Here is a 144,179-nt window from a genome sequence, read left to right as displayed (position 1 = left end):
AAACAATTACTATTGTATTTCATTTTACAGAGTATGTCTAAAAAAAACTTTGCAAAATGACATTTGTATTAGGAGAACGGCAGAATTCTACATGGAAAGTCACTACTGTCATCAAAATGAAGAAGTGAACACATACATAGCTACAGAAAGAAACTCAGTCATTACTGATGACATTACTGATGTGCGTAACATGCATATGTGGGTAAAACCCAGTGGGTTTTCCCTGAATCATCTTGGTGCTGGATGGCTCAAAATTTTTACCTTTTGATTTCTTGTTGCTAGCCCTCACTCTCCATTGTTGTATTTAGTCTTTCATTATATGTGACTGTCTCTGGGAAAACCGGTCTTATCGCCCATTTAAAAGTATCGAGAAACGTCGGTTTTAAATATTCTGTGTGTTGTAGCTGGCCAATGGTGGTAGCTACGCATACCAAATTTTCACACATTTCACAACAATTTCTTACCTTCCTGATCATCCACTGAAGAAGTAGTCAACAGCTAAGTTTCCCGCCATTTTAGATAGTTTTTAAACCGAGGTTGTCTGTATCAGGCGAGCTCCAGAAGGGGTGGGAGGCGGGGGCCCTGGAAGGCGAGCTCCAGAAGGGGTGGGAGGCGGGGCCCTGGAAGGCGAGCTCCAGAAGGGGTGGGAGGCGGGGGCCCTGGAAGGCGGGCAAGATGGTGTTCAAAAATTGAAAAGAGACGTGCTAGGATGAATTAGGCCAAGTTATAGGCCATTCAGGGCTCAGAACTGGCTAAAATGAAAGGAAATTTACAGCACAGGTCATTGTCCAACACCACAGAGCTGTACAGCCACACACAGCCATCTCCTGGTCGGCCAGGGCTCCATCAAGACCCCAGACCACTCGTACGGCTCGCCACTGTGCTCTAGAAAAGCAGCCAGCAAAAGCAGACCACTTTACTCTGGTCGACTGTGGCAGTGAAACTTGATAGTGCATTCATTAAGCTTTGTGTTTGTGTAAAAAAATCAAACTTCCTGTCTTGGGCGATAAGAACGGTTTTCGTAGATCCAGTCACATATTCTATTCACTTATGAATGTAAGTTTTCAGGTAGTCGTGCTCCTGGACTTACATATGGTTATTGTCTTGTATCTATGGTTACTAAGTATGTTGTTGGTTGTTTGGTAACAATGATAGATAGCCTATTACAGTTGCTAGTGGTGCAAAACCCAGATGTTATGGATTACAATGGGAAAACAGGGTGTGGGTTATTTGGAGTATGGTGGAGGGGGTTAGACTGTGACTTCAGAATCACCTGTTTAATTGTAGTACTAGGCTTATAAAACAAAACACTAGGGGTATCACGTATCACTTACTAAGTCAATCTCAATCTGTGATTGTGGTCAAACTCACAGTCAACAGTCAAGACTACAAAATATCACTACAGTGGAAGATGGGAAGAAGTGTTAAAACTCAGAGTTACCTATAAATAAATATTAAAACTTACGAGATAGAAAAACTTAAAATGTTTCAAAGCTCTGTAACAATTTCACTGTGATTTCAATGATGTATCTTTCACAGTTGTAGATCAGAGGGGTAAGACAAGATCACGTGCACTACAAAGTACTAACAAAAATGTTTTATTAAACCGTAGTCATACTACCTGTTGAAAGTAATAGATCATGCAACAACGATTGTATTGTAATTATTGATGCCTACTGTTACTGTTGACATGAAAGTCATGAGACAAAGTGGCAGTAAAGAGGGATTTCTAGGGATCTGGGCATACTCCCCAAGAATTTTGAAACATAAGTGTGCCAAGATTGAACCTGGAAATGATTTTAGAGAATGAGTGAGATCTGGAAATAATTAGCAAGCTGAAGGGACAAAATAACTATGTATATAATTATGTGCATGAAAGCATTGATATGATGAATGTGTTGATTTTCAGTTTATGGTGAACTGTAAGAAAGAAATTAAAACTAGTAAGGTAATTTTTAATCAGAGTAGTAGACCATGAAATAGAAAATTTTTGAAAATGGCTATCTCAAGATGTATCTTTAGACTTTTAGTCAAATCCCTGTGGTAAATTGTAAAAGAGTTAAGAGGTACAATACGTAAGTATACTTTCCTGTAGTAAACCTGGCTATTTTGTCTAAATTTTAGAACTAGCCCAATCACCATTTGCAACTAGCCAAAAGTCATTTACAACTAGCTTTTTGGACACAACTAGCCCCCCTTTTTAGCCCTTGCCATAACAGCAGCATCTTTCCAATCATGAATCACACCATTGCAAGCAACAAACTAAATAGAGCAAAATAATTATGTATCAAGCCCCTTCCTCTACTTTTTGTACAGGGTCTATTCAGTTCACATGAAATACTTTAAGTACTTGTGCAACATTACACGTGGTCTTGTCCTACTCCCCTGGTTATATAGATAGGATGTATTAAGAAATTTTAAAGCACAGGACTGGTGTGTTTGGTAAATGGATATAATAAACCTAAATAGTTTCAACACTTAAAGTAACAATGAAGGTGTACGGATTTATATCTAGCTGGCTCACATTGCCCAGACAGCAGCTTTCTTGGTTTACTATAGCTAGTTATACTAACTTTTAAAAATGCTAAATGGCCACATTGGATGTGGCCAGGGATGAAAACCTAACAATTAAGCCTAAAACAGCAGACAAAATTCAGGAAGATACATTCAAGTCAGGTCAAAAGCTGTAAGCCAAAGGCTAAGGTAAATTTTGTCTTTGACGCAGATCATCCAATAGTGAGTGCTTGTGTGACACGGTACTGACACCCCAGTGAAACAAACGTACACTAGGTCCCTATTAAAAGATGGTCACCAGTAGGTTGAAATATCCCTGAAGTTAATTATCACCATGCTTGTGCTAAGAATTCTGTTCATAGCATTTTTAAAATAGTACACTCAAGGATAATGGAAGATAACAGAGGTGATGTGATACATAATGCATACATACCTCTGTTATCCTGGCAGACCAATTAGTCGCACATCATCTTCAGTCATCACAAGACTGGCTGCTGTCACCTATTGAGTTTGATGTGTCTCAGTGCTTTATCAATGTGCCTACAATGTAGTGTTGTTACATAATGGTATGTAGAGGTGCATCAAACAATGTGAAAGTAATAAAAACTGTTTCAGAAATTGTAAGATTATGTGAGTTTCAGACCCTTGGGAAAGAGGCTATAGTATTATCCATTAGCTACAGTTATGCTATTCCTCTAGTAAAGAATACTTCAACTACGAACACTGCTGCAAAACCATCAACACCGTGCAACTGCATGGGACAATCTGAGCCTCTGCCCTTACTATAATTGACCAAGGCAGGTTGAAATATATCTGGAGTGAAGGAAATTGTTACCATGTCTGTGTTAAGAGTTCTGTTCATAGCATTAATAGCGGTATTGCAGCATAAAACATTACAACCAGGCATATTAAAGTGATCTTGGTGGTGATGTGATACATACTGCTGCATACATTACTTGCCTCTGTTATTCTGGCAGACCCCTTAGTCACAGAACACTGGCTGGCTGCTGTTACCTCTCCCCATTAGATTCTATGTATCTGGTTTGATAAAGCGTGTCCTCAGTCAGTACTTAATAATTATTTTATTAAAGCGCCTCTAACGCAATGTTGTTACGTAATTTTACGTGGGGCATCAAACGATGTGAAAGTAACGAAACCCTTATATTTATAGAAATACGGTACTTGAATTGGAGCTATGACATCATGGGAAGTGTGGCTTCATGTACCAAGTAACTAAACTAAACTTTGTAACAGTATACTACACCCCCTTCTTAAATAAGACGCTCAGAACATTGTTTGTCATGCATTAATCAATTATAAATTATTATACTTCTTTCATTCGTGTTTCCCATTTATGGTATGTACTGTCCAACTTGATGACAGCAGCTCATGGTTATAGGCTAGCTTCAATCACATGGCAAAGGTGTTAGCCCAGTTGCATACCTTTACCACGTCCAGTATGTGCATAGACAGGTGACATATATATTACGATGATAATTTCACTGTGACAGTTCATTAAGCCTGCAAACAGAAACAAACAACTCAATACATTTTTAAATGTAGCAGTTTCAATAGCCGTATGTGTCCAACTCAGCAAAATCCTCGTATGTGTCCAACTTAGCAAAATCCTCGGCATATCACAAAGCACCACTGTTAGATCTGCGAACACCGTAATAACACTGATATTGATAAACAGCTACGTACCCACTGATTTTTCCTGACTAAAGATGGGACATCTTGACAGGACTTTCCAACAAAAGATGGGACATCTTGATGGCTGAAAATCATGAGTACAGAGCTAAAGCTTGTACCGCTTTGAAACTGTAAACATTGTAATGCATTGACATTGATAAACAGCTACGTGCTCACTGATTTTTCCTGCCTAAAGATGGGACATCTTGACAGGACTTGCCAACAAAAGATGGGACATCTTGATGGCTGAAAATCATGAGTACAGAGCTAAAGCTTGTATGGCTTTGAAACTGCGAACACCGTAATAACACTGATATTGATAGACAGCTACGTACCCAGTGATTTTTCCTGACTAAAGATGGGACATCTTGACAGGACTTTCCAACAAAAGATGGGACATCTTGATGGCTGAAAATCATGAGTACAGAACTATGGCTTGTACCGCTTTGCAACTGCGAACATCGTAATAACATTGATATTGATAAACAGCTACGTACCCACTGATTTTTCCTGCCTAAAGATGGGACATCTTGACAGGACTTGCCAGCAAAAGATGGGACATCTTGATGGCTGAAAATCATGAGTACAGAGCTAAAGCTTGTACGGCTTTGAAACTGCGAACACCGTAATAACACTGATATTGATAAACAGCTACGTACCCAGTGATTTTTCCTGACTAAAGATGGGACATCTTGATAGGACTTGCCAACAAAAGATGGGACATCTTGATGGCTGAAAATCATGAGTACAGAGCTAAAGCTTGTACGGCTTTGAAACTGAAAACACCGTAATAAAACTGATATTGAAAAACAGCTACGTGCTCACTGATTTTTCCTGCCTAAAGATGGGACATCTTGATAGGACTTGCCAACAAAAGATGGGACATCTTGATGGCTGAAAATCATGAGTACAGAGCTAAAGCTTGTACGGCTTTGAAACTGAAAACACCGTAATAAAACTGATATTGAAAAACAGCTACGTGCTCACTGATTTTTCCTGCCTAAAGATGGGACATCTTGATAGGACTTGCCAACAAAAGATGGGACATCTTGATGGCTGAAAATCATGAGTACAGAGCTAAAGCTTGCAATTTATAAAACTATGAACATTGTAATAACATAAAATGAGATATCTTGAAAGCTAAAAATCATGAGTACAAAGTTAATTTGTATATTGACAGCGATTATCAAACATAGAACGTCTTTGAAGTGACCTATATTCTTCATTGCTTTACAGGTACATATATGGAATTAAAACGGTTAGGTTACACCTCTTGAAACTAAGGTTAGGTTTACACCTCTTGAGTTCACCAAAGACTTAAATACAGGTCGGCTCACCATTATTTTTGTTCTAGTGAGGGTACGGAGAGTATACTATCTAACAGGATATCTCGTCGAATGTGTCGGATCAAGTGCCTGTCAGTACCTAAAAGTGCTTTAAGCTAAAAGCGCTATAAGACTACCCCATTAATTTAAATTTTCGCGCTTTTATATTTGTGCGTTTTGTACTCATGAATACAGCACTTTTGAGTTTTCTTAAAACTTATTTAAAACGCGGTCAACTTTAAACCGCTTTAACATGATAAAACGCTTTAAGCTTACAGCGCTATAACGTTACCCCCATTAATTCAAAATTTTGCGTTTTTATATTTCTGCATTTTGTACTCATGAATACAACACTTTTGAGTTTTCTTAAAATTTATTTAAAGCGTGGTCAACCTTAAACTGCTTTAACTATGTAAGAAGGGAGCGCTTTAAGAGTATAAAATGCTTTAAGATGTTACAATGCTTTAAGATGATAAAACGCTTTAAGATGATAAAGCGCTTTAATAGTTTAAAGCGCTTTAGAGAGCATAAATCGATAGTAAGAGTATAAAACGCTTTAAGAGCATAGCTAAAGCACTTTGAAAGACCATGATACTATAGCTGGCTGTATAGCTAGCTAGTTTGACAATGAAAATAAAGGTACAAACTATAGTGGGATTATGCCGGAGAACAAATTATAGCTAGCTAGGTGCCAGCATTCACTGAACTCAGAAGACATATCAGGGGTGGATAACCATGGATTTACTGGAACTACGGGGGTATGGGGCATGCCTCCTAGGAAATTTTTGAAAATAGTTACTATAAAAATACTGCATGCAAATGGAAAGTGGAAATGGTCATCATATACAATCACCTCTCTAAATAACTAGGTTCTAAAGATAGCTAGCTATAAGGCATTATTTGATTATGACCACCTTTTTAAAGAAACCACCTCTTTGAAACCACCTTTTTACATGGTAATAAATAGCTATTTGAATGTATTTCATGACTGACTCATAGAAAGGGGTTGATGTGTTATCTCCCATATTTCATGCTTTATGGTACCTGGCCATGTGCAGTATCTGTGTCAGTTTGTACCAGACTGTGTGTCATACAACTATAATCTGTATATCAAAGAAAGATATCATAAAGCAGTGGTAGAGAAGCAGTGTAATTGCATTTTACAACACTCATGCTGCATTGTCCATACTGACACTTTCTTCAACATACTTGCCTGCTTGTTGAGTATGTAGGACTATATATTATTTTATTTATATATCATGTTTTAATTTTATGCACATGATTGGTCATGCCCAAGTCTGAACTTTCCAACATTCCACACACTCAGCATATGAAACATGCTCTATCTAGGGAGATCTGGGGGGCATGCCCCCCCCCAGAAAAGGTTTGAAAAAATGCAGAGATTGAATTTTAGGGGTATTTCAGGGACTTAATTGATCTATATTCAACACTCTTAAAAATAAAGTGTGTTTTTGCACACTATTGTGTGCCTATTTTGACTATTATTATATAAATAATAATAATAATAATAAATTCAATAGGGATTTAAGGGGGTACTTGGGTGCTGAAGCCCCCTCTGAATTTTAACAATGTTCTATAGCTAAAAACTACATAGGTCAATGGCTTCTACTAGTTTCTTAGCTATATAGCACATAGTCAGGGCCGCCAAGAGAATCAGAAAATTTAGGGGGCCCGGGCAAATCAAGAATGTGGGGCCCTATACTGTAACTACAGTTGTTATGTGGATAATGTAGCTTTGGAACCTGGGGCCCAGGACAAATTGTCCCAGTTGCCTCCCCTCTGTCGGCGGGGAGGCAACTGTATATCAACCCTAACCCTAGTACCCCCTGTATATCTAACCCTAACCCTAGTTGAAATTCAAATTTGTAATTGAAATCAGGAGTGGACCTAAGATTTTTAGAAGAGGGTTTCCAGTGGTAGTAGGACTCAGATGTGGGGTTCTGGGGACACAGCCCCCAGACACTGACAAGGTTTTAATTTTACAATGCTTGAAGTTTAATGAAAGCTATTGTTTAAAACCTATACTATATATTATACAGAGTTTCTGATCTACTGATGCTCACTAACATATAATATGTCATGTTTTCACCAAGAGTTATGTACTTAGCTATGATAAATGGTTTACTGGATCTTTATGATTAGCTTCAACTATTTAGTTAGCTTTATAGCTAGTCATGATTCTGTCTATCAACTCTTTGCTTTTTCATAGCTACTTGGCATTTCTCCTTCATTAGTCATCATTACTGAAACTATATTACCATCACCTTCTATATCCTCTTCTGTTTGCTCTGTATAATCTACTCAACTGCTATGTCAATAATAAGAATTACCAGGGGTGGAGAACAGTACTCTAACAGAATAGTGCTGTAAGTTGGGGGACAATGGGGAAGCTGGGGGGATCATATGAGGTGGTTAACATTCGGGAAGAATCTTACTAATAATACTAGAGTTACCCATGGCTGGACAGCTGTTCTGAAGTAAGCCCAGCCCCAAAGCGGTTTCTGAAAACCCCAGAAACCCTCCTAAAACCGCCCTTGTGAAATCGTACAAGAAGAAGGTTATCAGAGCTGACAAAAGTTATATTTTAGGAGAAATGCTAAGAAGCTAAAATCTAAATACTGCAATAGAACAGCCAGCTACTCAAATAGCACACCAATGTGACACCTTGTACCAAACATCCTTCCATACCAATCACTTTTCGTTGAATGTATGTCTTTTAGACCATTATTATTATAATATACACTTCACAAGTAAGGTCAAATTAATTTTTAGCTAAAACTTGCATGTATTTAATAATTCTTTTGCAATCAAAACATTAATTTTTGTGGTGAAATTATGACAGACTTATTTAAAGTTAACAAGGCAATATAACTTTGGATGTATCCATTAAATGGACTGGACTACTACTTTTTGCTTTCTTGCATTAATTGTAGAGATTTATCTGGTACTATAACAGTGTTAGGTACCCAAATATGCATGGTCTCAAGCTGCTGCATGCATAACAAATTTTTATTGGCAGGGATGGTATATAGAATAAGTTATACCACTCCAAGAACAGCCAACTATAATTATCCCTCACACAACTATGCCTTTTGTACAAAATTATCAAAAGTACTGAAACCACTACGCTAGGTACATTTTGCATCAAAGCATCTTATTGCAGACCACTTCATACTGTTAACATGACCAGTTTCTAAATTGAATGTGTATAATTGATATATAATAGTGAGCCCATGTCTGATATCCAAATGCAAGCGGTAACATTCAGTGAAAAAAATTTGAAATGTTATATATATATATATATCTAATCCAAAACAGCCAAGCTGTAAAAAAAGTGTGCGGCCCTCAAAAAGGCTATGGTGAAAAAAGATGTGAAATCCAAGGTGGCGGCCAAGAAATGGCTGTGATGGTAGGTAAATGGTAAAAATTTTAATAACAACAATTCAGGTGAATTTTGATGCCGCTTGGTCAATTGGCACAAAATTCACCTGAATTGTCATTATTAAATTTTCACCATTAACCTACCATCACAGCCATTTCTTGGCCGCCACCTTGGATTTCACATCTTTTTTCACCATAGCCTTTTTGAGGGCCGCACACTTATTTTACAGCTTGGCTGTTTTGGATTAGATTTCACTTCTTTTTGTATTTGTATACCCCAAAGCCGGCCTATGGCCTGCTTTGGGACTTTTTAAACCTATCTTTTTTTCTTTACCACAGGAAGAAGAAAAGATGAAGCAGATGTACCTTAAATATTTCTGATATTATCAGTAAATGTACAAATTATATATATAATACATATATTTATTACAGAACTGTCCATGGTGGTTTCTTTGTAACTGAACACTCTTCAAGGTAACTTCTTCTAGCTGTTCTCTCTACAGGGTGATTTATTTGTAGCTGGATTCTGTACAGGTGATTTTTTTGTTGCTGAGCTCTTTACAGAATGGTTTCTTTGTAGCTGAACTCTCTACAAGGTAACTTCTTCTAACTGATCTCTCTACAGGGAGATTTGTTTGTAGCTGAACTCTCTACAGGTGATTTGTTTGCAGCTGAACTATCTAGATGATGGTTTCTTTGTAGCTGAACTCTCTACAAGGTAATTTCTTCTAGCTGAACTCTCTGCATGGTGGTTTCTTAGTAGCTGAACTCTCTACAAGATAACTTCTTCTAACTGATCTTTCTACAGGGCAATTTGTTTGTGGCAGAATTTTCTACAGGGTGATTTCTTTGCAGCTGAACTCTCTACATGGTGGTTTCTTCTAGCTGATCTCTCTACAGGGTGATTTGTTTGTAGCTGAATTCTATACAGGTGATTTGTTTGCAACTGAGCTCTTTACAGAATGGTTTCTTTGTAGCTGAACTCTCTACAAGGTAACTTCTTCTAACTGAACTCTCTACAGGGAGATTTGTTTGCAGCTGAACTCTCTTCATGATGGTTTCTTTGTAGCTGAACTCTCTACAAGGTAACTTCTTTATTAATTTTATTTATTAATGCTTTACAGCACAAGTGCTGAAGGTCTGTAGGACACCTGGTCCTACCTCCTGCTCAATGACTTTAGCTACTTAAGGTGTGTTTGAAAAGTTGGAGAAAGGAGAAAATATCCATGACTGGACCTAGGTAGCCTCGAACCTGCAGCCATCCGATTTACGCTCGAACACTTACAGGAGTCTACCAGGTGGTCAGGATGTTTTCTCCTTGTTATTTTCATGTAACTATATCCATAGGAATTAGGAATTCTAGAGAGTAACTCATTATCTCAAAGTATCCCAAGTAGAACCAAATGGACACTAGTTTATTTATTAATGCTTTACAGAACAAGTGCTGAAGGTCTGTAGGACACCTGGTCCTACAGCCTGCTCAAAGACTTTAGCTACTTAAGGTGTGTTTAAAAAGTTCTAGCTGAACTCCCTACATGGTGGTTTCTTTGTAGCTGAACTCTCTACAAGGTGACTTCTTCTAGCTGATCTTTCTACAGGGTGATTTGTTTGCAGCTGAACTCTCTATATGGTGGTTTCTTTGTAGCTGAACTCTCTACAAGGTAACTTCTTCTAGCTGATCTCTCTACAGGGTGATTTGTTTGTAGCTGAACTCTCTTCATGATGGTTTCTTTGTAGCTGAACTCTCTAAAAGGTAACTTCTTCTAACTGAACTCTCTACAGGGAGATTTGTTTGCAGCTGAACTCTCTTCATGATGGTTTCTTTGTAGCTGAACTCTCTACAAGGTAACTTCTTCTAGCTGAACTCCGTACATGGTGGTTTCTTTGTAGCAGAACTCTCTACAAAGTTACTTCTTCTAGCTGATCTTTCTACAGGGTGGTTTGTTTGTAGCTGAATTCTGTACAAGTGATTTGTTTACAGCTGAGCTCTTTACAGAATGGTTTCTTTGTAGCTGAACTCTCTAAAAGGTAACTTCTTCTAACTGAACTCTCTACAGGGAGCTTTGTTTGCAGCTGAACTCTCTACAAGGTAACTTCTGCTAGCTGAACTCCCTACATGGTGGTTTCTTTGTAGCTGAACTCTCTACAGGTGATTTGTTTGCAGCTGAATACTCCACATGATGGTTTCTTTAAATCTGTAGCTGAACTCACTACAAGGTAACTTCTTCTAGCTGATCTCTCTACAGAGTGATTTGTTTGTAGCTGAACTATCTACAAGATAATTTCTTCTAGCTGATCTCTCTACAGGTTGATTTGTTTGTAGCTGAATTCTGTACAGGTGATTTGTTTGCAGCAGAGCTCTTTACAGAATGTTTTCTTTGTAGCTGAACTCTCTACAATGTAACTTCTTCTAACTAAACTCTCTACAGGGAGATTTGTTTGCAGCTGAACTCTCTTCATGATGGTTTCTTTGTAGCTGAACTCTCTACAAGGTAACTTCTTCTAGCTGAACTCCCTACATGGTGGTTTCTTTGTAGCTGAACTCTCTACAAGGTGACTTCTTCTAACTGATCTTTCTACAGGGTGATTTGTTTGTAGCTGAATTCTGTACAGGTGATTTGTTTGCAGCTGAGCTCTTTACAGAATGGTTTCTTTGTAGCTGAGCTCTCTACAAGGTAGTTTCTTCTAGCTGATGTCTCCACAAGGTCACTAGTTTGTAGCTGAACTTTCTACATGGTGGTTTCTTTGTAACTGAACTCTCTACAAGGTAACTTCTTCTAGCTGATCTCTCTACAGGTGATTTGTTTGCAGCTGAGCTCTTTACAGAATGGTTTCTATGTAGCTGAACTCTTTACAAGGTACCTTCTTCTAGCTGATGTCTCTACAGGGTCACTAGTTTGTAAACGAATTCTCTACATGGTGGTTTCTTTGTAGCTGAACTCTCTACAAGGTAACTTCTTCTAGCTGATCTCTCTATAGGGTGATTTGTTTGTAGTTGAACTATCAACAAGGTAATTTCTTCTAGCTGATCTCTCTACAGGGAGATTTGTTTGTAGCTGAATTCTCTACAGGTGATTTGTTTGCAGCTGAATTCTCCACATGATGGTTTCTTTGTAGCTGAACTCTCTACAAGGTAACTTTGTCTAGCTGATCTCTCTACAGGGTGATTTGTTTGTAGCTGAACTATCAACAAGGTAACTTCTTCTAGCTGATGTCTCTACAGGGTCACTAGTTTGTAAATGAATTTTCTACATGGTGGTTTCTTTGTAACTGAACTCTCTACGAGGTAACTTCTTCTAGCTGATCTTTCTATGACTTGTTTGTAGTGGAATTCTGTACAGGTGATTTTTTTTGCAGCTGAGCTCTTTACAGAATGGTTTCTTTGTAGCTGAACTCTTTACAAGGTAACTTCTTCTAGCTGATGTCTCTACAGGGTCACTAGTTTGTAAACGAATTCTCTCATGGTGGTTTCTTTGTAACTGAACTCTCTACAAGGAAACTTCTCCTAGCTGATCTCTCTACAGGGAGATTTCTTTGTAGCTGAACTCTCTACAGGTGATTCGTTTGCAGCTGAACTCTCTACATGATGGTTTCTTTGTAGCTGAACTCTCTACAAGTTAACTTCTTCTAGCTGATCTCTCTATAGGGTGATTTGTTTGTAGCTGAACTCTCTACTTTGTGGTTTCTTTGTAGCTGAACTTTACAAGGTGATTTCTTCTAGCTGAATTTTCTCTTTCTATAGTTGCATGAATTCCCTACAAGGTTTTTTTTTTTTTTTTTTTTTTTTTTTCATCCCTACAAGGTAACTTCTTCTAGCTGATCTCTCTACAGAGTGAATTGTTTGTGGCTGATCTCTCTACAGGGTGACTTGTTTGTAGCTGATCTCTATACAGGTTATTTGTTTCTAGCTGATCTCTTGAATTCTCTTCGGGTGACTGCTCTATTAGGTTGACTGCTCTATTAGAGTATCTCGATCTCGCACTTGCTACACCAAGTTGGATTTCGTGTTATAACTCTGTGGCTCTAAGTCTGATTCTTCTACACCATTGAAGAGCCTTTCTAAGATGATAACTCCATCTGTACAGCGATTTTCAAAGCATTACCCCAAGCTGTTTATCTGGTAGGCGTGGCAAGCAGTCGTTTTTTATTAGCTAATCTCGATTGCGTAATTGTTACACACTGTTGGTTTTTTCGTTGTATCTTCCTGGTTTTTAGCTCGATTTCTTTCAAACCACAAAAGGTTTGAGTTTCAATAGTTAACCTATTCACCCAACGATTTTCAGCTTCTTCCCATACGCGGTTTACCCTGTAGGCGTGACAACATATTGGTGTTATTTTTCGTGAATAATCGCTCATAACTTTTTGCCTGTTTATCGTATTCCAACCAAAGTTGGTACAGAGATGCGCCTTTATACCCACCTTCTGTGTGCCAAATTTCAAGGCGATCGGATATGGAGTTCGTGTTTTATAGCAGTTTTTGTAAGTGTGCGAAAAGAGGAAGAAAAATAAGAAGAAAAACAACCCAAGAAACTGAGCCAATTTTTGAAGTCGCATATCTCGGTAACGCTTGAAGCGATTTCGCTCAAATTTGGAATGTGGAGTGCTGAAGGTGGAGGGAGTGTCCACAGCAAAAATCGTCTTGTTTCATCAAGGCTGCACAGAGCTACGGAGGTTCGAAAATTGCGTTTTCTTTCTTCCTGTCAACACTGCTTAAAGTATCTTAGTTTACTACAGTGGTATATCCCCAGTATATGGAACAGTTAATTGTTTGTTATTTTAGTAGTTTTTCAGTAAACCCGCATTCACTGATGTTTTACTGAGAGTTTAACACTTAGTAAAATAATTATGTTCCATATACTTAAGTTTACTGACACTTTACTATCAGTATAACTACAGTAAGGCATCTTAACAAATTAGTAAACTAAGAACCTTCAAGCAGTGCAATATACTCACGGGTGTTACGCGCCGGCTTCTTGGGCCGCACGACACACTACCATGTGTCTTGATATACATATATGATTTCACCCATACACGGTAGCTGCTACACAGTGAGTTGTAATACCACATTATGTTGTACCACTGCACTGTGCATGGTTATATATACGTTGGCTTATAGTATAATCATGAAACTGCAAAATAGAATGTCATTGAATTGGTAGAGAAGGAAGTATAGGCACTTTTAAAATAAAATTACAGATGTGAAAACCAATGTGTCACCAATAACATTCATGGCTAATGCAACAGGTTTATGGCATGTCATGATCACAGGGCCGCCAAGAGGGGGAGCGACATTTTGCCCCGGGCCCCAGCTTGAAAGGGGCCCCAGCTTGAAAGGGGCCCCAGGGGGCCCAATCAAGGGCCCCTTAAAAACTTAATTTTAATTTAATGTTTTATTAGTTTAACCACATAGGTAAGGTGAGTACAAAAGGCAACAAGTCTATGGGGTACCACCTAGAAAAAGTAAAACAAACAATAATAAGGTACACAGCAAAAACAGGCAAACAAAACACAATACAGTTAATACAAAACAATGAAGTAAGTTAATTATAGTCTTACAAAGAAAGGTATACAAAAGACAATTAAAAGTGACATGGCGAGGTACAGACAATATATTAACTGGAATTGAGTTCCAAAAGAAATACTATTAACAAAAAAGCAAACCTATATGAATATATTGAGGACTGTGTACACAATAGGGAGAGTAAGTGAGATCTAGTTTACTTGTTAAAAAAGATCGATATGCTCTAATAGAGCAGTCACATATACTCTTATAGAACATGCATGTAAATATCCATAATATTATGCTAAGGAACTTCATTAGTGGAGTTTGTCAGACATTCATATGCATGACCTTAATACTGCTACAGCTTTGGTGTGCAGTGTTTAAAGATATAGAACTCCAGTATCACTTGGCATGCAAAATGAAATTTAACCCATGCTATGCATATTTATAATGTTTTGATTGTAAGTCATTCTATTTGTATCAGTGCATGAATTCATATAGCTATTAGTGGGATTTACAGATGTCTATAAGTGTCTCTCTATATGTGACCCGGTCTGCGAAAAGGGCTCTTATAGCCTTTCCAATTATCCATGTTTGGCTAATCATAACTCCTAATCTACTAAAGCTATCACCATGTAATTACACCCACAGCTACTGCCAGGTTAGGGTTGTTGAGTGACCAAATTGTAGGCTTGTACCATATTCACCAGTAAAGTTATGGGTTACCATATATATGCAATTGGAAAGGCTATAAGAGCCCTTTTCGCAGACCGGGTCACATATGCCTTATGCTGTCCCACTAGGAAGCTTTATCTAGTACTAGCTTCATTCCAGGAGTACTTATAATTATGCAACAATATAAGTAATGTACTAATTTTGTATAAAATATAGCACTTTGCTGAGTTTTGATTGATATGAAAGTCTCTCAGCGGCTGGGGGTTGCACCCCCATGCAGACCCCTGCTTCTGGTAACTCTCAATACTGCTTTCGGAAACTCCCTTCATAAATTTCTGGTTACGCTCCTGTATATAATGTACTAGGGCACACAATGGTGTGCAAAAACACACTTTATTTTTAAGAGTGTTGAATATAGATCAATTAAATCCCTGAAATACCCCTAAAATTCAATCTCTGCATTTTTTCAAACCTTTTCTGGGGGGGGGGGGGCATGCCCCCCAGATCCCCCTAGATAGAGCATGTTTCACATGCTGAGTGTGTGGAATGTTGGAAAGTTCAGACTTGGGCATGACCAATCATGTGCATAAAATTAAAACATGATATATAAATAAAATAATATATAGCCCTACATACTCAACAAGCAGGCAAGTATGTTGAAGAAAGTGTCAGTATGGACAATGCAGCATGAGTGTTGTAAAATGCAATTACACTGCTTCTCTACCACTGCTTTATGGTATCTTTCTTTGATATACAGATTATAGTTGTATGACACACAGTCTGGTACAAACTGACACAGATACTGCACATGGCCAGGTAACATAAAGCATGAAATATGGGATCAACCCCTTTCTATGAGTCAGTCATGAAATACATTCAAATAGCTATTTATTACCATGTAAAAAGGTGGTTTCAAAGAGGTGGTTTCTTTAAAAAGGTGGTCATAATCAAATAATGCCTTATAGCTAGTTATCTTTAGAACCTAGCTATTTAGAGAGGTGATTGTATATGATGACCATTTCCACTTTCCATTTGCATGCAGTATTTTTATAGTAACTATTTTCAAAAATTTCCTAGGAGGCATGCCCCATACCCCCGTAGTTCCAGTAAATCCATGGTTATCCACCCCTGATATGTCTTCTGAGTTCAGTGAATGCTGGCACCTAGCTAGCTATAATTTGTTCTCCGGCATAATCCCACTATAGTTTGTACCTTTATTTTCATTGTCAAACTAGCTAGCTATACAGCCAGCTATAGTATCATGGTCTTTCAAAGTGCTTTAGCTATGCTCTTAAAGCGTTTTATACTCTTACTATCGGTTATGCTCTCTAAAGAGCTTTAAACTATTAAAGCGCTTTATCATCTTAAAGCGTTTTATCATCTTAAAGCATTTTAGCATCTTAAAGCGTTTTATACTCTTAAAGTGTTTTATACTCTTAAAGCGCTCCCTTCTTACATAGTTAAAGCAGTTTAAGGTTGACTGCGCTTCACAATAAATTTTAAGAAAACTCAAAAGTGTTGTATTCATGAGTACAAAACGCAGAAATATAAAATTGCGAAATTTTGAATTAATGGGGTAGTCTATCATGTTAAAGCGGTTTAAAGTTGACCGCGTTTTAAATAAATTTCAAAAGTGCTGTATTCATGAGTACAAAACGCAAAAATATTAAAGCGCGAAAATTTAAATTTATGGGGTAGTCTTATAGCGCTTTAAGTTTAAAGCGCTTTGAGGTACTGACGGGCACTTGATCCGGATGTGTCAGTCACTCTGAGGATAGCTACATGTTAGCCGCTAGCTCAGTACGTCAGTAACGAAGAGACGGTTGTTTCTTCCGTTTATCGTCCACTGAATACTTGAACACAATGCAGTAGCAGAATGATAGGTACCACACGAGGTCTAAAGATTGTTCTGGAATTATTTTAACAGATGCGCACCTTTTAACTGGTGGAGGCGTGCGCACAACAAACCATCCTTGATCATCAAAATCACGTGCGGTTTCTTTTTGACGGAAGTGATTGGATACTGACGCTAAACAGTCTAACGCAGCCGGATTGTTGAAGAAAACTAGGGTTAAACATGGCCCAACATTGGCGCTACTCAATACCAATGATTGCGACGATACTTTCATGGAATTTGGGGGGTTTTCAGGTGCTTGGCAGCTGAGACGTAATGGCGCTTGACTGAGCAGATCTAGATGTGAAGGATACCATCGTGTCAAACACCTCAGATTGTTTTCGCCAATCGATACGGTGAAATACGTATTGTTTTTAATAACTATTTTATGTATTATAACAGACATTCCGGGTTGAGAGAACTACCGTCCTAGTCTGCTTTCTTCTGTTAGAACACTAAGCTGTGTGATGATGGTATGTACTCTTTGGTAAGTATAGTTGTGTTTTGGTTGGTAAGCCATGGCTGTTTTGTAGTGTAGTCACAGTTTATTGGACCAAAGTTCACGTGTGCCCTTAGTGGATGATTTCAACCCAATATCTGCTATGTTGCTGGGATGCAATCGTACCACGGGCTGTTTGGCTGTCGTAAGGATTTTAGTTACCTACTATTCAAATTCATGGTAAGACTTGTTTTAGTGTAGTTTGATATAATTTAATGTGTTTCTCTGTGTACCAGTTGTCTAGCCAGCTTTCCAACAGTAGTTCAGTGCTATCAAATTATTTTGCCTTTATCTTTTAGGATTTCCTACAAGATATTTTACAACATTAGCATCTCAATGGAATTTCCTTGCCACTACTTGCAACGTAAGCTGTCAAGTACTCAATAACTGAAACACCAGAGACTGTTAACAGAATCCTATGGCATTAAGCCAGTCTTTGGAAGCCAGATTGTTGCAAGCTGATCATAGCAGTATGATGACCCCTCTGGCACGTGATGGCAGACATCAACCACAAAACAAACTCTTTACCTTACCCAGAAACTTCTAATGGATATTCCACTTTCTGCTAACGTCAAAGTCAACTTGTAAACAGTGGTAGCTGATGGACACATGACTATGGTACGTGCTGATAGTGTGTAACTATTTTCTTTCCATTATGTATAGGCTTTTTCCAGGTGTTGTCGTGTTTGCAACAAAGAACTATTCACACAAGTAGTGTTCACATCTGGTACTTTGGCATGTGCTAGGTTAGTGTATAGTAATGTGCAGTTTGTGATACACTGTAATGTATGTTTTTCTTCAGGTTGAACTTGCTTTGCTTCGAACAGTTATTCAAGGTACATGTGTAGTGTGTAGCTGCATCATCTTACTTTTGTTATTGACAGTACTGGAACATTGGAATGCATGGAGCTAAGAATGTTGTGTAAAGAATGAACAAGACATTTTTATTGTGGAATTTTATGCATTTTAAATTATGCTCTCACGTGACAAAAACTGAACTCATCGGACACAGCGGCCCGCGCGTAGGATCCTGCGTGATCCTTTGGGCTCATTGGCAGAAACCGGATAGGTGCTTACAGAGAACTAGGCGGTTTATTGATGGCACCGTACGGATTTCATCGCGGGTGAGCCGCTTACAAGTGGTCCCAAACGGGGTACTAACAGTAGTCCGCGTATGCCTATGCGGATAACCGCATCCCAACCGCCTGCTCCCACTACGCGGTGTCTAATTCCCTGGGTACGTTTTCCGCAATCAAGGTGCGTTATTCCTGTGTGCCTGCCTGTCTGTCTGCCTGCCTAACTGGCTACTTGCCTGCTTGCCTGTCTGACCACAGTCACAAAGGCTGGGAGCCAAATGAAGCAACTTGCGGCTCCCATTTTATGCCACAATATCTAACTCACCAGTCAGCATATTTAGACACTGGAAATGTATTTAAGCACTTACATCGGTAGATACCTGTAACTTTATGATAGCTAGGTTCAATACTACATCTATTAACATGTTGATTTAGTAGTGATCACGTACCAAGACTACACCTCTTAACAATCTATTTACTCTCTCTGCTCTCAATCTACTTGTTTGAAAGCTGCTATTAATCAGTTGAACTCTATTTTTCTATCATTGTCCTCCAATGTAAGCAAGTTTATTGGGGCAGGTGACTTAAATATTAACCTTTTCATTCACTCAAAGATTCAAGCTAATTATATTGACCTTTGGCATGTAAATCAACCTTCTCGTGTGTATAATAAGTATCTACCCTTATTTATCACAATAAATAGTAGTCAGAGTCTATATACATGTCAGTCATTCACCTCAAACTATAATTGGTGTTAGTGACCATAATATTCAGATATATAGTGGATTGTGATGTTACTGATGTGGACCCTTAATCATTCTATATAATTGCAATTGGTCAGCCCTAATATGCCAAGGGGCAGACATTAGGAAACTCTTCACGCTATCCCAATCACATTTCTTTAATGAACGCAATGTGCCTTGTCAATACAGAAAACTACTCGCTTCACCATATATACTACATTTTCAGAAAATATGAAGACGTTTACAAAATATTCTGGTCAACTGACAGAGAAATGTATGAAATCCCACTTATGGCTTTAAATACTGCTGTATGATAACTATCTGACTCAAAATGTATGTTACACTATTTGTAGGAAATCTTCAGAAATCTGTGCAGTTATAGACTTATAGTACACACCGTCAAGTTATGGTAAGGCACTGCCTTGATTTCATAACCATAGCAATAGTGATAGCAACTTTCCTCATTCCTGACAGAGGACCATTATTATTGGCACCTCTCTACTAATGACATTGTTTAAACACGGCACCTCGCACAACACAAAAGGCCATTCACTATCATAACAATTATTGTGACATTACATCTCATAGTTGTAATTACATAAACAACTATTGTGTGTTCATTTACATAACGCTAATATAGATTGTCATACCAATGTACTCCACAGTTATGTATCTAAGTTGATGTTGTTCATTATCACTTCACCAAATCTCTTCCGAAACTTCATCGGTAATCTCAGGATTCTTTTTTAATATATATAGCCCATATATAGGTGGTTGGAAGACTAAACATGCTAGGTGGTCAATGTTTGGAAAAAAAACATATGCTTGATGAGCCTGTGAATTATTTCCATGAAGGTACAATAGTGATATGTTAGAAAGTTGAGAAATAAGTATACTACATGCAGTGACCACAAGTATTGTGGTAATTGGCTTTGTGTCCCGCGTGATATTCTTCAACTTATTTTTCATGGTGGCAATCTTTGCAGACTGGCTGTCAGTTCCTGCTGGTTTCACTTCTGTTTCAATTTTTCTATAAACCAAAGAAGCTTTTACAACTAACTGAATATTGAAAATTATGGTAAGGATTCCTGCTGCAACCACTGGAATTAAAGAAATGTAGGCAACTGCAATGTAGGCATTTCCTTCAAAAATGCAGACACCATATTCTGGAATGTTAGTGACATTGTCTACATCAATTATTGTTATATAGGAAGTAAGTATAATAGCTATTAACCATGTGCCTTGGATAACAGCAGCTGCAACACAAGATGTCACAATTCTTTTGTGTAAGGAAGGAAATGTTACAACTATTACCTTATCGGCTGCTATTATAATTAATGAAACATTGTTCACTAAGAGTGGACCACATATGACAACCTTGTATGGAATGCAATAATTAATGAAAGGCTTCACTCCCAAGTGAAAACTGATTATCATAGAGCAATGAACTGTGAGAATTATTAGTGTAGCTATCATACCAGATATCAGTAGATTAGCAACAAATATATTATGAAGCTTGTGTAAACTTCTTGTGGTTTTGATAGTGTAGACCACCCAGCCAGACAATAGTAAGATATCTGTTGTAGCAATCACCTTGAACACCAAGGATAGGTAGGGTGTATATCCTGGAAGAACAGAGCCTTGATCATCTCTCTCCTGGTTGGTTCCTGACCCAGAGAAATCCATACCACTACTATAATATCTTTCATCTGTCAAATGTATTTTTTTACAGAACACTATAGCTAAAGATGAAACCCTTTAAACTGTTTACATCATCAGGAACTCACTCTAGAGTCTAGACTAAGATATCACTCACCCGTTCAGTTGTTTTAATGTATAGGAAGCCATGACAAAGATACAACTTGTAACAAAGAGTGACATTCTTTAGTGATCAGAGACACTACATTTCTGACTGGGCCTGCAAAAATAAGGCACATGGGTACAATCTACACCTCAATACATAACAGGTTACAACTCTGTACTAGAATAGAATATATTCCATTCTCTGATTTGTATTATGATGACAAATGAAGGTTTAATATTTGTGTGGCTAGTATAATGGCATAAAAAATTATGATCACTGAAAGTACAAAACATAGGCAAATGTTTATTTATTTTGTTACTGTGCAGTGATCAAAGAGGTTATTATTGCACAGGTGTGATCATAGAGGTTCCTGGATTGCTACAAAAATCAACAGAGGGGGTAGAGGTTACTTAAATTACTACAAAAATCAGTAGTGGTAGGTGCATTTACAGGGAGTTGCTTCCATAATTTTATAGTAAAAGGAAAATTTATATCCATCAATCAGTGTCATTGGTTGGTAATAATAATCACTTCTCGGGATTTGAAGTTTGAAGATAAGGTCTTCTGTGGGTACGACTAGATGACCATTAAAATGTTGTTAGTTTGGTTTTGGTTCTTCTAGTCTATAATAGAGTTTTTTTTATACTACACCCTTATGCTCTATTTTTGTAGGCATTTTGATCAGGATCCTTATAGGTGGTAAAAGCCTGCCAACACTGTAGTCAGTCGAGAACATCAGGTAGGGCAACTGCAAAGCACTACTGTTTTTTGAACCCTTCGTAGGTGTTTTAACTGACTTATACACTGTAAATTTGAAAGTATGAATTTCATACTGAAGGGATGCGACTGAGTATGGCTCTTATACTCAAGTTGCCACAGGAGTCATCCCTTTGGTACTGCAGCTAGCTATGTCATTCATATTTTCGAATTTGATACCCTGTAGCTAGTAGGTGAACAAGACACATGTCTAGAAGTGTGCGTGGTTACAAGGTATGGATAACATGGAATGCAGTAAACATAGGTGTGAATACTGCATGGATATACTATGTAAACAATATTCTTTACATTCTCCATATTAAAAGGTGCAGATACACCTGTACCACCAAACATGTTAACGTTTCATCATACCACACACACACACAACTTAAGAGCTGATATATTAAGTTAAGCAAATGATATTATAAGCAATGATTGCTTATCACTATTAAACATCAACTTGCCAGGTCTTTTGATAACACTTTAGGATGTTATGGTAAAAGATGGAGTGATACTGACATCTACAGTGACCATCAAGCACTATCATACTCTACTTGTGCTTTGATTGAACTATTGAAAATCATTGCTCTTAAATTATCATACATTGTTGAAGTTGACTATTCACCGGCCATGAATGGATAGCCACACTGATACATTACAATACACATTGAACAGCAGCCATGCCATTGATTTGCTAAGCTTGATTTCACAAGTTGATTACGTACCAGTATAACTGGGAATGCTCTAAAACCTTATTGAAATTCCACTGACCAGCTGGAACATGAGGTTACAGGCATGGACATCCTAAGACAGTTACCAAGATGTTTTCTGGTGTATTTGTTTCACTTTGAGTGGCACAGGTGGTCTTGAGCGGTCCTATACAGTAAGTTTAGGTGGAGACTACATATGACTTGCTCTTAGACTACCATTATTTTTTGTGAATGCAGTCACGCATTAATCATAAGACCTCTACTCGCAATGAACACAATGTCAATGACAGTGTTGAGAAACAAGTTATCATGTTATATTAGTCAGTTTTCATGCTCTAGTCACTGAATTGTGTCAGTGAAGCCTATACACATGATGGGGTCATATTACATGTTTACTCATGCTATATGTAATAGTAGCATGTACTGTACAGTGCAACATGAGTAGAATAAAATTACAAAAAGATTAATACAGCTGTAGCTTATGCATATATAATTCTTTCCTCATACCATAAATGTGTGATGAGAATAATTGGTTAGCTACAGACTTACAGTATCTTATTATAACAACAAAAAAATTCATCTGAATCAACTGAGGACTATTATCGATTTCAATAAACAGCAAATCATTTAAGATACTGTATGTAGCACAATCCCATACACATGCTACCTGATTTTGGAAAACCTTGGCACATTGCAGGGGCGGATCTAGGATTTCAGGAGGAGTGTTAACATAATGGTTGGTTGACTAAGAAAAGCAACAACTGGTTAATACAACTAGCTAGCTATAGTGTGCGAAGCACACTCATGCATGCTCTATCTAGGAGGGTCTGGGGGCATGCCCCCACAGAAAAAATTTGCAAATTTAGCCTATTCAGTATTAAAATTTGGCAATATTTTTGACTGAAAAATGATGCCAAGTGATTCACAATGCTTTCACAATACCCTAAGTGTAATAATGAATAATGATGAAAATAATGACACCATTATTCCAGAACAGTTGTAATGCTAGCTGTCATATATAAGGGCACAGCCAGTAACTAAAAATATATTCATTACATAAAGAAAAGGGAGGAGAAGGATGCAGCTATACATGATCAATACTTTCCAATAATTACCTTAATTTAGCGGTACATTAAATTTAACGATTTTAGAGTTTGGTTTTTTGCTAACTGATTATATAAATTCACGAATTAATAAAATTTATGTGGTATATAAATTCATCAATATACAAGATCACTAAATTTAGTGTATTGCTTGGCTTAGGGTATAGCTAGTGTGCTTTACAATCTCATGGCTCAAACTATAACGTCCAAACAGTAACAATGAAGAGAGGGATTGAGAGGGAAAGTACACACTCACCGTGCAGTGTATAGAGTACGCATGTGTAGAATTTTCCAGCTAGGGGGTCTGGGGTGATACTTCCTCAGGAATTTTTTGGAATATAGCTATCACAAGATTGAATCTGGAAGCCATTTTTAACCAAATATTCTATTGTACTGAAAGATTGTGGGGGTAAAAGATGGATGAGTTCATTGTAAGCAATTTTAGAAAAACAGAACTACACTTATAAATGCTATTGGATTATAATACATAATAGTGGATTGTCAAAGACATATACAGGATTGGATCTTAAGGTCGACATTGTAGAGATTTAAAATGCACACAAAAATAACTTCAACTTTGTAGCATATAAATTATATCCACAGACTGTTCTTCAATCTGACTTTTTATAACTATATGGCCCCATCACCATATTAATTTTTTACAACCAGAGTCTAAAGTCACTTATGTATATGCACAACTAGTTATTGGCCACAACTAACTGCCTTATAACGTGACAGTGTAAATGCTGTGGTAACATAACTTATAAAGTTGAGCTCAAAGGGTTTAGGAGTGCAAACCCTGTATGACATTAAATTTTATTAGGTGCTAGATTCAGATAAATGCAGCATGGAACTTTGGTACTGATAAAGCAAAGACAGACAGTTCTCAGATACTACAGCCTTGTTAACTGTATACATGCTAAGAAATTAACTGTTTTACTTAAGCATGTCAACCCAAGTATCAATGTAGCAACAACTGAAAATACTCACTATAATATTAAACTATTTGACAGAAGTTGTTCTCAGAAAGTGATTAGTATAAGGCAGGATGTTTGGAGCAATGGTAAGATAGCAGTGCACAGGTCAAGAAACCACACTGGCAACTTCTTGAATAAAACATTATGATGGATGTTCTATTAGAGTAGTTGACTGTTCTATAAGAGTATTTCGATTTTTAGTGGCTTTTAGGGTAAGTCTCAGACCAAAAGTTTAAGTTGAACCTCTCTTAGTAATTCTAAGTAAAGATTAGTTAATCTCCCTTCTCTTTCCATTTTTTTATTGTCCATGCATACGTATAAGATGCAATTGCATCTATACTGCAACTACTAGAAGATTCCTAGCTAGCACATGATAAAATTTTGGAGGGGGGTGCTGAACACCCCCCAATAAATCCGCCCTTGCATTGATCAATTACAGTTAAAATGAGACACTAGGTGTTTATCTGTCTTGTCAATGTGTTAAAAATTTGGCTTGATACTTGGAAGTATTCCAAAGATATTTCCAATTACTGTCTAATAAGCTAACTTTTTAAATAGTAATGCAATGTGTTCGATTAAGTTTGACAAATGGTGATAAATCACTTTGTTGACAAATAATTCCATTCTAAATTAAAATAAACAAATGAATCAATAAATTAATACATATTAATAGAAGAGATTTTTGATAGCTAAATCAAGCATTCTTAGCTTTAATTAACTAGCATGTATAAATAGTTTTAGCCATTCCATCACCTGAAAAAATCACCCCAAGGTAATTGGTGTCCCACTTATGTATGTGATACATGCGGTCTGATAAAATCATCTATATCTCCAGCAGAAGGAAGCTTTGGGTGTGAAATTTCACAGCACAGTTATTTAAAATAGTGGCAACTTTTGCATGTGCCTAAAAGGATGGTTTTCCAAAATTATTAATAAGTCACAATAATAAAAAAGCAACATAATAATGAGAATCACAGTATTGCCTAATGCGTACTTATAACTGAAATCATTTTTGAGATTACTAACATTTTTGTCGTGGCAAAAGATGAAGTGATGCTGATCATGAGTCTTGCTGACACCTACTGTAATCATCAAGCACTATCATACACTGTTACACTGTGACGCGTGTACTTTGATCAAAGGTTTGAAAATTGTTGACACCATTGAAGTTGACTATTCACCACAAGTGAATAGCCACACCAATACACTACAAGTAATAGTTGTAAAATGAGCACGAGGGATTTGCCTGATATGTATGCCCATGCAAAGCCCGAGGGCTGCAGGCATACACATCATATCCACGTCAAGGCTATGCTTGCTTTGATGAAAGTGGCTTGCTCTTTTGAAGTGCAACCACTTTCCTGGGATACATTTCAGTGTACACCGGTGCACATTTAGTTGTCTCCCTGTGTTGAGGTATACATGGCAAATGTATCCTCTGGAGTTCCTTTGATCTGAGGTGTGCATGTTACATCACACATTAAACAATATTCATGCCACTGTTTTGCTGAGGTTGTCTTTACAAATGGATTTTAGAGATGTGTACCAGTAGAATACTCTTGTACCCGACCACTTCATTTCTAGTTAATCATTAAGACCTCAACTGACAATGGTCATAGTGCCAATGAAAGTGTTAAAATGAGTTATCACACTCATGCTCTAGTAATTGTGTCAGTGAAGCCTATACACAAGATGGGGTCATATTACATGTTCACTCATGCTATATGTAATAGTAGCACGTAAAATGCTACATGAGTAGAATACAATTACAAAAAGGGAGAATATAGTATAGCTACTGTAGTTTACTTAAGTTGCTTTGAAGACCTTAATATGGCTACTAGCTGCAGTACCTTGTGATATTATTTCCTCATACCATGCCATGAATGTGTGATAGTAACTTGGTTAGCTACAGACTTGCCATATCTTATGATAGCAGTAAACAATTTATCTGAATCAACTGAAGACTATATTGATTCCAATAGAGTAGTAATAAGTAAAGCATTTAAGATATTTAGTATGATTCCATACATAAATACACACATGCTACCCAATTTTGGAACACCATCCTTTTTGGCACATTGATCAACATTCTCTTTTGGCACTGGTTGTGTGAAATTCTGGCTTGATATTTTGAAAATATGGCCAATTTTCTTTTTAATACACTACAAACTAGTAATTCATTGAGTTCTGTCAGTGATTAAGTTTGAAAACGGTGACAAATCATTATGTTGACAAACAATTTAAATCCATTCCAATGCCATCTAAAATAATTTATATTAGGTCAATTATATAACACGTATTATTATTTTTAATGATAGCCATTTCATCACCCGTCCATTATTTGATGTCCCAACCCATGTGAAATTACTACATGGTCTGATGAGACCATATCTCTTAGCAGAAGGAAGCTTTGGGTGTGAAACTTTACAGCAAGAAGGTTGAACGATTGCTTTATCCAATTGTGTGAAAAAATAATGTTAACATATTGCTGGAATTTTCAATTGAGTTTTCCTACATCTTTTGCAGTGCCCAAAAGGATATGTATAATAAAAAAAGCAACTTATAAAATAATGAGAATCACAGTAATGTGTACGTATACAGAACTTAAATGATGACAACCATTTTTGTTGTGGCAAAAGATGAAAGTGATGTAGAACACAATGGCCACAATCTGACAGAAGTACACATTGGAAGGGACAAGAATAACATTGATCGCATTGGGAATCTAGGTATAACACAGCAACTATTCATGTGTTTCTATAATTATTGTAAATTTTTACATAGCTGAAAGCAAAGTTGGTAGCAGACACCTTTGGGAATTTTGCAAAATGCTATGCGTGTTTCACTTCCTCAAGTGAGTTTAGTGGACCAGTCAGCTACAGGAGAACCTACTCCATGTTGAAATGCTTTTGACATAATGATGGCAGCTCAAAGAAAAAGGATGTCACATGTACTACCAGATAAAGTTGCTGTCAGAAATAAGAAGGACCAGTTGTATTAACAATGATTGAGAAGGATGGGCTGTGGTGGTTACCATCAGAAGTTGACAGTGGAACTGCTGTTAATGCACTAAGGTCGCTTTGTGATGCTGTATGGTATATAGATGGACATCACCACACTTTTGCTGAAAGAAACCTCCATATTCCTGCAATCCTGTCAAATTTTGTTGGCTACAACCAGTAAGAAAAGTCAAAGCACAAGAAAAGATCAACTACTTCCATGTGTACAAGCACACTAAAATCCCATTCTCAGCAGCTGTTTGGTAATCTGCAACTTTCCTTTTGGGACAGAGTAGACTGGAAAAGACTGAAAACGGAAATCAAATGTTTTGCTGCATGCCTAGGGGATTATGCTGACAGTCTTTATGTTAAGAAACATAGAATCAATTTTCTTCATGGATCATCATCTCCTGCCAGAACCGTTGGAAATAATTTATTGGTAGAGTACCTCACTCCCAGGCATTCTCTTTTACCTGATATTGCTGCTTTCCAGGAAAAGTTAGAGGGTTCTGGTGCTAATGTTACTATTGAAATTGATGAACTTTTACCAACCGACCATCGGAAGCGATATGATGTTATACAACAACTGAAGGATGGATTATTATCACCAGCAATTTTAGCGACATATTCACCTGGCAGTAATGTTGGAAACATCCATTGGCTATGGATCGCAGATGCTACAGATATCTCTTCAGCTATCCAATCCTGTCATGAAGTTATTGAATCTATAAAATGTGACATTCCAACATACCATACTAGAGCAATGAGAAAGGCTATGTTTGATAAATTTGGGCGAATAGCTAAGATATCTCTTCAGCTATCCAATCCTGTCATGAAGTTATTGAATCTATAAAATGTGACATTCCAACATACCATACTAGAGCAATGAGAAAGGCTATGTTTGATAAATTTGGGCGAATAGCTAAGAATATGACTAAGGCAGTATTGAGGCATTTCTATCATGATTTGACAGGGGATAAGTCTGTAAACACAACAGTTTCTGAGAAGGAAGTAGATGAAAGGGTTAACCTGTTGTTTGAGCTGGAGGAACCAGACTTCATCTATGATTTAAGAGCCCTAAATTCAAGCAAGAATCATTTTGATGTATTTCAGAGTAGGGCAAAGGAATTTCTTGAAGAGAACATAGGGACTACTGTTGATGACCGTAGACAGTCAGGTGTTGTGCATGTAGCAAAGGCTACTTCTGTGAGAGATTTTCGTCAGCAAGTACAACAGAGGTGCCCTCCTGATACACCCATTCCTTCTGATGAATGGATTAGGCCATATGGCACAATTGAGCGTACTTATTATTTTTATTTTTGCGATTCACACATGTACGCGCTTATATCAGGAGCAAGCCTTTAACGCTTTGGCATGCAGTGTCCTTTAATCTTATGTCACTTTACCGGTTCTAGCAGCATTAAGCAACATGAAATCTATCTTGCATTAAAAGGTGAAAGCTAGACACGGCGGTTTTCATAGTACAAAACACGCGATAAGAATTAATACACATAACCAATGGAGACAACACAATGTGCTCACACTGACAATCCAGACGTCACTTTTTCTCAGTTTACCGGTTGTCATATGGTAGAACAGTTCTTTGTTTCAACGCCTCACCACTAGTTAACTTCATAACCAACGGTTTTCATAGTACAAATAATTTTTAAAAAAATGTTGTCATGTGTCTCCTTCATAAACTACGATAGATTACGAACAGAAGCGAAGTATATACAGAAGCGCCTATGTCATAATTGTTACGGCACAGCAAGCCTAGGCGCACCCTAGGGCTCACCATCACAGTCAATAGCCTCCTATCTTCACGAGTCGTTTACACCTCTGCAGGTTAGTTTTTTTTGTACTAGTATGATTTTTTGGTCTTGCTATATCTATTTATAAACTATGGTTGTATCGGACCCCAGTCTGGCCAGCCTCTGAGCATATCGCACCCTGTTAAATATCCCAGGTGCCTGGGGTTTATAAATCTATGCTCTCAGTATTCTGTGTGGCCAACCCTCAGTATAAAACGCTTTGTTTTGAGACAAATGTGCACTTTGATGTCTGACTTTTATATATCAGTACAGTGCTACTAAAGTACGAAAACGAAAAATCCGTAAATTCTTTTATAATACAGTTACAATACAAATTACTCTACAACTAAACTACAAACACAATTAATTACAACCGGGGTTTGGGGAAAGGAAAATCAGAGTCCTCACACTGCAAAGCCCAGTACCGTAAAATCATACAGGCATTGTTCGTCCATAAAGAAACTGAAAGTTGTAACAAATGTTTACGAGCCTGTTTGGTAATGCACCTATCAATGTTATCCCATACCTACCCCCTCCCGGGCGTAGTGGGGGAAATGGTGGGGATTTGACTTTTTGAAAAATCAAATTCTCCACCCATGGGGGAACGACTAGTGGTCAAATCTCCATGTAGTATGGCTGTTAGGTACTTTAGGAAACAGGTCAATTCCTTTAGCTTGCAAGTTAAAATAAATGCCTAAAATTTCGAGCGGTCAAATGCCCCACTAGTGGGGCAGAGTTTCAGATCAAATCAGGTCAAAATCCCCCACTAATCCCCTAGTAAGCCCGGGAGGGGGGTAGTGGGGCTTACCATTGATAGGTGCATAATGTTTACGAACCTGTGCTACTAAAGTTAATCCTGCTTTTTTTCTGGCTATACAGTGAGTTTGCCGCCCCGGGAGTAGCTATGACACCTCTCCAACTCACGTATGGTCTTCAACTATCAAATCACAAAACAACAAATCTCGAGCGGTTTCGCCCACGCAAATAATTAAAATTGTTTGAAAACTACTCTCTAAAACACATTTCTAAGCTCACATTGATACAATACTAGTTTTAATCACGAACTACTGTCCTTCAGAACACAGTAATAACATCACAAATCACACTACGGCAATCACGCGTGAAGCTTCAAATCACGTACAGATTTGCGAAGGTGTCACACCCCTCTTTGCCACCATCAACTAGCTAGATATGAGTCAAGTACTGGACTGGACTACTGGTTGTAGGCTGTTTGTTCACACAGACAGTCAGACACACTGCTTATTAACTTGGTAGACTTGTCTGGCAATTCAGCGAAGATAATACCTGCTGTAATGCACTAGAGATTTTACGTGATCTAAAAGCTTTATTTTGTCCGTTGCATTTTATTATCATTCACATTTGTATGCCTAACAATTCAACTAAAGGTGGTAATAATTATGAATTAAAACAAATAAAACACTAATAGGATGTAATGAACTGCAGCAATAGAGAATCATTTCTTAGCATCTGGGAAGTTTGCTTTTGCATCTCATTAGAAAAGGTATACCGTATACGTACAAATTTTCGAGGGACGTAATTTTCGCGGTTTTCGCGGACGACCTGCTATCCGCGAAAATTTCATCCTCGAATTTTATTGACTGACCGCATACTAACGTCGCGACTAAACACGTGCAGATATGGCAGCCCACATGGCAGTGAGTGAAACGCTCTCGACTTTTGATGCGACTAGTGCTATTCATGGATATCACTATTATAAAGATGTGTGGACTGCTGTCATTGGTGAACAGCGCAATTGTGAACGCGAGTTTGGCAACCATCATGATTCATTTGCAGTTGCTATAATGAAGGACGGCCAGGTCGTTGGACATGTCCCGCGCACGATTTCGTGCATGTGTACTGTGACACTTTTTATTAGACATGGTGGTAGTATTTTAGCTACCGTAATTGGGGCACGAAGGCGTTGCACGTGTCGAGGTGTGGATAACGGTGGAGTCGAGTTGCCATGTGTCTACAGATTTGCTGGACCAAGCAGCTTTACAAGAAAGACACAGAGAGCTTTAGCGGATGAAGATGACATTTCGCACATAAGTGATGTCACTGAAATGCAAGGTAAGCTTTTAGCAGCGTCATGGGCATGTATTATTACTAGCTGTAGCTACAGAAAGTTGTGATGAAAGCAGAGATATTGATGCTCCCAGTTCTTCAATGATGTCAAGAAATGATGTGCCAGTGGTCAAAGTGGAACCTACCATTGATGGCGATGGAGAAAGTGGTAAACATGATAGTGGTGGTGCTTGTCGCTCAGATATATGGGTTAAAGTTCATGATATTTCATTAACATTTGAGGATAACACATTTTGGAGCAAGGAGAAAAACTTACCGATAAGCATATTAATTGTGCTCAGCGAATTCTGAAATTGAAATTTCCCAGTATTAATGGCCTTCGATTAACACTGCTTCAAGGCCAAGCCCATAAGCAGAGCACAACCAATGCAGTTCAAATATTTCATGTAAATGATGATCATTGGGTGTGTGGCACTACAGTTGGCACTACACGTAAAGAGGTACTGATATATGACTCATGGTACACAAAGTGGGATCAAGCTACTCTGGGAATCATTAGAAAGCAGTTTCGATGTAATACTCAAAGTATCAAAGTGGTTAAAAAGATACAGAAGCAAGAAACTGGTGTAGAGTGTGGGCTATTTGCGGTTGCTAATGCTACCACTATTGCATTTGGCAAGGATCCTACAAAGTTCATTTACGATGAAAAACGTATGCGTGAACATTTGGTATACTGCTTTCCCCAAAAAGACCTTGAGCTATTTCCACTTATCCATGAAATGTAATGGTGACTTACAAGTGTATTATTAATGATTGATTTTAATAATTCTAGTATCATTGTATTATTTAATAATTCAGCATTGATTATACACCTATATTATAACAAATCTTAAATCAATGATAACTGTTTAAATGTCTTATCAAGTTACGATTGAGTGTTAGTAGCTGAACTGAGGGCATCGACAACTTCAGTTATGCCAGCTTCAGCAAAACCATTACGAATGAAATCGTTTCTTTCAACATAATGGCACGCTTCTTCCAGCCACTTTAAACCAAGAGGTTTCAGTATACTTAATTTGAGATCAATGACCTTGGCTGCAGTAGAGTTGCCCTTGAGCTGTTTTTTGACTTCTTCAGCATACCAAAGCTGAAACAAGCGTTTCATGTAGCTCTTGATCGGTTTATTCACACTTAAATCTAGTGGCTGCAAGTGATCTGTACAGTTTGCAGGCACTTCAGCAACTAAAATGTTGTTGTCTTCCAAAGTCTTTAGACACCGTTGAGTCGTCTGAGCTTTAAACTGGTCAAATATTACTAGACAAGGATGTGTGCTTGGCAAGTTTAGATCTCGACGAGTTGAAACTACATATGGCAACAAGATTTTACTCAAATAAGCCATCATCGTCTCCTCATTTGACCAGTGATTTTCTGTGTAACACAAGTACCATCCATCTGGACTGGCTCTCTTTGGCAAGCATGCAGGTGTCTTTCCTCCATAAATTACTTGAGTTGGCAGTAATTTTCCAGTCAACGTACAAGATAGCAATACAGTGATCTGCCTTTTATCATCAAGACCAACAATCTCCACTCTTTTGGCACCTTTCTGTTCAAATGTCCAATCAGGAACAGGCACGTACTTTAATCCAGCTTGATCCCAATTGATTATAAGCTCGCCAGGAATGTCCTCCATCATAACCATTGTTCGGATATCAGACAAAAACTGCACTTTCAATTGTTCAAAATCAGAAGGCATCACCTTTGCTTTCGTTGTCCCTTGCCGTTTTACCATGTTCATCCGATGGAGTATTCGTTTAGCCCAGTCCTTTGTTATGTCAATATGGCCACCATTTTCAGCAAGTAAATTAGCATCATGGCTAATCACAACTCCTCTTGCAGTGCCCATAACAACTTCTGTACTTACAGCAGTACCCAATTCCCTGCTGGCTTTAATAAAGCACTTCACTTCTCTTTCCATTTCTTCACCAAGTAGGAGTGGTCTTCCACGGCGCTTTTCTGGCAGTTCCTCTACTTTAACTGGGCTCCCCGGTCGCTTTCTAGATTCTTCTTTCAGGTCTTTGTAAGTTTTAATATAGGCATCTCGCCAGCCTCGAACAGTGGATTCTTTGAGTTTCGTGAATTCGCCAGTCTCCTTGAAATGTCGCATTGCGGCAGCGACCCCATGATTATAGGCGTACTCTCCAACGATTGCCTTTTCTTTTCCTGAGATCTTAATGTAGAAACCTCTTTTGCTACCGTTTGAAGCTTCGCCATCCTCGCTGCCATCACCTCGAGGGTTTACGATTTCATTTACTTCCTTTCGAACGGCCTTGATGGTAGCTTGTGATATACTAGGCGGTAATTTTGACAAATCGAAATCGCATTTTGACTGACGTTTAAAGTAATACGTAATATCCTTTGCCATGCTGCCAACTCAGGCGCCAACGTCACGAGAGGTGATCCTCGAAAATAAAACCGCGAATATTTCTGAGGGTTAAACAATCATCGAAAATAAAATCGCGAAAATCCTGAAATTTGCTGGACCGCGAAAATTACGTCCCTCGAAAATTTGTACGTATACGGTATATATATATAGGGCATGGGAGGTATCCTTTTACATGATAGCCAGGTGTAATGTATTTTGCCAACTGGACTTGTGGACTGGACTCATGGATTGGGCTGAAAACAGCTCTTTAACAATAATCCATCTCTCTTGTGGGGTTAAAGACACCACTACCGATCTACACTGTGATCTGCTGGCACTGCTCTTCCTTACAAGTCACTAATGAAGGTCGTGCATGCACTATTTTTTTTAGAAACTTTGCAATGCATGACAGTATTCAATTTATAGCTTTGTAGGGTGGCATGGCTATTCCTATACAGGCTAACAATAAGCTATAGTGAATGTATATTAGTACAAACTTACTAGTCAATCAGTAAGAGAGTACTGAGGTGGGTGGGCATGAGACTACTTGACTATGTAACTAAGAATACGTACTGGCTCATTACTGAAACCTAAATACCTGTGCTAAGTACTTGAGGAGCAAAGGAATGAATCTATGCTAGAGTAGTAGCACCTATCGCTGCAAGTACACACAAGTACATGTGTTTTGTAAATATTCTAATAAATTGGTGTGGGCATGAACTGTGTGATTTGTTTAGAAGAGCAGTACCAGCAGTTGTAGATTGGTAATTTTGTCTTCAGCATTAAAAGGGATAAATAATGCCTGGATTATTAGTAAAAAGCTGTTTCCAGTTCAGTCCATGAGTCCATGAAATACATTACGCCATACATGGAGTACACTTATAACATTTTTCTAGTTGGGTGTCTGCTATATGAGAATCACAAAAAATAAATTCATAATCAGTGACAATTGCCATAAGATGATTACCATTGTTAGGCTCAATACATGTAGAATGCATCGTCTAAGGTAAAGTACTGTTTTGTATACCCATTTGCACACTTACACTTCTCATGGATCAGTAACTCTATACTGAGAGTACTGTTGCTACTTTACCACATCAGTGTGCTTTGTTACCATGGATACCAACATATTAAACCAGTCACCCAAGTATTGTTACTCCTTTCAGCAGCTGCAATTTATGTATTTTTATAATTTGAACATATAGCACTGTGTAAGAGCTATAGCATTCTGGAACACTTCTGCAAGAAGTTTCAGCGAGTATATTTATACATTCATCCAGCCCTCAGCTTAATTCCCATAGCTTGTTTATTTAATTGTTGATGTATTAAAACATTGCAGTGGAGGTACAATAGTGCATTCACAATTATGTATGTATGTATGAATGCATGTGTAAGTTACTGACAAATTTACAATAGATCATAGATTTTGATATTGTCTACTCTCAGGGGATGCCGTTTTCTTATGCCAGCTGCATAAAGTAATATTGACATGTAATATCTTCATACTATTACATACGTGTAGCCTCTTTTTCTTCGGGCAAAAGCCTTTAATTTCTTTACCCTCTGCTCATGGTCCACGATGTCTTTGGGGGCATCCCACTTGTTCGAAGATTTAAAATATATAGATTTACAAATGTCATTTTTCTTCTCCACAGCTATGAATTTAAGTTTACATATTCCGTTATGATCATTAAGTATTCCTTACCTTGGCACGAAAACTGCTTTATGTTGCCATACATGCGAATCAGGTGTGGTACATGGTAGGTCAAAATGTGCATGTACGGAGTCACATATTGTGGGCGGTAGCTGCAATGCACATCTCGTAAATCTGTATAATCATCGACCCAGTCCTTTGCCTGCAAATTTGTTTTGTTCTTTAAATTCATTGTACATAATATGAATTGTTTCATATGCATACTAAAGTATAATATACTAATTAAAGACAAAGGAAGCAAAGCCCCTCCCCTTTTTAATTGGACACCGTTATGTACCAAAACATAAAGATATTCTAATAGCATAGTCAATCACTCTAATAGAACAGTCATGTTTAAAACCCCGAGTATTTATTTTTAGCGATATAATATAAAACTTCTAATGCCACCACAAACTTCTAAAATTATTATATTGAGACATGTACTGTATCCAGACACCAAAACAATTTACATTCATAACTGTTAAACCTCACTGTGTAAGCTTCATAGTAACTTTATTGCCAAAATCATCCACCACTTCCCCCTCTTACCATTTTTTTGCATATCAGAGTCTAATTAAACTGGAGGAGAGGGGCTTTGCTTCCTAGCACTGTACAGCACAATGCTGGGGTGGTAGAACAAGTCTGGTGACACTCTAATAGAGCAGTCAATATCACATTTTTAAAAACTGAGTATTTATTTTTAACACCACGATAGCCCTATATAGTACTTTACAACTGCATCCATAGTATGCATACATCGTTATGCATGTGAACTTTTGTAGCTACAAACTTACAAGCAGTCTGTTACCTTTTGGTGTAGTAGGTCGTACTGAGTGAGCAGATTCCTTTGCGATATCAAATCGTAAAGGTCTTTGAAATCCTTCAACAATAATGCAAACATTGCATCCCTTAACACATAGTTTAATAGTTTTACTACTTACAATCCACAACTGAGCTACTCTTTTTACTTCTGTGGAAGGATGACATAATGGGATCTTTGATGGAAAAAATTTGAGCAGGTTTTTTTTCCTGTAGCCTACTAATGATGTATATGAATAATTACTTTTGTCGGAGCTCTCATCATCATTTTTTTTCATCCAGATGTCAAATGGGATTCCACAGCGTCTAATATTTAAAATAACTGATCTCACCATTGGCCCTTGTTTCAGTTTCCATCTAGTTTTCATTAATCTTTTATCGTGGGCAACAGCTGTAGCAATAAAGTTCTTCAATAATATGTCAGTAATTCTTAGTAGCAGGTGTAGTTCGTCAGGGATTATGTGGTCAGTCTCAATGTGTACAAGTGGTAAGTGTTTGCAGCTGTATTGTTTTTCTCTGTAGTCCTCATATAGAGATTCTAACGTTCTTCTATTTGTGACTAAATATTCGGTGTCTTCTATGCCTGTATCCCATCTGCAGAATTATCTTTCAAGTTTTATACAGTGTTTTTGTATATACCTGTCTTTTTGGTCAACCTTGCACCAAACACAAGCATACTGTGATGATGCTTTTTTCAGTCCCATCAACAGTAAAATCATCTGAAATTTGAACACTTGTAATTTACTAATACCAAAGTTTACTAATAAGTGTATACCTTATAGTCACTACAGAGAAACAATTCAACGTCATAAATTTCATCATTTATTGTAATGTGTGGATCTTTCAGTAGCGAATTGATTTTGTCTAGTGATCCTTTCATCCCTTCTGCAATAGTTTCGTACTCTTCGGATGCCTTGATCACTGACAATACATGTACATCTATACACATTAAATACATCCATTGTAATGTCAGTAATTATTCTAATCAAATTGTATAGCAGATTATTTTCAATGTACAGTATGCATAGATACTTTCAAAAGTACTTTTTGGTAGGATTTCAATATATTTAACACACAAATTCTGGAGATGTGTGCATGACTTGTGCCTATAACTAATGTGCCTAATCAATCTCATTTAAGTCATATTGACAATCAAGGATCTTGGAGGTTAGAAAGGTTGTTCCCAGTGATTGTACTTGCATAATTCTCAAGTTTACTTATGATATGTGTGCTACTAGGAGCAAACAAGATTTTTCAGCTGGCTTACAAATGGATTATAAGACTGGGCTTTTATACCAGGAAATGGAAATACAGCATGCGTATTGATATTATGTACATACGTACATGCATGTGTGTGTGTATGTGTGTGTGTGTGTGTGTGTGTGTGTGTGTGTGTGTGTGTGTGTGTGTGTGTGTGTGTGTGTGTGTGTGTGTCAGTGTGTGTGTGTGTGTGTGTGTATGAGGAAGCATAGCCAAGTGGCTAGAGCATCAGTCTGGCAATATAATGAAGTTCTATTTGTAGTTTTGCCGTTGCTGTTGTTTTCTTGAGCAAGAAGAATTGCTCCAGAAACCAGCTGACAAAGCTATAATATCACTGGGTGCCTGGTATATATGTTTGCTATTTATCAAAAGAAGCAAATGGCCACTGTCATTTAGCAGTATTGAGGTCATTGAGAAACTTTGGGTTTTGCGACCTCTCTTTGTATGTCCTAAGTAGGTAATACTACCCCAAGAGTATTACCCTGCACAAGACTTGAATACCTGAGTGGTGTACATGCATCCCGGTGCTGGTTCACTGGGTGGCAATGGCTATGTTTTGCATGCGGCTGCTGGAGGCTTTGCTTTGTATATATGTATGTGTTAAAAGCACATATGCATGCTTGTATCTTTACGAGTTTGTTAGTTTAATACTATATATATACATTAATTTTTATCTGTACTTTATACACAGGCATACTTGATTGGATGAACTCTTCCCCACAAAGTATCGTAAATGTGAGAATGCAAAAATTTGATGTCCTGCTATATTTCGCTCCATCCAATGATACCTTTACTCTTATTTTGTTACTGTCGAACTTTGTAGGATCTCTGTTGATCTGTTTGATGTAAGAACAGCAAGCAGTAAACTCTGATCCAGATCAACCACCTGAAATTCTTGTAAACACTCATACATGGGGTTGTAATTGTGTAAGCAACACAAACTATATAATAGCTATTGTTCTGCTACATGTACAAGTTAATAATTTTAAGGCATGATAAGGTCAGTAATATATTTACAATACGTAGTCTTTTGCATGGTTGCAATAGCATAATTTTTGTAAATGATATCACTTCTTGATAGCATGATAATATTTTCTGTATTTTCTATATTTTCTGGATTCTGTACTATGTATAGTCAGTAGATGACCTGCACAAATTTCACTTGTGATATTACATTGTCATTTATGTAGATTCCTAGCCTGCATAATATGTTGTATTTGCAAGGCAATGGAGTAACACAGTTGGCACTCAGAGTATTTGTGTATGAGACTAGAAGGTTGAGAATGTTTATCATCACACAGTTACAATGATGTGTAGGGAGTTTACAGTTAGGACATGCAGGCTGCTCACACTGCGTATATGCTATTATATGCACTTGGTATATATCATACTATGTCACGTATGTTAAACTATCGGCATTATGTAGACTAACCAAGTCTGTAGCAGCTTCAGTTAGAAGCTCAATGAAGTCGCATTCAGCCCCTTCTATCTCATTGTTTTTTGTGCTGGTTATTGGTGTTGTTTTTATTTCCTTTTTAAGTTTCTTTATCTATATACAGATGACACGTAACCATTACATTTGTATGGGTGCATAAAATAATTACTTTACCTCATATGCTCTTGGCAGGGATGGAAACAGTGAGGCTATCTCATGATAAACTTTGAATGATACATTATTTACCATGAGGGTGTGCAATAGAGCTTTCTGTGTGTCTTTGGTAGCAGTTCTTTGCTTGACGATTCTAGATCTGCGGCCTGATTTCCCCAACTTAATGTTTATGTCTTCTCCTCCAGTCTCCACAGTCAGCATTGTTGCTTTTAGCCCTATTGCCCCTAACCCTTTTAAGTATTCGGTTGTCTTAGCTTTTATCAAGGCCAGTTTTCGTTGTTGGGTACTTGGCCGTACTTCAGTATATGGCATTCCTGCAAGTAAAATCAAGGTATATAAGGCCACATAAACTTAATTATTAGTTTCTCATCCTCCTGCACTAAAAATAGCATTGCTGGAGGGCGGATTATGTTTTTTTATATATTTTTTTACTAACTGGATAGCTGAGATAAACCATCATTATTGAATGAATTAGCTAGTTAAAATGGCTCAGAATGCACTTTTTCTTAGACTGCTCTAGCAAGGCACCAACTTTAAAAGGTGCTGGATGGCTGCACTAAGCCACCAGTGGTGCAAAAAATCCTTGATGCGGTAAGAAAAACGGTGATGTGGGCGGGGATGAGAACTAATAATTAAGTTTATGTGGCCTAATATATATAGCTAGTACACAGCTACAATGAATCATCAGTAGATTATAAGCTAAGTTATCAGTGCCAACCTACCTGGAATTTCTATGTGTTGACTGTGAAAGCACACCTCTTTTTCAAATAGTAAAAATTTACGAGAACCAGATTCCTTGAAGACAGTTTTTTTTGTCCCCATTAACTCGGTATATCTTGATCTGATTTTACAGAATTCCCTCTTCAGCCTGCACTCTATATTGCTGTTCACCGATGAGAAAATGCCTGTCCTGGCAAGACTAAAATTTAGGAGATCAGCGTAAGTTGAAACACGGCAGTGTAATTTTCTCTGTAATTTAATTTTAGCCTCCCAGTCGTAGTACAAAGAATTAGGTATCACTATCTTTGCAATTGGGTTATTTTGCAAGCAAGCCTTGTACTGACGGTGGTCTCTCGGGTCAGTGGGAATAATTTTTCCCTTGATCTTGTTGTCAATACATTCCATGCCTTTCTTAAGTTCTTGCTGAGGCGACTCGGAGCTCGGGCTTCCTAACGGAGAAGTCATATTATAACTACAAATTAACCTGCTGAGCACTATAACAAGCATTCACAAAATATAACCTAAATAGCCTATATTCCGGTCTTTTATAGTGTTTTAAATCCCGCCAGTCAGCTAATCCCGCCAAATTTAGCTTTATTCTCTGTAGCTCAATTCTCTGTAAATGTTGTACCCTCTATCGTTTGCCCCTTATTTGGTGCATACCCATGCATTGCAGCTATACATGCCTAGTACCAGGTATACGCAGCATGTGCTTACCATCGAATACAGTCCTGGCCAACTTAAGGCGCTGGTGCAACATACATAGACTAGCTATCTATAAGCTACTATCTAAGTCAAATTGAAAATCAAATCAAGCAGCATTATCCAAACGGTAATCAAGACCCGGGCGTCCTTTGTTTCATTTTTATAATATATCAAGCAACCATTAGTAAGATCGCGGTGATCAATAGCTTTACAAAAGGTGCACGCCCTGCAATACTTTAAAAGTTGAAGGCTATGCATCTGCACAAGGTAGAGAATTGTCTATATCGACCCGGTCTATATACTTGAAGGCGATATAATTATACGTACTAACTGACTATAATGGAAACAAGGAGAAAGAGAGTGGACGCAGTAGCTTTGCTGCAAGGAAAGGTGGATGTAAGGTCAAAGGTAAGCTCTACTATCTTGTCCATTCACGTCATGTCATGCAGGTGTACAGTAGCTATACAAGTAGCTATACTATGTAAGTCTTATAGTGATATTATGTGGTGTATTATAATTTTATAGCGTGGTCATTTTGATGACCACCTGCAGTCCAAATCTGATTGCTTCGAAATGGTAAGTGTTTCCCATACCTATAGCACGATTATATAGCAAGCTAGATGTATATAATCACATTCAAGGCAACAACAAGACCACTTATTTCTGCTTTTGCATGGATGTCCAATGCCAACAAATAAGAAAACTACATCTATTGCCACCAAATCTAACATAAGATAGACTCTAGATAGAACAGCCAACACTTGCATTACATGCTCACAACGAATTTTCTTGGCTAGGAACTGCAGTGAGTTGTCTCCTTAAATTTGTAACTACTAATCACTTCTTTTTTGTTTTCTGTATGTATGTATGTTTGTCAGTTTAGTTCTTGTATTTACCTTGCCGTGCCCACACAGATCTTTTACTACGATCTGATTGTGGTCGCACGAGACCGAGGTCGCACATACTATAAGCTAACTCTACTTATTGTGTTTTCTCATTTATAATAATGATGGTTCTCTCTCTGGCTATATAGATTAGCTATACTCAGGACTATGCATGGTCATTGGTCAAATAGCTATAGCTAATTCAATGTTGTATTTTAAATCATGCATGTATGTAATTGTTGTACAGAATGATGTAGCTGAGTCAAGAGATACCACCACCATCGCCACTGCTGCTATTGCTACAGATACCACTACCACAGCTGTTGCTACAGATACCACTACCTCCACCACTGCTGCCGTTGCTACAGAAACCGATACCACCACTGTTGGTACACGCACCACTGCTACTGTTGCTGTAACTAATTTTTCAGATACCCACTCGGTCTACTATGAAGTAGAAAGGGTTTTAGCCACTAACAAGAAGGTATGCATATGTTTATGCTATATACCCTTATATTTGTGATTTATTCATCAGAAGAACCAACCGAGACAATTCCTGGTCAAGTGGAGGAATTATCCCACTGACCAGGCTGGGTGGGTATCTGAAAAGGATTGTACACAGGAAGTGTTAAGGTATAGCATGTTATTTCATCCCCAGTTTTGTTAATGGTATTATCTTACAGACAATTTTACATAGAGGACATTCCTGAGGCAGTAGTGATGGACCATGTAAATAGGTTAATTATAGAAGTAAATAAGAAGCTAAATAGTACAAAGGAGAGCTGTGACAAATACATTAGGATACCATTCATGCATTCAGTTTATTATAAATTATTCGGGAATAGGACACATCTTAGGGCTAGGGATTTTAATTGTACATACTTTGAAAGAGGGTGGGACCAATCTTTTGATAGGGCAGTAGGTAGAAATAGAACAATTTATAGTGGTAGTAAGGTTATATATCCTATTGTAATGTACCTTTATCATACTAGTAGTAAGGATGGTCGTTTTTGTAGGGATGTACATACTTGTACATATAGTAAAAAATCTGTAGCCTATAATGATATGTTACGTATATTTGTAAATAAGAAAGATTGTAAATAAACAATGCCATTTATTAAATGCTATCCCACTAGGGACTTGTGAAAGGCTAAAGCCTGTGAATACATATTAAATTTAATTACATAAGTGACAGTTTGACAGCTTGTGACCACTCTGTGGTCTGACATGTGACAATTCTGTGGTCTGACATACAGATGTGTACCTGTAGTATATTGCTTTATCCTGTAATAATTGACCATAATTTAATTGCGGTGACCAACATTGTGCTGCTCCAGTACTGCCTACACTTTAGTCACTTGCCACTTTTAATAAATATTAAAGTTAGCATATATATCTACCATTGTCCTGATCATGACCTCTTATTCCGGCAACTACATATCCTGTCAATATTTTTGTTGTTTTTGCTATAGCCATGCTTGGCATTTATTGACTGTATCGAACAGGAGTGCATGAGGTAACAATCTGTGTATGCCCTAGCACTCTTTATAATATACCTCATACCTAGTTCACATGAAGCTAAGATTGAGACTGAGCCAAGCTTCATGAGATGAAATCAACATTAATATGAACCTGCATCATCTGGATAGCCCTAAATACCTTTGACATATATAAAATTCTTGGTCCAAAGGTGTTTACTGAATTAACATAATGGGAGCTGATGATGGAATTCTACACTTAAAACATCAGCATAGCAAGTACTTGTACAAGTAATCCTGTAGAGATTTCAGTTTCATCACAAGTCTTCCTGTAAAGTAACAAGTCAATAATGGTCTTCATCCTTCACCAGCATGTGACAGTTGGCAGGCATTCTTGTGGTTCAAGCCATATTTTGTATGAAGTGATTGCATGTGAAGTACTTTATTTAATTATTTACCATGGACACAACTATTATAATGAACCACTACCAAAAAAAAATTAGTAGTTATCACATTGGTGGACAATGATGACATTATTCCTGTCAGTGTGTTGTTGGCCTTGGTGATGGCCTTGGTGATATGATTAGTTCTCACGTGTATGTGTATGTACTTATAGGCTTTCACAGATTCATAAAACTGCACTTCTCTTAATGTGCAGTACCTAAAATAAGAACCTGCAACATCTGGAAGGTCTCAAGTATGCCTTAGCACTTAGGAAAATAACAATGGAACAAAGGTCTAGCCAATACTGTGTGATCATATTCCACATCCTGCACACTCTAATATCATAAAGATCATGAATTCACTTGTGATGCTAAGAGTTTTATTGTATTCCTTCACTTTAATTAAGTTACTATGGACCCGTCATATTAACCACTAATTATTAGTCATGTGTAAATGGCCTTGGGATGTATCAAACAGAGATGAGGATGATCATCAGAGCAATCTGTTTACTTCATCGACACACTGATACTCAAAAGTTGTGCTTGCATGCATGTGGATTTAAGGATATCCAGTTTTAATAAAAATAGGTACAATTGAGACTGGACAGTTCCAAGTCTCCTTTATTTATGAAGTTACACAAACATCTGTAACATATGCAATTATACCAAGTGAGATCCTGATGCACTATACTTTATTGTAAATTCCACAGGACTTGCATCAATAATATTAATTATATTCATTGAGCATGTGCAAATAATTGCATTAAAACTATAGCCAGTTAACCCATCATCAACAGATTTACAAATACTACACCCTGCCAAACCCTTATGTGATCATGTGAAAGCCACCACAAAAATGCTATTTCACCCTGAACAGTATTCATGCATGTAGTAGCTTGGCTTGTGATACTCAAGTAACAGATTAATATGAAAGCAAATAACATGCATGCTGTAGTATATTAATGGCATCACGGCTATTATACTTCCATATAACAATGAACCATGTATTATTTATTTCACACTGCGGCTCAGTCTAATATATACCCAAAAATGGATTTTCAGCTTCTCTTTGCAGTTGATTCTGAAAAAAAAAACACAATGATGCATTTCCAATATATAGCTAGCTAGCTACATATACATAGAGTAGTTTGAACTATGTAGGTTTCACAACTAAAATATAAAGCCATAAAGAGGTGCTAGTATGCTAAGTTTGATAGCATGTCAAACATGAGTTACACCGGCTATTATATGTTACATGTAACTACTGTGTTATAGTCACTGTACTGTGTATATGTGACTATATATCTCCATCTCCATCATTTGTAGACAATTAACTATTTTGGAATTGCAATAGTTATTAGATTTTCTAATAATCTTATATTGTTAATTGTCAGTCTAAAATAGTGGTAACAATAAGTAACCTCTTACCACAATACTCGCGGCGCGTAGTGTGCATTAGGTTTGGCGATGGGTGGACCTATTTTTAAGTCCGCTGGTGGGCATTAGTTTAGAGTTAAAACTTTATTATAGTGAGGCGTTTAATACCATTAGGCAGTGAACAAAGTTCTTCTATATCTATTGGCAATCAATGGCATGAGTCTATCTGCAATCGGTGTCAGTACTAAGCTTTTATTTGTTAAATCATTCTCTGTGATTGTGTATTAGTGGAACTGCTCGTATTGCTGGCTATGACCTAGCTACTGAGGTGAGTCAAGTGCTAAGGGTACTTCCCCTACAGGTATAATCACTGGAGTACTATGGTGGATAGATTGCCTTTTTCAAAAATGCTATTATTTGGCCTATGGCCATTTGGTCAAATACTAAGGTAGATAACTGACACCTCTTGTCTGATTATGACAATATTTATTCTGTTACTCTGATGTCGTAACAACCATCTGTGTTACCTCCTTAGTGGACTGATCTGTTTGGATCACTGTGGTAAAGAGGTGGTCTTATTTGTAAGGGGGGACTATGTCATGTAACAAGCTCCTTCTTAGTCACCTAACAACCAGTTGCCATGCATGCTCAATAGCATGTAGTCCTTGACGAGAAGGTATATACTAAGGTCATTAGTCAGAGGTATGGTTGATTTTCTCCCTTAGGCTGATCGTAGACAACAACTACCAACAACTCCTGGTACCTGAGTGAGTATAATTGTTTTATGTGTCATCCAAAGTGTGTAAACTGTTATTATTGGAGGATGTTTTGTGAGTAGAAAATGTTTTTCATAGTATGTACAGTTCTCATGGTCATACAGTCCTCATGTAAGGACTATCACTTCATACACTATAACCTGGCCATGGGCTACGGTACAGCTTGGAAACCAGTCAAGCCTGGCTTAACCCAACAGTGTTATGGTGCTAGAATATGATGTATGCACTGTGAAGGTACAGTGAAACTTCTCTTAACAAACTCCCCAAATTAAGAACACAATAGGAAACACCTCATAATAAGGACAACAATTTTGGTCCCAACAGGTCTGGTTAATACATTTTTGACCACTGAAAGAGGAATACCTCTATATTACAGCAAAAATTAGCCAAAACTTCTGGGTCCCAAAATGTCTGTATGAGAAAGGTTCCACTGCATTGCGAAGCTGGTTGGTTTCTGATCAATATTTTTGTGAGAATGTGCAAACCTCTATTGCATGAATAGTAATGTCATGGCAATGAATATAATTAAGAGGCTTATTAATTATGAGTAATTAAATACCACAATCACATATCACAAGGTTTGCTCTAAAAGTAATGGTAAGGTCCCTGTTTCAGGCAACACTGATCACTTAGTTCAGGCAAATGTTTGGCAGCAACAATATCACTTACTGCTTGCTGACCAAGTCTAGTTTTAATTTTTTTTTTTTTTTATAGCCGCCATAAAATGGTGGCATAAAGATAGCAGAGAGGGGGTTGGCACACTTGCATACACACACACACACACACACACACACACACACACACACACACACACACACACACACACACACGTATGTACATACTACACCACACACATGCAGTATGCCAGGGACAAATTCAGATTACTTAGATGTTCATAGTCTGCTGGCACTTATGGGCTCCTGGTCCATTACATACTTAAATAAAGTATGGACAATCCCAATTTGTGCATATATGAGGCCATAAGGTATACAAATGGATGCACTGTGTGGCTTACAATTAAATGTCATTTTAAGTATTTGATCACTGTGGCATGGTAATGAATATAGCTTGTTAATTATCAGTAATCAAATACCACAATCACATTAACATTTTTCTTACAGAGTGAAGAAGTTGGTGCAAGTGGACACCATAAAGTGAGTAGGTTGTGTGTAGGATAGACGGTGAGTGTTTGGCCCAGCACAACCTGTCAGACACAGTAATTCGAAGGTGCTGTGTAAATATGACAGTGACTTTTTAGCAAACATGTTTTTGATTGATATTTCAATGCATACCATAGTGTACCCATAATTGGCATTACCAAACTTTGAGGTCACTTGTGTTTAAAAAATGTGGCTTAGTTATAGTGAATATGTGGATGCTCTTGTGACTTTATTCATTGTTTCATAATTGTGTTGTAGCTAACTATATTTTTATTCATTTTGTTTTGTTTTGTTTACGTGTAGTAAAATGTTCCTCTGGGCAAGGCAGAATGACTATATTCTAACACATTCGTACAGGCATACTGGATACTGGTCAATTGGAGTGATCATGTATGAAATATTTATAGGTGAGTGGGTGGGAGTAATGATGTAATCTTTGGTAAATATCTCATTCTTCAGACAGGTTTTCTGCCAGAGGTACATAAACCTTTCCATACAGTGGACAACAATATGTACTATAGGTATGGACATACCCCTCAATCCCATACATATATGACTGTCACTTGTCATGGTTATTCCATTAGAACGCCTTCAATGTCAACGATGTTAATTAGGTCTTAGAAAATAAATTGACTGGGACCACATACAGTGTAAGGTGAGATATGACTAATTTGTGTTTGTACAGTATGTGTAGTTCGTGTGTGTGTTGTGTGTGTTGTCGTACATCACAGAACGGTATAAAAGTCTAACTTAATTGGCAATATGTAAGTACACATTCAGAGTAGCCCTTTTTTAGATTCAGGATCATCATAGAGGTCAAAGTAGATTGTTAATACTAAGTGTGACCAGATCTGTGAAAAGGGTCTTATAGCCTTTCCAAATTTCCAAGTTTGACAAGTCATAACCCATCGTGTGTTTAACCTATTGTCTTAAAATTACATCCAGCAATAGTGCTATGTTAGGAGTTGCTATGTTAGGAGTGTAAGGTGACCAAATTTCAGGCTGATACCTTACACACACAAGTTAAGTTATGGACTGCCAAGTACATACCATTGGAAAAGCTATTAGACCTCTTTCACAGATGTGGTCACATATGTGACCGTCTCAGCGAAAACCCATCTAATTCACACAAGCATGCGTATTGAGAAAATCAAAATGTAAAAATAATTCATAAAATTGTTCATGCTACAAGAAAAAATAAGCAAGTTTTTATCAGGCAAGTACTTGAAGAAGGAAGACTCAGATCGATTAAAACTATAAACCATCTTATTCGCCTACTCATGGAGAGTTCGAAAATCTTTGTTTCATTTCTGCAGATCTAATGGTTTGCGTGACAGGTGCATTTGTTTAAATTTGTTGCCGTTTCTTCAACAAAACTGCCTTCATATGCCTATGCGCAAGTGACTGCAGGGCTAAAGCTATACTTTGGTTGATCTGCTAATCCATGGTGAACATTGTAAGCCAAATTCCAACTTTGTAGACTAATCCAAACGGAAGTTATTGCTGCGAATGCAAGTGCCCGTAGTTTATTTTTAGTATAGTCACTGTATAAATCAATTTCCTTGCTCTCCCTACTTTCTATTTCTGTAATTCCAAAGCTACTCACCACAGAAGGCTGAAACTTTGGTGAACCAATGCTGAGAAATAAAAATATAAAAAATTCTGGGCTGTGTGAACTATACGGGTTTTCGCTGAGATGGTCACATATGTTTGTATCCTACATACCACTGCACTCCCCCAATTAACTCTTGATTTAGGGCTAGCTGTAAAAGTTAGCTACATTTATTTCACATAGTTGTAGTATTGGAATCTTGAGAGGTGATGGTAGCTGTGGGTAGCTGTTAGTGAATAGTAAATTTAATTGCTGTGTACTGTTGTTTGTACGCACATGCACACACATCCATGCACACGTACACACACATACAATACATATACACATACATATCCTTTTTTCTTTAGATGGGAGTCTTCACTCGCTTCTACAACACATCTAATTGGGTAATCGACTTGATTTATGTCACCATAATATTGGGTATGAGTGCATACATATTGTGTTTCATTTCATGCTCTTTTAATTAATAGAATTCCATTGGATTCCATGGGTGGATTATCATGCAGCTGTTGGAGATCTAATCGTCACGGGAACTGTGACAATATTCTGGATGTTTATATGTAGTATATACAAATGATTTAATTGATTTTAATTTTATCAAATAATAATATAAAAAAACGTCATAGCGATGTAGTTGGGTGGTTTAGTTGCATGGCTTCATATAAGGCAGTAGACATAATTATGTACAGCTTTAATAATAAATGGTGTGAATGATTCATTAAATTATGCACATCTAACATTTGTTTGTGGTGTTTACCCATCACTTTTATAAAGTAAGAGAACAGCCTGTTGGCTCATGTGGCTTCCCAAAGTATCTGGACAGTTTGTGGCTAAGTGACACTCTAATAGAGCATCACTGCTTGGAAACACGCACAATTGGCATGGTTGAATAATATGACTGCATGCCCACACATGGTAAACTATTTGGTAAGTGTGCGGCATACATTATTTCAAGTGTTATATAGGAGAGTACTACCATTGAAAATTAAAGCCACTAGGTAGAGTAGAAATATGTGACGACTTTATGTAATTATTGACATCCCATAAAGGAATTATTTGTTGACCACAATTCTTATTTGCGTGCATGGGTAGCTACACAGTACCATTACTAGAGTTTCACCCTTCAAATTGACTCATCCAGAGAATACTGATTTGTAATTTGCTCCCTATTCCAAGTTTATAATATAACCACAGGACACACCCAAATATACTTGTTATGGATTAAAAAGTCTGTTTATGGGCTCAATGACACTTAAAACATCTTCAGGTGCCTATAGTTTGCAAATTTACAGTCTCGTTTTTAGTTTTAAGCTTAATAATCATAACTATAATAATATTTTAAGGAAACTCCCACTAGGGTTAAACTTTTTATAAAAAGTGTTAATTAAGAATTGCAATATTTTTTTGGAGAAAGGACCCTTGTACATCACAATCTGCTTGATATAGGGAGCTATTAGTGATAAAACCCTAATAGTACACTCAAAAAGTACACTCTTGCTACACTCTTGAAAGTCAAGGTATACCTACAGTACTTATACCTTGATTTTCAAGAGTGTACTTTTTGAGTGTACTATTAGGGTTTTATCACTAATAGCTCCCTATATCAAGCAGATTGTGATGTACAAGGGTCCTTTCTCCAAAAAAATATTGCAATTCTTAATTAACACCTTTTATAAAAATTTTAACCCTAGTGGGAGTTTCCTTAAAATATTATTATAGTTATGATTATTAAGCTTAAAACTAAAAACGAGACTGTAAATTTGCAAACTATAGGCACCTGAAGATGTTTTAAGTGTCATTGAGCCCATAAACAGACTTTTTAATCCATAACAAGTATATTTGGGCGCATCCTGTGGTTATATTATAAACTTGGAATAGGGAGCAAATTACAAATCATTATTCTCTGGATGAGTCAATTTGAAGGGTGAAACTCTAGTAATGGTACTGTGTAGCTATCCATGCACGCAAATAAGAATTGTGGTCAACAAATAATTCCTTTATGGGATGTCAATAATTACATAGTCGTCACATATTTCTACTCTATTAGTGGCTTTAATTTTCAACGGTAGTAATCTCCTATATAACACTTGAAATAATGTATGCCACACACTTACCAAATATATGTTTACCATGTGTGGGCATGCAGTCATATTATTCAACCATGCCAATTGTGCGTGTTTCCAAGCAGTGATGCTCTATTAAAGTGTCACTTAGCCACGAACTGTCCAGATACTTCGGGAGGCCACATGAGCCAACAGGCTATTCTCTTACTTTATAAAAGTGATGGGTAAACACCACAAACAAATGTTAGATGTGCATAATTTAATGAATCATTCACACCATTTACTATTAAAGCTTACGTCTACTGCCTTATATGAAGCCATGCAACTAAACCACCCAACTACATCGCTGTGTTGTTTTTTTCTATATTATTAATTTATTATTTGATAAAATCAATTAAATCATTTGTATATACTACATAATTATAAACATCCAGAATATTGTCACAGTTCCCGTGACGATTAGAACTCCAACAGCTGCATGATAATCCATCCATGGAATCCAATGGAATTCTATTAATTAAAACAGCATGAAATGAAACACAATATGTATGCATTCATACCCAATATTATGGTGGACATAAATCAGGTGGATTACCCATATAGATGCGTTGTAGAAACTCCAATCTGAAGAAAACAGAATAGATATAAATTGTATGTGTCTCTGTATTGTATACATGTGTGTGTGTACACACCAACTTCCCTCACCTTTCAAGACTCCAAGATCAGATCTTCCTCACCAATCTTACTCAACTCTTGCACACCTGATCTAGCCAGAAAGATACAACACTAGTTATCAACAAACACTACAGTGTTTACAATTTTTAACGTGTCAATGGTACACAACATACGTACCTCCCACAATTCCAAAATAACATGTTCGCAATAGTCAACCCTAAGAGAATATGTGTATTTTTAATAAAGAAGAAAGCAACATACTAATTGTATACATGTGGGTATAAAATATACCATAGCCTATGTGATTGCATAGCACGGTTATACTGTCATTTAACCCTCTATAAAGGCCATCGTACATTTAACTTCTCTATAAAGGACACTATACATTTAACCTCACTACAAAGGACACTGTACATTTAACCTCTTTATAAACGACACTACCTCTCTATAAAAGACACTACCTCTCTATAAAGGACACTGTACATTTAACCTCTCTATAAAGGACACTGTACATTTAACCTCTCTATAAAGGACACTGTACATTTAACCTCACTACAAAGGACACTATACATTTAACCTCACTACAAAGGACACTATACATTTAACCTCACTACAAAGGACACTATACATTTAACCTCACTACAAAGGACACTTTACATTTAACCTCACTACAAAGGACACTTTACATTTAACCTCACTACAAAGGACACTATACATTTAACCTCACTACAAAGGACACTATACATTTAACCTCACTACAAAGGACACTATACATTTAACCTCACTACAAAGGACACTATACATTTAACCTCACTACAAAGGACACTTTACATTTAATCTCTCTATAAATGACACTGGGGTTTCCTGGGATGATGTATGTATGTATGTCCTTACCCATATACAATATATATAGTAGGTCCCAAACATAGCTAGGGTATAATTCATACCCTCATTGATAAGACCACCTCATTACAGTAGCTCGTCAAGTAGGTAGCTTAAGGCATACTCGTGGCCTTATTAAGACCACCTCATCAAAGCAGAGACACGTTTATCAGCGAAGATCACACACAGACACACACACACAGATAACACATGCACACACACCACACAACACACACAAGCAAAGCAAAAACAAAGCAAAGCACACACACACACACACACACACACACACACACACACACACACACACACACACACGCACACGCACACCAGCAGCTCAGGTCATCCATGATGCATCGATGGAACTGATACCTTGGTTCATCACTAAGTTCACGAACATCAATGATATCCTGTACGGCATAATTAAGGAGGTGAAACTTGATAGTGCGATTACTACCAAAAGACTTCTATGTAAGCGAACCTTTGGATGGATCTGCTTCAGAGAAACCTGAAAAGAAACAAAAAAATTCAAAAAGCAATGTCAGTACATAATAAGCCTTTAAAGAAAATAAAGCCAAAAAAGTTATTTTCAAAACTCTAAAGAGAAAGGAGACTGACACCATAGCAACAAAAAAGATTAAACATATGTATTGTAACAAATCATACAATCACAAATTACATAACTCTAATACATGCATTGACACCAATTGTGCAAAGCAGTATGTTACCAACTTGTCATACACTTTCAGACACCCAAATTTTTCTAAGGGTTTAGTTTTGTTCCAACAGCAAAAATTCTATCCACTTTGAACTACTAAGAGACTTTGATTAAAATCCGGACACTGTCATGGCCTAAACAACAAACATACCGACACACTATGGTATTGAAATTCCCTAGATGTAAACTTAGAAAGACAAGGTTTGACTTTAATAAGGCATACATCATTTGCAGACTTGGAAGGACTCTTTGGGCTATAAAACAAGAAGTTACTTTCAGAATTATCTCTCACTGATAACATTAAGGGTAACCTCACTTATAAGGAGCGACAAGCCCTTAAAGAGCTTAAGAATAACACAGATCTATATATATTATAACAAGTACACGAAACAATTTGGAGTTTTCAAGGGTTACCATTAAGCTTAAGGTATGTTTCACTTTCATTGAGATGCTCAAGACCCTCTTTCTTTAAAGTAAGTAGTAGATCTATTTTGAATCACGACATTGGTAGATTTATCAGATTCATTAATCATACCGTAGAATAGTACTGTATAGTAGGGACCACAAAGGAGTTAGTTGTTGTGACAGTCCTACGTAAAACTTATCACCATTTGTCGACTACTGGTTACAACCAATATAAACAAAGGCACTAACCTCATATCTTGAGAATTCCAGCCAATTAATCAATGAGCTTAAAGAACTTAATGTAAAACCAAACACTATCTTAGTAACGATAAATAACAATAGATGTTAAATCGCTCTACACATGCATTCCACACTCAGATGGAATTAAAGCATGTCTAGAAGCATTAACAAAACAAAAAGTTGTGCCATCTCTACCAGATCCAGAAATGTTAGCCAAATTAATCTGACAATGAATACGTTCGAGTTTAATAACACTTGTTATCAACAATTATAAGGAAGAGCAATGGTCTAAGTTATCGCCAGCTTATGCCAATATTTTTATGTGTAAGCTTGAAAGAGAATTTCTAACCCAAGCCACCTTTAAGCCGTTGTACTACAAGCATTACACTGATGACCTGATAGTCCTTTGGGAGCATACGGAAAATGAGCTTAAGAATTTTATTTCAAACCTAAACTTGTTCCACCCCACAATTAAATTTACCTATGAGTACAGCCACTACAGCATTAAATATACAAAGGTCCTGACTTTTTATCTACCAAAAAATTAGAGTATCAACCTATATAAAACCTACAAATAGTGGGATTGCACGCGTGATGCGTTATGACGTATTTTCATAAAATGCTTAACAGCCGTTGCTTGTCAGACATTTGTGAGGTACGCGAGTGAAGGCTACAGCCAGTCTCAATGGTTCAGTGTAGAATGGAACACGTTCACTAGGTTAGTCACTTAGGATAGCCGTCGTCAAACTTGTACAAAGTGTTAGGGTTCACGACTAATCGACAAAAAATTGATATTACGCTTGTCCAACTTAGTGCTAGTATTTAATGTTTGTTTCTAACCTTATCCTAGCTTTTCACAGAGATTCTCTTATTTGGTAAAACATGGTGACGAAATAAGTGTATTCGCCCCATTGCGTGCCATTGAAAAGTAAACCTCACAAATGTCAGACTAGCAACGGTTGTTAAGCATTTTTATAATTCGCGCCACAATACTTTTCAGGTGCAAACCCTCTATAACAGGCCTACATAAGTAGCTAAAGTCTTTGAGCAGGCTGTAGGACCAGGTGTCCTATAGACCTTCAGCACTTGTGCTGTAAAGCATTAATAAATTAAAAAAAAAAAACATACATGCTACATCTTTCCACCCTCAAGGAGAATAAAGTTAAGTTCTCGAACATATCTCAAGAGCTCAAACCACTACACAGGGTTGGAATTTCTAACAGAATGTCCTAAGGTTTTCTAAAGTAGCTGCTAAGGTTGTGGAAATCATTAAGTATCGGCCTGATATACACCAGACCGAATGTTTTGGGAGTAACGAAATCCCATTACCACTTTTCACATTTAGAAATTGTACTCTAAGTTCTAACCTAAATTACATAAAGCTGACTGTGACGAGAACTCTACCCCTCCTATTAAAATGAATTAAATAAGCTCGCTTGAACAGGTATACCAACTGTTAAACACTACTCACACAAACATTAGTTATTATACTGTATTAATAATATGACTCTATTTTATTCACTCACCAACATATTCAAATACGATGAAACATAACGTACTATGAGTAGAGACTAAACTGAGACATGTTTTGTAGTGCGATCACGAGAGATGGCACCACTAGGGAAAGTAACTTCACAAGCTTACCACACAAACACCGCCTCACAATGAACAGTAGTTTGCCTCCTGTTTTATTCTCCTGCATTACTCAGCACTCGCTCAACCGACTATGGCTCTATGCTCAGACCAGACGAGGTATAGCTAGATGCGCTTCACAAAAGTAATTCTTCGTTGTCGATTATATGCGCCTAGTGTCCAGTAGCAGTGATCGTGCATTTTTACGCATGCGTACTACTGCCTTATCCAAAAAGTCACCTTTAACAAACAATTTCACATTAAAAAGCGAAGTAAACTTTTAACTACAATTATTAGAATCGTATAGTCTTAGTATCGTGTCATTTGTCCTTTGTTCACTTTATCCCTAATAGAACGCACGACTAGTTGGCAGATTGCGAAAAAATGTATGCGATTGTGCGATATGCTCCAGTTTGTCCCAGCACATAGATCATACAAGACCGCTGCAAAATACACAAGCAGTTTGGAAGTAAAAAAGCATGTTCAACAAAGGCAGTGGAGGAAGGAGCATGAATACTCTCATTATGGGGCTTGTATTTTTAGATACAGTATATGCAAGAATATGCCATATCACTGAGAAGGTTTGCTATGTTTGCATGCTTGGATGATAAACACAAGGTTAAAGTAGGTGACCCTGGCTTCCCATTAGCAGTGGCTGAATGTGGACGGCAAGTATTAATCCATGCATCAACAAATATATACAGGCTGGTGACCATGATTTTTCTGTGTTTTCAATAATACCATCTGTAACATTCATGGTTTCAATTCCTGAAGATTTTTCTGGTTCATGGTACACTGGAGAGGTCAATGTGCTTTTAAAGATGCCAATTTTGAGCCTTCATCACCATCTCTGTACAGTGCAGAAGTTGCAAATATTTAGTTAAAAGATCCATCCTTGGATTACCCTGTACTTTTTCTCTATACAGATGGTGGGCATGATCACAGAATAACATACTTGAGTGTTAAACTCACTTTGATTTCGTTGTTTAGATACCTGGATCTTGATTATTTGTGTACATGCATAACTGCTCCATACCATTCATTCAGAAATCCTGCAGAGAAGATAATGTCAGTGCTGAACTTAGGATTCCAATCAGTTGGCCTTGCTAGAGAATTGGTGGACAGGGATGAAGTAGAGCAGGAAGTTTCTCATTGTAACAGCATGTCCCAAGTAAGAGAGTTAGCTTCAAAGAAACCATTCATAAAGAAGCCTTGATTGACAGCATGGCACCAGTGAAAGTCACATTAAGTGATGTTGCCCAAAGGCTTGAGCTCAGGGGAGAGAAGTTTGTGGTATGTTCTGCAGCCCATTCCTGTGACATTGCAGAAGTGTGGGGTAAGCTTAAAGAAATAGATCCAGCGTTTAGTTTATCTCCAGATGAAAAGATCACTCACCAAAAGCTGACACCATTGTCATTTATGAAGCACTGCTGTCATGAAAGGCATTACTTCTTTGATATCAAGAAATGTGGAGATGAGGACTGTAACATTTGCTTGCCACCAAGACTTCATCTGATAAGTTTTCACAGTTGGATCATTTTCCTGATCCAATGCCTGGTACAGATGGTCATTACAAGAAGTTTTCAGAGGTTTTTCAAACCACTACTGTAGAGAATCACAGACCTTCCCTTCAAAATATCACTAAGAAGCGTCTACCATTTTACCCATCAGTATACAATATGTGAAGAATTGCAACATGATGTTGCTATGCGACGAGTGTGGCATGTGACGTTTAATATATGCCACAAATAATTGACCACAAAAGAAAAGGTCGAACTAAACAAACTATTAGATGGGATGTCTTTTTCATGTGGAGCTGATTTGCAGGAAGCAGAGTTACCAGATACATTGATTGGAGTAGTGTAAGTGAAAAAGATGTACTGTAATGAGCCAATAGAGAAGATATACTATATATGCAGCACATTTTGATGATATCTGTGTTTACTGTGCATCTGAAGTAGCTCCTTGGTCTAACACCGAAGAATTCTATCCACAGTGCCATGATTATGGTGATAAACCAAAAATATCAAATGCCCAAAAGAACTAGCCAATATTGTAGTGACCTGTTTTCCATTATACATAGCTAATTTCATCATTTTAATAAATTACATGTACAAAACAATAAATTTAATACAGTTCATAAAATAATAATTTAATGAGCTTTATTAAAACGCTGCATGTACGTGGCTAACATGGATTGTCCACCTTGTAGCTGTGTAATAGACATGTACAATACATGTGTAGTTTTGTTCATGTGTAGTAGTTAACATAATGGAATAATGGAATTTCCCGCCCGCCCGCCCGCCCGCATGGCAAACTTTGTTTGGCCAGGACGGGAAACAGGAAATCAAGTTGGGGTGGCCTAAATACGTAATGAGACTCTCGTACACCATGTAGTGTCAAAATACTGCGACACCTGTAGTGACCAATTTTGCGTGGGGGTTGGCTACCCCCCGAGCGTCGTAAATAATCGCATCTCATTTTTTGTTTTATTGTTCTTCTCAGTAAGAAACTTGCTTTCGATAATTTATGGTTGCCGATAATACCTGAGTTGCTGTGCTAGCTACCTAGTTAAAGACCCAAGGCTGGTAAGCTTCAGTACGTACTCTGGATAAATAATTATAGCTAGTTAAATCATTGCCACCCGGCATGCATGTCGGGGCCATTTGAAGTCACTTTATAACATTCAGAGTCACCGGCTCAACCGCGTGTAAACGAGGCTGCGAATCACATTTAATTGCAAGTTTATCAAGACACACGGTAGTGTCGTGCGGCCAAGAAGCCGGCACGAAACACCGTGAGTATACTAAGAGGAAGAAAGACTGAAACGCGATTTTCGCACCTCCGTAGCTCTGTGCTGAGACAATTTTTTGCAATACATGCATGGATACGTCCGCCAACGTCAGTACTTCACATACCAAATTTGAGCGAAATCAGTTTCAAGCGTTCCCGAGATAGCTATGCGACTTCAGTAGTTTTCAGTATGTACGTGTGTTTCTTTGAAGTTTGGTCGTTACTGTTTCTCAAAAAAAATTTTAATAATTATACAGTCAAGTTGGAAGGGAGACGCTGGGCATAGTGGGGAAGGATGAATACAGGGTAAAGGGGGAAAAGTGGGAACTGGTAGGTACTAGTGAAGAGATGAATGGATGTTAATCATTGAAATAGTGTGTAGCATTGAAGTCAGAAGTCAGTTCGTAAACAGATAGATCTGGTCCGGAAAGTGCTGAAGGTCTACTACTAACTGTGGGCGGATGATACTTTCGTTCACTGGACGAAAAGTTCCATGTCAGTTTGTAGGTAATGAGTATAAAATTTGCATGAAATTTGTCATTTCAGCCACATTTCATACTTAGAAAATTAGTAGATTTCAGTAAAGTTTCATACAGAGGATAGAAAAGGATTTACTGTATCTAGAATGGTGCTGGAAATGAGGCAGTGAAGAAATGTACATTTTAACGCTGTGAAATGCATACAGGATGTAAAATATCCTGTAGCTGAAATCAACATTTTATATATTGTGCATCTGCTTTATACTGTGCTAGTAATATAGCTAGCAATGTCTCGCTCCTGTGTTGTATTTACTACCCACAATACGTATTTCATTAATAAGTAAAAAAACACATCATTTGTACAGCAACTATAATTTTCAGTTCACCAATTGAAGTTCTTGACACCTTCAGGATTCTTTTGATGTTACATCACTAAAATTAATGTAGATTTGCTCTTTTACTTCTGTCTGTTGAGTGCAGCTTTCTTCTCATAATCTGTTTCATTACTGTATAGTTCTTATAGGTAGCATCTGTAAAAATTTCGTTATACAGTAAAATATTTCTATGGCAATTTTTTTCTGTGGCAAACCTTGAATTAATGTATACTATTCCTGGTACGGTATCATTCATAGCTTTCACAAGATCCAGCCATGATCACAAGTTTCTCCACTGCCAAACTTCACAAAATACTCATTTCCAAGAACTATAGCAGAACTGACTATGTGATTTCATCTACAGTATTACCACAAGAAATCATGATGCAGCAGTCCAAGTTTTGAAAGTACCTGACAACTTTACGTAGCTAGGTGATGTCGATGGCGGATCCCACTGCCATGCAATGATAGATAACAAATTAATAGCGAATTTTGAATTAGACACATCTTCTTACCTTACAAATGCAGCTCTTCCTATATGTCTTTCTGCAAAGTTCCTTATGTCAGGGTAGCTTGCACAGTAAAAAATAAGTAGTGAATACTGTGGCAAATAGTGAACGTCACTGGAAATTCTTAGTGACGGTCACAGTGACGTTCACTATTTGCCACAGTATTCACTACTTATTTTTTACTGTGTGCACTTGCAGTTAGACTTAACCATGTTCACTGTGAGGTAGTTGTACTAGAGATGCATGATGAGTGCTTGTGGAATGCACCCAGTTGACTCTCAACCGGGGGTGTTATCCTCTACTCCTTTTGCCAGCAACCAACATGTGATTTTGTGGCTGCCAAATGCGCGTAGCACTGTAGCTATAGCTACTGTAGAAAAGGTATAATTGTAGCGTCGCTAGAAACCGGCGGAAAAGGATGGAAGAGGCGATATCTACGAACGATCATAAATTCTATGACAGCCTTTATAGCTATACCTGCAGGTAAGTCTGCAATGGAGCACAAGCACTGTTCTAGTTCTGGATGACAACAAACTGCATCATAGCTAGAGCCTCGTTATTAACTGCAAACAATCGGAAGAAGCATGCAGCAAAGGTGATTGTGTGCAATCTGTGCATGCATGCATGCTGTTGGTATATATATATATATACGAGCATGAAAGGAGCAGTGACCTCATCCATGTGCAGCCATATAGCTAGTGCGGTGGATGCACTGTGGCTAATTAGATTGTCCACACTGATTAGTAAAAATATTCATGTACTTGAATACATTCCTGTCAACTTCTTAGTCAGCCTTAGGTTGCACTAACAAAGCAAAGCCCAACACACACACACACATACAAACACACACAAACAAACACACAAAAGGCAATACCTTCAGCTACCACTTGCCTACCTGACTGGGACATCTGTGTGCTAGCTATACTCATGTAGGCTGGTGCTAAGAGTCATCATAAGTATAATCCTTTGAGGGCAGGGCTAGTATTATACGTAACTCACAGAAAGGTGTACCATACAGTATCTCATGTGAATGTGTGGGCATGGCAGCCCAATTAAGTCTCACCTGTACCTTCACCCACTACTTATGTTATATCAGAGCTATGGATGGCCTGCCTCCCCAGTTGTCACCAGGTTGCCATTTAACACCTGGGTAAACTGGACTGGGCATCAAATCTGGCTGAAACCTTTCAATTACCAAACTCAGACCACTTATCTTAACTGCCTCATTTACTCTCTCTCTCTCTCACACACACACATGCACACACACACACACACACACACACACACACACACACACACACACACACACACACACACACACACACACACACACACACACACACACACACACACACACACACACACACACACACACACACACACTCACGCACACACACACACTAGCTACTACACAATATTAATTTTTCCATGTATCAAAACACTAATTGATTGGCCTACCAAAGGTAATGGATTTGATAGTGACAGTAGCTACAGAATTTTGTTTTGTGATTTATAATGTCTGTATAGTGTCTGTATAGGCCATGCTTGCATGCATGCATGCATGAGTCAAAAGCATTAGCAAAGTATAAGTCCTTTCGACTATTGGCACACTGACTAACAGCTGTTACTTCAAGCCACTAAGATGGATATAACCATTAACACTAATGAAATAATGTGCTGTGGTGGATTCCCAGTATGCAAATTCGTAGAGTAGATTTCTGCACTACACATCACTGCCTGCTTCGAAGAGCTTTTACTCAATATGCTTCACACATCACTGTGCAGATTATTGTGAACACTTGGCACTTTTATATAACATTATAAAAAGCTAGCTACCACCATTAGCAGGACACATGTGCATAGATGGATTTCATTCCAGCCTCTGAGATTGAAACTTACCTTGCTACATGCTTAATGCATGTTCCTGACATGCAGATATGTAATGTAGAGTTTTTCTGTACACACAATAGTTGCTACCATGTGACTAGAAATTCATGTAATGCTATAGTTTAATATGCATTCAACCAAAAGCATTTAAAAGTAGGTCTACCAAAAAAGTTACCATTTAAGAAAGGTCCCTATTTATTAACTGGGTAAACTGGAGCAATGTGAGTAAACTTTCTTGCTCAAGGAAGCAACAACATCAACCCTGGCTGAAACCTCATAATTACCAAGCTTTGATTGTGCCCACTACAAGTCATGCATTTTATAGTGACAGACTGTTAGCAGCTATAGAAGTTTTTTGTGATTCGAAATGTCTATAGGCCATGCTTACATGCATGAATAACAAAGTATATAAGTCCTTCCAAGCATTGGCGACACAAAGACACTAACAGCTGTTACTTCAAGCCACTAAATGGATATAACCACTAATGAAATAACGTGCTGTGGTGGACGTGCTGTATGGAAATTCATAAAGTAGATTACTATGCCTCACTTCACTGTCTGCTTTGAATAGCAATATGTTTCACATATTACTGTAAAGAAATTGTGAACATTTGGCAGTTGGCACTTTAAACACATGAAGCTGCAGCTGCGACCATGCAGGATCAGATGAAACAGTTAAGCAGGACACATGTACATAGATGGATTGCATTCCATCTTACGAGCCTCTGAGATTAAAACAACTCTTACTTTGCTGACATGAAGAGTTTTGCTCACACATTGCTGCTACGAGGTGACCAGAAACTCATTTACAACAGAACAAAGAAATGCAGCAGGTAGCTATAGTTTATGTATTTAACCAATAGGTCTGCCAAAACATTTGAATATAGTTATGTGTAATTCTTCAACTCTATGAATATGACCAATTAGCTGCCACCACCTTTCTCACTCATGCAGTTTCTTAGCAAATAGCTAATTTTAGAAGAACTTTACTCCTCATGCAAGTCCTTGCACATTACCAGCTACTAGCTACATGTGAATGATGATCACAACTGAAGGCATACAGGTCTCCAAATCTCTATAGTAAATCTGTGAACTAAAAAGTTTTAATGTGATACTAGCTATAGACCACCGTATGAGAGTGCTGTAATCCAAACATTTTGCTTTCTTACTACATCATAATTCTTGCATAGATAGAAGCCATTTAACTGTAAACCAACATTGCAATTAATAAACCATCTAAGTGCCATAAGTGTTTTTTTCCTGCAATAAAGGTCTACCAATAGCCTTTTGTACCAAGAGTCCATACTATAAGACCTCTTTATTATTGAACTATTGATAGTACACATACACAATCAAAAATCTGTAATTAATTTTATTGTTATACATTACATACACTTGTCAGAAAGTGCCTAGTGGCAGTGACACAAAGACTAACACCTGTTGGTTTGACAACCATCCACTATAGGATTGCGGGAGAGACTATATATAGTTATACAACGGCCACGAGTGCTCTGCCTGATATAAACGCATGAGCCTGAGGGTCGTTAGGCCCGAAGGCAAGTGCATTTACACAGGCAGAGCACGAGTACACGTTGTATAACTGTTATGTACCACTCACCTAATAGGTGGGGAGAGTCTCACAAGACAGCTGTAACACTTATAAAGGCCAGGTTTCTAACATCGATTGTGGGTAACCAAGCCGGACGTTGCGATGATGTTCCCTTTGCAGTACTGCAGCCACCTGAGATATTGAAAGCTAGTACGCTATGGGTTATATCACTAACCTGCATTCGCTGTTCGACTCTCATCATGTAGTGCTCAGCGTCCCATATAGACTAAGTACCAGACTAATCGCCATAGTGATTCTCTCGAGCGAAAAAAAGCAGCTAAATAGACGGTTTAAGTAAACAAAACCTAACTACTAAACGATACTAGTATAATTCTTACTATTCACACTGGCTAAACTCGAATCTGGTGGCATGACAAAACTGGTTACCACAATCGAACGTAAAGGTTAGTATTATTTAGAATATATTTGTTTCATTGAGTCATTGTCAAAGTGGACTACAGTTTAATCTGGGCTAAGATGGCACCAGACTAGTAAGGTGTATAAGTACGTTTATATATTATGTAGACTAGAATTGTGGCCACCCGCGTTGGCTTTTTCGATTGCCATTGGCTGCTTGTAAACATTATACGTATTGGTGACGTTATGGCCCACAATCGACCTTTACATGTCAGGCTATAAAAGAATCTGAGTGATCTGTGAAGTGTTTTTCCACCTATTAGGTGAGGTGTCATAGTGGTCTTCGCCACCGGCACTTGTGCTATGCTGCACAAAACCGCAGCCAGTGCAATATCTGTATATTGAATGCGGTCGGTGCATCATAACTTATAATGCACTCGTTGTGGTCTACAAAACCACAACCAGTGCGTTATAAGTTATAATGCACTCGCTGCGGTCTGCAGCAATGCAATATACAAATTATGGCACTGGCAGTGCCTTTGAACTGCCCACGCAGAGTGGTACATTATAGTATATACCACAGTTGGCTGTGGTGCCTCAACAAAGACTAGGAGAGGTCAAAACATTACAGTATACTGTGTTTACTTCATCCATAACTGACCAAAGAGTTGAGGTTATATACTGGATGTTTGGAGTTGCCATATTGTATATGGCAATGTAGACTTGTGTGCATCATGTATCAGGTAATGTAGGCAGCATGATGTAGCTAATGCACACAGAAACTAGCTATATGTAAAAAATGATGTGATATAATCATAGCTAAGTTGATTGCTTGCTTCAGTTATAAAATTAATGTAAAGCAACATTACAATAATATGTCGCCCAAGCGATAACCGTGGAATGCTAGGATGGCATCAACTTAGTCACTGCACTGTAGCTATGTTACAAATAATCACCCACATAACTGTAAAGGAATATTATATAGTTATACAATGGCCACGAGTGCTCTGCCTGATATAAACGAATGAGCCTGAGGGCCGTCAGGCCCTAAGGCAAGTGCGTTTATACAGGCAGAGCACGAGTGCACGTTGTATAACTGTTATGTACCATTCACCTAATAGGTGGGGAGAGTCTCACAAGACAGCTGTAACACTTATAAAGGCCAGGTTTCTAACATCGATTGTGGGTAACCAAGCCTGACGTTGCGATGACGTTCCCCCTGCAGTACTGCAGCCACCTGAGATATTCAAAGCTAGTACGCTATGGGTTATATCACTAACCTGCATTCGCTGTTCCACTCTCATCATGTAGTGCTCAGCATGCCAGCGTGCCATATAGACTAAGCACCAGACTAATCACCATAGTGATTCTCTCAAGTGAAAAAAAGCAGCTAAATAGACGGTTTAAGTAAACAAAACCTAACTACTAAACGATACTAGTCTAATTCTTACTATTCACACTGGCTAAACTCGAATCTGGTGGCATGACAAAACTGGTTACCACAATCGAACGTAAAGGTTAGTATTATTTAGAATATATTTGTTTTATTGAGTCATTGTCGAAGTGGACTACAGTTTAATCTGGGCTAAGATGGCACCAGACTAGTAAGGTGTATAAGTACGTTTATATATATATGTGACCGGGCCTGCGAAAACAGGGCATGTGGGCACAAACTACACCCCATCACTCTACTGGTCATATCTCAATACTGGAAAAGTATATTTCCATTCTGTAACTTGCATCATTATGCCAATGAAATGCTTACCAAGTGCTGAAAATTGCAACACCATAGCATAATGGTACAAAACGTTATGAGTGATGAAAGTGTGAAAAAGTAGACAAAAATCATGTGCCCACATGCCCTATTATCGCAGGCCCGGTCACATATGTAGACTAGAGTTGTGGCCACCCGCGTTGGCTTTTTCGATCGCCATTGGCTGCTTGTAAACATTATACGTATTGGTGACGTTATGGCCCACAATCGACCTTTACATGTCAGGCTATAAAAGAATTCGAGTGACCTGTGAAGTGTCTTTCCACCTATTAGGTGAGGTGTCATAGTGGTCTTCACCATCGGCACTTGTGCTATGCTGCACAAAACCGCAGCCAGTGCAATATCTGTATATTGCACTGCGGTCGGTGCATTATAACTTATAATGCACTCGTTGTGGTCTACAAAACTGCAACCAGTGCGTTATAAGTTATAATGCACTCGCTGCAGTCTGCAGCAGTGCAATATACAAATTATGGCACTGGCGGTGCCTTTGAACTGCCCACGCAGAGTGGTACATATGTATATAATATATATATATATTAATACAACATCAATATCGTGTCCTGTAGAAAAACTCCAATAGCAGCTTGTGGTATATTATTGATATACTACAGCAAACTAGCCAATAGAATCAGTATATCACTTGTACATTTGATATACGCATCTGATTGGTTAAATATTTTTGATAGTGTTTAGTTGTTTTACCAGTTAGGTATGTCCGACTTGACAACTAATGGTACCATAGTAACCAATACCTGTTATCTAGCAACGACATTGTTGCCTAGCAACCGTTGCTATGCAACCACCACTAATCTAAAAAGTTTTTGACACCATAGCAACGGTTGCTAAGCAACTGCCAAAAGGTATATAACTAAATCAGATTTAAATTTTGTTACCTAGCAACAGTTGCTATGGATTGTTGGACCAATGTTTAAGAAGATTGCAGGCTGCAACACATGTGCATACTCCTTGAGCATGCTAATCACAAGGAATTAACTTACCAGTACTAATAATGGTGTAAAAACATTAGAAATTGCTGTTACTGCTTCCAAGTGGGAGACGAGATGTTGTATTAACATATTATACTACAGATATCATACCATGATATCTTTAGTATAACATATACTAATACAACATCAATATTGTGTCCTGTACAAAAACTCCAATAGCAGCTTGTGGTATATTTTTGATATACTACAGCAAACTAGCCAATAGAATCAGTATATCACTTGTACATTTGATATACGCATCTGATTGGCTAAAAATTCTTGATAGTGTTTAGTTGTTTTACTGTTCGACTTAACAACTAGTGGTACCATAGAAACCAATACCTGTTACCTAGAAACAACATTGTTGCCCAGCAACCGTTGCTAGGCAACCACCACTGTTGCTTAGCAACCACTAATAATTCTAAAATTGACTTTGACACTATAGCAATGGTTTCCACCAAAAGGCATGTAACTAGGTCAGGTTTAAATTTTGTTGCCTAGCAACAGTTGCTATGGATTGTTGGACCAATTTTCAAGAAGATAGCAGGCTGCAACACATGTGCATACTCCTTCAGAATGCTAATCACAAAGAATTACTTACCAGTACTAATAATGGTGTAAACACATTAGAAATTGCTGTTACTGCTTCCAAGTGGGAGACGAGATGTTGTATTAACATATTATACTACAGATATCATGGTATTCGAAATAATAAACCAAAAGATATACATATTTAGGAAAGGGTGCTATAGTGTGAGGTTTCGCCTCGCACTATAACATCTTTTCTAGGTTTGTATATCTTTTGGTATATATTTCGAATACCGTATAGCGGGTTATTTTCAAAGAACAAAATTTTGAACAAGAGCCGAAAATTTAAATTTCGGAGAATTTAAATTCGAACAGCTACTATAGTACAAAAATAAATTCCTCAGGCTTCGTATAGATCTGGCTCACATATGCTACATCACGTGTATGCAGCTAGCTCAGTGCAATTGAGTCTTCACGCTGCAATGTCTTTCACAGTGCAGTCGGTGATACGAGGATATCACGAATACAAGGATATGTGGATTGCTGTGATTGGTGAGGAATTGTCGTGTAAGCGAGAACCTACCAACAGAGAAGATCGATTTGCTGTAGCAGTTACCAAAGATTCTAGTATTGTGGGGCACGTACCTAGGAAAATATCAGCTATTTGTTCCTTGTTTCTGCAGCAGTCTGGCAAGATCAGCTGTGGTGTCACTGGGCCAAGACAGTACTCTAGTGATTTACCACAAGGGGGACTCGATATTCCCTGCACGCTAAAATTTACTCGTGCCGAAGACCTCGATCACCTGGAAAAAGTTAAGAAGCTAATCAAACATGCTCTTTCTTCCGTGATTGACGAATTTAGTCATCATGAGGAGTTTCTTGATAGAGTAAAGAGAGAAGTCACAGATGATGGCTGTGAAGAAGCGTTGGAAGAAGCACTAATTGGTGATGGCGGTGATAGTAATAACGATGGCAATGATTTGGTGATAAATGATGAGTCTGTTTGCAGTGCCAGTAACAATGTGGTTGACTTAACAATGGGAAGTGATGTACCTAGTGTGTTTCCAAGCGATGATAACGATGCAGACTGGTGTAGATTTGGAGGCGTTTGTGTAACACAGCAAAACAAGTACGATATTCTTAGGGGAGACAAATTAAATGATCTGGTCATCAACTTTGTTCAAAAGTTGCTGAAGAAACAGTTTCCATTTTTGAAGGGTTACAGTCTACATTACTGCAAAGCAAGCCACTGAAACCATCAGATAATAGCTTTGTTTCTCGTTTACAAGTTATCCAATGCTGTAATGATCACTGGATGGTTGCTTCGACTATGCACAGTGGTCCAACTGCAAATGTGCAAATTTATGATTTGCTGTTTGACACCATAGATAGTCAAACAAAAACTGTTATATCTAATCTCTTTGGATCAGCTGCTAACCCTGAAATAATAGTCCGGTAGATTTAGCTCAAAAAAGGGGTGAATCCAGAAAAAAATCAAAGAAAGCTAATTTTGGTATCGTTGGAAAGGAATTTTTTTGTAAAATAACATATCCAAAATCCCCCTTGGGGAAAAATTTTTATACCCAATTTACTTTAGGCCATCTATAGTAGCTACATAGCTATTATTAACTCTTGCTATTAAGACCTCAAAACGCAAAAATCTTTTCACATAATAAATTAAATAAAACACAAAAATATTTGTAGCATCAATATAATGGACTCAATGTGACTGCCACTTATCCACAGATCATAGAAATCATATAGGTGGCTTTCACATAGAATCTGAAAAAATGGAATTGTCAATGTCATTGTAAACGGGTTCTTCGGAATTTCTACAACTTTCTCCCCTGCAATCACCACATGCTGTTACACACTTTAGTCCATGCTTACGGCAAGAACATATATTACTACCACATGGATTTGTAGTAGAAAGCTTGCATTTACATCGAACAAATTTAAGTAAGCTCTCTGGTGCTGGCTCTAAATCTGTCATAATTGGCTGCAGCTTTGAACCTTCTAGCTTCCAGCCCCATAGTAGGGGATTAAGAGAGTCAGTGGCAAGATTTTTCCAAAGAAGTACTTGCAAATGCACACGCAAACTGTGATAGTGTGCTGCTCTTACAGTTGGTGGAAGTTTTTGAGGATCAATCGCTTTAGCTGATGACACCATTTCCATGTATTTAGCATATCTGAGAGTGGTTAATGAATCAGACTGTTTCCCACCAAATACAATAACAAACAAGCTAACACCAACTTGTTCAACTGTTGCATTATTATCCATTTTTAAATCTGCAATCAGTTGCACCTCCTTGGATTGTTTTATCTTCTTCAATAAACCAACTTTGCCTTGTCCGTATGTTGCTGATGTTGTATCACAGCCACTCCAAGCATGCAAAAAGAGAAGATATGATGTTACAACTGGACCTGCTTGTGCAACTAGATCACTAATGCTCCAAACTCTTAATTGCTTTACAACCTCTGAAAGAAAATATATATTCACCCTGTTCTGTTTCCAGTGGTACATAAGTAACACAAGAACATCAGTGTCATCAGCAACAACATTCAATTCACTTCCTTCAATTGCATACTGAAGTGCACATTTAACAATCATTGTGTCAGCATCTCCAGGACTTTGATGTACAGCCTGGCCATCATCTCTTAAATATTGGCTAATTAATACTATGAATTGGTGTTTGTTCTTTTCATTCGCAAGGAACACTTCCTGATTTCTGTAAGCTTCCATGGATTCACACAGCTGAACATCTGCACATACCTTTTTAACACGTCTCAGTTGCTCATGGTCTTTAATTGATGGTCCCTGCTCATTGCCATCAAAAACAACACAACTTTCTCCATATTTTCCTCGTACATAGTACACATACTGCTTTGCAATTTCTTGGTATGACATTTTCTTTCCCCACTTTACCCTGTGTAATAAGGCTCCTCCATCAAGAACATGCTTCAATCGCCTCCTAAGTTCAGATGAATCTGTAGAATCTGTTAAGGATTTAGCTAATTATGCCTTCACAGCTTTACGCATAAAATTGTCCTTAAACAGTAATGTTCGGAATGCTGTTAACTCAAAATCAAAGTAAGGTCTCATGTCCTCTTCCCTTTGCACAATGGCAATAAGCCTTGAGAATAAGATGGTTGGGTTAATGCTTAGCTTTTGCTGGTCAACTTGAACCGCAGGTTTGAGATCAGCTAGGGCTTTTATGTGGCCAGTCCTCTTGATTGATGCCTCTGCCACATTTAATCCATCAAGTTGCACATGAATGTTAAGTCCAACCTCCTCTGCTTTATCAGGATTTATTCCATCACCTGCAGTCGTAGTCAATCCTGATGACAAAGATCGTAGCTTAACTTCGTTTAAATCAAATGGCTCATGTTGATCAAAGCATTCTTGAATTTTGAGCAGGTCCTGGAAGTCACGCTTGCATCTTGATCTACCAAGTGCGATATGCTGCTCACTTGCATTGGTCTTCATGTTTGTCATTGTTGTCATTGCTTCATGAACTCCAGCACATTTGTGCATACTCAAGATCCACTGGAGACAGACACTTTCTGTTATACCTTTTCCTCTGGTTAGGACCCCACGACTTTTGATAGATCGCATCATAACCTGCTCAATAACCAAATCTGTCCATAATCCTGCCCAGTATCTACTGCTTCTACGGACTGCATGAAATCCTTGATTAATGAACATCTCATGCAGCCAAGGAAAGTCCTTCGGTAGCTCCAGCATAAATTGCAAGTAAAGACGGGCACTCTTAGCATATATAGTTTATATGACCAGTTGCAGCAAACAAGTTTAGCATCCTCGTGACTGCAACAAGATGCAATGACCAATTTCCTGACCTTTCTGCCCTGATGAATAACTTCAAAGTTTCTATGTATTCAATATATTGCAACCACAATTTTGCTGTCGGGGACTTCTCAGAGAGTAACGTCTTATATTTCATTAAACATTCTTCCAGTTTCAAAACTTCTGCTGATTTTGCGATTTCTAAAATTGACATCGATCCATCCTCAAAAGCTCGGTAAATTCCACAGATTGTATTGACTTCAAAAGAATTAATTTTTTCAACACTATTTAAATTCTGTTCATCACTTTCAAGCAATTGAGAATCAGGTATTGCATCAGCTACATTGTTTGGACCACCATCTTCCTCAAATTCGAAACAGGCGTGATTAGTTTCTAATTCACAAGGTAATAATGCAGCCACCAATTTGTTGACTAATGCAGCTTCCACCAAAAAATGGCCCCGTAAAGCTCTTGAAATTGCTTTGCCTGACATCATGTGAGTAACTACATTGGGTCCATAAACTGTTTCTAATGCTTCTTCTAATCCTGAGCCTTTCATTACAGATCCTATACTGCCCATAACGCTCATCATTTTATGAAACCCACCAAGCCGACAAACAATTTTTAAAGATTTTGACTTGATAATTTCGATTGCACAAGGGCTGATCAAATGTTACACATGGGACAGGTATACCTAGCTTCTGGGCTTCATTTTCAATGTAAAGTAATGTGGAATAAATGCAGGTTTCATTTGAAGGATTCAAATCCACAATAGGTAGAAAAAGCACTTCTGATTTTGCATGTCCCTCACAAGAAAAAGCATGCTGCATAAACCCAGACCAGCTTGGTCTTGGGTGTTCTGCTTCACAAGCTAACCATCCTGCATGCCAAGCTAAATCTGAGCTCATATCTAGTGGTAAAGTATAAGGAACTTGCAAGTGGAGAATAGGCTGGTAAATAATAGAAGAGAGGGCCCTTTTGGCATGACCCATATATTGTATTACTGCTAGACCTTTATCTTTCACCACTTCATTCACAGTAATTCGTGGAAGTCTTGAAATTACACGTGCCCTTGTTTGTAATGGCACTGAATCTTTTGGAGAGGACACAGCAATAATTCCCATACCATGAAAGGATCCTTGTCCATCCAATGATGCTACATTGTGGTCAACATTGTCAGCTACCCACTGTGTAAATGTGCCAGGAATGTACTCAGATAGCAAATTATCAAGTGTTTCACTGTGAATAACTGACTGCTTATACTTCATTACTTCATCATAGCTGATGGAAATCCCAAGTGTGACAATTCATTTATTAACCACTTTGAACCAAACACATGGTCCATTTCAATGCCTACTCCAAACATTATGGGTGCAATCACTGACCTTGGCCGAGATGCTTGCACAATTGCATGCCCAATACTATTTGTTTCACTTCTGAAATGACAATCAGTTTAAGGAAATTTTGTAGATGATGAGGAACCCACTGACTGTTCGTAATATCTTCATTGGGTGGGTAAGTTTTGCAATCATAGAGTTTTTCTCGAATTTCATCCCGTATAATTTTTGCTGCTGTAGATACAATCCACTCAGCTTTATCCTCCATGCTGTCTCTAGATGACTGCCACTTTTCATTGATAATATACTTAGCCATGTTTTTAAAGCAAACAACATTCTCACGTCCTTCAACATTGGCAAAAAAATATATGCTCTTGATAGAGCTCTTGTAGCTTTTGCTTCAATCTCTTGATTGTATAAACATCAGCACCATCAGAAAATTCAATCATTTTGGAATGCAGCTGCTCAGTAATTGTGTACAGTTCTGCACCAGATTCAGATTCCAGCCATTCAACAAGAATGTTGAACCATTTCAGCATACCTTCATCTTGATTTCTACCTGCATGTGTATTGTAAAATAAGAATTATGTGATATTAAGTAGCCAGTTAATATGACTCACCTGCGACAGATAAGTTCTTAGGGTCTCTTTTCAGACTAAATTTGGTCAAGCAGCTATCATGATACATTGCCTCTGCTGCAACTAAATCGATGCATCCTTGAAGATGATTTTCAACTTCAGATGCCCATTGATCTCCTCTTTCACTACAGCGTTCTAGAAGATTGTGACGCATGGGAATAGTAGACACCCTATGCACATGTTGTCTGTGTGGGTGACGAGTATCCACATAGCAGGTTTAGCACAGAGCAGACAATCTTCCTTCCAGTTGAAGGGTGCTGTAGCGGATTGTAATCTCTTTGCACTTGGAATTTCATCAGCAGCAACAGGATTTTGAGGACTGGGCCTTCTCTTGTCAGTAATTTTTTTACGGCATTCAGGATGTACTAGAATAGTTTCAACTGGGTCAGTACTGTTACATTCATCCAGATAGATATAAAGGTCATCTCTTCCATATTCCTCACAACACTCCATGATGGAATATTCCCTTCTTTGTTACACGAACTGATTCTTTATTTACAAACCCTAGCTTGCATATTACACAGTGATCCTTCCTGAAGGCACTAGTAGGGTGCCCTTCAGCCATTTGAATCTATATCAAAATGAGTAGAAACTATAGATAACCTAGCTGTAGCTTCAACATGATGTGTAACAAACCTCAGTTTCCAGCAGCTCAACACATGGCTTCCAAACCTCACGAAGGTACACTTTTCATCAAAAAACTGCTTAAGTAACTGAACACATGGCCCACAAACTTCAAGCAAGTTTTAACTTGCCCCCAAAAACTGCTGAGTCATTTCAAAATTGGCTAGCACATTTTTTACACAAGTATAAACAAAAATTTTGCTCATTTTTAGGGACTTCATATGCTTCAAACTAAATTGGGTATAAAATATTTTCCCCATAGGGATTTCAGGGGATTTTGGATATGTTGTTCTGTAAAAGATTTGCTATCTAATGATACCAAAATCAGCTTTCTTCGAATTTTTTCCGGGTTCAATCCTATTTCTACTGAACTATAATACTTGTTCCTAGGCAAGCTTGCATCAAAGATTGTGGTGTTTTTGCATTAGCTAATCTGATAGCTCTCTGTTTCAGAATGAATCCTGCCGATACCCATTTTAAGCAAGATTTAATGAGGCTACACCTTGTTCAGTTCATGGAAAGTGGTACTTGTACACCATTTCCATTGACAAAAGAACTTCCACATTATTAGGCAACTTTCTGATGGTGTAAACCACTTGGTATTGTTATTATTGTGATTTCATCTACATTTTTGCAAAATAAGTTTATCTTAATTATAGCACCAAAGTATGCGTGCAGAGACAACTGTATGATTTAAAGACTATGCCATAATCAATAAGCACGCCATAATCAAGTCAAGTGTAATGCACTGTCAGACAATTATAGTGACAGAAGGTAAAGGTTGCATTTGCCATATCTTAGTTGCTAGGAGTGGTATATTCTTACAGTGCAAAAGTATTGTAGGAGAGGAGATGAATACACTAGGCTTATAATTAATTGCAGAAATTTGCCTTGTACATGTAGTCAGTGATCAGTTAGTTATAAGACACAGATCAAATAATAAACTTGACACTAGAATTAACAATATGTGGGTATAAAACAGTCAGGTATATATTAATACACACACTCAGGTATATATTTATACACACACTCAGGTTGTAAAAGAGTTTAGCTATAGTCTATAATGCAAAGGTACATCATTTGTAAAAAAACTACAAAACTTTGCTAATTATATCAGTTATGCCTGCAGCTTTGAAGCCGTTCTTCACCATGGAATCTTTTCCCTTGATGTAATTGTAGGCACCAACAAGCCAACCAGCTCCCAGCGGTTTCATTATGGACATTCTCAGATCAACAGGCACGACATTGCCCCATTGACCATAGCCTTTCTTGACCTCCTCTGAATATCACTTTTGAAATTTGTCCCGTAAAAAGTCCTTTACTGGTTTGTTTATGCTCAGGTCCATAGGCTGAAGGCGGTCTGTACAATTTGGAAGAACTTTTACAACTTGTATGTTATTGGAATCTAACATGTTGTAAACGTCATCTGTTACCTGGCCTTTAAATTCATCGAAAATGACTAATGCAGTCTGATTAGGTTTTCCATGTGCTTTGCGCTTCTCTGAGACATGTGGCAGAATAATCTTTTCTATGTGCTCTTTTGTCTTCTGCTCGTTAGACCAATGGTTTTGTGTGAAAGTCACATTCCAGTATTGGGGAAACACAAATCTGGGTAGACATGCTGATGTCTTGCCTTGATATATTAGCTGTAATGGAAGGAGCTCACCACTTAGTGCAGCACAAAGCACCGCAGTGATTTGCCACTTGTCATTGACCCCTACTGCTTCGACCCTCTTTGATCCTTTAGCTTCCATTGTTCACTGTGAGCCTGGCACCACATTGATGCCAGTATGGTCCCAATTGAGAATGAGATCAGATAGCACATCTTCCATGTCAACGACAGCTTTTATATCTAGGAGGAACTGTTCTTTTAATTCTTTAAAATGCGAAGGCTCAACTTTAGCTGATGTCGAAACTTTTCTTTACACAAAATTTATTCATTGATGTATTGATTTAGCCCAAACACTGGTAAGCTCAATTGGTCCACCGTTTTCCTTCAACAGGCCTTTATTAACTTTGTTTACTATTGCTTCACCACTACCTATAGTAACAGCAGTAGTAACAATCCCCTTCTTCTCACGAACATCCTTGATGTAACTTATCACCTGTCAATCTAAATTTTCACCTAGCAGAGGTGGTCTTCATCTTTTCATCTGAGGCAATCTTTTAACTTCAACATGCTTCTTCTTGCTGCCACTCTCCTTTAGCAGACGGTCATCTCAGCCACATATTTCACTTTCCACGTACTGATGGAGCTATCTTTAATCTCTGTATGAAATTCTCTAGCATACCTTCAAATAGCTGCTTGATTTCCAAAGGCGAAAGCGTGCTTTGCAATCTGCGCCTGTTAACCTTACGTAAAAATCTCGCTTGCGTTCAACTGGGTGTTCACGAGTGTGGTTCCTTGAAGAACAAGCCTTGGAATAAGCATCGTTGGCATCTCGTATAGCTTCAGGTGGTACAACTGCAGACAAGGGGCCATTTGGATCAGGCAGTTGTTTATCTTGGCATTTTACAACAACTCCTGCAGTGGGCTTGAAGTAGCAATATAGACTATTCATCACAGCAACTACAATCACAGCATTAAAATAGCTACAACACGGCTCCTCACACAAAGATATGGTGACATCAGCTCTCAGCGAGGCTCTCAGTCACGGGCTAAAATGTTAACCTTCAACACGTGGTCAAAAACGTAATCCTGATTCGCCTACACGTTCTCTATAACAAACTTTTGTAGAATTTATTTTCGAAGGGAATACGCCCTGCAAAATATTCGAAAATAAATTCCTTTTGAAAATAACCCGCTATACAGTACCATGATATCTGTAGTATAACATAATATACATATCCATTCCTTATATATACACTAGGGGAAATTTTTATGGTGTACATGTATAATATTCATAGCCACCATTTCCTTTATTATTATATTCATGAAATGCACTATTACTTTCTTATCTCCTGGCAACCAAGTGCAGGTTATTTTATTGTAGTAATCAGTACCTTTCCACAAATTCAGATATGTCATTGTAGTATACATAGCATGAAGATGGTGAACAGCTGAAACAGTAAGTAAAGCCATCACTAAATATTTACTAAAATAAACACTTTGTCACAACACCATACTCCCCAGCTGTCTGTCCAGCACTACTCATGACAAATTCTAACATCTATATTGTACAAAGACACAAAGTGTAACACACAATTAAGGCCATAAATTCATGCAATATTTACCCTGACATACAGTTCATAACTATCTAGCTCAGTGTGTTGCAGTGTTGGGCAAGTTACTTTGTAAAAGTAACTAGTTACATATTACTTGCAATTGAACTATTTAGTTACAGTTACATATATTACCCATAAATAAAGTAACTATAATAATATTACATATTATATTACTTTGTGTCCACAGCCTTAAGCTGTCACGTGTGAAACTACCACTTTATCACGTGACATGATTGCGTTGTTGGTCAATGTGCAAATCTTGGTTATAAGTAAGAAGCTGGTGAATAAGCTTTATTCAGTAGGCTTTGTTACTTTGTTGTGGCTAGGCGTTACTCAGAGGATAACTAATGAGATTAGTAGCTTCGTTACTGGTAGTAATAATATTACGTAATATTAGATTTGTTACAGTAACTATATTACTTAGATAACGCGTTACATTTGTAAGGAAAGTAACTTGAGTTATATTACCCGTTTTTATAGCGTATTTCGTTATATTACTTAGTTACCACAAAAGTAATAATATTACATAACGCGTTATTTATGTAACGCGTTACTCCCAACACTGGTGTGTTGACTGTTTACGTTGTCATGTTGCAAGTCTAAAGGGTTGAGTATCACCACTGTATGCCATAGCTTCTGTTTTCTGTAGCACAGTAAGTCACTAAGAAATATGGTGTAGTTGATTTAGATACAATTCTGGCATCACGTAAAGTTAATTTTAAAAGTAAAATAGAGCTTCCTTAGTATAATTCATATACCACTATAAAGTTATTGCAGCAGCATAATATGAGCTACAGTTTTACACATTGTTGTAGACACACTCTGGTATATGATGTTGAAAACCTATGTTATGTTGAGAACCAAGTTTTGGCTCAGTATTACACGGAGCTAAACACATGAAACCTGCAATATCCATTTGATCAGTTTACAGCAACATTTTCACTAGTCATGAATATGGTGAAAATCTTAATACTGATTTTATCTACATTTCTTGTAAATGTTAAAACAATTTACTGCAATGTGACACTAACAGGAAATTGTACAGAAAATATTCAAAGACATTTCCTGCATGATAACTCAAATAGGATATTCTAAAGGAAATCATTAAAAAAATTTCCTACATGCTGACACAAGCAGGACATCTTACTTTTCGTACAGTGGTTTATGTGATAACATAAAGGGCAATATAACGGGTAGTGAGCTCGATAACTAGAGTGCCTCAAATCATGTGGTTGCCCATCACACAGTTTCAGAAACAAAATTTATTTAACAGAATTTCACCATACTAGTTACTACTTATTACCTAATACTTATTACTAGCTATGTGACCAATGTCAAAGCCAGGAAATTCGTCCTCAGCAGTAAGCGCAGTCCTCGAAATAACATTCGGTCATTGGACAAAAACCGGACAATTAAACCTAAATCCGAACATTGAATTGTTTATCCGGACATGTATGTCCGGACAAAAATCGGTCACGTGCACGTTTTAAAATGGCGTCACGTAAACGTATCGCAAGCGACTCTACTGATGATAGTTCGAAGAAAGCGAAACGGACAGTAACTAGAAAAACTGTTGAAGGATGGATAACCCAATATGATAAGGAATATCAAACCATACGTTGGTTGGATTTTTCGATGGGAAGTGATGGGAAGCACGTGGCAGAAGTGAGATGTAAGGTTTGCTCTGAGTTCAAAGAGCGATTAGTTTCGTTACGAAACTACCGCCCGACATTCATTGAAGGAACGGATAATGTGAGATCGTCTGCTATATTAGACCATGCGAAATTCGCCATGCACGCTCGAGCAATGGATCTTTACTACATCAAGACCCAAGCACCAAGTCCATTGGAGTATGCTCCTATTGCAAAAGCCTTTGCTCATGACAAATTGGACCCTGCAACGAAAGAAAGGCTGGCGAAGAAGTTTGAAATAGCATTTTTTCTTGCTAAAGAAAAGCTCCCATTCACGAAGTTCCTTCCACTATGTGAAATGGAGGTCAGACACGGTGTGCAGATTGGAAGTGGCTATAAGAATGATCATGCCTGTGCTTCCTTTGTTAACTTTATTGCTCTGGATCAGCTGGAAATTTTAAAAGCCCAACTCAGGAAAATTACTTTTTTTGGCATTCAATCTGATGGCAGTACTGATGCTGCTAACAAGGAGTGCGAGTTGTTTATGGTGCAATACCTGGACAGTAAAGCCACTGATGGCCAACTACACATACGAGACAGATTTTTGGCTGTGAAATATTTGGACAGTGGTACAGGTGAGGGCCTATACAAATGCTTTGATGAGATGGTTAGCTCTATTGGCATGCAAGATTTAGTTGAACAAAAACTTGTTGGATTTGGTTGTGACGGCACAAATGCAAATATTGCAGATGGCGGTCTGAAGGGACATTTAGTACAAAGATTTCCATCAATTCTAGTAACATGGTGCTTATCACACCGGGTGGAATTGGCTGTAAAAGGTGGATTAAAAGGCACCTATTTTGATAAAATAGATCATTTGCTGCTGAAAATGTACTACCTATATGAAAAATCGCCAAAAAAGTGTCGGCAGTTACAAGATGTGGTTGAAAGTCTTAAAGCTAGTTTTGGTGAAGCACAAGTTCCCGAAGGTGGCCCTCGTCCACTGAGAGCTCATGGAACTCGATTTGTGAGCCATAAGATTGAGGCTTTGGGGAGGATGATAGACAGATATGGAGTGTATATGAATCACTTGGTTTCTTTGACAGAAGACCGCACTGTGAAGGCAACTGACAAACAAAAGCTTAAAGGCTATATCAAATTGTGGAAGAATGCAAATGTACTACTTGGCTGTGGGGTTTTTGCTGAAATTTTAAAGCCAGTTGGAATTCTCAGCAAAGTGCTTCAAAATGAAGAAATTTGCATGTACGAGTCAATTGAAAGTGTGATGAAAACCAAGAAAAATCTGGAGAAACTTAAGACAACTCCTTGTAAAGAGCTGCCTGCTGTGAAGAAAATCTTGAATAGAATAAGGGAAGATGAGAGAGAGGATTCTACAACATATAATTCATACCAAGGCTTTGAAATTGTTAATGTTTCGTGTAGCATTGAATACTTTGGAAGGCATTTTTCTTCGTGGATCGATGCAGTTACATCTAATCTACGAAACCGAATGAAGGCACAAGACATTGACCTGCTATACCACTCGGTCACAATTTTAGCTACTCATGGATGGGAACGGCAAGAATCCACAGATTTTGGCCATTCCGCCTTAGAGGCGATTACATCCAAATTTGACAGTTCATTAGCCAAAGTCTTGGGTTTTGAAGCTGACCAAGTAATTGAGGAGTGGGATAATATGGTGGAATATGCAAGACAATACCTCAACCTCACTGACAACTACAAAATTGTGTGGTGGATAGGCACCGGCCGATTATGCCGGCATAATTTAAAGCATAATAGGTGACCAAAAGCATCAAGCATAATGCCAGCATAATAGGGACGATGTTTGAAAAATTAATTAAATGCGCAATACGCGCGCCTGAAAGAAAGCAAATATTCACTGCCAATAGTATTATTAGTGCATTTTATAATCAAAAACACGTAATATAACTTATTAAACCGTTTCTTTGTTGGTTATTCACACTTTGCAGAAATAAGATCGAGATACTCTAATAGAGCAGTCACTTGCAGTCAGGAAAGGCTGATATACTCTAATAAAAGAGTCACTTCTAGAGCATAATCTTGATTTTGAAAGCATAATTTTGAGCATAATAGGCTTAATTTTTGAGCAATGCTCAAAAGCATAATAGGTAAAATTTCGGGCATAATAGGCCGGTGCCTAGTGGCGGAAACTTTTCAATGCACCTGTTGCTAGCAAGTGGAAGAATGTATTGGTAGTAGTAGAATTGTTATTCTGCTTTCCCATAGCTAATGGAACTTTGGAAAGAGTGTTTTCGCAGTTGAAGCAAATCAAAGATGATGCTCGGTGTAGTTTGAATGAGAGTACTCTTGATAACCTTTTAAGGATTTCTGTTGAGGCGCCACCACTTTCTGATTGGTGTGCAGAAGGTGCTCTAGATTTGTGGTTCAAAGACAAGAAACGGAGGATTGAGCACAAAGATACTCACAAGAGAAGGCCTAAATCTAGCAATGACAAGAGTCACAGTTCAGATGAAGATGACACTGAACAATCGGTTTTTGATTTAAAAGAGTGGTTTCAAAGCGATGCAGAAGAATCAGATGAACTTGAAGACCTTATCAACTTAGATGATTGGGATGCGGATTCATCATGCCACTAGACTATAGTATTAACTCATCTGATCACATTTTCTTTTCATCTTATGTACAGTACCATTTATTACAAAAAAATATCCTTTAATATTTACATATTTGTTGTTTCCTTCTGTATCATACATTACGGTAATATGAGTATCTTGTCCTTTGGTTTCATACCTTAGTACCTATCAGAAAAAAAGGTAATTTATGTAGGATAATCAAATAAGCTGTGCATGTGATTTACAAATTACAGCAGCAGATTACACAACTTTCATAATGTAGAATAGTATAATTGTATGGAAAAAAAAGCTCCTATTAGTATATTCACTTTCATAGCACCTATTTTTCAAAAATTTTCTGTGGGGGGGGCATGCCCCCAGACCCCCCTAAAAGGACACTTCGCATACTGTGTACACGCACCACAAGTTGTTTTACTCAATCCCTCAACTACCTCTGCCACTGTTCAAGTAAATGTCCAGACAAAATTGTAATTTACTGAACATTTATTACTTTGTCCTGTCATTTGGCAGAACAACATGTTTTCACTGTTTCGAGGCCTGAAGCGAATACTGGCGGAGTATCATTTTCGCATTGTATCTCCACAGTCACAGACAGTTGCTAAGTTGGCGCTTAACAAACTTTCGAGGTAAACCGTTTCTAACAGTTGTTCTGTCAGCTATGGATCCTAAAATTGATAAGGCATATGGTGACTAAACACCGAAGGTCTCACCTCACATACGAGTGACATAAAATCTCCTCAATTCAGTGGTGTAGCCAAGGGGGGGCAAGGGGAGGCATTTGCCCCCCCGTCACTAAGTAATGTTTTTTAAAACTTCCGTCACAAGCTTTCCAGTAACTGACACGCATCCCAAATTACTGTTTGTGCGCTACTACATGACTGCACACAACATTCAACTCGTTTGTGAATGGTGATAATAATACGATTTCTTGCGTGTTATAAGCAATTAATAAAACGATGCGCTAAAAATAAGGTATGCCCAAATCCCCAGGGGTACTAGGCCTTTACCGAACGAAAATATTAGACACAATTCTATATTAATTTTAGCCTACACTACTCACGTGATAGTGCATTTTTCGAATCTAAAGACAGATGACCCACTCAAAGTGACTTCGCAAGAGTCGCGACAAGTGGTATGCAATGATGCTACAAACCTACGAAGTGATAAAGTGTTAAATGAACCAACTTTATTTTCCCCGAGTTAATCACACTGGATCTTCGTACAGCGTAGTGGCATGCCAGCTTAATTTTTTTCACTTTGTCAGCCAGTCAGATGATCCATCACAAGCTTACAAATTCTGCTAACAGGAAAGGTATAGAGTTGGGATTTCTTGCCAATACATGGCGTATGAATTTCGCCGGCTGAAGTGAGTGAGCTCGTCATATTATTCCAGTGTGCTAGGACTGCAGCACAGACTATGGCTGACGTAAGTAACTTTGACAGTTACACATTGTATTTGTACTAAAATATTCACAATATAATTCTACTGGATTGTGGGCGAATTTGTTGGAGTACAGTTGTGGCACGTGCGATGATGTTCGACGAAAATATTTCCAATGATAAGTGATAACTGGTAGCAATCAGTAATGAAGTAGTTATGTAGCTAGTTCATAAGCTGTAATAATACAACATAAGCTGTAATAATACAACACCGTATGTTGGCTAGCCCATCATTGGGTCATTAGCCTTTTGTGCAATTACGAACAATGTCGAGTGTCATACCCCCCCCCCCCCACCACCGTCTGGCTAGCTACGCCCCTGCCTCAATTATCATTCACAATGTCCTGGTATTGAGTGTCCTTACCTATCTCACAGCAGCCACCCCAGCCTGAGAAGAAGCAGAAGATATGACAGCAGACTTCAAAAATTGGCTTAGTTTCTTCGTTTTTTCTCTTATTTTTCTTCGTTTTTAATATAAAAATAACATAGCTAAATCAATAATAAACACTCAAACAGTGGGCAGAGAGGCAAACTCTGCCCAATCCTGTGATGACGGAATTGTTGCCGTTACAGAAGAGTATATTGCCACGCTTACGAAAGCTTCCATAAAAAGCGAACGCCATATCCAATTGCTTTGAAATTTGGCACACAGAAGGGAGGTATAAAAGCACATCTTGGTACCAACCTTAGCTGAAATACGATAAACAGTGAAGGAGTTGTTAGTGATAATTCACGAAAAATAACACCAATGTTGTCACGCTTGCAGGGTAAACCGCGTATGGGAAGAAGCTGAAAATCGATGGGAGAATAGGTTAACTATTGAACCTCAAACCTTTTATGTTTGAAAGAAATCGAGCTAAAACCACGAAGATAGCTACAACGAAAAAACCAACAGTGTGTAACAATTACGCAATCGAGATTAGCTAATAAAAAACGACTGCTTGCCACACCTACCAGATAAACCGCTTGGAGTAATGCTTTGAAAATCACTGTACAGATGCAGTAATCATCTTAGAAAGGCTTTTCAATGGTGTAGAAGAATCAGACTTAAAGCCACAGAGTTGTAACACGAAATCTAACTTGGTATAGCAAGTGTGAGATCGAGATACTCTAATAGAGTAGTCACCCTGAAGAAATATCAGCTAGAAACAAGTAACTAAACCCGTATAGAGATCAGCTACAAACAACCACCCTGTAGAGAGATCAGCTAGAACAAGTCAACCTGTAGAGATATCAGCTAAATACAAGTTACCCTATAGAGCATTTTCAACACGTGATCTTCATTACGTAATTTAAAGTTTCGCCTACGCGTCCACTATATTGGTGAACCGTGTAATATTTCGCTCAGTGTATCGTGTTTACAGTATTCATCTGGCAGTGAAGATAACTCATACTAGAATTGAAAGAGAAGTGCACCTCTGGTAATTCTGTACAAGGTTGATTAGCAACTGCACGAAGGGGCGGAATAAAAATAGAGCCGTTCAACAAGAAATTTCTCTTAAAGGCTATTCTGGACAAGTTTCATTTCTTTGTTTGCTGTTGTTACTGCGGAGTTCAACCAGGGGCGTAGCCAGCCAATATTTGATGGTTTGGCATAACATCAACTTAACTACACACACACAAGGAACACGCTCACTATCATGTGAGACATTATCAAAGAAAAATTTGAAAAGTGTATGCACGCAAGGCCTACAGCTACGTATGCTAGTGTAAACAAATGCTACTTGCATGCATGCAAACATTTATTAGCTAGCTATATGCTATTCTATTAAACTTGTAGGGCAGGCATCCACCGACGATCGTCGTAGCCGAGCATCACGTGACACCAAACTGCTGAATCTACAAGAACCAACAATGTAAATAGTTCATCAAATATTTACTACGATATACAATCAACTGGCAGTATAGCTTTCAAACCAACCACCACAACGATATGTAATGCATTTTAAAGTAAACGCCACATGGCACCAAATTAAGTCTGGGGGCGCTAATTTATGAACTATAATGAGTCTTATCACAAATATCAGCATGCCAAGAATGCTTCGTCCCAGACTTATAGCAGCCAATGTACATTTTGCATAAATCTGGTGCCAACCACAACTCGGTTAATCAGTATAAATTGTGCACGTGACACTTTATAATGACTTGACCTTTCCTCCATTTCCAGTCGTCTGCCATTATTGTTATCTAGAAGAGTAGGTTTTCCCGTTTTCTTTCATCAGCAGTATGTTAGGCTATACGATACTTTCCTTATCAAAAAAATACGCTTGACAAGTCCACTGAAACGAAATATTTTGCTGCCAGCACCATCCACACTGAATCTTACTGACGATTATCACTCACTGTTGCTTAGAGATACGGTACCACGACTATAGTGTACCACGCTTCAACTCCATTTTAAATTTCGAATTTAAATCGCACCAAGGAGCATAATTATAGGGACTTCCCAAGGGATTTTCCTGCGTAATGGATCACGTGATACACCATCTATCACGATCCCTTCTTCGAAGTCATGGTTCAACAAATGAGGTACACGTTTACACTTTACAGTATTAAAGTAGAATTGTTTTGTGTGCTCCTGTGAATCCTCACGTGAATCTTAAGCTACTTGTGATGGTTGGGCAAAAGTTTGTGATGATTGGGCAAGAAACTGTGATGGTTGGGCAAATGCCCGCCCATGCCCACCCTTGGCTACGCCACTAAGTTCGACTGAGCTACTGAGTGTGAATGGTTCAGGCTCATCCTGATTTTTAGTGAGATATAATTATGAGCTCTGTATGATGTCGTAATACTAATTAATTGTTCCATGATAGAAAATGTTACGATGTTCTATGATTCTTTGTTCCATTGTATATGTAGCCAGCTGTCACCTACAAATACTCAGTGCACATATATGTATTGCAATTGGGATTGCCGAAAGGAAGACTCTGGGAGGTGTCTTTCACAGACCTTGCAATCAATGCTATACTTTTAGGTATTACTGCTGAGGTGATGAGACTGAATTATGTTAAAGTGTCTTTATTTGATAACTTATTACAGTGGTCCTTCCTTCATACGGCCATATCTGAACTAAAGAAATGATAGTTTTGTTAGAATAAGTGAGCATTCTATTAGACTAATTGAACAGTTCTGTACAGAAATGAATGAGCTTCAATTTCAGTTCAATTCAATTATCTGAACACACTCTGGGTTCAGATAATAGATGGGTCACTATACTAATCGTCTCTGCCCTTCAGACGTATACAAACGCAAAAACTTACAAAATGAAACATGTACAATAATCTTACGCTAAATACAATAACTTCATGAAGATTATAATTTAGGGTGATCAAAGTTGTGAAGTGGTGAATCACAGTGGTGGTTAATATAATAAACCTTTCTGACATGATTGTCATAACTGTGGCTTATCCAATGTACGTGCTTATCCAGTGCATGTAGATGTGAGAAGTTAAACTACATTCATGTAGTGCTGATGGGACACATGGACAGACATGACAACATTTAATCAGAAGTGATCGATTCCCCTGATGTGTGTACTGTTTATGTCATTAAATTGCAGATAGCTACTGGTTTTCTGGTAAACAGTGCATGGAGTCCAAGGATATAGCTATTGTTTTCTAAAACATAACAACAAATCTTACTAGCAACACAAATGCGTGGACTGATCCATCTGTTGTATACAAATACATATAGATTTTCTGGACATCTACTATCTAGTCTACTATACTCTAATTTTGCATGTAGTTGATCATGACACTTGAGTTTGCATGCAGGTGTGCAGAAGAATTTCACGCAACTCTGTTTGTTTGTGTGCAGCACTAGCCATGGAGATACAACTACTATAACTATTATCTGTAAATTATCCTAAGTGTCTAGTCATACCGCCACGACAAAACTATCAAGAACAGAACACATGTGGCACTTAGCAAAATCCGGTTTATTGAGATTTGCATTTGCTGGACATATTTCAACAGTCATAATTACAATTGTCTCACTTTCATGTTAGTTCTGACAACCCAATCCTATCCAACACCTAGTAAGCCATACTAAGTGCTGTACCTGGGTGTTGTTATTGCTGGACAGCAACCTAAAATGGGGACAGCATACAGGAATCAACATGATCACTACAAAGGAAAATTCAGTAAGGGGATTTTTACAATGTAACATAAAGTAGCAAACTGTCTGGTTTAGCAGTTAGCTAGCTAAATGCTATTGTTGTAACTGTGTTCATCCCATTCTTGAATATGCCGGTATACAGTCTGGTCTCCATACCATGAACAAAACATTTACAAACTAGAGATGGTGCAGAGAAGGCCAACAAGGTTGTTGCAACTAGTTGCGCTGAACAATTACAATATAACAACTAGCTAGTGCCCCCCCTTATGGGGAGATGTTGAACAGCCTTACCAATCCCAGTCCTTTGACATTGAACCAGTGCACACTGCATTGATCACTCTTGTCAGGGATACCAAGAACGAGTCTTTAACATGGAGAAATTCCCTCGAGATTCTTTATAAAGAACAGCTTCTTTCAGTTCAGTCCCGCCACCTTTCGTGCTTACCCTCCTAGCCTTCTAAAGCACTGCCAAAGATGCAATTCTCTTCCACAGCAACCATGACTTCTCTCCACTGCCAGAAGAATACTGCAAACACGCTATATTGAGCGAACTTTATACGGTTCACCAGTGCCTGGTTCACCAATATGGCCGACACGTATAGTCCAGTCATTTTATGGTTTGACCTTAAACTAATTGCAACACAAATGGTTTCAACAGTTTCTAGCACAGAAAAATGTGCTCTATAACATATAAAAAGTCCCAGAAAATCCCATAAGGGGAAAGTGACCTTTTGCATGACCTTTTTAGCCATTTTAAGCAAAAAGTTAGGATTTGTGCTTCTATTTCAGCTGTACATTATCCAAACTATTTACATTTATCAAATGATTGCTGTCACTATAAGGAACAAGATGACACTTGTTTGGTATCCATAGCTTAATTTGTTCTAAAGTTATCATCATTTTACTGGACAAAAATAACATAACTTAGTCCCGCCCACGCACTTAATTAAATTTTGTTTTGAGCTATTTATTACTTGTCTAATGATAGTTTTCCCATGGCAAGGGACTATTTTTATAACAGAGGGTCATAATAAAGACTAGAAGGTGCATGTGTTACTATGGAAACTGAGAAATACATAGTTCGGTTGTTTTCATTCTCCATTGTCATGAAGATGGATTTAATTCTTTACAACTCCAAACCTTGAGTTAAGTTAGGTACATACAGAATGACACACATTAGTCCGGCAGAAGAAGGGGCTTTTTTGGCTGAACCTTGCAATGTGGTCTATAGTTTATTTTATGTCACAAAATAATTCTTCATATAACGGACTACTCAAAACCACCTGCTGGACCTCCGTCAGCATTGGGAAAATTGGGATATTGACTCAGAAAATTCTAGTTTGGTCATTCCATGCTAAAGTATAAAATAAATTAAAATGTTAACCCACTCTTTTCAAATTTCTTCAAAATTGGCACAAAGACAGTGGATTATGAGTCAAAGTCATACACCAAGTTTCATTAGATTCCAGACCTTTGATCACTTTCCATGTTACGCCTGTTGGCTTTACTGTAGGTATTTTACTGCATTTGTGATTGCACAATACTTCTAATGTTGAACTATACTGTAAAACCTGTCTAAATGGGTCACTGTATAATAACGTCACCTGATTTAACTGACCATTGTATAACAGTCTCCTAACTACCGTATTTCTATAATTATAAACCGTTAAAAATATTTCGTCGAAGGTAGCATCCGACGAAAATTAATCACGCGAAAATTTTTTACCAACGTAATATTCGAGAAGTTGAATGAATTCGGTAAACTACTTTCTGGCCACCTGGATCGAGGCTTGGCTATTGGCGTGTCAAGCATATGTCTGCTGCAGTCTTTTAAAAACACTGATCCTAGGAGAGAGGAGTTCGTCTCGCTTCGTCTATTTCGCTGCATATTGGTAATGATGCCATTCCGTGATAGACAGCTACTACAGGACACATTAAATAAAGTATATATGTACAAATGTGCAAGTTGCATGGAATGAGCTTCTACCACTCCAGTCCATTGCTTGATTTGTGACGGACAACTTCTAAATCTGGGGCGCAGCCTCCATGGAACGGAGATGCCACACTTCAGTTTCGCTGCTTGTCGTTCTGGTTCTCAAAAAATGGCCATATAGAATTCGTAATTCATTGTTAAAAAATTTTCGTCGCTTGAGGACACCGGTTAAAATTTTTCAACACGAAAATTAATCTCGTGAAAATTTCTCACAGCTTATATTTACAGAAATACAGTATGTCATTTGTGTACACAGTGACATTAACATGTTTAATGTAACCAACTCTTTAATAAGGCAGGCGACCGGGACGGGCAAGTTCACTATTATTTTTATGCTGAGCGATTAAGTAAATTTATAGTAGTTTAATTAATGTAATCTCATCAACTAAATGGTTTTATATATAAGTAATTGTATAAGTTGTGTTTTGAACATTAGCTTGACTTTCTGCCTTGAGTAGAGCACATGTAAAGTAGTAAATGATGATATCCATGCCAAAATAGCCAAACTGCGAAGTAAATCAAAATCAGCAACCAAGACATTGCTCCAATGATTAAATTTCAGCTAGACCAACACTCTTTACTTTTAGTTTATAGCTAACTCTAAATGATACAGTTGTAGTGCCACTACATGCACCCTTTTCACAGCTTGACTGTCATGGATTTGTTGTAACCGAGCACTGTCCCTGTCTACCACTGCATTTCATAGAACACTGGCTGTATACGTATATGGCAAATACATGTGTAAACACTGTACAAACAGTACATTTAGCATGCACTATTATGAATTATTTGTAGAACCAATTTTGTACCCAACACTGTGTACCACACATATTCATATGGTATGCTATTGTTGACCACAATATATGCTGTTGATAGATGCCAATTGAGAAAAACATTAGTGGAGCAAATAAGTGGCAGCAGGAAAGACTTTTAAGTCTAATTTTGTTTATGCAATATAATGCAATTAGAGGTGTACCAATATAAGAAAACTAAACCGATTCGATACCGATACAATATGGATTAATCATTTTCAAACCAATACGATACCGATACGATATACCGATATAACTAAGTATAGCTATTTATGTCTGAAGAACTACATATGCCATGTTTAACTTTATTTTAGCTACTGAAGAAACTACTGAAGACAGTCTTAAGATTACTGGCTATGCTTGGTTACCCATGGTGGTGTGGCCTCTATTGACAGCTCAGACTATAAGGCACCCTCAAATATTTAATACATGCCCCTGCCAAGATTAGTCCAGATTACTCCACATTTTAATGGCTTGTAGAGATGGCTGCTTGATTTGTGCTGTGCTCTTGGTTCATCTTTTTGCTGTTTCCCCAGGCCCACCACTAAGAGTGTTTGTTGTATGATTGGTAAGCTTTGTGACAACAAAACAGTAATTATCCACGCACTTAGTTGGCTTCGCCTAGCGTACTGCTTTTCGACAAGGAAGATAACTACGGTTTTCCGCCCTTGTTAGCTAAATAATAGGGTTATAATAGGGTTTATAATGTGGCTTGACCATTGGACAGTGTCCTCAAGATAGTTCAGTTGTATATCGGTGTATATCGTATCAGTTTTTAGCAGCAATATCGGCTCCCATTGATATAGTAGAATTGTCTATATCGGCCACCGATACGATATGTATCGGTATATCAGTACACCTCTAAATGCAATGGATGCTGTTAAAGGCTGGATTTGCATCTTCTACATGCAATTGTTTGAATAACTTTGTTTCAAACAGATATGAAATTTTCTTCCTCCAATGCTCTATGTTATGGCTCACAGCTGACAAAATTTCAATCGATAACTTATTTCAAATCTATGAATCAGGTAAAATTTGGTGTGGATGACCTTTCTTGCAAATTTGGTCACAAAAAGACTGGTATGTACCACCTTAAGGTAGAAACACATCCTAGAAATAAAATTATCGAAATATCCTTAAACCGCGCAATTTATAGTGCTGAACTAGTAATTATTTGAATTCAATCACGGTCAGTACGATGACTGCTTCATCAACAGCGATCGACAAGGGATCACGTGACACTTCGTTACGACGTGAATGATTTATGTCGGCATATGCAACTGTGCCAAGGTGGTAGGCATGGCCCTTACCTGCCATTAACTTACCTTGTTGTATAAATTTATTCCAGTAGCTTATACCTTTTAATTAAGCGCGCCCCCAAAAGGTCTTTAAATTTTTTTGCTAACACTGTGAATTGCATTACATTGTGGTATTCTTTTTTTATCTGTAGGAGCAGCCAGCCCACAATGAACAATGTATTCTATGTACTGTAAGTACCATAAAGTTTTCATTTCATATAATGACTTTCAACCAAAAACACAAGTAGGGTATGTCAAAGTACAAGTAGCAAAACATCTCAAAGTACAAACAGCAAAAACAACTCAAAATACAATTAGCAAAACACACGCAGCAAAACACCTCTAAGTACTAGTAGTAAGACATGTCAAAAGGGGTATACAACAGTATGTGTAAGTGTACGCAACTAGACATTGTTACAACATTACAAGAGAAACATAATCTTTACCACGTACGTACACAGACACAAAAAAACCTGGTTAACTATAGAGAACTTGAAAAACAAAACACAAACCAAGTGATATGTAAAATTAGAATCACTCACATACATATGTAACTGCTGAGCAGTAGTTAACGATTTGAAATGTTTCTGGAATTTAGTGGGAAACTTCGCTGATGTGTACCTCCTCTCAATGAATGACATGTACACAAACCAACTTCACGCTCATCACACTCTGTATCTGTAGCAGTAGTAGTGGTTTCACAGACAGGCACCCTAGTTTTCTTATTCAGAGGACACTTGCGGTGACTGATGTATTTGTGCTGTGTAGATCCACACTTACACATACTAAGCTTGCTGCTACTATCCTTTCTCTTACTACGTGTTGCTGAGGTTTCATCGTCATCATCTTCGGTAGAATCATTATCATCAGAAGATCCATAAGTGTGCTGGATAACTTGTCTCGACCCCAAAGTTTTCGCTCTTCTTGTTCTTGGACTCCAGCCTTTTTCCATTCTGTTTTTTTTTATTGGCCCGGTCAGTCTGTTTCTTCGCAAGGTTCCTATAACGGACTTCATTTGCTTTCCTTAGTACCTCAGCCATACCATCAAACTGGGGAAGTTTCAAGCAAGCAAACAGGTCTAAAAGCCAGTGGTAAGAAAGTCCATGTTTCTTCGTCATGTATGTCAGCAGCAATCCTAGGTTTGTACTGACCGTGTAATGAATACTTTGCAAGTACTTGTCCTTAGACCTAAACCTTGCCTATACATTATGCGAAGCCTCAGGGTAGTTGGAATGTCCACGTCCCAACTCAGTGTGAATAATCTGCGATGCCTGAACAGCTCTGTTGCTACACTCTATTTCAAATGCAAGGGAATGAAATGGACGGGTTAATGGATTCTTTGTTTTATAATCTTCACCCCAACACAACACATTGTCATCTTCACAGCTACCACATGTGCAATTAGTTAGAGCATGAAAGTCACACTGACTCCCAGTCCATGTGTGAACATCATGTGCATGGTATTTGCCTAGTACCAGCAAACGGGAGGCAAAGGCACTGGGGTCTGTCCCAGCTTGTATAAGACAGTAGAAAAAGTTGGTACGGGCTCCATGCAAGAAACTCTTGGTTAAACAGCCACACTGTTTGGAATGCCGTTTAGGACAATGACACTTTACCGTAACCACATCAGGAAACTTATCTTTGTACACGTCTAGCAAAGCAGGAGAAAAGCTCTTTTGCTTAGCTAGCTCACCCAAATGCTTTGTATGAGCTCTGGCCACATGTCATCCACAGAGCATTACTTGGGAGTCAGGATAATGCTGCGTAAAAGATTTAGCAGCTGAGGAGTCTGCATCTTGCCATTACACTTCAATGTGCATACCTTCATCTTTGGCTTTGCCAAAAGCAATACTTACAGCATGGCCCTCTGCTCCCTTGGCTGTACCATGATATAATTCACCACCACTTTTTCCTCGCATGCTGAGATGAATAAAATATAGTAAGGAGTTGTTCATATAATTTCTCACAGTGAATGAGCAGTTCTGGCTAAACTTCCCCCTTGTCAACCAAACACCGTCGGATGAAGTGATCGCTCGTTTCCAGCTACCCACAACTGTTGGATCTTGAGCCTTCATCTCTGCCTTGGATTCATTGCACATATCTACAAGCATAGCATCTACAACAGGTTGGAGGAGTTTAACAGTATCATAAAATGTGGCAGGATTTACTGCTGAGAGGCCTAGATACTGTTTTAAAATCTTACTGTACTGCGCATGTGCATAACCACCTGCTACAAAAGCAACCTGTAAAGCCAAACTACGTACCGAACGTTTAGAGAACTCAATGTCTACTGAGCTAGTCAAGTTTAGCATATGCTCTGAGCACATAGTACATGAAAACTGTATGACTACACTTCCTCCCAACCCAACATGTTTCATACCAACTGGCACAAGCTTACCAGTGCAGTCAGGTGTATAGCACAAACTAGTATCATTTATACTATCAATAAATGACTGTAACTGGGTGGTTTGGCATACAAACAGACTGTTTCCGAGGTCTACAGTACTAAGTCGCTGCCTTTTCATCGGTGTTGGACAGTACTCTGAACTACTAGCATCTGACAGTTTATCGGTACTACTTAGAGACAGATCATCACAAGACAATCCAGAAAACTGTATTAAACTACCTCCATTTTGCTCTATAAAAGTACTAGTGCCCACTTGGTTATTAGTTTGTGTGCCAAACAGACATTCATCTACAATACTCACTGAGCCAAGCACCCTGTCTGTTCCTGGTCCATCCTCAATTGTACCAAGTGTATACTCCATTTGTCTTTGTCCATTCTCAAGTGTGTCCTCCATTGGTGCTTGCTCATTCTCACTGATTTCAGCACTGTCATCACCTGTTCCAGGAGTACTCTCAACTGTTGTAGGAGCGTTCTCAACTGTACCAGGAGCATTCTCAACTGTACCAGGAGCAGCAGTCTCAACTGTTCCAGGAACATCCACAACTGTTCCAGGAACATCCACAACTGTAGCAGAAGCGTCCTCAACTGTTCCAGAAGTGTTCTCAGTTGCTCTAGTTGCACTGTTGGCTGTTTCTTCTACTGTAGTGCTAACCTCATCTTGAGTACCATCAGTATTAGAGCTAGTTGTACTTGGAAAAATGACAGAAACACTGTCAGGAGGACTATCATCTAATAAATAACGATAAATAAATGGTTTCTCGAAAGCTAGTAACAAACTCACCACTGCCACGTGACCGCGCACCATCTGATAAGCTACGTTTCTCCCACCGAGATCTCGCCAAATTACTATATTTTAGTGACTTCTTTCCCGGATTACGCTTACGATCTTTTCAGACCTTCTCACTGTCCATCATCACCTCAATTATCACTCGTGCTAACAAGCCAAGCACGCCATGTTTTCTGGAAAACATCGCGACACACAATATCAATAACGGAAACTTTTTAGCCATGTGGCGAGCAGAAAAATGGCTGTTTGGTATTTTTTAGTGGAGCTAATGGTAGTATTTAGAAACTTCTCGTATTGATTTGGAAATTGATTTTGTTTCAAGGTGAATTTTTGCAAGGGAAAAAGCAGCATGGCCGTGGGCAGAAGTCGCTAGCATTTGCTATGGCCATTCGTACACTTTTGATTCGCAGCCAGCTCTGACTAACTTTGTTTCTTACAGTTATCATTCATTAGACTATCTGTCATTGATACAAGCAGCTGCAAAAAAGTCCTTTAGTGATGCAATGTTACAAGGTTGTTGCTCTCGTATTTGTCACGTGGAGCCACACCCACCCATTATACCCACGCATTTCTACTCTACATAACAATGGTAATCAGATCATTGCATATATTTCTAAAAAATGCATTATGTTTTGCAAGGTGCTTTCCTACCTTAATATCATTGAAAGTTCTCTCTTGCATGCTAAAATTACTTGTAAGGTTACCAAAATTCTCATGCAAGAGGAGCAACATGCAAGTGTAAGAGAATAACATACACTCCTGTACCTTAAAGAAGTTGATTTGATGGTCATTTCAGTGAAAATAACAAAAGCTACCTTTTAGCTACCTATTCACAAAGATGCTTGTAGTGGAGAGAGTTTAATCCTTCCTTTGGACTTCCACTGTATAAATCCACTAGCGCTTGTTCTCCTGCAGCCATGATGTCATTTGGTGTAGATGTTGCTGCACAGAACACTTTGGCCTGCATTTGAAAGTATTTACTGGACTTAACCTTTCCCAATGTTGTATAGCTGTGATGTTGTGTCACATCCAAATATTGCATGCAGGAAGAGAATGTTGTTGCATATTTCAAAGCCAAGTTTCTCTTTGACAGCAATTATGTTCCACACCCTGGGTTTCATAGTGGCTTTCTTTGGCTCTGGTTTGAAAAATATGTTGTGTGATTCCAAGCAGTCATGATAACACAACAATACAAGAAGATCAGTATCATCACCAACTAGCACAGTGTCTGCTACTATGTACAAACATCACATCAGCATCTCCTGAAGCATGGTATACTTTACAATTTCTTTCCAAGAAGTAGCTAAACATATTAATGAACTGTTTCTTGCTGGTGCTGTTCGATAAAAAAGTTCCCTTCATGTTCAGCTTCATATCTTTGGTGAATGACATGTGAGAAGTCATCAAATAAAGATGTGGTACATCTGAGGAGAGCCAAAGGATGTTCTGGAGTGGAGTGGCTGTGTCATTCACCAAAGATACAAAGCTGAACATGAAGAAGGGAATTTTTTTATTGAACAGCACCAACAAGCAGCAGTTCATTAATATGCTTAGCCATTTCTTGGAAAGATATTGTAAAGTATACCATGCTTCAGGAGATGCTGATGTGATGATTGTACAAAACGCAGTAGAATTGGCCAGAGTAGCAGACACTGTGCTAGTTGGTAATGACACCGATCTTCTTGTATTGTTGTGTTATCATGATTGCTTGGAATCACACAACATATTTTGCAAACCAGAACCAAAGAAAGCCACTATGAAACCCAGGGTGTGGAGCATAACTGCTGTCAAGAGAAACTAGGCTTTGAAATATGCAACAACGTTCTCTTCCTGCATGCAATACTTAGATGTGACACAACATCACAGCTATATGACATTGGGAAAGGTAAAGTCCAGTAAATACTTTCAAATGCAGGCCAAAGTGTTCAGTGCAGCAACATCTACACCAAATAACATCATGGCTGCAGGAGAACAAGCGCTAGTGGATTTATACAGTGGAAGTCCAAAGGAAGGATTAAACTCTCTCCACTACAAGCATTTTTGTGAATAGGTAGCTAAAAGTAAGCACAGGCATCAGTTTCCATCATAGTCTTTCCACTCCCATGCAGTTGGCTGCATTTCACTGGCATCACTTTTCCACTCTTGTGTTTGGAAATGTATACGGAAACTGTGATATTTAGCAGCAGCTGAAGTAGATGGCAAAGTTTGTGGAAGAACAAAATTAATGTAGTATCACCTGCTCCAGATGAGCTATTGAAAATGATTAGATGTAACTGCCACACTGACTGCAGCAGCATGAGATGCACTTGCAAGAAATACAATGTGAAATGCTCTTCTGTTTGTGGCAAGTGCAAGGGAACAACTCAGATACCACAATCCATGAAGAAGATGATACAGATACCAACACTGAATGAAAGTGAAACTTACCATTTATATAAACAAGAGAATAGATTTTCCCCTACCACGACCACAGTTAAAGTACAATTTTATTATAATGAGTATCATTGTGTATGTACCTAACTAAACTTGTACAATGTCAAGGTTTGGAGTTGGAATTAAATCCATCTTCATGACAATGGAGAATGAAAACAACTGAATTGTATACAAAGCTATGCTATTTCTTGGTTTCTGTGGTAACACATGCACCTTCTAGTCTTCATTATGACCCTTTGTTATAAAAATAGTCCCTTGCCATGGGAAAACTATCATTAGACAAGCAATAAATAGCTTTAAAAATTTAATTAAGTTCGTGGGCAGGACTAAATAATGTTAGTTTTGTCCAGTAAAATGATGATAATTTTAGAACAAATTAAGCTATGGATACCAAACAAGTGTCATCTTGTTCCTTATAGTGACAGCAATCATTTGATACCAAATGTAAATAGTTTGGATAATGTACAGCTGAAATAGAAGCACAAATCCTAATTTTTTGCTAAAAATGGCTTAAAAGGTCATGCAAAAGGTCACTTTCCCCTTAAGGGATTCTCTGGGACTTTTAATATGTTATAGAGTACATTTTTCTGTGCTAGAAACTGTTGAAATCATTTGTGTTGCAATTAGTTTAAGGTTGACCCCTTTTTTTCATAAAATGACTGGACTAGTAGGCGATATTTGAAGTTACGTAATGTAGATCGCGTGCTGAAAATGCTCTATAGAGATCAGCTACAAACAAATCACCATGTAGAGAGATCAGCTACAAACAAATCACCCTGTAGAAGATCAGCTGGAAACAAGTCACCCTGTAGAGATATCAGATAGAAACAAGTTACCCTATAGAGAGATTAGCTACAAACAAATCACTCTGTAGAAATATGTGCTGGAAACAAAATTATTCACTACGTATGTAGAAAGTTCAGATAGAAGTCACCCTGAAAAGAGTTCAGCTACAAACAATAAGAATTTCAGCTACAGTTCAGTTATGTAAGAAGTCACCTTATTACCTAGGTGGGGTCTATTCTACGGGTCTCAATCTTATGTTGCTAATTATGTCTCAGGTAAAGTTTCCTCTTGGTTGGATGAGCTATAAGTTTTGGTTTTGTTTGCAATTACACAGCCTCATGCTGCCTTTGCTGCTTTTTCTCGTGGTGTCATTAGTAAGTGGTTATTTATTGCCAGAACTTTTAGTCATCTTTTTCAGCCTCTAGAATTGTGTTTGCCACCACTTTATACCATCTGTTACTGGATGTTCACCTCCTGGTGATTTTGAGAGAGATTTGTTTGCTCTCCCTGCTTGAATGGGAGGATTAGGCATTTCTAATCCCATCTTTTTGTCATCTACTGAGTTCCCTGCTTCTGATGAAATAACTCGGCCACTACAATCACTGATTCTTTCTCAAGCTTCTACCTATGTTGATGATGTTAGGAATGCTCATATGTCAAAGATCATGTGTTTAAAGTCTTCTTGAGCTGTATCTACATGGTCTGATCTACTTGACCGGGCACCCTCTGGTTTGAAGAGATCTGTTGAGTTGGCTTCTGAGTAGGGAGCATGGCATAATCCTCTCCTGGCAATGGCATGATAACATTCGATGATTTCATCAGGCAAGACACCAAAACACTGGCAGAGCTATATGAGCCAAGAAAGGCTGCAATAACTGAATCCCCTGAGCTGAATATTGTGAGCTATGTAATCCCAAACTTCCTAACCAGAAGAGCAAAGTGGCTTGTGACCTAGAGTCATCAGATATGCCATAGTGCATAACTCTACTAGGCAATCATGTAATTTAACATCAAAAAGTGAAGGAAAGCAACCTATAAGGAGGAAGAAGGCACACAGCGAAGAATGTGTGTGATTTTGCACACACTGACACAACTCTTGAGCAGATGCATGCAATTCTACTTCAGGATCCTCAAGATCAGTGAGCTTATTTTGTCAAGTTGAACAGATAAAAGGCATTGAAAAACTGAGGAGGGCCCCAAATACGTAGGTGAACCCAAGAATTCCAAACCACTACATTCAGAATCAACACGCTTAATAGCAGGAGGAAAATCAGGAAGAGTTATCTCCAGTAGGCCAGTATAGCTCATATTAGACAAGCAGTCCAAAATCAGGCCCAAACTCAGTAAAATGGGAACGTAAAGCATAAAGAGAGGATCAAGTTCCTATAAATGTACCATCATCCAAGTACCACAAGCTTGGGAGACGTGTTTCATTAAAGGAGATGGAGCCAAGAAATTGAAGCAATACCAATGAAAACAATAAAGGGCCTAAAGGATTGCCTTGCTGAACACCAGTAGAAGTGAGAATAATATTATGCTTGTGACCAAGATGCAGCCTCCACAGGTTGAAAATGCAGATAATCTGAAATCTTGAAAAAACTGTTGCAAGCTTTAAGGAGTTGCAAACCCCCTCGGGTTGGCCTTTGACTCATCTACCTACAGAGTGTGTTTGTGGTACTTCTTTTACAGGTGAACATGCCTTTACTTGCTCCTATGGTGGTTATCCAACTTCACATCATAATGAGATCAGAGACTTTAAATTCCAATTAATGTCAAAAGTGTGTCCTAATGTAGCCACTGATCATGAACCTACTTTGCAGCCAGTTACCAATGAACGATTCTTTCATTGCTCTGCAAACACTGAATGTGGTGCTTGCTTGAAAGTAAGTGCTTGAGGTTTCTGGGGTGTTCACCATCAACAACCTTTCTTTGATGTTTGTGTTTTCAATCCGTTGGCAGCCACAAATTGTTGCAGTTCTTCTGCCAGCTGATTCTGATCACATGACCAAGAGAAACAAAGGACTTATGAACAATGTTTTCGTGAAATAGAGAGGGCGTCATTCACACCTCCTCTGTTTTCTGCTTTAGGTGGAATGAGCAAACCAACCAAAATAATTATTATATACAAATGACTAGCCTCACTTGCTAAAAACATGACCAGAAATATAATTTATTTATTTATTGATTAGCAAACCCATTGAAAGTAAAAATGCTAATGTACAGAAACAAAAATTTATCAGTGTCTATGTATTTTGCAAATGATTCTTGAAAGTAAGCAAGTCTATTATACTGTCTAGATCCTCCATATTTAAATTGTTACAGTCTGGTATCGATTTTGGTAAGAAAGAGTTACTAAATCAATTCGTTCTGGCATACAGTTGTAAGAGCTGCAAGGGGTGGTTTGTCCTGGTACTTGTTGCAGGAGATAGCACAGGAAGATACTGATTTGGAACATCAATTAATTTGTTTATAATAGCATCAGATGTGCCTGTTTCCTATGATCTTCCAGTGTTGGCCATTTCAATTCTATTAATATTTCAGTTATGCTGTCCCTATGATTCCTTCTCCAAGGTCTGTTCAACACAAAACGCGCAGCACAATGTTGTATCATCTCTATCTTGTGAATGAGTGTTTGTTGGTGTGGATTCCAGGTAGAAGAGCAGTAGTCAATAGATGGCAAGACAATTTGTTTATATGCATGTTCTTTTGAGTGAGACGGGCAATGGTGGAGGGTTATTCATAAAAATCCCAGTAGACAGTTAGCTTTATTGCATAGTGAATCTATGTGATGGGTCCACGACAACTTGTTATCTAAAAGTACTGAAATAGTGATGCTTCTCAACAACTTGTAAGGAGATCCTGTACATCGTATAGAAGAAATCACTTGCAGAATGTAGTGTAGATATCTGCATGATGCAACATTCGAAATGTTACATTCCAGTTGCCAAATATCAGCCCATGACAATAATGTGTCGAGATGACTATGAGTATCTTATATAATGTTCTCATCTCTTACTCATTGCAGATTGTCATTCTCCTTATTGCATTCAGCCATTATGTGTCTTCTTGGCAGCCGCTCTACTAGCTACTGGTCAGCCCCAGAAAGATCCAACAGACTTCTCTCTGGTGGTGTGCGAGGGAAAGCTCTCTTTGTCAGATTGAACTGTGATACAAATTTATGGGTACATGTATTATACAAAATTTAATACTGTATATGTTATTCTTGAAAGAAAAAACCTATTGTGCCAGGGTAGTTGCTTCAATTTTCCATGTCAGACTATCAGTAAGTGTTCATGTCATCTATTTCTAGTCAACTGCTAGGATTAGTCTGGCTAGTTTTAGCGATGTACAATGTCATGCACACGATCAATCATGCTGTCTTGAGTGCATGGGGTTGTTTTCATAACATTCCTTACATAACTGCACTGCATAGCTAACTGTACAGTATTTGCCCTATTATCTGCATAACTGTAGCTACTGTATTTGCCTAATTAGCCACATAACTTGGCTGTATGACTCATACAGTATAGTTAAAAATCAAACAAGAGTATAGGAGTTATGCCGAATATAGGGGTTTAACATCAAAATTAATTCAAATTCAATTCAAAATTCAAATTTATGCAGCTAATTGTTACAATAGGGAAATACAGCATGCAGTAGTACTTTGATCCCCCCATGCAAAATACAATAAGACAGCGTAAATGGTCAGCTCAGACCATTTTACCTGGACCAGTTGTGCATTGACAGATCCTGTATTCTTACATCACTGTTGCTCACACTGTTGAGATAGCTCTCACTTTTTCACCCTATGATAATAACTGCAGATAAATCTGTTTCATGAATATTAGCTGAGAAAAGTACAATGCATATATGATATGAAATGCAGTAAGGCATGTACATTGTGAATTTTAATTTGAAATCTTGAAAATCATCTATAATACTTAATTCCATTGGTTTAATACTACACTACCAGCAAAATTGGCACAAGACATATTTGTAAAGGTAGAAAATATAGCTACAGATGCAAGAAATGTTTATATTATTTTGGTGTTGAAGAGTTATATTGTTTATATTATGCTATAAACATATTACCATGTGTTTTGGTCTAATGTATTCAACAATAATAATATTATTTTATTTCAATTTTAGAATACAGCTGAAGTTGTAAATGATGCCACCTCGACAATATTTTGTGTTCACCACAGCTGTCATCATGATGATGGTCATTTATAGCATAATTACGTGGGTTTGGTATGGTGGACAGCAGATGGTAACAGTATTGCCACTTATTGAAAGGAGCTCACATCGTAAGTGTTGCAGTGCTAATATACATGCACACAGAATGCCAGATAATTGTGAATGTGTCGGTCTGCCAGTGCAACACACAAAATGAATTACCTTGATGGTTGTTTGTATGGGATCACCTATAGTTCTAATATATTGGACACAAAAACCACCTTAGACATCATTCCTCATTTCACTTGGATGGTTCTTTGCAAGGAACATTATAAATTAAGAACCTTGAGTGGGAGTATCAAAGCAAGATACAGTTCTATAAAGCCATTTTCTATAAAAGCCATTTTCTATAAAAGCCATTCAGAACACAACTAGTGCTGTTCTATATTGGGCAGTTATGAACACTTTTATAGACCCACAGTTCTGTATCAGGCCTGCTAGGCCTATTTGCAGGCTAACAGCCTGGTATGAGTGACAATTTATTTATTTATTTATTGATTGATTGATTGATTGATTGACCCATCAAGGGTATAACACTAATGTACAAAAAGGTCATGTAAGTGATTAACTAGCTATAACTAGATAAATAAAAGAATCTAGATTACAATTGCTTAAATACTCAATATTCAAGTTATTCCAATGTCCTTGGCAGAAATGAATAAAGATATCGGTTCGTTCTGGCATATATATACTGTTGCATAAACTTTTGATCATGGTTAGCCCTGGTAGTTGTTAAGGGGGATTGCACTGGCAAATACTGGGTAGGAATATGTAACAACTTGTTTACGAACTTAAATAGCAGAATTAAACGTGAATGTCTTTGGAAGGGATGGCCATTTTAACATCATTAGCATGTCAGTTACACTGTCTCTGTGGTTCCTCCTCCAAGGTTTGTTTAATACAAACCGTGCAGCACGATGTTGTAGCATTTCTAGTTTATGGGTGGATGTTTACTGGTATGGATCCCATATAGCAGAACAATACTCAATAGTTTATAAAACAATCTGTTTCTAAGCACACTCTTTTAAGTGAGATGGACAATGATGGAGGCTTCTACGTAGAAATCCTAGTAGTTGATTTGCTTTGTTTCAAGTCGAGTTAATGTGAGGGGTCCATGATAACTTGCTATCTAAAATTACTCCCAGATAGTGATGTTTTTCGACAACTTGTAGAGGGATTCTGTACATTGTATATGTAAGATTACTAGTAGAGTGTAGATACCCGTAGGATGCAGCACTTTTTGACATTGAACTTCATCTGCCAAATATCAGCCCATAATATTGTTAACTTGTCAAGGTCATCCTGAAATATCTTATGATCTTCTGGAGAATTAATAGGGTGATGAACTAGGCAATCATCAGCAAAGAGTCTAAGCTGGCTGTGAATATTGGTTGCTATGTCATTTATGTAGATAAGAAATAAAACTGGATCAAGCACTGATCCTTGTGGTACTCCTGATGTGACATTGCAAGGTGAAGAGCATACACCATCAACAACAACTTTCTGTGTACGGTTAGTAAGAAAGAATTGGATCCACTGCAGTAAGTTACCCATAGTAATCTAATTTATGGGTCAATCTGGTATGAGCAACTTTATCACATGCCTTTTCAAAGTCTAAAATGGCTAAATCAACTTGAAGTTTATTATCCACTGCTCTTGCTAAATCATCTACTACAAGGAAGAGTTGGGCTTCACATGATCGATTGGATCTGAATCCATACTGTACATCAGCTAGTATCTGATCTGACTCGAGGTGTTTCATTATCTGACTTACTAGGACATGCTCTAGAGTTTTGCATACAAGTAAAGTGAGAGATACTGGGCAACAATTTCCAGGGTCTGTCTTATCCCCTTTTTTTATATACTGGAGTGACATTTGCTTGTTTCCAAGAGACTGGTACTATACCATTTCTTAATGATTGCTTAAATAAATGAGTTAATATAGGAGCGGATTCAAATGCAGTATTCTTCAAAAAAGCAGCATGTATGTTATCAGGACCTGCAGATTTATTCACGTTGGATTTTAAAAGGAGGTTCCTCACTCCATTGAGTGTAATATCAATATCTGGGATGGATGTGTAAGGAGAGGTACCAGTATCTGGAATACTACTTGTGTCCTCAGCAGTAAATACTGACTCAAACTGTTTACTTAGAATCTCAATCTTTCCTATAGAATTGGTGATCATATCATCTGCCTGATTCTTTAATGCCTAAATTCCTACATTGTCCTGGTGTTTACCTTTAACATAATTCCAAAAACGTTTCAAGTTGTTTTGTGGATTTATTAAGTTGGATAGGTACCTTTGGTGTTGTTGGCACATAATACTTTTAGATTGATACTGTAATCTTTTATATTCATCCCAATCCTTTGCAAACTTGTATTTCTTAGCACGATTATACGTTCGTTGCTTTTTCTTGAGCAATCACTCATTGTAGCAAGCCAGTCTAGACTGATAGCTTGTCTGACTATGCTGGCTGGCCAGTCAACCCAACCAGTAAGATAAGAACCACTGGATCATAGTTTATATCTATAATATAATATATTTAATAAATAAATAGGCACTGGCATACTTAAAGATTTCAGTGATGGTTGTTTGTGGGTCAGCAGTGGACGTTTCTACTACATTTTCTATCTGTGTCTATCTATCTATCTATCTATATAATATATACCTGTATATATATATATATATATATATATATATATATTACATATAAAGAACTTTGCATGGGAGTATCAAAGCAAAAAGGTGTTCTATATTTGCCATAAAGGCGCACGTGTTCTATATTGGGCAGTTATAGAACACTTTAACAGACCACAGTTCTATATCAGGTAGTTATGGAGCTGCCAGGTCTGTTTTGTAGGCTGATAGCCTAAAGCCTACTTTGAGTGAGTAATCACTCATTCTGGTCCGTACAACCAATCAACCAAGCCAGTGTAGACTGACAACCTGAATGAGCTGGCTGACCAGTCAACTCGACCAGTAAGAGGAAAATCACTGGATTTAATTTATAGACACCTTGAAGATTCTGATGATGGTTGCTTGTGGTCAGCAGCAGTGAACGTTCTTAGTACGTTTACTTACATGAATGGACAAGTCCTAAGAATATTATGGAAATATGCTTATTAATTACCACAATCAAACCTTTAGGCAGGTTACATAGAGCCGGCACCGGTTGCACTGTTTTGCGGGCAGTAGAATGTTACGTGCATTAAAAAAAAATTATACAAAAAACCTAAGAAAGCAAAAAAAAAAAGTTGGTTAAGTGAGGGCTCAAACCCGGGCATCCATACTCATAAGCAATGTTTGTAATGATTATACCACCGGTGCTGCAGCTACTCATCTCTTTTAGTTTCTACCTTATAAACATCCGACTGAAGTGACTTCTATATATAACAAGAGTGAAGAAGAAACCAAAGCTGAACCCTAACCTACCCCTAATGCTAAGGAACTACTTTTCGCGTCCCCTAAATTTGAATGCTCGGGGAACTTACTAGACGCGTGCCCTAAAGTCGAATGCTCGGGGCATATTGGACGCGTACCAACTCTAGCTCGCCTAGACACAACTGGTTTGTTTGATAGTCCAGCAAATGATGGACTTGTGCTGGTAAAATAGCTGTTCACGTTCGTAACCGGTGCCGGTACTATATCCACTTTGAAAACTTTAAGTATTGAGAAGACGGACTAGTCTCACAAAACAACTAATGAAGGCGCAGCACATTGCAACGCAGGTGAAACACAGGCGCGATGCCTATTCTACCGATGATAACACTTCTCCGTGAGTTTCTAATTGTGTCGTGTGTCTTGTGTGTACCTCAAATCATAGATTATAATCTATATGCTCAAATTGACAGTTCTCTATACCAGATAAAGCACTGCCAGCTTTAGAAAATATTGAAGGAATTGATGGCAAACTTTATACCTCAGATATAGATAAATCCAATGCACTTAACAAGTTCTTTTCCAGCGTTTATACAAATGAGGACTCAAGTACAGCACCAACCTTTAACATAGACAAAAGTGATGACATCTCATTATACAGCATTACCATAGATCCATCTATTGAGAAACCATTAGGGAAAGTACATTAGCATACCGTAAATTATCGTGTAATCTATATCACGTGATTAGTCTGGTCTTCCTGGCCACGAGGTAATGGTGAAATGCCTCGCGGAATACAGTACGGATGTTCATACGACTGGTTAGTCTTTTATTCAGTCTATAGAGATTAGAATGGTAGTGAAGGAACACTTTCCTGAGCCTGTTTCGTCTCGAGGTTAGAGAACTGACTCGCTTTAATGTCACATCGGGTAGTAAAAGTTAGGTTAGGGTAAGAGTTAGGCAATCATTTATAATCTGCTAGGTTAGGGTTAGGGTAAGAGTTAGGCAATCATTTCTATTCTGTTAGGATTAGGGAACTGGATATGGGGAGTAATATTAGGTTAGGGTTAGGAAATAGTTTTAAAATATATGTACGAAGTTAGGGTTAGGCAGCCATTCAGAAGTCGATAGTAAAGATAGAAAGCTCTTGCAACTGAATTGGCTTGCAGTGTCTTTACTAGGGCTCAATAGTGTTTGACTTTTATAGCTAGAATTAGTAAGTATTATACAAGTAGTCACAGTAGCGAAGTGGTAGTGCATGAGGCTTGAAACCAAGCGGTCGAAGGTTCGATCCCCGCTGTAGTTCAATTTTTGTTTTTCGCTAAGTTTTGTACAGTCTGAAAACGTTTTCAATACGTTGTTTATAGATACCCACCATCGATTTCAGCTAGGAGGGGTATAAAAACGATGCACTGAAATTCACACTTGATGTGGCCTTGGAGCTGCAAGTCCGGAGTGAATGCACCCGGATGATGACGTAGCACACAACATGGGCTTGTGTGACGTCATCAGGTCACTTGAGATCACGTGAGCTTTAATTTCACGAAGTGCTAATGTGCTCTCCCTAACGCCTAGTCATCTATTGTGTTTGAAAAATTGGCTTCTCTTAAAACTGGTAAGGCACCTGGACCAGATGGATGGCCAGCGGAGGTTTTCAAACAGTGAGCAGATCAGTTATGTGTCCCTCTGTCTATCCTTTTTAACAAATCCTTAGAAAGTATATAGTGTACTACCAGATGATTGGAAAATTGGTTACATGACACCTATATACAAGAAGGGTAACAAGACTAAAGTAAACAATTATCGTCCCATTTGTCTAACGTATGTTGTCATTAAAATATTTGAATCTATTATAAAGGATACTCTGTCCAATTACCTCCCTGACAATAACTTACTCTCACCTAATCAGCATGGGTTTTTTCCTAGAAGATCATGTTGTACTCAACTACTACATGCTTTAAATGATTGGACCTTATCACTCGATGAACGTCTCTCTACTGATGTAGTTTATTTTGATTTCTCAAAAGCATTTGACAGCGTCCCACATACCAGACTTTTATTGAAACTTGGAATTAACAGTCAACTTTTGAGCTGGTTCAAAAGTTTTCTTACGGGTTGACGTCAATGTGTTAAAATTAATGGTGTCTTGTCACCTTGGGTAAAGGTTTCCAGCGGTGTCCCACAAGGTTCAATGCTTGGTCCGTTATTGTTTTCTCTATATGTTAACGAACTGCCATCACTTGTCTCCAGTCAGTTACTGATGTTTGCAGATGATATAAAGCTCTATTGTACCATCCGTTCTTCTGAAGACTGCCTTGTACTGCAAAATGACATAAATATCTTGCTTGACTGGTCAAAATGTTGGTTATTATCTTTTAATATTTTAAAATGCAAGGTCTTACATATTGGCAATGCTCCATACACCAGCAATTATACTATAGCAGGAATCCAGCTGGAGCTATTGGATAACGTTCGAGATCTTGGCATACAAATTGACTCAAAATTAAAATTTCATATTCATACAGATATGATAGTTAAAAAGGCCTACCGGATTCTAGGTCTCATTTGTAAATCATTTGAGTGTAAAGACCCTGATGTCATGGTAAAACACTTGTTCGCCCAATTGTTGAATATAACAATGTCATATGGGGACCTTTGACAATCAAAAACTTGAAAGAATACAGCGTAAAGCAACCAGAATGATTCCATCTATCAGCCATTTATCATACTACAACAGATTAAGACATCTAAACATACCATCTTTACAACACCATAGACGAAGGGGTGATTCGATCTATTTGTACCAAATTCTCAAAGGACATTATAACATAGAAAATCGTTTATTTACCCCATCCACTTTTGCTGTAACAAGAGGTCACACAAGGAAATTATTCAAACAGCACATGGCTAATTCGTATACAAGATCTAATTTTTATAGTAACAGAGTAATCAATGACTGGAATTCATTACCCCAATCTATTGTTGATTCTCCCTCTGTCAATGATTTTAAAACACTGCTGGACAGACACTACAGTAATTGCTTATTTGATTTTGTATAGTAATTAGAATAGCTAAGTACATAATTTATTTATGGATGTACAGGCATAAGCCTTTATCCTTAAAAATACAAAACAAAACACTGCCTTTCGCTCGTGCTATACAGGAAATATAGCACTCAAAGAGTGGTCTCGAGACGAAATACAGCACTCGGCTTTGCCCCGTGCTATATTTGTCTCTCGCCCACTCTTTTCGTGCTATATTTCCCGTATAGCACTCGCGGCAGTGCTTTATCTATATCAAAACTTGTGTAAGATATTCCGGGTTTCCGAATGGGTTACGCCCGTTTGTATAAAATAACACTGTCTTCTAAACAAGGCACCATAACTTCCGCGTACTCTGGTTGACAGACACGAAGTTTGGTTTATCAGATTCCTTGATGAAAGGCGATTCGATTCATGTGTAAGTTCTTTGTGTAGTAACGAAGGAGAAACTAAAAAGGAACCTTGTAACGCGAAATTTACGTGTTCAGAATGCCCATAAACTGAACACATGTTTTTCAACATATCTCTTTAAACTAACCTGTTTAACAAATTGTACGGTCGGAGTCTTAGTAAGTATCCTTCGCTGCGTAGAATGATACCAAATTTATCGAATTTAGTTGAGGATAACAACTTGTAAATTGGGATTTTCCCACCGAGATAATTAAATTTTCCAATAGGTTAATGTATGGAGCGCGTATTATGTCATCTTCAGCAGTAAACAACTGTCGCTATGGCAACATTTTCCCATTTGTACGGTTGGAATTGGATAGAGAAATTCAAGAGCTTTCTTTTATTGTATGGTGTGCTGTAGAGATTTTGTGAGTTAAAGGTTGTAAATTAGTGTTTTTGTGTGTAGTGTAAAATACATGTATTTTGAATTGGACAACAAATGACAAGGAATGATGAGATTTTATAATCAGCCTGTTTTACCAAGTTGAGGTATTAAAAAAGATATTAAACAGATATTAGATTTATTTAATGCATAATTCTTAATTTTTAAGGGTTTAACCCAGTGTTTTGAAAACTTTTAATGTTGACCACTTGATTTGACAAATCCCATTCATATGTTTTGACTATAAAGCTGAAAATGCAATTATCTATTTTCGTCAATCAGCTATCTCGCTAACCACTGCATATATCAGAGTGGTTTGTTTGCTTCATAAAACGCTCATCATCTAGCTTCGCCAAGTTTGTTAAGACGTTTCTAACTGCTGCCGTTTGCCATCTACAGCGCATTGAAAGCAGGGCTGTAGAGCAAAACTCACTGGAATTTTTATACAAACTGCATAGTGAACCGCAAGTAAACGCCTAAGCCATTCAACTTACGCACGCCTTTATAACCAGGTTTTACTCATCTCTAACCGGAAGTGTTGTTTGGTTAAATGGGTAGTGTGTATGCTTCATTGGGAATGAGTTGGGAGGAGACGAGTGCCACCCTTTGGTGACCACATGCCACCAAATCGCCATAGTGTACCTATCAGCCTAATAACTAGCCTCAAATCGACCGACAAGCAAAACTACTCACCGGCCATACTGGTGGTGGTGCTTAAGGATGCAGAGGAGTTCATAACTGTTAGGTAGTGAGTTCAAGTCCCAGCTGAAGCAACTTTTTTTTTCGCTTTGGCAATCTTTTTAGCTACTCCATTTTGCTTTTGGTTATATACAACTTTTTAATGAATTAGAAAATATTATCTAATCCAAAACAGCCAGACTGTAAAAAAAGTGTGCGGCCCTCAAAAAGGCTATGGTGAAAAAAGATGTGAAATCCAAGGTGGCGGCCAAGAAATGGCTGTGATGGTAGGTTAATGGTAAAAATTTTAATAATGACAATTCAGGTGAATTTTGTGCCGCTTCACAAATTTACCTGAATTGTCATTATTAAAATTTTTACCATTAACCTACCATCACAGCCATTTCTTGGCCACCACCTTGGATTTCACATCTTTTTTCACCATAGCCTTTTTGAGGGCCGCACACTTTTTTTACAGCCTGGCTGTTTTGGATTAGATTTCATTTCTTTTTGTATTTATATACCCCAAAGCCGACCTATGGCCGGCTTTGGGACTTTTTTAACCTATCTTTTTTTCTTTACTACAGGAAGAAGAAAAGATGAAGTAGATGTACTTTAAATATTTTATCAGTAAATGTACAAAATAATTATATATATATACATAATAATTATTATATTGATTACAGAAATCTCCATGGTGGTTCTTTGTAAGTGAACACTCTACAAGGTGACTTCTTCTAGATGCTCTCTCTACAGGGTGAATTGTTTTGTAGCTGAACGATCTACAAGGTAACTTCTTCTAGCTGATCTCTCTACAGGGTGATTTGATTGTAGCTGAATTCTGTACAGGTGATTTGTTTGCAGCTGAGCTATTTACAGAATGGTTTCTTTGTAGCTGAACTCTCTACAAGGTAACTTCTTCTAACTGATCTTTCTACAGGGCAATTTGTTTGTAGCTCAATTTTCTACAGCGTGATTTCTTTGCAGCTGAACTCTCTACATGGTGGTTTCTTTGTAGCTGAACTCTCTACAAGGAAATTTCTTCTAGCTGATCTCTCTACAGGGAGATTTGTTTGTAGCTGAACTATCTACAAGGTAATTTCTTCTAGCTGATCTCTCTACAGGGTGATTTGTTTTTCTGTACAGGTGATTTGTTTGCAGCTGAGCTCTTTACAAAATGGTTTCTCTGTAGCTGAACCCTCTACAAGGTGACTTTCTAACTGATGTCTCTACAAGGTGACTAGTTTGTAGCTGAACTCTCTACATGGTGGTTTCTTTGTAACTGAACTTTCTACAAGGTGACTTCTTCTTACTAGCTGATCTTTCTACAGGATAATTTGTTTGTAGCTGAACTCTCTACAAGGTAACTTCTTCTAGCTGATCTCTACAGGGTGGTTGTTTGTAGCTGAACTCTCTACAAGATAACTTCTTCTAGCTGATCTCTCTACAGGGTGGTTTGTCTGTAGCTGAATTCTGTATAGGTGATTTGTTTACACCTGAGCTCTTTACAGAATGGTTTCTTTGTAGCTGAATTCTCTACAAGGTGTCTTCTTCTAGCTGATGTCTCTACAAGGTCACTAGTTTGTAGCTGAGCTCTCTACATGGTGGTTTCTTTGTAGCTGAACTCTCTGCAAGGTAACTTCTTCTATTGATCTCTCTACAGGGCGATTTGTTTGTAGCTGAACTCTCTACACGGTGGTTTCTTTGTAACTGAACTCTCTACAAGGTGACTTCTTCTAGCTGATCTTTCTACAGGGTGATTTGTTTGAAGATGAACTCTCTATAAGGAAACTTCTTCTAGTTGATCTCTCTATATAGGGAGATTTGTTTGTAGCTAAACTCTCTACATGATGGTTTCTTTGTAGCTGAACTCTCTGCAAGGTAACTTCTTCTATTGATCTCTCTACAGGGCGATTTGTTTGTAGCTGAACTCTCTACATGGTGGTTTCTTTGTAACTGAACTCTCTACAAGGTGACTTCTTCTAGCTGATCTTTCTACAGGGTGATTTGTTTGAAGGTGAACTCTCTATAAGGAAACTTCTTCTAGCTGATCTCTCTACAGGGAAATTTGTTTGTAGCTGAACTCTCTACAGGTAATTTGTTTGCAGCTGAACTCTCTACATGATGGTTTCTTTGTAGCTGAACTCTCTACAAGGTAACTTATTCCAGCTGATCTCTCTACAGGAAGATTTGTTTGTAGCTGAACTCTCTACATGATCGTTTCTTTGTAGCTGAACTCTCTGCAAGGTAACTTCTTCTAGCTGAACTATCTCTTTCCATAGTTGCATGAACTCCCTACAAGGTAACTTCTTCTAGCTGATCTCTCTACATGGTGAATTGTTTGTAGCTGTTCTCTCTACAGTGTGACTTGTTTCTAGCTGATCTCTATACAGGTTACTTGTTTCTAGCTGATCTCTTGAATTCTCTTCAGGGTGACTGCTTTATTAGGATGACTGCTCTATTAGGATGACTGCTCTATTAGAGTATCTCGATCTCGCACTTGCTGCACCAAGTTGGATTTCGTGTTATAACTCCGCGGCTTTAAGTCTGATTCTTCTACACCATGGATGAGCCTTTCTAACATGATTACTCCATCTGTACAACGATTTTCAAAGCATTACCCCAAGCGGTTTATCTGGTAGGCGTGGCAAGCAGTTTTTTTTTATTAGTTAATCTTGATTGCGTAATTGTTACACACCGTTGGTTTTTTCATTGTATCTTCCTGGTTTTTCGCTCGATTTCTTTCAAACCACAAAAGGTTTGAGGTTCAATAGTTAACCAATTCGCCCACCGATTTTCAGCTTTTTCCCATACGCGGTTTACCCTGTAGACGTGACAACATATTGGTGCTATATTTCGTGAATAATCGCTCATAACTCTTTGCCTATTTATCGTATTCCAGCCAAAGTTGGTACAGAGATGAGCCTTTATACCCCCCTTGTTGCTGCCAAATTTCAAGGCGATCGGATATGGCGTTCGCGTTTTATAGCAGTTTTTGTAAGTGTGCGACAAGAGGAAGAAAAATAAGGAGAACAAGAAAACAAAAACCAAGAAACTAAGCCAATTTTTGAAGTCGCATATCTCGGGAACGCGTGAAGCGATTTCGCTCAAATTTGGAATGTGGAGTACTGAAGTTGGTGGGAGTGTCCACAGCAAAAATTGTCTTGTTTCGTCAAAGCAGCACAGAGCTACGGAGGTGCGAAAGTGCGTTTTCTTTCTTCCTGTCAATATACTCACGGGTGTTACGCGCCGGCTTCTTGGGCCGCACGACACACTACCGTGTGTCTTGATACAGTTGTAGGGCGTAGGGAACTGTATAAGTATTCCATCTAGTGCATTAGCTGGAGCTTATATGGTTTGGTGCTGTCTATACACATGCTTTTTAGTCTGTTTGCTTAGTATACTAAAATAGTGGAACTACTAACTATATGGGCAATAAAACTGGACATGCACATGTAACATTCTATCATCCTACTTGAATATGTAACATGTTCACTGACTAGGGCAAACACCATCACATTTTAGTGTTTTGGTATGTAATTTTTAGCTTGGTACAACCGGTTTTGTCTTCTTTCACTGTGTAGATTTCATGTCACCTCATCCATCTTATTTTGCATGACTACCTTTTTTCAGTTTTCAGTGTTTGTAAGCTTTATGTCACTGTAAGTATAGCTGTGTCCATTGCACACATGATTACAATATTGGATGGTACAAATAGCTACCAAACTTTTCAATGCTAAGTATCATGTTAAAAAGTATAGCTACTGACTAGAGCAATTATAGCCATACATGTATACGAGATAAATATTTAAGATTGAGTTGTCACAGTTCTCCTCTCTCTTCTGCACTTATATAACAGCTTCAAACACTAAGTGTTAAAGTACGTACTAGCAATAAGGATGTTGAATTAACAGGAATGGAATATGGCTATAGTATCAGAACAGAGAGCACAGATTATAGAAATGTGATGTAGGATAATAATTATATCACGTCAATATAGCTGCTCCATTTTGAATAGCCTTAAATCCTTATCATATACACAACTTAATGCGTGTTTTTGTCACTATAAGTTATTGATAGCCGGGACAGTACTATACTTAGCACCACATAGTTTGCACCTGTATGTACAATAAATTATTATTACACACAAGTACAATAAGAATTGCCTGTTCAAAATATGTGCACGCTCACATGCATAATTTCAGTGCACTAGAATATATCTACTTTAAACGTGACAAATTAATGCATGCATATACATTATACTGTGCATGAATTAGTACTGCATATTGATAGCTTGGTTCCCATTTTAAAAACTCACTATTGCATAGATGGTACTGCACGTAGGGCAGGTACCAATGCTATGTACTATAAAGTGATAACACCAGCCATGTATAATGTTGAATGTGTGGTTCTGTTTTATCGATGTGTGAATTTTAGTTAATCTGGAAATAGTCCTGCACGTAGGGCAGGTAACAATGCTAGTGTTCGCATAAACGGATGAGCCCTAAGAATATCACAGAAATATAGTATGTTTACTAAGTATCACAATTGAAAGCTTTTAGTCATTGAGAAGACTATAATACCAGTATCTAGGTTCATGCTACAGTATACGTCAAATTTAGACTACAACAAGTTTGATACTGAAATTTGATTGGCTGAAAACGTGGTCTCTAAATCTCGTAGAGCCACGGTTATGTCCAATAGAGACCATGCTCTGAGGCGATACGAAACACGATAATTACACGCCTGTAACATTGGCAACGCATGGGCATTTAAATGGCTAGTAACAGCCGTACTGAATTAGAGGGAGGTGTAATGGGCTTGTTTGTACTAATCAACACTACATTACTTACTTACAAGCAGCTGTCGAGGCACAACAACAGCAACAATGAGTTGTAGTCCACTCGCTGAGTCCAGTACTTCGATACATAGCACACGCCTGTAACATTGGCAACGAATGGGCGTTTAAACGGGTGGCAACAGCCACGCTGAGGTCCCGCCATATCGGGAGGTGTAGAGGGCTTGTTTCTAGTAATTAGCCATACATTTCCTATTTACAAGCAGCTGTCAACTCAAGGTACAATAACGAGTTGTAGTCTAAATAAGTTAGACGTCAAGAACCACTGGGTTCTACGGGATTTAGAAAACCCTCAGGCCCTTAGTAGCGCCCTCGCTGCGCTCAGGCGCTACAGCCCAGGGCCTTCGAGTTTTCTAAATCCTGTAGAACCCTGGTTCTTGACGTCTAACTATTATATAGCACTCAAAGAGTGGTCTCAAGATAAAAAATAGCACTAATGAGATTGCTACTTCTACGTTTTTGATTTTTAATTCTAGATAAAATATTAAAATACATAATGTTCCATTTTTATTTTAACTGTTCACATAAGAAATAAAAATAATTAAAACATGGGAATAGAGATTACTGAAACAAGAATCAAACAAGCCAGCATGTTAAGCACACAGAGATCTCTCAATGGATATGGTAGAAACTAAGGTAAAACAGTAGTTTCTCCATAAATCAGGGGCAAATGAGTACTGAGAATGCTTCTGTATAAACGTTTTTTGAGTCCAAATAGAGATCTCTGTGTGTTTAACATGCTGGCTAGTTTGACCCGGTTTCTTTACTTTACTCAGTGATCTCTATTCCCATGTTTTAATTTTTTAAATTATGGTTTAATAACTTTTTATAAAAATTCATTTATGGATAGCTAACATGATGATAAGCGGTGCTGGTGGTACTTGCTACATGTATTACACATGTATATCATCATGTACAGTAGCTGTTAAGTAGTCAGCTAGAGTTAACAAACACCAGTGTATTGTTTCCTTACTAGAATCTGCATTGTACTATACAGCTTTGACATATCCAACTATAGGAGGTGTAAAGTATGCTGTGGTCAGCAATAGTATGGCTTCTGATTTGTGCAGCTATGTGATCACAATTAAGTCAAGTATGCAGTGGTATACAACAACATTGTTGCTCTGGTATGAACTTATATACTGTGGTTAAATATAGGTAATGATGTAGGGTTTCCAAATGAACATGTTAATATAAATAGATTGGATACTTATTAAAACATATTAACATGTTGCTAATTGGTTACCCTTGCAGAGACTAAGTCAGAAGATCAATGGCAAAGTGAATGTACAAGAGGCAAATTTGCTTGAGAATGGGTGTTATCATTGTAATATGCATTTAAAAATAGGTCATGGATGTGAAAAAGACATAGGAAGGAAAGGTATGTAGTTTTTATCTCCAAAAAGTACTGACATTACTTTTGCTCTATACCCTGTGGACAATAATAAGATGAATAAAATGGCATTTTCAGTTCTACCTTTATTGGTTCTATGATTTCATACTTTCCAATGGACCTATGCTTCTTCCAAATTAACTTCTAATGCTTCTTTTGTGGTTGGGGAGTTTCCTAAGGTGGCATTTAGTTGAGTGTTCTATTAGGATTTCGGCAAAAACATAGGCGATCTCTATTATAAACCACTACCGTGGTTAATGATATATTACACACTAGGGATATACGGAACCCCCAAAGGTATATCCCACTAGTGAGTATTGTAAAAGTGTTGGCCTTTGTTTGGCCTCCAGGCTTGTGACTGTGGTCAGGCAGACAGGCAGGCAGATGAAAATTCGAGCTTCTGCGATATATATAAAAAAAATTTCTATATCTGACCACCTGGAGGTGTTTTTTTGTTTTCAATGCTGTATTTGATTTTAGATTGACTAATATTATTTCGTAAAGGTGATTTTTATCACGTAACACTGATCTTTCAGGTGGCTATATTTCCAAATGATCTTTTGGAAAGGTGTGGAAATACATGTATGGCACTATGGCCCTTCCAATGACTTGGAAAGCACCTGAAAGTTGATTGTTTTCTTGTAGTGTAAAATTCTAGGAGGCGGCATTATAGGCATGGCATGTGTCATTTTTAGGAATCCCTACTATTTGATACAGTACAGTAACATCTAGTCTCGCATGGCCAGACCACTATTTTCTTCGGGGTGGCACTTATTGATTGTCGAGAGAGCGCTTATAATCCCCAATTGAAAAGTTCCACCCCGAAGAAAATAGTGGTCTGGCCATGCGAGACTAAGTAATCAGTACCTTATACTGTAGCAAGGTTTCTATTTTCTTGAAACACTTTTCAGCAGGTTTTTATAAACTTTAAGCATTCATTCAACTGAATTTTCTGATATTTTAGGACTATAATATACCCAAGACCAAGCCCAAGACATACTATTTTGTAGGGACCACAAATTAAAGGAGTAGGTGTGGCCCACGAAATAACATCACCCAACAACCAGCCTCAATTTTCCCTGATGACGATGAGGCAGTATTGGTTAGGTAAAACTAAGCCCAAAACAAGCTTTCAGATCGACCCGAAATGCTTTGAACAAGTTGCTACAGAGTATTTAAAAATGAATTTTCTACCGTGACTGATTGATCATGATGCCTTCAGAGTAAGCATAACTCGATAACTGCTAAGGCTACGGACTTGCTTTTTCACTGTTCGACGTTGCTTCGACCCGAGAGGTGCCTTTTGGCATACCGCAGTACGTACAATGCATTCTTCATGGACTTACCAGTGTCCTCATTTGTGTCCCATTCATCATTGCTGACAGCGAAAAGTGTAGATTTGTCAGTAGCACGTGATGGCTTCTCTTCGAAATGGGAAATTGTGTGTAACAGGTTGAACATAGCTGACAACGAAGCGTAATGGATACTTCACTTTTCAGATGATAATTGATATAGCTGGGCTGCGCAGAGCTAGTCTCGCATAGCCAGACCCACTCTTCGTGCGGTGCTTATCAATTGATAATTATAAGCGCCTAGCTGCGAGAGGGTCTGGTATAGTTCGAATAGCAAAGTTGTTCTGACACCCTGAGTTTTTTCCGGGTGATAATGAAACACCTGGTTAACTTTCATCATGCCACGTCATATTGTGGGTTGTTAGCAAATTCCTTTCTTTATTGACAGTAAGCCACTAGTCCGCAATATGACATGGCGTGATGAAAGTTAACCAGGTGTTTCATTATCACCCTGAAAAAACTCAGGGTGTCAGAACAACTTTGCTATTCGAACTATACCAGACCCTCTCGCAGCTAGGCGCTTATAATTATCAATCGATAAGCGCCGCGCGAAGAGTGGGTCTGGCTACGCGAGACTAGCGCAGAGCGATCATCCAGGTTGGGGCAAATGCCCCCCACCTTGTGGAGGAGCCATATTTCTGATTAAAATACTAAACTTTAAGCCAGGCCAACATCAGCTCACAACAATGTGCATATTTTACTACCATTTATTACAAAATCACCTGAAACTAAAGTGAATCAAAGTAAAACTAGCTACGATACTGTCACCCAGCACCTTCGTGCGTGCTAAGTGCCTCTAAAAATAATTACCGTGTTGCTGTTGTTTAAGAGATTCAGAGTGTTTTAAACAGCTTTAAAGACTTCACAGCCATCTGCAAATGCCAAAATGGTAAAAATCAACAATGAGATACTACTAAGAGGTGTATTATTTGCTGCTTCAAAAATGCAGCAACTAACAAGAGGATCTGGCTCTCCCTAACCACCTACAACTTCCCTGTTTGTGTCCCCCCCTTTCCAGGTCCTGGATCCGCCCCTAGATGTGGTATGCACGGGCTCACCAATCATAATAATTATTTACAAAAAAGTTAACAAACAAGTACACAAAAAAATTGGAATTTTCTACTAGTGTAAGGACCACAGTACATCGATAAAAAGTGCTAAAACAAGCTGGAGTAGTGCACGATATTAAATCATAGTAAAACAATAAGAAGTGTTGTATCCCCAGCTTCTTATTGCTTTACTGTGATTTAATATTGTGCACTACTCCAGCTTGTTTCAGTAGTTATTATTGATGTGCTATGGTCCCTACTCTAGTTGAAAATTCCAAATTTTTTTGTGTACCTGTACATCATAGACTCATTATTATTATTATTAACACTTTACAGTGTCCAGCACTGAAGGTCTGACAGCAACATGTGCTGCAGCCTTAATTAGGATTACCTAACGTAATTTCAAGGACTTAGACCTATTCTATGTCCTCCTTTGGTACCCTTTCTTCTTCCACCACCACATAATGGACAGGAAGCATGCAAATATATCAGGTAGGCTAATGACCTGCACATCAAAAAAGGCAAAACTCAACTTTACGCCTGAACGTGTGCCCCAACATACGTAGCTATCACAGTAAATGTCAATATTTCCTTAACAAGTGGATTGAATGCAGAGACACTTCCTATATTGTTCTTCATTTGTAATGCTGTGTAATAGATAGAATATAGCTGAAAATGAAGCATAATGGGTGAGTTCACTTTTCAGTAATAACATGATTTCAGATGCCTGGATTTGCACCTTTTCCACACATCATGTTACATACCAGTAAACAAAATGATGTAATACTTGACTCCTTGCACTGATTAACTTGCTTGTAGTTTCAAAATGCAGCAAGATGCTTTAGCTCCACGCATGAAAAATTTCAGGCAATTATATCTTTGGTATGATAAAAGTAATTGTTATGTAGCTTCAAAGTTCAAAAATGGGTCATATTTTGTGTGTGAAAAGATTGATTTCTTTATGCTTCTTTTTATGTGATATATGCGGGTTCATTAGTTGTACTGTAATTATGTTATAAAAAAGAAACAAACAATTAGAAGGAATTAAGTTGGATTACAAAGGATAGCTAAAAAGTAGTGAACAAAAGAGGTTGTCTATATACTACCTGCTGCAGGATGTAGAGGCATAGGTACCCATGGGTGTTTAGGCACCCATTATATTTCTAACCAGAATTAAATTACTAAGGCAGTATTATTCTTCTTTTTCTACCATATAGCCTAAATATTTCGAGGTTGAGCAATGTTGCTAAAAATAATTTTTTTGTGGATTTGCAAACACTCCCAAAATTTATTAGACTATATGGAGGTCTAAATATTTCAAGGCCAAAACTGCAAAATCAGCGAAAATTTTCCCTCTCGAAATATTTAGGTTAAATGGTAACTTGCAAGTGATTCCATATGCCTTGATCTGGCTTCAATCATAGTCCATAGGCTTAAACAAAAGGGCAAGTTATAATAACCAGAACCGGAATCAGGAATGGAATGGAATGGTCACTCTGATAACTCCACTATCAACCACACTAGTTGTATGAAGGTAAGTTTTGGAGGGAGTATGGAAAACCCGGAACACCGGAACAACCCGGAACAGTGCTATTTTTGTGTTTGGAGTCACGTGCAAGCACTAGCATGCAAGATTATAAATAATACACAGAGGAATGAACAAAAATTTTTCTGTTAACATGTTCTATAGCATATATATAATCCTTACTTGTAGCAAATCTGCAGGGTATTAAATAAATCAACAGAAAAGCAAGCATTAATTAGGATTGGCGCATGTAACCATGCATCCTAAACCAACCCCAGCTATCTCAGCTACACTCCATAGCCTTAACTAATAACCAAACGATTTGAAAGATAATGCAACTTCTAGCTAGTACTGTGCTAAGTCGCTACAATCCCAGAGGAGGGCGGAAGCGGTTTAAAAGCCGTTAAAATAAATAATGTTAAACCATCGGTTTCTGGATGAGCTAGAATGTGTGGACAATGTAACAAAGTGTGGTACCATTGTTTGGTTTAGAATATAAATACCTTGCTAGTACTAGTATTGCTATATGCGCAAAATATTTTCCATCAGTTTTGCCTAGAAAACTAAGTGCTTTTACAAAACAAAATACACCACTTTAATCCTTACACGAAGCACAACGAAAATATCTAGTGATCATCAGTGATCACCACCATTCGTTAGTTTTGTATTGAGACTATTGAGGTTCACGTGATTAAACTATGTAATTAAGGTAATATTTTCAAGTAGCGCCTAAAGCGCTTCCGCCCTCCTCTGCTACAATCCATATTTGTACTGAAGAATGCCTCTAATAAATTCGGTCACTAACCACCAGTAGGCTAGCTAACTTGTGTTAAGTGTAGCAAAACTATGTATTGGGATTTTAGTAATTGTGTAGTTAGGAACACTTAGATGGAAATTTTGGGTGAGAAAGATGGTTTTCAGATAAATGATTTAATGCGTATTCCAATTAATGATCACTCTCATGTTAATTCATGGTGTACCCTGCAGATTTTTTACAAATAAGAATAATAGAAATGTTGTAGAGCTTATTAGCAGACAAAAATTTCTCCAGTGTGGAGTCTTTATAATCTGGCATGCCAGTGCTTGCACGTGATTCCAATCGCAAAATAACAGTTCCAGGTTGTTCCGGCATTCCGGGTTTTCCATACTCCCAAGTTTTTGGTGAGTTCGAGGTGAGCTAGGGTTGGAGCAAGCGAAGCCGGGCCAACCCTAGCTCACCTCGAACCCACCAAAAACTTACTTTCATACAGACAGTGAAAGGTATCATTATGCTTAACACACAAACCTCAGGTTAGGTTAGGGTCGGGTTCAGCTTTGGTTTCTTCTTCACCTGGTTTAGTCATTCCGTTCCGTTCCATTCCTGATTCCAGTTCCGGTTATTATAACTTGCCAAACAAAAGTGTGGCAATGGCGGATCCAGGATGGGGCATTTGGGGCAAATACCCCCTCACCTTGTGGAGGAGCTAAACTTCATGTCAGGCCAAGATCAGTTTATAAATCTCATGAAAATATGCACATTTTACTATTATAGCATTTACAAATTTGCTTGAAACTAAAGCACAGCCAGCAAATTCAAGCTAGCTGTGAAATACCATATAGCCTAAATATTTTGAAAAGCTGTTAGGTACAGTAAATTACCATTATAACTTAGAAAAAACATGACACCAAAAGGTACAAAAAACAAAAATACTTGTCACAATGGACACTCAAACCACAGACTTCCAGCCTGAAGAGCAGTGTTCCTAACCACTGTATAGATATAATAATGATTTACATTTGTGACATTTAAATATGGCAAAAATAAGAAAGCTGGCAGTTCCCATACCCTAACCTAATGTTTTAAAACGTTGTCCTAATCCTACTCGCGCTTCTTCCTAACCATAAGGATGCTTTTCCTAATCCTAAGGGAGCTGTTCATAATCCTAAGGGCGCTGTTCCTAATCCTAGGGGCGTTTTCTAACCCTAGGGGTACTGTTACTAATCCTAGGAACACAGTAAGCATGAGAGTAAGAGCAAAATTACACGAAATTACGATAAAACTGAAGTGGTATATGTAATGGCTAGAAAATATTTCGAGGGGGAGATTTTTTGCTGATTTCGCAGTTTTGGGGGTTATCAGCAAAAATTTAGCCTTGAAATATTTAGACCTCCATATAGTCTAATACATTTTGGGAATGTTTACAAATCTGCAAAAATTTTTTGTTAGCAACACTGCTTAACCTCGAAATATTTGTCCTGGAAATATTAAGGCTATACGGTAGTCACCCAGCACCTTCGTGCATGCTAAGCGCCTCTAAAATAATTATTGTGTTGCTGTTGTTTAAGACATTCAGAGCCTTTAAAACAGCTTTTAAGACTTTACAACCATCTGCAAAGGCAAAAACAGCAAAAATCAACAGTGAGACACTACTATAAGAGGTGATTATTTGCTACTTCACAAACACAGCAACTAGCAAGAGAATCTGACTCTCCCCAACCACCTACAACTTAGTTTGTGCCTCTCCCCTTGCTAGCTCCTTAATCCACCCCTGATGTGGTACAAGTGCATTAAAATACTATAATACAAGTCATCTCGTCAAAGATCAAGATACTCAAAGAGAGCAGTTATATACCCTAATAAAACAGTCAGAGTAGCATTATTACAAGCAGTAATTTAAAAGTTTATCAGTAATATTATTCTAAACAGAGTTGCTGATTCCACTCTTCAATGTACCATTTTAGTGTGATTAGAAATTCTTTGCAGATGTTAATCTTATTAATAATTATCTTCCTAAGCCGATTTAATCCATAACTGAAGTATCATACAGTACAATAGTACTGTTTGGTAGGGACCACAAAGGAGTAGGCGTGGTACACAAAATAACAACACCCTAAAACCAGCCTCAATTTTCCCTGATGATGATGAGGCAGTATTGGTTAGGCAAAACTAAGCCCAAAAACAAGCCTTCAGATTGACCCAAAATGCTTTTGCCAAGTTGCTACGGAATTTAAAGAAGATTATTTAATGGAATTTTCGGGAGTAACTGACTGACTGATACCTTCAGATAAGCTGTAACTCAACAAAGGCTAAGGCTATGGGCTTGATTTTTTCACTGTTCGACATTGTTTCGGCCCTTTTGGCATACTGCAGTATGTACAATGCATTCTTCATGGACTTACCAGTGTCCTCCTTTGTGTCCCATTCATCTTTGCTGACAGCAAAAAGTGTCGATTTGATGGTAGCATGTGATGGCCTCCTTTCGTAATGGAAACCGTCCGTATTTTTCATAGTGGCTACTTTGATTGCAGAGGTGCTTTTCGAACAGTTCTTGATATGTACTGCTGTGTAACGGGTTGAACATAGCCGACAACGAAGTGTAATGGATACTTCACTTTTCAGACGATAATTGATATAACTGGGGCACGCGGCACTATTTCTTTCTTTCGGTATGCATGGATTTCAGAGGTGCTTTTTGAACAGTTCTTGATTTGAAATACTATGTAATGGGTTGAAACCGACATAACTGACAATGGATACTTCACTTTTCAGACGATAATTTAAATATCTGGGATGTTCGGTGCCATTTCAGATGCAGTATACCAGTTCACCAGTCATAATAATTAGTTACAAAAAAGTTAACAAACAAGTACACAAAAATTTTTGGAATTTTCAACTAGAGTAGGGACCATAGCACATCGATAAAAAAGTACTGAAATAAGCTGGAGTATATAGTCCATGATATTAAATACGGTAAAACAATAAGAAGTGTTATATCCCTACTGTGCTCAAGATACCATAATAAAAATACACAATAGGGATACAACACTTCTTATTGTTTTACTGTGATTGAATATCTTGTTTACTGTGATTTAATATCGTGCACTACTCCAGCTTGTTTCAGTACTTTTTATCGATGTGCTATGGACCCTACTCTAGTTGAAAATTCCTTTTTTTTTGCCCATTATTATATCTGCAGATATAGACAGCCTCTCTTGTTTCACTACATTTTAGTTATTCCCTTGTTTTTTTTTCTTTGATCCCTAAAAATTTTTAATTTTTACTTTTACCTGTAATTATACCTATATAATATTTGAATAATGTTGTACATCAGAACATGTTCAAAACATTGCACCCTTACCAGAGCAGTAAGGTCAGGGTGATTAGCATTAGCATCATTGCAGTCATTTCCTTGACTGCTATATATTATATTATACCACTTTTGCACCTCAGATCAAAGGAAAGCCAGTGCACATATATCACATATTACACTGACTCAGAATGTTGAAGAGATATACACACTGCCTTAACCAGATATACGCACTGTTTACAGTGTGTATATCTCATTAAGGCAGTGCTTTTATCTCGTTAACACAAGACATTGAACACCTAATAGGTTTATCTCACCCAGAAATCGTCAGAACTTTGTTAGGTTATGTTTTTATACCTCTTCTCTTATATAGGAAACCAAGTAAACTGTGATTGAATTTTGCCAAACAAGATGTGATTGTGGGATGGAATTTTAATGCACCAACAGTAGTTTTATGGTTGTGAATACACTAATAAAATAACATTATTTAATTAATTAATTAGCACCTACATTACTGATATACATAACAGCAGAAACATACAAGGCTTAAAATGCAGTTCTTTACAGAAGCACAGCAGAAACAATAAAACCTAATGTATAATTATATAAGTTGAGCTGGGTCCTGAAAAACAGCTAAAAATTTTAAGTGGATTTTCTTTCAAGTGAGTTAAGATTTCAGTCAACCAGATGATTAGTAGTGACAGCAAGGGTGTCAACAACAGACATGTATACTTTGGCTCCATTACAAGCTTGGGAAAGAGCTATAATGGCCGCAGTAGTTTTATGGCTTCCCATAGGAAATGTATGGTGAAAATTTTGATTGGCTGTAAATATTGTGTCAGACATTTGAACAAAATGATTTTGAAATATTTTTAGTGGTGCTGCAAATGAGATTTCAAGATCATGTGGAATTGTAACCGTGAGTTATTATTTGCGGTATCCAGCTCAATGTGTACATACTATAACTAACATGCATTAAATAAATCAGTTATTATGCTATTATGCATAACAATGACGAAGGTGTAATAATAACCATATAACTACAGTTGATACATTAAAATTCCGTCCCACAATCACATCTTGTTTGACCAGAAATTGTCAGATTTCTGTTGTGTTTATACATCTCTTCTCTTATATTAAGAAACCAAGTAAGCTGTGATTGTGGGATTGTATTAGGTGTGCAGTGGCTGAATGTGCCAAAGTAGAACATATTAATTATACCACAGTTACTTGTGCTTTGCCTGACATATATGATACTTTTTGGTGGGGTGCATCCTTACAATTTATTAGTATTGACCCTTGTATTTTTCATTCTGTAGCTGTGTGCAAGCACTTTACTTGTGAAAGCTATGCAAAGTTAAACTGTAATAGAATTTCTTCAGTTCTTAATGACTATGCTGAGCATCACAGGCAAGTAGTGACACAAAAGAAAAAAGTAAAATTTCTTAAGTTTGTTTGCAACCGTTTGTGTGGTGGTTATGGAAACAGAATACTAGGAATTACAGTAATGCTAATGCTTTCAATTGTTAGCAATAGAACTTTTTTAATAGAAATGAAGCATCCTTTTGACATCAACAAATTAATGCATCCAAATGCTATTAAATGGAATTATGTTCCTCCTCGGGCTCTTGTTACCACTGAAGTGACCTTTCCATTGGTAGACAACCACAACAGAGTAAATTGGCCATCATTTTCTAAAGCTATTTTAAATGAAACTAATGATATGGTTGTGGTAAGCACTAATTATGGATTTGACAAGTTTTTTACATTATGTGATGATAATTTGGCTAAACTAGTGTATGACAAGTTTGGTATAACTGAAACTGACAATATGTTTTCTTACGGATGTGTCGCACGTTACTTGTTTACATATGATAAGATAGTAAATGATGCTATAAATAAGGAGATGCAAGATCTTCATTTGACACCTGGATCATATGTATCAGCACACTTGCGAACTAAACAAATAAATGGTGATGTGCACCCAGCAGAGCTCAAGAGTCCTATACAGCATTTTCAATGCAGTATTATGGTAGCAAAGAATTTGAGTAGCAACTTAAAATTTCCTGTTTACTTTATATCAGACTCAGAATATGTAGATAACCTTGCAAATGAACTGTACAGTGGTGATATTGTTACCAGTCCCGTCCACAAGATACATGTTGATCGAGCCAAACAGCTCGGTCTATCAACAGATTCTCTCATAGATGGATTTATTGGAGCACTAGTGAACCTAGAGGTAGCTTCAAGGAGTGCGGCATTTGTAAGAAGAGGTAGTTCTTTTGCAGATGTGATACAAAGTATTGGACAATTTCCTGAATGTTCTGTGATTAGAAAATAATATTTTAAATGCTACAGTGTTGTTTTAGTTTTATAACTGCACTTGTTTATACACTGTACATGTAACCTGACACTATTTCATATGAATACACTGCTTTACTTTTAGCTATTAAACTAAAGGAAACTGTATTTTTCTAAGAATATAGCTAAAGCAATATAGTGAAAACCAATTAAAATAGTAGCCGTAACTCAATAAACAAGCAAAAGGAAAAATAGATAATAGCAATGCAACAACAAGGCAGGTGATCTAGCTACATCTGCAGCTATACTGGCAGGCATTTAATTCCTACTTTAGTCATCACAGAGTATAGCCATAAGTATAGGGATTATATGTTCACTTAGTACAGCTAGCTACAGTTCTACCATTGTTTCATTACCGTTTATTCCTATGACCACTACTCAAATAATTATAGTATACCTTATACCAACAACTTTTGAAGAAAGTCCAGGTTAAATTTTAGATGCACACAACTAGTGGCACAATTCATAGATATGATTGCAAAACTAGATTATAAATTAATAACATAGTGTCATACATTAGTTCCAATAGTATGTAGTCTACTGACAACTGCAGCAGCTATAACATAATGATAGATGCTTCATTGCATACATAGCAACAGTTGTTAGGTAACCATTGCTAAGGTAAACATCACTTCAATTTCATAGCAATGGTTGTTTAGTGTGACTAGTCAATTGCAGTTGATTTCTGTTGCTTATAGTAACAGTTGCTATGGCTGTCAAATTAATTAGCACGAAGGGTGGTCACTGTGTGCAATCACACATTTTCAGGCAATTAGGGAATAATTGTACTTGTAACTGCCAAAATAATAAAATTGCACCTGTTGTAGTGCATGGTGCTGCTACATTGTTTCACTGTAGTAAGTCCTCATTTTGGGTGACCTGTAACAGTTAGGATACAACTGCTTACAAACTGATAATGGTTGTATTGCTGTTAAATAGTAAATAATAACCCCAAATACTTGCCAATAGTATTTTACTAGAATTTAGCTATGTTCAGTGCTGAAATTTGATCCCTTCATAAACTGTGTTAAAGACCTGATGTCTGGCTTCCCTTATAGCAGCATAATAGCATTCATGCCAATATTTGAAAATGAATACCTTTCAACCCGACAAAACTAGGTAACTATATAGTACATTTGCAGGTTTAGGTAACTTCCCTTAATTGTTTCACCACTCTTTATGGTTCCAAATCAAACTTAAAATTCCTTGTACTTATAGTTATAGAATGGCATGCTTATGGGAAATAGAACAGTGAGTGGGTAATGAGACACTAAATGGCCAGAAGGTGTTTTTGAAGGGTATTGGCCTGCTCAGAAACCGTACTTTCTGGCAACCAAAACTTGGAAAATTTTCAGCAATTTTTTAGCAGGTCAAAGTTGCCAATGCTGTAGTTTCCAAAATTGGCAGCTTCTGTATTACTTTGAGTAACCACAAGATTTAGCACTCAAAAGCTAACAAATCTGGTGAAAAATGTACTCCCTTTGTTACAAAGGAGCAATGATTGTTGGTTTACCAAAAATGGAAATTTTGATACTCATAATTCTGTGATTTTGTAATGCATTTTACCTGCTCAGAAATTACCTACATGGCAGTTGTGACAACCAAAAATTGTAACCTTTGAACCAGCATTGTAAATGGGTCAGATGGCCCAGTATGAATTTTTGATTGGCCAATCCACAAATGACTGCTTTATCAGAGAATCAATATTAGTATTAAGTTAAATTTGCACAATCTCAATACAAGAAACAAACGTGTGGGAAGAAAAACAAAAGAATATTAATAAATAGTTTAATTGTGACCGGGCATGCATGTGGGCACATAAAATTAGAAAATTTTTATCACCCATAACTTTTTATGCCACTGTGCTAGGTCATGCAATGTTTAACTAGCCTATATTACATATTCAGTTGACTTTATACTAAAGGTTACAGAATACAAATAGTCTATTCCAGCACTGAGATATGACCTGTTATGTGACAGGGTGTAGTTTGTTCCCACAGGCCCTATTTTTGCAGGCCAGTCACAATTACATATTGTCTATATTGCTCAAAATGCAGTCTCCAACAAATCCATGATCCACACACATACACACATACGCATGCACACATGCGCACACACAACACAGTAACCTTTGAAACTCCAATTTTGCTACCCATGAGAGAATGTCATTCTAGCTTCTGTCCCATTGAGCACCAAGGTAACTTGCAAGTCTCGGATGCTTCACAACTTCACAACCAGAATGACCATCCACAGAAAAACACACACAAAGGTGTATATAAGCAACAGAATACTTTCACTTCTTTTAAATTTCAGCTCCAAAAATAATGATTTGGGTGGTATGCAAGTCAAACAAGAGTGGGCTAAAATACAAGCATCAAACAATGCTTCAACTTTAGGCCCCAAACACTCAAGTTAGCAACCAATGCTTGTCCAGCAGAGTTGAACCAGAAGCAATAGGGTCACATCTAACCTGACCCCATACCATTGCTGCCAAGTCTTTTATTGCATCCTGTATCTCATTATGTGGCTCCACCCCTTCATACACCCCTAATCAATTTAAGAATCTGCTGGACAGACACTATAGTATATATAATGTATGATTTTTAATGGGTATGGCAACTTTTTTGCTTTTTTGTGTATGATTTGGACGTACAGGCTACGCCTCTATCAAAATTTACAATTACAATTACATATAGGTGTTAAAGACACCACACAAAACGCAAAAACATTCAACAGGATTTTACAATTGTGAATAGCAAGCAGCTCCTTAAGTTTCTTGTAAGCCCAAGAAGTATAGTTATGCTTAGAGTGGAATTTCAACTGCATTGATTCCACCAGTTGATTTGTTTTTTGCCTTTGGCCATACTAAAAAGTTCACAAGAAAGTATGTTGTTTGAAGACATATTTATCTTGCTTTTGCTCTCTGGTTATCCCTGTTATGAGACATGCAATGATGTGATGCTGGGATTTTGTGCTGTATCTTAAGTTCTAACTACATATTACATTATATCTATTATAATGCATGTTTTCTGTGGTAGTAAAACTCTGTTGATGACTAGTGACCGTAGGAATGCAGTGAATAATTTTGGGTGTATATGAGAATCAGGCATTATGCTGCCAGCTTTAACCATGAAACAATTTTTTACATAATTTCTTTAGAACAATCAAGACACTCTAACAGAACAGTCAAATTGCACTCATGCTAATTATTACTATTAGTGTGCACATGCTACTGTCACATTTCATATACATGTACAGTATAATTCACAAAGATGATTGGTCATAAGAAAGAGAAACATACATACACAAGTATGTAAGGGTGAATATTATACCGCAATTCACTTTCTTTTCGTGCAAAAAAATTTCGTGTAAAAATATTTTTGTACGATTTACGTGAATCACTGCTCTATTAGAATAGTTCGATCTTAATGTAAAAATTTTCATGTAAGAAATTTTTGTACAAGTTGCTGTATACGAAAAATATTAATTACAAAGGAAAAAAACAAATTATAATAGTTAACCATGAAGCTATTAAGATTAACTAATTAACTCATGCCATCTTTGGCCAATAATGTCAGTTGATTGCTGGATTAGACTGCAAATTATAATAATGTGTTTCAACTTTAAATAGACCTCTATTCATTTAGCTGGCTGCTATGGTACTTTATTATTCATCTGACTGCCTTTTTAGAGTATAATGTGTATGTACAGCTAAGTTGTCTTGGATAACTACAGCTGCAGGCATTGGATTCATTGTGGCCAAGACAATTGCTTGTGTGTTCTAGAATGTATTACAGTACCACAAAAATTTCTACTGAAGTTTATTGTGTCTGATTTGCAAATGTTTGGACTATGCACATAAAATCTGCCATACAGTAGGAAAGCAGCTTGACTATTTGGCATTCATATCTTTGACTTATGTGTACTCAGTCACAATACATATAGGTTCATATATACATGTGTACTAATGTTTACAATCACTGAAAAATATTTGAAACCACTATATATATATAGAAAGAAGGTATGGCTACATTTTGTGTAAGATCAATAAGCATCTTCCTCGTGTTTATAATAAAGCTACTATACAGTGAAATCTTTCTAATCGTACACCTCTGGCTTTTATCCAGAATACCTATATACTGTTTAATGCACCATTAAGACTTTGTCTATGTGATATTACCCTGATGATTCAATGTCCTCACTGATCCGACACAATTTTCATTGAGCGTTAGATTATAGATGTTTCACTGTAGCAGTTGCATATTCATAGATGAAAAGATGATTCATGCTTATCATTATCAAAACTACACAGGTAGCAACCCTGAAAGCCCAAGCCTCTCAACAAGCATGGCTGAGTTAGCCCTTTACAGATAATTATGTTGAAATTTGAGAAGGGATTAGTGGACTCTCAATTGTGACCATTAATGTAAAAGTTACTGGAACTGTCATTGTGAGCTGTATGAACACTATGTAAAGAGCAGCTACATACCGTATTAAAGTTTCTTTCACCAAGGTACATATCTTATGGGTGAAGGTGAGATGCTATGATGGTGAATACAAACAAACATTAAATGTGACCCTATTTTGGAAAACCATACATTTGGACACATTGGCCAAATTTCATTTTTATAGCTACAATAAAGCACTGAGTGGTTATCTACCTTGTGTGAAAATGTTGTGATGATACACTGAAGCATTCCAAAGATATGGCTAATTTACTGTCTAATACATAACAAACTAACTTTTCATTATCAGTTTATAGAACTGTATAGTGATCAGGTGTGACAAATTGATGACAAATCACTTTGTTGACAAAGATCTCCATTGGTACAATCTAAATGGATGAAAAGAGATCCTTGAGAGTTTAATCATGTGTTCTTTGTGCTTTTACTCAATTAAATCACTTGTATTATTGTCTATAGACAAGAAAATGTTTGGTTTTGGGAATGAACAAATCACCCAACTTGTAAGTTAATTGCTGTCCCAAGCATTGTGAGACTACTACATGGTCTGATATAATTGAGTATATCTCCTAGAATAAAAGAGGTATGGGTGTGACATTTCACAGCAAGAAGGCTTAATAGTTGCTTTATCAGAATATGCAAAAAAAGTCAATTTAAAAAAAATTGCAGAAATTTTCAATTGAGTATTCCCACAAATTTTGCATGTGCCCAAATGTATGGTTTTCCAAAATATGATCACAAATTATGTATGCTTAAGATAAATCCATTGCAGCACACATGCATTACCAATCCTGTAGATAGCATGAATTACTGTAGAAGGCACTGCAAATTCCACTCATTACGCCAAACTAATCACTGCATTGACATTACTGTACTTTTCTATTATCCGGTTGGGCTTGGCTATGGCTAACCAATACTTCCAAGATGTTATGATTCAAAAGGCAAGGTAAGGCTGATTTTTTGGGGTGATATCAAATTGAACCACCATAATCTCTAATACACAGTATACTATACCATACTGTGCAAGTTGAAGTTAAAATTTACAGGCTTGAGGGGCTTTCTAGAAAGCATGGAAAGTTGTTTCTATTATTGATTTGAAATTCACACTAAAATAATTGGTGATGTATACATTTTGTTGCTAAGCTGTAACCCAACAAAACACCATTCTTGATTATACAAGTGGAACCTTGAGCACTGATTAACTTAACTCTCAATTATCCGAACACCCAATCGACTGCTCAATTCGGGTATTTTGTCATGCAGTAGATAAGTGAAACACATGTTCACTTCTGGCAGAAAGCATAAAAATTGGTACCTTGGGGTTTTAGAACATGCTGATTCAGAATTTTAGTGGAACCACCTCATCAGAGTATGGTTTCCCATTCAAAATGAAGATTTTTAAAAATTATAAATAAAATTTGACTTATTTCTGTTCTTCGCACAATAAAATTCTGCTGATTGTATTCTGTGCATATTACAATTTTGCTGATTATACATAACAGCAACCAGGTGTCACTGCACATGCTCAGTATTGTGCTGACATATCACTTTCGTGTTTACACTTGTAGTGGAGTGGATATGCAACAAAAAAGGTGAAGATGTTCACTTCTGACAGAAAGCATGAAACTTGGTATTTGGGGTTTTAGAACATGCTGATTCTGAATTTAAGTGGATCCAGCTCATCAGAGCAAGGCTTCCTGGTTAAAGTTGAGCTCAGTATGGCTTTAGTCAAGATTTTTAGTTTTGACATTAGTTGTTTTGTTAACTACATTCTAAGCAAATGTTATCACTTTATTAACTCTTGTTCTAAACAACACAGTCATAAACTTAATATACCATAATTATTGTTCAAATTTATTGTATCTCTTGCTCAGTGCATTGTCCACTACAATAGCACAACATTGTGCACTTCAAGTTGGCCTTGCAGCATTTGCAGTGTCCAAGACAGTGTTTCTTGCAGTTACATTTAATCAGTTCTCTGCATTGTTTTGAAGCTTCCGAAAGTGTTGTCCATAATGGTCCTTCTGCATTCTTCCAACCCCAATCACCAGGACTTGGAAGAGATGGTTAGGTATCAGTCCTTGTCCCCAAATATAGCCTGCTTGGAATGATGCACGTTTCACATGCTGATATAGAGCTGCTTTCGAAGGAGGAAGATTTTCCAGCTTTCTATTCCTATTGGAAAAGAGTTGCTTTCTTGCAGCATTGACAGTGAGAAGTTGGGAAGTACGGCTGTACAATAAAACCACAAATCTTTCTATCTCTTCCATGTAATCATCAGTAATTGCATGCCTCTGGAGTATGAGAAAGACAACCGAACAGAGTTGTTAGGCTTGGTAAAGACCTCCAAACATCCCAAACAGTTTTCTTTCCTATACCACAGAAAGGTGAGACTGTATCACAACCTGAAAAGGCATGCATGAATAACAATCCCTTGCACCAATCATCTCCAAGTTCAGCTGCAATTGTGTGAGCTGCAATGTATCTGAAGTTCTTATTGTGACCAAATGCTAGCCATATCTCACATCCTTCCAATACACTGGCTGTAGCAATGGCAAGTACAAGCACATCTGTGTCAGTTGCATGTACCATAATCTTCTTCATACCATGTTGGTAAGCATGAGCACAATGAAGCATAATATGATGGTCAGCTTCTTCTTGCGTGCAAGGCTGAAGAGCAGAGATGTCTAATGTGCTGGTTGATATAACTCTTTCTCCTTTTGTGGTGACAAATATCTTCCCCTCGGGTGTGACAGCAGATTCAATCATTGAAGCAAGAAACTGGAAGAGTTCAGTTTTGTTGGAATCAACATGCAAAAAGCTCCTCCAGTTCTGAGGTATACGTGTTCTCTCAGATACATGCAAATGAAATCCGGTACCACAGCACCCTCTCAAATGTGCCTTTAAGCTGTCGGCATTGTATGAGTCCCACACTACATCTATCCGCTTGACAATGTGAAGATGTTTGAATAGATAGGGCAGAAAACTCTCTCTGCATAATCCTTAAATGTCTTGACAGCAGAGACTGCATTCTTGGGCTCCAATGTATGAACAAGGGCTGCTCCATCAAAAAGTTTTACATCTACCTCAGGTGGTGATGGTGGACTTGGTGCAAATGGTTCTAGACATTTCAACAAATCTGCTTTGCTGCTATGATGCATTGAGTTATTTTCAGCTAGTGATGATGGCCAAGCATGATTTTCATGTTCAAAAAATACATCCATTTCTCCTTCTCTAGCCTGACAAGAAATGTACATCCTAGAGAACAATTCTAGGTCACTCTTCATGTTGGTGACTTTTGTCTTTGTTTTTTGATAACCTCTTTTCTCTCCCTGATTTAAATAAGATTAGATTATTCTTTGGTATAGTGTCATAGATTGATTTGGTCACGTTGATCATACGGTCATCAACAAAAACCTTGTACTGAGCTTTACCTAGATCTTCAGCTTCTCTTACACTTTGAACAACTTCATTAGCCACGAGTACGTTTGTGTCAACAGCAAACAAATTTGAGCTCGTTTCTGTAAAAGGGTTTCCCCATTCATTGAAAATATCTACCACACCCTTCACATTTCTTGCAAACCTGTTCTGTGTACTTGGAGTTTGTTCATGGTGACTATTCTTTGGATGTTTACACTGTTTCATGTTGACCTCACTTACTATCCTAGCCATATCTGGACCAGCAATCATCCAGCGCCGCATAACTGATTCATTCTCAGTAATTCCTATTATATACTCCACCATCACCCTTCACAATAGCATTCAACTGCTCATGAATCTGGTCATGGGCTATCATGGAGAATTTGTGTGAGGTTTTCTGAGTGACAAAATGCCCCTTAAGAAACTCATTCCAGACTGTGGGATATTCATCTTCCAGCTGCATGAGGTCCCTCACATGTACTGAAAGCCATCGCGCATAATGGAAGTGATCCATAACAAAGGAATAATGCTACCCAGTGCTTCCAAGTACATTAAGAAGTTTCCATCTCTTTGTGATCGCATGAACTGGAGGAAGAGGACCTCTAGCTTCATAGTTTTTCCCCAGTAAAAGAATTGTGGGTGACTACTTTCCATGTCTGCACACCACTCACGAAATGGCTTTGCTGTTATGTTATCAACCTCTAAATTATCCTTATATGCCGTGAATGCTTGACTTTGTAGACAGAATAAAGCTGCTGCTGATACTTGATGAGCCCACTGGGCTCTTGAAGTGTGTGAACCACTCTGAAGGGCGTCAGCTCTCCCCTCTGTCATAACATTAGCAGAAGCCATAACGGCAGCCCAACCACTTCCTTCCAACCAATCACCAAGGACATTAAGTAGGATCATTTCTATGTGGAGTCCACCCATAAGAACTACATACTTTTCTTCACCATAAATACTTCCCCTTTTGGGCTGGGGCAGGGGGCAAAATACCCCAGTTACCCCCCCCCCCCCCCCCCCCCTTGTGGGCGGCCCTGGCCACTAAAATTACAGTTATATTTTAATATTCTGTCACTGTAATCTGGGGTTTCTGTCAAAACCATGGAAACTCACCTACTGTTATCAACAGTGCATTGCTTATTCTAACAAAAAGTATTGAAATCCCATCCAAAAACAGTTTATAGCTGTAAAAAAAAGTGCGCATCCAAGTAAAGCAGAGTTAACTGTGACAAAAAGTAATGATATCATAATGCGGCCATGTGCGAGGTGTGCAAGTTGTAAAATTAATGTTAGCTAATCAGATAATACAATGCTATAGAACTATGTGATGCTGCTATTTTTAAGTGTGTGAGCATCTTCATAAATGCCGCACAAATTTAATTCTCAATAAAGCAATGTGTATAGATTCTCTGATAGCAATAAATAGTTTGAGTTTGGCCGTCTTTCCTGTATACGGCAATGCTACGAACAAAGGAAAGGTGGCCAAACTCAAACTATTTATTGCTATCAGAGAATCTATACACATTGTTTTATTGAGAATTAAATTTGTGTGACATTTATGAAGATGCTCACACACTTAAAAATAGCAGCATTACATAGTTCTCATTAATACTTTAACAATAACATTGTATTATCTGATTAGCTGGGCAGGATGCTGTAATTTCTATTGTGTGTGTATCACATGTGTGTGCACGTGAGAATAATAATAAGAGAATTAGTGAACACGTGTCATGATTTGTGAATCGATTTATTACACTTCCATGATCGAACCGGCCCAACTGGGTTCGTGCTTTGAAAAATTATCTGGGTCCTGGCTGCAGCCCAATTTGTTTCGTGGGCCACACCCACTTATCAGGATCATTATACTGTCTGTAGAGTCTCATCCATTTATCAATGTCTGTACATGGATTCACATCCGTTGCTATCTGCAAGCTTACATGGAGCCACGCCCACTAAAATTGGGTGTACGAAAGTCACAAATATTTACATGCGTGGAACCATGCTAATTTACCAATAAGGTAGTATCCACGAAGTCACACTTGGTTTGTCAAAACCAAACAACTGCTATCAAAAGCTTGGACACCAGTTATGAAAATTATATTGACAAAATTTAAACTTGGCGGTTTAGTGACAAATTGCCAATTCACCAAATTTAGTTCACCACCAAATTTAATTGATATACAGTACTACACTCACACATGTCATCATCATCTGATACAACTGGTTCCTCATAATGAGTAGTTCTCTTCTTAGCTAATCTCCTTGATCTCCTACACTTCATCTTAATCCCATAAGACACATGTAAATATCAAGACACATGGTGGTGTGCTATGCAGCCAAGGAAGCCGGTGTGTCACACAAGTGTGTATATTGACAGGTAGAAAAAAACATCATTTCATGCATATGATGCCTTTACGAAACAAGATGATTTTTTTGCTGTGGACACGCCCTCCATCTTCAGTAGTCCACATACTATGTATAAGTGTTTAGGTTAACTATTGAACACCAAACCTTTAGTGGTTTGAAAATCAAGCTAAAAAACATGAAGATACAGCAACAAAAAACAACAACAACAAATAAACCAACATGTGTAACAATTACATGATCAAGATTTGCTAATAAGAAAATGAATACTTGCCAAGTCTAGTGGACAAAGCACTGTGGGGAATGAGCTGAAACTTGGTCATAATAGAAAGGCCTTTCAGAAATTTAAAAGAATTGGTTATAATATGAAAACTAATGAGACACATTAGATGGAGACATTCCGATAGTGCATTCACCCTAACAGAGCAGTCAGCTAAGAAATAAATTACTCTATTAAATTGCTCAGCTATGCCACAAGTTACCCTGTAGAAGATTCATTCTGTTGTAAGTCAACCTGTACAGAGAAAAAATCACCCTATAGAGAGTTCAGGTACAATCCAGTCAGCATTTAGAAAGTTCATGCTGTCACCCTGTAGAAAGTTCAGCTACATTAGAAGTCACCCTGTAGAGAGTCAAATTACTGTTAGAGGTACAAACAAGCCCACTTGAGGGAGAGAGTTAATGTGATAATTTCATACATTAATTTTAAAAACAATTATAAGCAAAAAAATGTAAATTGGAAATATACACAAACAAAAAAAAATCACCTCTTCCTCTTTCTGCAGTAAAGAGAAAAAGACAAACAAAAGAAGCTACAAAGCCAGCTGGTGGGTGGCTTTGGAGTATGCCAAAAAGAAGTGATATCTATACCAAAACAGCCAAGCTGTGAAAAAAGGTTGTGGAACTAAAAAGCCAGAGTAAAATCCAAGTGGTGGCCAAGAAACGGCTGTGATGGTAGGTAAATAGCAAATAATTTAATAACAACAATTCAAGTGAAGTTGGTGCCAAATCTTGGAGAAGACAACACAAATTCACCTGGGCCACACCCTTTTTTACAGCTTGGCTGTTTTGGTATATGGCACCTGTAGATTGTAAATGACAAGAATATATACAAGCCTTTTGTCCACAACAACTTTATCAGTTTTACTCCTCTTTGATGCATCATCATTATCACATGAAGGTCTACTCCTTTCGGTTGAACGTGTCTTTGTAACTGTTTCTGACTGAAATAACAGTCACATGTGATATAGCCTCCAAACAAGTACTGTATGCAATGGTATGTAGATAGGGTTGGGTGAAATTTCCTTTCCATTTGTTGGTAAAGCTACTAGCACTAATCTAGTGCTATAGACATCCCTACTGTCAGCTCTAAATATCCATTATTCCATTTCTTTCAAAATTTTCTGGTTATTCTTGCATACTGCACAGGTTCATTAGTAAAAGCAAACTTGTAATAGTATCAACTCACATGTCAGTGTGCTATCAAGTGGGCACAGATTCGCGACTTAAAAAGGAAGGTACGTAGCATTAAGCATGCTTTTACATGGCTTTCTATAGTTGTACCAGGCAAATAATGGCTTAAATAATGGAAACGGACTGCCCACCTGCATGCACATATTCCTGAGCCTGGGACAGGAAACAGAGAGTTTATTTGGAGTGGCCTAGCTAATGATGAAAGTACAAGTTTGCATGCTTCTACATATGACTGTGTTCAAGCAAATGTGCTTTAAAAGGGGTATTAGTAAAACCAGGAACGAGGAAATAGTAAACGGGAAATGAGAAATGGGTGGAAGTATAATTCCTCACTGCAGAACACCCTTCATTTGTAATTGAAGGCCTTAGGGGTAGGTTTCCTCACAACATTGGTGGCTGAAGTAACAGTGACTGAAGTAACAATGACTGCTCTATTAGTATTAGAGTGTTTTGTAACTTAATTATTAACAGCTATATTTTCATACTAGTATGCCGGTAACTATTAACAGAATGGCAATTGCATGTATAGTGTTTTAGTCAAATTCTAATGGTGGATATAATGTAGATCACGTGTACCCTGGCAGTATCTGTGGCTTCAGGTGATATGGCTGTTCTATAGAGTGTAATAAATGTACTGCAACATATCAACATGTACTTTTAGTGGCAGTATATTTGCTAGCTGCCATATCTACTCTAATAGAGCAGTCACTTTAACTTAAACTACTGACATTATCTACCATCAAAATTTGTCTAAAATATTAAACAATCACCATTCTGTTAGTAGTAGGAGAAAGCCATCATTATTTGATGTAAAATGCATGAACAATACACTTAAAAATAATACATTTGATGTGTCCTCAGACTCATGCGATCACACTATGGCAAATGCCAAAAAATGGGCGTGGCAAGGAAAATTACAATAAAAAGAATAAAATCAATTGTTAGTCCATTCTACTACATACATAATTTAAGTTACAAAACACTCTAATACAGCAGTCACTGCTACTTCAACCACCAATGTTTTGAGGAAACCACCCCTTCAATTACAAATGAAACATGTTCTTCAGCAAGGGAATTCCATTTCACACATTTCTCATTTCCCGTTTCCTATTTCCTCGTTCTACCAATACCCTTTAAAAGCATTGGTGGAAATGGACCGCCTGCCTGCATACAAACTTGCCTATATTCGAAAGAGAATTTATTTGGAGTGGCCTTACTATGAATACTAGAGGGTGACATGCAGCTACTCACTGTAGGTAGACTGTGACCGCGGTCAAAATCTAAGTCAAAGGTGAAGGCCACCAAATTCGTGCCAAGTCAATGGCCAAGGGTAACCCACAATCAAACATTTCATTATGAAATTGAGCACTGAAATATCGTCACTAGGATTGAAAAAGGCATTTATAGTCACAGGTCAAAGCGAAATTTGGCCAATCAAGACTTTGACAACGTCACAGATCTCCCTACAGCGTGTACCAACATGACACCCCCTTGGAATACCATTGATTGGTCTTTGTGTGCCCTGACCATTACTTTTACAGCATATCCTTCTGAATGGACTAGTCTGAATAGTCTCGAGTAGTTAAACCACTTTCTGTGCGTAACAAAGTATTCACACACACTTCGAAGACTGTAGTTCATGTTGAAAACCATCAAATGTGTAGTATTTCTATTTTCTGCACTCGGCAATCAATTAATGCACACCATATTATCACGAGAGCACACATGCACGTGGCATACTTGCGGACTTTGGCAAATCCGGCTACTCTACAGTGGTTCTAAGACACCTTGCGTGAAAAACAATACGTCAGGTGCGGTAATTTAAAAAAAATTATTTCGGTTTTATTTATTTTACTATAAATAAAATATTGAATAGCTACCACACATAACACAAATTACAAAATGGTAACTAAATACAAAATTAACTCTACTACTACAATTACAGTACCACTACAACTACTACTACTACTACCAACTAAGGGTAAAAGGGATTGTCATCATCAGACCCCTGTAGAGCCCAATATCTAAGAATCATCTTTGCATTGTAAGTCCATAAGGCAACATACAGTTGTTGGAGGAGATTCTTTCATGCCAACAAAAATGAATTGATTTGATGGGACGAAATCTTGTACACATGATTTTCACTTGTTTAGCTGTCGCGCAAGGTCTCTCAGAACCGCTGTATAAGTCTAAAGCCAGGTACTTCTGTACTTGAAACAAAGTACAGCGGTTTCAGCACTTTTTGCAATTTTGTTGGTGTAGTGTGATTGCGTATGTACTATAAATGACTGTTCTTGGAGTTAAATAACCCGCACTAATGTAATTGTCAATTTCATTCCCCACCCTACAGGGGATTTGACAAAATTTAATCGTGGGGCAAAGTCAGCTGTCAAATCCCCACTATGTCCCCACCCCTTAGTAGGGGATTTGACAACACCTCAAAGATGACTAAGCGCGCATATTTCATGCATGCGACTAGTGATTAACCTGATAGTTATACCTGTAGCTAGTAAAATTATAGTGAGTGTGATTTTATTGTTTAGAAATGCAACTACCGAAAATCAGTCAGTGAATTGGACAGCTGTCAATTGCCCCAGTGGTGGGGACAAGAAGTAATGTCAGATCCCCACATGGGGGGCATGAAATTAAATTGACAAGTGCATAACATCTCTGACAATGAAATTGTAGTGTATACAGAGGCCTGAGGCCTGATTTGAGTACTTACGGCCACCACCATTTAATGGTCGCTTGGATTCAGTGGAATGGAATGGTGGGGAATGGACTGGAATGGTGGAATGGACTGGAATGGAATGGAATGGTGGAATGGAACAGTACTTTGGTAATTTCAATTGGTAGTCACTTCTTTATAAAGACCACCTTCTAACAAAGACCACCTCTTTATAAAGACCAAGTATTTTAATGCTTAAATTGCTGCTATCTTGTTGTTTTTTGTTTTAGAGTGTATCCCCATGGAATGGTCTTATTGATCAGTTGTGCGCCACATGCCTAGAAAAGACAGAGTGATATCTAATTTTGTAATACAGTAATATACCCCATTCAAAAACAGTTTGGCTGTACAAAAATGATGTCTCCATCAAACTAAAATTAACTAATAACTACAGGAGCTAATATCTGGGTGAGGCCAAAAAATACTGGCAAATAACTAGCTATAATTTATAAAAATTTGGTCCTTTATCATTGAGTCTTGCTGCATTCCTAATTAATTCCCTGTAACCCTAATTGGCTAGTACTTTAGCCACCTTTTTTCTCCTCTACAATGCCAGACTATTGGGAAAGGTACCAATTTATTAGCCTATTAGATTTACAGGGAATTAATTAGAAATACAGTCAGACTGCACAAATCAATGATAAAGGACTAAGATTATACTTAGTTGCCAGTATATAATTATTAACATTCATTTCTTGGCCTCACCAGATATTAGCTCCTTTAGTTGCCAGTTGCTTTTAGTTTTGTGGACAGATCTTTTTTTATCTAGTCAAGCTGTTTTTGTATGGGGTATATAGCTATTACTGTAAATCAGATATCACTGGCTTTTCTAGACATAACATATGGTACACAATTCATCAATAAGACTGTCTTATAGGGCTCTAAAACAGCAATTAAGATATTAAAGTAAAGCGGTCTTTGTAAATAGGTGGTCTTTGCTAGAAGGTGGTCTTATAAAGAGGTGACCACTAATTGAAATTACCTAAGTACCGTTCCATTCCACCATTCCATTCCACCATTCCAGTCCACCATTCCAGTCCACCATTCCATTCCACTGAATCCAGACGCCCCCGTTTAATATAGCCATAGATTATCGTTCAATAATCTATGATATAGCTAGTGCCTGCCAATAAAAACACACATGCGTACGCATACTACGCAACTCGAGAGGTAGGTATTAAATAAAGGTGGACCGATACCGATACCAGTATCGGTATCGATGCCGATAGGATCGGTATCGGACCTGCCAATAAAAACACACATGCGTACGCATACTACGCAACTCGAGAGGTAGGTATTAAATAAAGGTGGACCGATACCGTTTCACGATGCCGTAGCACTACGTTATGGGTGGTCTCCTCAGCGGACTCCTGCTCACTGTGCATGTGGGACTTCCTTTTCAGTGGAGCATGCCCTATCCTGTCCCAAGGGTGGCTTACCTTCTATCCGACACAATGAGATCAGAGATCTAACTGCTACCCTGTTGACTGAAGTATGCTCTCAGGTAGCTGTTGAACCAGAGCTCTAGCCGGTTTCACAGCAGGACTACCCTGCTTCTGCCAATATCCAAGATGGTGCCCGTCTTGACATCGCCATGAATGGTTTTTGGGGTGGAAGAAGTGAAAGATGTTTTGTGGATGTGCGGGTGTTCAACCCTCTGGCTGCTTCTAATGCGTCCTCGTCACTGGCCTCCTGTTATCGGAGGCACGAGAACATTAAGAAACGTGCGTATGCTCAGAGAATTCGTGAGGAGGAGCATGCCTCTTTTACCCCCCTGGTAATGTCTGCCTCTGGTGGTCTGGCTCATGAGGCTTCTGTTTTTTATCAACGCTTGGCTCATCAACTTTCAAACAAGTGGGGCGATGATTACTCTGTTGTCATGGGGTGGTTAAGGTGCTGTCTATCTTTTTCTCTCTTGCGGTCCTCCATACAATGCATCCGCGGAGCCCGCTCATCCATCGGTCACTATGTTAAGACTCCCCCAATTGTGGAGCTGATTCGGGCAGAGTCTCAGTTTGCCGTGGACTAAGAAAGTCCCGGTTTGTCCAGCACAGGCCATTTATGTGCTGGGGGTGGTAGGCAAGGGCAGTCCATCAAGCCCGGGTAAAAAAAAAAGTGTGTAACTGTGCTAGCTCACGGAAAGCGAGATTTGGAGCTTGAGATGACAGGCGAGGCTAGCAAGCGTATCGAAAGCCAGCGTATCGATAGGATCGGTATCGGATCGGTATCGGATCGGTATCAGTAGCTAATACAAGGTACAGATACCACAGTAGACACTCACCACTTTTATTAAACCATCTCTAGCTAAGTTTCCAGTAGCTAATACCTTAGTTGAGCTAATCAGTAACTTAGTTGAGCTAACAAAGTAGCGAAACAAAGCCCGTTTGTCAGTCACTCTTTTACAAGTATTGTTATATTATAGAGCACGTGAATCCTTTGTAATTAAATGGTAGTGCAGTTGTTCCTCAAGAAATAAGTTTATGACTACTTGGCTTGCTTTTTCATGAAAAGGTTTGGTTGAAAAGCTGTAGCAAGCACTGTACAATTATCGGCCGCCCACGCAATCAACTGCCTTATCAACAAGCTTACAAGAAAGGCTGTTGATATTTAGCCAGTAATTGCAATTTTAAAAAAAACTTAGAAAAAATCGTGACACACAAAGGTTTAAAAACGAAGAAAAAAAGGTGTGACCTGACCTAGACTCGAACCCACACATTCAGGTTTATAGTACCAACGCTCTACCACTGTACCACCGGTGCTTGCTGGCTATTCCTTTTGTTTTTGTAGTATTTAATGTTACAAATATTATAGTCTGACCATACAAGTGAAGAAGAAACCAAAGCTGAACCCTCCCTAACCCTAACGCTAACCTGACGTTTGCCTGTTAAACGTAATGATGACTTTCACTGCAGTATGAAGGTAAGTTTTTGGGTGAGTTCGAGGCGAGCTCACCCACTTACCTTCATACAACTAGTGTGTTTGATACTAGAGTTATAGGTGACACTTCCCCTCAGTCGCACTTCCCAACAAACGACCGGCTAAATAAATATTTGCATCGTGACCGGTGACCAACTAAATATCCACTTCGTACAAGAAAACTACCTCAAATCAAGAAATTAGTAATCCACAATGATGTTTATCATGTTTAGCTGTTAGCTATACAATGAATATTTTAAAACTTGATTGAACTGAGATCAATCAATTACTGTGATATTTTAATAGCTAGCTATGTATCACAACAATGAAATTTCTATAATACACTTGTCTTGGCTTCAATGTATAGTATAGGTATCGGTATCGGCAAATAATATCAGTAGAAATAACACAGTGTGACATCACGTGGGAATCCTTTAATTCCTATCAATCTAAAGCATAGTGAAGAACTGTGATTTTATATGGGGCGCTATAAAATCACAGTTCTTCACTATGCTTTAGATTGATAGGAATTAAAGGATTCCCACGTGATGTCACACTGTGTTATAACAGCTTCAATTGTGTCAACGAAAATTTCAGTTCACAGTTATCATTTGTGCCATACAAGGTTTCCAATATAATAGCTGATCACCATACATGTAGTAGAACAATACAGTTTTCCATCCTGTGCTGGTATATCATAGTCTGGCACATGATGATCATGAGACAGTGTCATATAAGGCTATAGTTCTTTTATGGGTTGTACGTGATCAGAACTGCATGGCAAGGGCAAACCCCAAATGCCTTTATGGTATGCATACTGTACATTGTCTGCAGTTATAGGCAGCAAACTAGTTAATGTTGCAATAAACACCATACTAAGGGGTCATCCATAATTTTCAGCATTTTCACAAGAGTACAGAGAGTACTCTTTTCCATAACCCCCTCCCCCCCACCTAAAAGCGTACTATTAAAAATGTTGATATCGATCGTGAATTGTTGTATGTATGTATGTGTGTATGTCACATATGAAATTGTTTTTAGGAGTTATTGTTGCTGTTTTTACACTGTAGGAAATGCAGACAGATCAATCACGCAAGAAGTTATTTACATGTGTGAATTTGTGTGACAGTCATATACTTATTTCTTTTTAGGTCTTCCCTTTCCCATTTTGTAATTTTGCTCAGTCTGGTGTTTCTGAAGCTGGTATTTGGTAGGATAAATTTCACCATAAACAAGACATTTTATCTCAACTTTGGACTTCTTTGACTGTGAAGTAGATTCTGATTCCTCTCGTGACCTAGTTCCACTGTGTATCAGGCATGTGTGGCGCTCCTTGTCAGCTTCACTGGTAAAAACATAACGGAAATGTGCACATCACAGAAATGGCTATCTATTGGCTGTCTTCAATATAATGCATCAAATTATCATCAGTACTACAGCTTGAAACACCTGTACTAACTTGCTGAGTTACAACACTTTGTACATTATCATGAGCTTCAGCACCACTACTGACGTCGTCTTCTACTGCTACAGTTTCTTCATTCACTGTGTTTGTCTGCAAAGAAAACAAGTTATAGGTAGCTGTCGTTCAATACATTGTGCAAGTCACCTATTTGTAAACACTACTTCTATAAGTTAAACCGGCTATCTGGCAAGCTACAATCCTGCATGTAT

At 37.8% G+C, this 144,179-nt stretch overlaps 6 protein-coding genes and 5 long non-coding RNA genes across 22 annotated transcripts in view; 5 read left to right on the top strand and 6 right to left on the bottom strand.

Annotated features, from left to right (window-relative positions):
* LOC136236226 (uncharacterized) overlaps nt 1-3,575 on the bottom strand; it is a 3,962-nt gene extending 387 nt beyond the window's left edge. The window contains exons 1-2 of the long non-coding RNA XR_010692044.1: nt 3,475-3,575; nt 2,948-3,054 (exon numbers count right to left, since the gene is read on the bottom strand). This is a non-coding gene — a long non-coding RNA (uncharacterized lncRNA). The remainder of the gene's footprint in view (nt 1-2,947; nt 3,055-3,474) is intronic.
* A 13,401-nt stretch (nt 3,576-16,976) lies between these two features.
* On the top strand, nt 16,977-18,492 carry LOC136254803 (uncharacterized). Of its 5 annotated transcripts, XR_010700786.1 has the most exons (6): nt 16,999-17,361; nt 17,408-17,492; nt 17,539-17,684; nt 17,804-18,250; nt 18,307-18,340; nt 18,389-18,492. It is a non-coding gene; the product is annotated as an uncharacterized lncRNA (long non-coding RNA). The 5 variants fall into 5 exon arrangements; XR_010700784.1 differs by having other exon boundaries at nt 17,804-18,340; XR_010700785.1 differs by lacking the exon at nt 18,389-18,492 and having other exon boundaries at nt 16,977-17,361; nt 17,544-17,684; nt 17,804-18,382.
* A 10,914-nt stretch (nt 18,493-29,406) lies between these two features.
* Nucleotides 29,407-43,596, top strand: LOC136254834 (uncharacterized). Of its 5 annotated transcripts, XR_010700806.1 has the most exons (6): nt 29,417-29,517; nt 41,283-41,333; nt 41,899-42,125; nt 42,177-42,274; nt 42,325-43,157; nt 43,209-43,596. XR_010700806.1 is itself a non-coding variant. In XM_066047604.1 (5 exons), exons 2-5 carry the CDS (start codon nt 41,331-41,333, stop codon nt 42,743-42,745), a joined length of 759 nt encoding a protein of 252 aa, XP_065903676.1. In that variant the 5' UTR covers nt 29,418-29,517; nt 41,283-41,330; the 3' UTR covers nt 42,746-42,763. The 5 variants fall into 5 exon arrangements, 3 of the variants coding, with proteins under 3 accessions (XP_065903676.1, XP_065903668.1, XP_065903672.1); XR_010700803.1 differs by lacking the exon at nt 41,283-41,333 and having other exon boundaries at nt 29,407-29,517; nt 41,889-42,125; XM_066047604.1 differs by lacking the exon at nt 43,209-43,596 and having other exon boundaries at nt 29,418-29,517; nt 41,889-42,125; nt 42,325-42,763.
* Nucleotides 35,253-37,773, bottom strand: LOC136254814 (uncharacterized). Of its 2 annotated transcripts, XM_066047574.1 has the most exons (7): nt 37,239-37,773; nt 37,103-37,182; nt 36,586-37,057; nt 36,453-36,524; nt 35,657-35,807; nt 35,468-35,606; nt 35,253-35,420 (listed from the first exon to the last, which is right to left on the bottom strand). In XM_066047574.1, exons 1-7 carry the CDS (start codon nt 37,419-37,421, stop codon nt 35,369-35,371), a joined length of 1,149 nt encoding a protein of 382 aa, XP_065903646.1. In that variant the 5' UTR covers nt 37,422-37,773; the 3' UTR covers nt 35,253-35,368. The 2 variants fall into 2 exon arrangements, with proteins under 2 accessions (XP_065903646.1, XP_065903636.1); XM_066047564.1 differs by having other exon boundaries at nt 36,439-37,057.
* On the bottom strand, nt 38,117-40,797 carry LOC136254824 (uncharacterized). The gene is made up of 3 exons (XM_066047584.1): nt 40,055-40,797; nt 39,333-39,646; nt 38,117-39,272 (listed from the first exon to the last, which is right to left on the bottom strand). Exons 1-3 carry the CDS (start codon nt 40,557-40,559, stop codon nt 39,114-39,116), a joined length of 978 nt encoding a protein of 325 aa, XP_065903656.1. The 5' UTR covers nt 40,560-40,797; the 3' UTR covers nt 38,117-39,113.
* Nucleotides 43,597-45,008: 1,412 nt separating the features above from the next.
* On the top strand, nt 45,009-49,100 carry LOC136254795 (uncharacterized). 2 transcript variants are annotated; one of them, XR_010700759.1, is made up of 9 exons: nt 45,009-45,387; nt 45,475-45,615; nt 45,665-45,706; nt 46,837-46,869; nt 47,179-47,282; nt 47,335-47,396; nt 47,460-47,530; nt 48,835-48,907; nt 48,958-49,100. It is a non-coding gene; the product is annotated as an uncharacterized lncRNA (long non-coding RNA). The 2 variants fall into 2 exon arrangements; XR_010700756.1 differs by having other exon boundaries at nt 45,010-45,267.
* An 8,503-nt stretch (nt 49,101-57,603) lies between these two features.
* On the top strand, nt 57,604-125,236 carry LOC136268109 (uncharacterized). Of its 2 annotated transcripts, XM_066063378.1 has the most exons (4): nt 57,606-57,687; nt 90,106-90,144; nt 100,516-100,673; nt 124,097-125,236. In XM_066063378.1, exons 3-4 carry the CDS (start codon nt 100,535-100,537, stop codon nt 125,116-125,118), a joined length of 1,161 nt encoding a protein of 386 aa, XP_065919450.1. In that variant the 5' UTR covers nt 57,606-57,687; nt 90,106-90,144; nt 100,516-100,534; the 3' UTR covers nt 125,119-125,236. The 2 variants fall into 2 exon arrangements, with proteins under 2 accessions (XP_065919519.1, XP_065919450.1); XM_066063447.1 differs by lacking the exon at nt 90,106-90,144 and having other exon boundaries at nt 57,604-57,687.
* Nucleotides 58,690-59,858, bottom strand: LOC136268393 (uncharacterized). Its single transcript, XR_010707001.1, has 5 exons — nt 59,732-59,858; nt 59,261-59,688; nt 59,157-59,199; nt 58,961-59,103; nt 58,690-58,901 (listed from the first exon to the last, which is right to left on the bottom strand). It is a non-coding gene; the product is annotated as an uncharacterized lncRNA (long non-coding RNA).
* Nucleotides 69,415-70,104, bottom strand: LOC136253148 (uncharacterized). Its single transcript, XM_066045805.1, has one exon. It carries the CDS (start codon nt 70,102-70,104, stop codon nt 69,415-69,417), a length of 690 nt encoding a protein of 229 aa, XP_065901877.1.
* LOC136253066 (E3 SUMO-protein ligase KIAA1586-like) lies at nt 77,519-80,297 on the top strand. Its single transcript, XM_066045700.1, has 2 exons — nt 77,519-79,418; nt 79,927-80,297. Exons 1-2 carry the CDS (start codon nt 77,519-77,521, stop codon nt 80,295-80,297), a joined length of 2,271 nt encoding a protein of 756 aa, XP_065901772.1.
* Nucleotides 125,237-143,536: 18,300 nt separating the features above from the next.
* Nucleotides 143,537-144,179, bottom strand: part of LOC136263891 (uncharacterized) — a 1,258-nt gene continuing 615 nt past the window's right edge. Inside the window, exon 2 of the long non-coding RNA XR_010704829.1 lies at nt 143,537-144,060. This is a non-coding gene — a long non-coding RNA (uncharacterized lncRNA). The remainder of the gene's footprint in view (nt 144,061-144,179) is intronic.

Source organism: Dysidea avara, chromosome 1 (genome assembly GCF_963678975.1).
Source record: "Dysidea avara chromosome 1, odDysAvar1.4, whole genome shotgun sequence".
Taxonomy (NCBI): Eukaryota; Metazoa; Porifera; class Demospongiae; order Dictyoceratida; family Dysideidae; genus Dysidea; species Dysidea avara.
The sequence above is the reverse complement of the archived record's forward strand: the minus strand, read 5'-3'. Positions and strand labels throughout refer to the sequence as shown.

What these genes read in the sequence shown, in the direction of transcription:
- LOC136254824 (XM_066047584.1), bottom strand. Translation starts at nt 40,559, where the DNA reads ATGCTTGTTATAGTGCTCAGCAGGTTAATTTGTAGTTATAATATGACT. An exon ending in TCAACACATAGAAATTCCAG is followed by an intron (nt 39,647 to 40,054) that starts GTAGGTTGGCAC and finishes TTTTACTTGCAG; the next exon opens with GAATGCCATATACTGAAGTA. An exon ending in CCCTGCCAAGAGCATATGAG is followed by an intron (nt 39,273 to 39,332) that starts GTAAAGTAATTA and finishes ATCTGTATATAG; the next exon opens with ATAAAGAAACTTAAAAAGGA.
- LOC136254834 (XM_066047596.1), top strand. Translation starts at nt 41,097, where the DNA reads ATGGAAACAAGGAGAAAGAGAGTGGACGCAGTAGCTTTGCTGCAAGGA. An exon ending in AGGTGGATGTAAGGTCAAAG is followed by an intron (nt 41,166 to 41,282) that starts GTAAGCTCTACT and finishes ATAATTTTATAG; the next exon opens with CGTGGTCATTTTGATGACCA. An exon ending in TTTTAGCCACTAACAAGAAG is followed by an intron (nt 42,126 to 42,176) that starts GTATGCATATGT and finishes TTTATTCATCAG; the next exon opens with AAGAACCAACCGAGACAATT.
- LOC136253066 (XM_066045700.1), top strand. Translation starts at nt 77,519, where the DNA reads ATGGCGTCACGTAAACGTATCGCAAGCGACTCTACTGATGATAGTTCG. An exon ending in CAAAATTGTGTGGTGGATAG is followed by an intron (nt 79,419 to 79,926) that starts GCACCGGCCGAT and finishes GCTTTCCCATAG; the next exon opens with CTAATGGAACTTTGGAAAGA.
- LOC136268109 (XM_066063447.1), top strand. Translation starts at nt 100,535, where the DNA reads ATGATGCCACCTCGACAATATTTTGTGTTCACCACAGCTGTCATCATG. An exon ending in TATTGAAAGGAGCTCACATC is followed by an intron (nt 100,674 to 124,096) that starts GTAAGTGTTGCA and finishes TTCATTCTGTAG; the next exon opens with CTGTGTGCAAGCACTTTACT.
- LOC136254814 (XM_066047564.1), bottom strand. Translation starts at nt 37,421, where the DNA reads ATGTATTTAATGTGTATAGATGTACATGTATTGTCAGTGATCAAGGCA. An exon ending in AAAGCAGTTTTCGTGCCAAG is followed by an intron (nt 35,607 to 35,656) that starts GTAAGGAATACT and finishes TTAAATTCATAG; the next exon opens with CTGTGGAGAAGAAAAATGAC. An exon ending in CGAAGAAAAAGAGGCTACAC is followed by an intron (nt 35,421 to 35,467) that starts GTATGTAATAGT and finishes TACTTTATGCAG; the next exon opens with CTGGCATAAGAAAACGGCAT.
- LOC136253148 (XM_066045805.1), bottom strand. Translation starts at nt 70,104, where the DNA reads ATGTTCATTAATCAAGGATTTCATGCAGTCCGTAGAAGCAGTAGATAC.